Raw genomic sequence first — 144,179 nt, 5'->3', positions numbered from 1 at the left:
CTACTAAAGTAGCATGGCACACCAGAAAACTAATCACCACTTATACAACACTCTCAACCCTTAGGGGCCAGGATTTCAGCCCTAAATCTTAGTCCTTTAGACTCTAAATCTTATTTCACTGAGGCTTGGTCTACACCTAAAAAATAGCTCCAAGTCTCTCAAGGCTGTGAAAAATGTCATGCCCTGTGCACCATAGTTAGGCTAACCTAACCCTCTGGTGTAGATGCAGCTCACCTCTCAGGAGAGGTGGATTAATTACATTGATGGAAGAACACCTTCCTTCAATGTAGGCGGTGTCTACATTGATATAGTGGCAGAGATGAAGAGAAAACGAGCTGGACTTGACCGTACTGCCATTAATTTTTTTCAGGATGGAAATTGGAAATAATTACATCCTTTTCCCCCCTTCTTTTTCTGAACAGCTGACACCATGCATCAACTCACTCATATTATGTATCCAGTTTCTAAGACAACCTTCCAGATAGTATAAAAATGTACGTTATTTCCATCTGTAGGTGGAAGACACAACTCTGTCACTGCAGCAAGTTATAAATGTTGAATTAAATAGAAATTCCTTGCCTGTTGCATGTCGAATACAGATATAAGAAAACAAAGTATATCTCAAGGGAAAGAAATGCATTTTAAATAGGCTCCTTTTTTATATTTTTCTATGTGTGCAGAGATGAACTCTTGACTGACTGATCACCGACTACACTATAAATCGTATCTCCTCCTTCCAGAACCTCCCATATGAACACACAAAAGCAGCAGGAAGCCAGTGTTACGTGCCTCCCACACCCCAAATGACGTAACAGGGCCTTGGGGGCACAAAGAGTGCACTATCAGGCTCCCAAAGGCCCACGTATGGGGTTCTTACCTCACATCTGGACGACGGCTATCTCATGCTCTCTGCCCTCCCCAGCACCCAGCTCAATCCTTCCAGCTCATACACAATGTAGCTGCTAACGTCATCTTTGCTCTTCATTCTGACCATGTCACACTCCTATTTGAATCCTTCCTCTGGGTCATCTTCAACAATAGCCAACTCAAGCTTCTCGTCCTACCTTTTAAGGTCCCTCACAATACTACTTCTCTCAGTCTTGTCTCTTAGTATGTCGTACTGCATCTCCTCACTTGTTTTCTCTGCCGTGATGCCAGTCTTGAATGCCCATTTGTCATCTTCTCTTTCAAATGCTCTGTGCTTTCCTACACATTTCCCCTTGTGCATGGAACAATGCTCAAATAACTAATTCTTCTCCTTCAAATCCCTCCTTACGACCCACTTTTCTTATGATAGCTATAATAAATCAGCAAAGGAGACAACTGATGTTCATTTCTTTTACCTGTAAATAATGGTTCGAATTTGGATGCATCTACTTGTGTTTCTAGCTAGCTTGTGTAATCATGTGATCTTACTGCTTTTACCTTTGCCCTCCTTCCTCCATTCCTTTCCATTGTTTGTTGTGCTCACCTATGGTGCCTTGTTTCAGTTTAGATCAGTGGTTCCCAATACAACCCTGAAGGGCCACCAGTCTATCAACCCATAAAAAATGTATTGATGTACACCATTAAGGACTACAAATCACTACATATTTTTAAAGGAAATATTTCCATGCTACTCTGCTCATTTTTACATTCACTATCTCACACCTACAAATGACTCTCAGTATGTTACACACTAGACAAAGCACCGGTGTAGATGAGTGACTCACTACACATTGAAGCACATGTCCTGGCAGCTAAATCACGGTGGGTGGCCTGCTAAGTGCAGACCAAACTGGAAGGCATTGATTTTTAGAGTCCTGCACCTCTCCTCAAGTAAGGTGAGTCCTGGCTGCCCCACAGCTGATCTCCCACCCCCCTGGCTGCAGCAGGGAAACCTCAGGCACTCCACCTGGGTCCCTAGGCAGTGGCTCCCTCTGCGGCCAGGGGGATGGGAGATTAGTGCTCCCCTCTGTATGGCTCCAGCAGGGACCCCAGCGCCTAGGAGCGCTGATCTCCCATCTCCTTGGGTGCACAAGGAGCCTGCACTGGCTTTGTAGCCCCATGGTACCGTGTTCCGCTGGGATCCTTAGGCAGCAGCTCCCTTCTGCAGCCAGAGGGAGGGGAGCAGCGGACCACTTTGAAAGACCCTGCGGGCCACAGGTTGGGAACCACTGGTTTAGATGGTAATCTTTTGGGGTTGGGCTTGTCTTCCTATATGCTTGTACAGCATCAGCATAATGAGGGCCTGATCCTGTTTGGACCTCTGAGGACTGCAATGTAAGTAGGAATAATAATAATATTACCACAGAACAAGGTAGAAGGGAAACTCCCCAGTTTTCACTGTGAAAGAGCAAGTTTGTTTTCTTACTTGGTGCGTCTCTTTCTTGCATCTTCTACCACTGTAACAGGAACTCCTCGACCATCAGATTCCAGAGTTCCTCCTGTTCTTCTGTACATAAACACATAACCTTCTCCCAAAAGGGCTTCCAAAAACTCCATGTTTCTACACTTCGTGTTACAGTTGTACTCTTAGGAGTCAAACTTTCATTCTGGATTGCTTTTCATGTCCTATGAAATTGTAATCACCATGCTTAACACCGAGATTGAGTCCTAATTCTCCACTGGTTTGCACCTTGTGTAGTCATTTACACATCTGCAGAGTGCAAGCAGGTGCAGAGTGAAACCACATTACACACACTTTGAACAGGTAAAAGAATTGAGTCCTCTCTATGACAGTCAAATCACTTGCCTGCTAATTTCCCCATCAAATAGAACATATAATACAGTGTACTTGGCATATGTTTATTGTCTTCTGGCTTTATATCTATAAAAGAATCTGTGTACCCCTGCGATGGCACTGACAAAAAAACAAAACAAAACCCACACTACACATTTTGGCCCTAGGCATCTCTTCTTTCCCCTGCTATAACTTCAGCTGTATGTCCCCTTCCATTTTTGTATAAGCGTCTTAAAAATTAAACAAGCAGCATTGGGATGGGGCTTTACCCCCCACACACTGTGAAGAGGTTAATGGTGCACCTGGAGGGTGGGCCAGGGAAGGCTAATTAAAGATAAAGCCCATGGGGGGGGGGGGAGAGGAAGCTGTTTTGTCTTTTGTTTCCTCATAAAGAGCTGGGTGAGCCCAGTTGGAGTAGGGGAGACCCACAGGAGAGTGCCCTCTCTCTGGCAAGTGACCTGAAAAAAGGCTGAGAAGGAGGGAGTGCAGACAGACTTCTGCAGGAGAGAGCTTAAGCCTGATTGGAGACAGGGATGTGCTGAGGCGCTGTAGCCAGCCTGACCCCCTGAGTGAGGGGGGGGCGGCGTGTTAGGGATTCATGCAAGGAAGCCTGTGGTTAGCCAGGCCAGTCTAGAGCAGCAGAGGCACGCCGGTGTGAGGTGGCTGCCAGCTTTCCACCAGTCTGACGGCTTGGTTTTGTATACATTACATAAGGACTCTGGAAAAGGACTCTGTAAAGCAGTCTGGCTGGAAGGCCAGCACACTCCTGTGGCAGGAGTAGGCTGAAGGAGGACATGGAGAGAAAACAGCCTACAGTACAGTTGCCATAATGCCACATCTGACCACAAGGGGGCGGATTGGGGCCAGAACTTTGCTGCAATCATATAATAACATTGCTTCAGAGGAACTATTTCGACTCACATGTTAACAGTTCCACTCGTCAGACAGAATTCTCATCACATTAATTTTCTATCTTTGAAATAATTAACCTTAACCGCCAAACAGATGTGGGCTCAGTTTGACTAAATAGTGAACATACGAAGGAATTTTTTTGGTTCTTAATTGTTACAGCAATTCCTCCCAAGCATCCTAAGATGTTACATTGGGCTGAATTCCTCAGCAGGGTAAAGAGTGGTGTAAATTACTCACCAGTTATGCCATGTGGCAAAGAGTTGCTTTCTTCTATCATTGAAGAAGGAACTTAATTAGAATAAGGAAAACAAAATTACCCCTAAAGCCACTCTGCATTTCTCTCTGCTTCACAGCAGTGCTTCTGCCTAGTCTCTTCCTGATACATTTTTAAAAGAAACATTACACACAGTCTCACAGCATGCAAGTCAAAAACTGGATGTAAGTCTCAAAGGAGTCTAACTTTCATCAATTTGGAATTCATCAGTACAAAAGGAGCCTCAGTCCACTTAATGTCATCCCTACACACAGCTTTTTGTACTACGCTGACTGTATCAGTTTAGAAACTGACACATTTAGAGGAATAAGCTTTACAAAGATATGCACCTTCACATTAGTCTTGAGAGTTATTTTGCTTTAATCAGTTTAGAAACATAGTTCAAAATATAGTTAAAGTGGCACATCTCCCAACTGTAAATGCAGTTACACCAGTATGAAGGCGCATATCTCCATAAAGCGTCTCACTGTAAATGTGTCCATTTCTAAACCAAAACAGCAATTTAAAACCTGTGTAGCCAAGCCTTTAATTATACATCAGGTAAAAGAGGGAATTGTAGGTGGAACAGGGGTGTGTGGTCATTCAAAATAAAGTGTTCCAGGAGTGCCGAGGGGAAAGTCGCAGTAGGGAAATTCATTGGTGATGCAAGTAGTTGAATAGTAGTAGCTAAAGTAACTCTTCTCCTCTCCACATACTTTAACTTGTTTATATCCAATACTTATGGAATCATCCCCAATACTCCTGGCAGAATAAAGAAGGTACGACATAAGATTCCACCTTTGTGGGGGAGGAGCTGTTGGATCAACCAGCATTTCAACATGGCAATATATCTTTTAAATACTCAATACTCTTTTATAAAACTTACGTACAGTATGTTTAATATCATTAAAAGAATCGTATTTTTATAAGATATATATTGATATATAACTGATGGAATGTTAACTTTATAAATTTTAGCAGGGCTTTTAATATCTTAATGTCAGCATGTCTTAATATGCTGGAGAAACATGATACTTGTATTATATATTTTTATATCAGGTTAATATGTAAATACTGTACTACTGATGTATTGATCAAAATACAGGGGTCTATTGATTTTTTTCCAATAAAAGTCCTTTGTATTTTATGTAGTATAAAGGTTTCAGTTTTGTAATATTTAAAATATAATTTTAATATTCCAAAATATTTGTAACATTATTTGATAGCTAGTAAAATTTTATTTTGTTTTCCCATTTGGAGACTCTAAGCAAGTATTGCTCACACTTTGCTCCTCATGCAGTTAACAAACTGGGACTGGTCCAAATTTACTCCACTCCTAAGTTTATCTGACTAACAAAGATAAGCGACAGCCTAAGCTTTCTCTTGAATTCTAGATTCACATCCACCTCTTTTCACAATGCTACAATTGTATGTACTGAGCTCATGGGTATAACATCACTCAATTCCTTTATTCAGCTGCTTTGCAACCTCATTCTAGCTTGCAGTATTATATGATGTGTCTGTCAAAAACATAGCATTTTTTTTTTTACCCTTACTGAGCTGTGACTTCACTTTATAGCATTGACTATGCCATAGCAATCAACATGGGTAAACAAGTAGGAAATCCATTACCGATAACCATCATCATGGAATGCTGCATGACAGTAGTGCAAGCACATCTGTTTCCTGAAGTTAATAGGCCAAATCCATAGCTGGTGAAAATCAGCATAGCTTTACTGAAGTATGTCAACTTACAATAGCTAAGGATCTGGACCTCTTTAAAAAAAAATGGAATATAGCATCACAGGAAAATAACTATGTTTTTCATACAGACTACTGGGTGAAAGCAAGGCTTTACTGTACAATATAATACCTGTAGCCTGATTTACACCTAAAATTTAGGCCAACCTAGCTACAGCACACAGGAGAGATATAGGTAAGCTGACCTAAGCCCCCAGTGTACACAGCGATGGAAGAACCCATTCTATTGCTGTGGCAAGTGTCTATGCTCTAGCAAGCCTACAAGTGTAGACGTACTTTGTATTTGGCCCTTTGGGTGTTCTTTTATAGACTTTTAAAATAATTTTTATTCATTCATCACTAGAGATATTTAATACATTTTACATTGTCTTGCCCTCTCTAATATATTTCTTCTATTTGACTGCTCACGGGGGGACCTTCCAGATGTTCAAGAAAAAGAAGGCACTGAGATGTGCTCTTTGATACCAGGTCACACTCCCTCTTTCTTAGTGTTTCTGGTGCTCAAGTAAAGGGGCTGGGGGCAAATCTTTTTGGAATTTGGGACGAGATTGTAGTGTAGTGACTCCATTTTGAACACTGCATCTGATTCAGCAGCTCCTTTGGCTTCTGTACTTGGGGCAGTTTGAATTTCCCCATGATGTGAGTTTTGGCAAATATGTAAGATAACTGTTAATAGTGAAGCCTAGCAGATATTAGAACGTGGTGAAAATGTACGCTTCGGTGTGACATTAATAAACAAAGAATACTGAGCTCACACGGTAAAGTTTGCAAGCTGAGTACATCTACACTGCCCCTGGGAGCATGCTTCCCAGCTGCAGCGCAGCCATAGAGGGGCTTATTCTTTGTGACTCATCCCTTGGGAAACAGTTTGCAGCAGCTTCTGTGCAAATCCATTGTACAAAAGTGAAATTAGAAAACAAGAAACTGGAAAGCTGCATGATTAAGTAAAGAAAGATCAGGCTTCCTGGCATGCATGGCTATGGTACATGCAGCTCCGTATAGTAAGATGCCTTCCTGAATACGGGGCTGTGCTGAGCTTCACTGGGGAGTAAAGCTCCAAGCTAGGGCATCTATTTAGATAATCAATGCGCTCTGCTTGGGACAATGGTGTGGTGTTCAGCTACTTGCCTTTTCTGCTCCTCCTCACCACCAAAAACCCTGCAGAGCGGCTTCTGCATGGTGCAGTGATGGAGAGGTTGCCATGGGGACAGGATGGGGCAGAAAGGGACATTTACATCCAACTCACTGAAGTAGTGGAGATGATGTGAATCAGATGTTCTGCGTTTGATTATCTATGATGTAGTCAGTACAGAACGGACCAGACCAACATGACCCTCTGCCCTGCAGAGCTTACATTCAGATGAATCCATTCAGCTTTGCCAACTCATGATATTTGGTACTTTTCTTCAGGCTCCATCTCCTGAGTGACATGAGAATCTCAGCTTTTTTTTAAAATAACAATAAAAGAGGAAAATTGTAACCCTTTTGGTTGCAGAGGAAAGCTTTTACATGCCTCAAAAACCAAAGAGCAATTAAAAAGAACCCAAGAGGTATTTTTAATTTTTTTGGGGGAGGGAGGGATGAGTCATGACTGAGTTGTGATTTTCCAGCCCTAGGTTGTTAAAAACTGATGTAAGTGCAACAGCGTGCCTAGACAGATCCAATGCTAGGATCAGGGCCTATGTTAGATGATCTATATTTTTAGTCCTAAACACCCAGCAGAAATCAGCCTTAATATAGCACACTCTTAAAACAAACAAGCAAGCAAAACCATATGTCTTTCTTTGCTGGAGTATCATTGAAACGTTGAATGAAAAAGTACATTTTGCTGTGTGATTTGGAGGAGAACAAAATGTTTATTTGCTATGAATACAATGAGATTTTAATAGTAAGATTATTTAATTTCTAGTCCCAAATGTTCTTCAGATCCACTCATGTTGAGTTTGCAAGTACAATACAAAGATTTTGGGGTTGTTTTTTTTTGTTTGTTTGTTTTTTTTTAGCAACAGTGAAATGTCATAAGATGTCACTATGAAAGATTTTAATTGTACAGTATTTCCTTAACTGTACGCTACCCAGCATACCTCAGGTAAACATACCAAGACAAAGGTGGAACAGAAGGTCAGTCTGTTTGTATGCAATACTGTTAAGAAGGACAGAGGATTAATGTACTGACCATATTAGGTTATGCTTTCTGAGAGTTAAGAAATGACTAACAAGGTTCTCCATGAACTGAAGCACTGAGTGACTGCACATACAAAGTGCTATATCCAGCGCACCAATGTAGAAGAGAGACTTTTCTACGGTAATGCTGGGGATGAAAGACAGCTCAAAGTAGGAGTATATTGTTCGCTTCATTCTACCTTCACTCAGTTTTGAAATGTATTTTTCATTATTATTTTATTCATATAGTCCTACGATGAAATTGTTAATATGGGGCCGTTCCTAAAACAGCAGCATTTAAATGAATATTATTCAGGCTTTCTGAGTGACAGATTTATTATTATAATTTTGGGGAAATAAGTGTCTGATGTACACGTTAATGTATACACTGCTTTGGATGCACTTCCTGGGCCTTCATCCTCCAGCCCTATGTTACTACTGGTGTCTCAATGCTGTGCTTCATTTTTCGTTCTTTACTTCCAGCCCATTAAAAAAGGGGTGACGTCTCATTCATGTATCATGAAGATAAACATTCACACCCTGGAATTATGCAATTCACTCAGTAGCTTGTCCCAAGATTAGAAGGGCAGAGCTAGTCTGAAGATAATGAAGGAAGAACCAATAGACTGTCAAGGAGAGCTGCACAGGCAAAGATGAAAGCGAGGAAGGTGGTGGAACCACCAAGAACGAGACAAAAACTAGGATTCTTTAGACTGAAGGAATCAGTGGATTTATTCATTGGAGTTACTCACACACTTAAATGCTTTGCTGGCTTGGATTTGACTGCTCAGAATCTCACAGGGTTGGGAGATTAGCTATGACTTGACTTGACTTCCCGCACAGGAATAAGGAGCCTATAGTTCACAGTTGCCTGTTATTAGGGTATTTCTTCTTCTGAAAGGACCTAAATAACAATGTAAAATCCTTAATATTGCTCCTATTGAAATCAGTGGGGTTTTGCTTTGGATTTCAATAGGACCAGGATCAGGCCTTTCACTCTTAATTAATTCTCAAGCTTTATTGCCTGCAGAATTGTTAATATTGTAACATTCTAACATGTCATATGTAGACTTGTGGTGCATTTAGGGTGATCAGATGTTCTGATATTATTGAGACTGTCCTGATATTAGAGGCTTTGTCTAAAATACATGTAACTATGCTCCTCACCCTGGGAAAAAAAGTGTTTTGATTTTTCACACTTGCTACCTGATCGCTCTAGCTATATTGTATGTTTTTACTTATTTTAAGACCTTGGGCTAAATTCATCCCTGATTAATGCCAAAAAATATGCCATCTAAATAGTTCTAACACTACTTCCTACGTGAACAAGGGGTTGGAATACAAACATTACAACAAATTGGGATATAAATATAATTTTCACGTCTCCTTAGTACTGATAATCTCACAGACTTTTTCATGCCTATCATCTTGAAGAAGTTCGTTAATTCCAGGGTCCTTGCATGACTAGAAGTTGTCATTCCTGATCAAGTTCAGCTTTGAAACCACAGAGCTCAGGAAAAGCAAGGTGACTGTCTTGTTAGAAAAATCCCTTGGGGTGTGAGGGTGATTAGCAACCTTTGAAGGGCAGCCTAGTTCCTCCGAGAATCTAGAAGAGTATCATGCTTAGGGCCTTACCAAACTTCTCTAGGAATTAGCACAGATGTGCCTTTGCATGCTTCATAGCCGATGTAAACATCTTTCTAAGAGCTGATCAGAGCTTTCAAATCAAAACATGACAAGAGATCTTAGTGCAGTTCTTGACAGAGAGCGACAGATTCATGTTAGCTGATTATTCTACAGAAGATGTTATCTGACAAGCACATAGAGTAGAATCTACTACCAAGGCAGGGCTTGGAAGCAATCTTGTTAGTAAGTTTTATGAGGCATCTTCAGGCTGCTTAACCGTGTGTAGGATATTTAGGCTGGGGACAGGGGAAAGCAGTACCGACAATGTAAACATCAGCATCCAATGCACTTGTATGGGACATTACCTTGGGGAAGCAAGGCCGGGCCATGACCCTTACTACTTTCTATAGTGATGTTGTTATATCTATTAACATTAAGGACCTAGGTCAAGGCCAACATTTTCAAAAATCAATGGGAGCAGCTGGGTGTTGAGCACTTTTTGAAAAATAGGCTAGTTAGGTGTCTAAATATGGATTGAGGAGCCTAGTATTAGATACCCATTTTTTTAAATCTTTGCCAGAAAGCCAGTAAAATTAGTTTCAGGCATATGACATTACTTATTTTTCTCTAAGAAGCTTTATTGTAATTAATAATACAGAATTAGAGAAAGGGGGAAAATCACATCTATATTCTTCACTGTCGTATGTATGTGTGTGTGTGCGTTGGGGGGGGGGGGGAGGGGGGGGCTGCAGTGGGATTACAAATTGTGTAAATCAGCGGAGAATTGGCCCACAAATTTGATCTGGCAAATAATGTTTCCTGAATTGTTCCCAAGGTCATCTTCAGATTGTAATTATTGTTGTTAGTACTTGGAGATAAATGGAGAGGCCTTGGAAGAGAAATCCTACCTCCATATAATTTTGACAAATATAAACCTCAATAAATTTGACTATTTCTAAAGATGAAAGCTAGTTGACAACATGTTTTCCTGTCCAACCATTTAAACATTTCCAAGCTAACTACCACATTTCTGTGACTCTTCTCCAAGATCAAGCTTCAGTTGAACTTTCTTCCTGCCTTCTCCAGTAAGTGCCACTGCTGCTTTATTACCTGTAAAATCCAGGGTTTGGGTGTTCTTTTAGCTGCTATAATCTTGATTATGTACCAACAAGACTTTTCTAGAGGATGTTAGTATCAGAAAAATATTACTGTCCTGCCACTGAAAATTTGAGCAGCTAACATCTAATTCTTCAAATTAGCGTAGTGTTCAATGAATCAATGCAATTCGATGAAAACTATAAAAAAAATTCCAGAAGTATTAGATTTCCTCTGTGTGTGTGAATGTATAAATATATATAAAAACAACCTTACATCCATCTTTGGGTTCTAAGTAAGGGCTTTTTTTTTTTTTTTTGGGGGGGGGGGGGGGGGTTGCGGGGTTTTTTTTGGTGGAGGCAGACGAGAGATCTTCCTCAACATTAAACACACAGCTGCATGTATCATACTTGGTGTAAGGTCATGGAAACATTGTGCTTAATAAAGTCTTTATAGAGTGATGATTTTCCTTCATCTCTTTCAAACAATATTGAAGAGAGAAAACTGCAATGTGCTAAACAGTTTTCCATTTCATAAGCTTGCTTGCGATAATACTTAAGGAGATTACTCCTATAACCAGACTGCTACATCAGTTCCTCACATATAATCATATCTAGAAGATTTGTCTGACTGAATTTCTTTACTGAAGTGTGTGTCTCTGCCTCTATACTGACTCTCCACTCTACAAGAGCTACTCTGTATCAAGTTAAGGCGGCGTCAAAAAGAATCTCCAGTGTTTTAGGTTGTTTTTGAAACTACATGAAGGACAACATTCTATGATAGACATGGTAGGAGCTAAGCAAATGTTATGTCTTTCAGGTGACATTTTTTTGGGGGGGGAAGGAGTGGGGAATGGGTAGAGAAAGGATGCTCTTCCAAAAGAGTTTTAAAACTGACACTAGTCAAAACTGAGTTTAAAACAGAGGGACTCGAGCTGCATAAGCAATGAATTATCACTTTAACATATGGAAATAGCTTACTAGAGAAGATGTTATGACTGTTTACAGAAAAAATAAAGTAGAGTAATTGGCCTGAGTAACCACTTGATGTCATCCTGGAGCTACAAAATTCAGCTAAAAGGCATTTATAAAACCTTGTCTCTTAAGTGAAGTGATTTAGACATAACAAGTCCAGAGAGTTTGACACATTTTTATTCTTAAGGGTTTTTCCTTCACTTCTCTACAAAACTTTGCTAAATTTTTTTCCCCTAGAGTCATGCATCATCTGTTTAAAGAAATTTTCTGACAGAATTCTCTCTTCTTCCTTGACTGAAACAGAAAGCTGCAAATTTGACTAGAAATTGAGCCATATTCATCCCTGGTGTGACTGTATTAATTTCAGTGGAGTTACATAGAGATTAATTTGACGCAAAGTCTTTCTCAATATTATACATGAAAACATGTGGGAAGTATTTCAGGAGTTTGACCATTTGTTTTACTTGTAAGATTATTCATCTGAGTTGTGCTGACTTTGTAGTTTGTTTTTTTCTGTCAATGTCAAAACTTTACACAGATCCTTATGTGGAAATTTAACTCTTTTTTTCTGCAGTTCTTAAGAAAGCAGAATAAGATTCCCTCTGTACCAGCGACTTGTGTCAGCAGAAGTTTTAATTTTTCTGACTCACTAGAAGAAAACATGTTCTTGCCTCTACTGCTGAGTATGGTTCACACATTATGAATCAGTCTGAGAAAGGACTGAAATGTGATCCAATCCTGAAAGAAAACAAGGAATTTTGTTAGGCTAAGCCTGATTCTGTAACACTGAACAACTATGAATAGCTGGGGGAAAATGACTTTAACGCAGCTTTAGAGCCTGACAATTTTGTCATCCATTATCACGTTTTTAATTGTCATTAATGAGATAAAGAGAGTCCCTATGGGGCATTTCCTGAGGCAATTGTAAAAAGGTGGGCTCCACTTTTCTATATTCCATGTTGCTATCTACCATGCCCATTTAGAAAGGAGAGCCACATTTTTTTAATACCAGTATATCATGGGTGGGGCTGCTCCTGAGGATGCAAGTGTGGTGCTGCAGGCACTCCCTGCCTTAGCCCACAGGGAGCTGCCTTCTTGGAGCAGGGTGGCCCGGGCCATGACCTGGCCTCAGTCCCTAAACAGCTAGCAAAACGCAGAATTTGCATATTTAAAGGCACATACACCCCAATAAAACTCAAAGGCATGTGTATAGTTGCAGCCTTTGCAGGTAAGGCCCTGACCTGGCCCTGGGGTTCCGGGCTAGTACTGAGCAGCTCCTCCTCTAACCCAGCCTCACCCTGCACTGCCCCTGCAAAGACACAGACAAGCCTGCTGGCTCCTGACTGGTCAGTGTCTCCTTTTGGCCCTTCCAGCCTCTGAAAGCCTAAGTCTCGTTGGTAGCTTGGTCTGAGTGGCTTTTCCTTGAGCAGCAGGGGAGGTGTCAGGGTGCTGATGCCTCCAGCAGAGGGCAGAGGCGGCTGAGACACTCCATCACATGTGCAGAGGTTTTCAAACTGTGGGATGTACCCACTGGGGGGCTGAGGCGGAACATTCGGAGGGGGCGTGGGCGGGTGAGTAGCGACATCAGGTGGCTCAGGCCAGTCCCGCACAGTGGGGTTTGGGGATGGAGTGACACCTCCACCCCCCCTAACTCACCTGAGTGGATCACCTAGCCTGTGGATCCGTGTCTGATTTCCACTCCTGGCAGCCTGTGTGCCCAGCCCTGGTTCTGCCCCCAGAGACCATCGCACCTGGACCCTGAAACCTGGACCTTCCTGGACCCTGAAAACCTGAGGGGGTGAGGGGCAGGTATTGGTCCTGCCCTAGTGGTGCAGCCTGGCCACAAGGTAGAAGCAGCCCACTGCTGAGGCAATTTAAGATAATTAAATTAAATCAAATGTGAGGTAATTTAATTATAGTTATGTTAGGTCTCTGTTAGGTTTCTGAGCAGGCTATCAAGCATACTTTGCATGTCTATTTTTGTCTGGGTTGGGGGGAGGCACAGTTAAAAAAATTTGAAAACCACTGACAGGGTAATTTTCCTGCCCAGAATAATTAGGCCAGTATGACCCCTCGTGTGGATGCAGTTATGCTGATAGAAAGGTGCCTTATACTGGTACAGCTGATTCCCCTTCCTGTATGGGAATAGCTATATTGTTATGTTGTTATAAAGCATCTTTGTATGCATATAATTATACTCACACTTGGGGGAGGAGGGTTGTAGAGCTTTAACTGTGCCAGTACAGCTAAACAAATCCAACTTATGCCTGTAGACAAGTCCTAAAAGTGGATGTCAGTGGAGGGCTGGACACCTCAGCTGAACAGAAAGCTGTGTTCATCACCTGCAGTTTTACAAACAGCCTTCTGTTTATATGTGTGTGTCTGATGCTTTTAGCAAACCCATCCATGAGCCAAAGCCATGCAGGAGAAAGGCAAGACCAAAGCAATTCTGCACAAAATATACAGCTCAGAACCGTAGAATGAAAATGAATCAGGACTAAATAAAAGGGAAAACTCATTGGGATCAAATATGGCTTAAGCTCGAGTAGAGGAGCCAAATGTCTTATTTGATCATTGTCTAGTTTCTTTTCTGAAAGAAATATGGTTTAAAGAATTCTGTCGCTTGTGTCAAACTTCACAGGGACTAGATTGATGAAACAGGAAGGAACCTTCAATGTGCCAGTGACTAAGGCTGGCAATTTAATGTGGATGGTACAAAAATGCTGTCATTTCTCTTCACTCTTTGGCTGAATTCCGGCTATGTCCACTTAAAGTACTCCCAACTTGCAAATACCCCTGGAAACACCCATTCCTGCTGGACTGTCTATCTCCTATCACCCTTCCCTACTTTCTGCTGGGCAGATTCCTTGTTACCACCTCCCCAGCCTCCTTCCCATCCTGTTGCTACTCCTTTTTGATCCGGGCTCCCCCTCCTGGCAGGCCCACATCATTACCATGCAGTTCTCAATACCTTCCCACAGCATGTCCATGAAATTGGAAAATATTTGCTGTGAAAAATACTTTCCCTCTATGTCTGTAGGTTTCTGCAACTGCAATATAGTTACAACAGGCTGCAAGTCTGGGTGGGTTTGTCATCTGCAACTTTTACGGCTTCCACCTTGCATAAAACCTATAAAAAAGAAGAGCATGTACAGAGCATATAAATTAACAGAAGAATATATTGGTTTTAAATTCAAGGATTTTACACTTACTTGGTCATTCTTATAAGTATGCTGACCCACTGTGAGGCATTGTCGTTTGTATTTCTGTCTTTATGAACAATCTTACCAAGCGTATCTGATCCCAGTGGTTTCTAACAGCTGCTCATGAAAGATAGAGCTGAGACTGAAAGAGTCCAGAGAAGGGTACAGAAAATGGTTAGTGATGTGGCAGAATATTCATAGGAACACGGAGAGATTGAAAAGGCTGGGATAATTTAGTGTGAAAGGTGAATCAGAGGGATTTGACTGAGATGAAAAGATTATGAAGGGTTTAGTAAGAACTGCTTAGTATCTTCCTTTTAACCCTAATTTAAAATAGAAAACTAAGGGGACAACATGAAATTAAAGCACAGTACATTTTTAACAAATAAAGGGATTCCTCTCCCCTCCCCCCAGACTATAATCATTCTGTGGCATTTACTGCCGCAAGAGGTCATTGAGACAAATAAGTCTGTGGTTGGCTTTAAAATCTCTGCTCCACTCCCTTCCTTCCCCTAAAAAGCACTGCACAACTTAGGGGGGGGATTATAGCATTTTCATCATCTTTTGAGGAATTATATATCGGCTGCCGGTTGGGAAGAAAACACTGGCCTAGATAGAACTACAAATTGTCTGATCCAGTTTTGATCTTATGTTTTGTTCTGTAAGAGGCTAATCTCATCTGCTGGAACCAAGCAATCTACTGGAATTGTAACTGGTTGCGGAGATTCATGTCCTGAAGATGCAACAGTTAACTGCCGCCTTGTTTCTCTTAGGTAATTTGTAGAACATCTTTGAGTAAGTTAAATATAGCTTAAGAAACAAGGACCATCAACACGAGCAAGGCAAGATATGAAGTATAAGTAAAAAGTGAAATCAAGGGCAAGATTTTTCAGAATCTGGCTTCTCTTTCTGCGCTGACAATTATTTATAGCCAGAATGGCTTACTTGTATGCCTAAAATGGTGCTGAATATGGTTGTCTTTGGCCATGCTTGCAGCTCAAAGTGTGCCCATAACAATATTAGCTGCAGCCATTGCTGACAATCATCCATCATGAGTTTTTTATAATTAGGCCATAAGGAGAGGTAGTTGAAAGAAGATTTTCTACAACTTCTTCTGATCTGGATTCTTGGTCAAAAGAGCATAGTCCTTACCCATTATGTGTGTTTCTTACAGGGCTATGAACAACAGACACAGGAAACACCTAATGACCATGGACAAGAACCAATTTTCAGTGAAAAGAGTGAAAAATGTCCTTTCAGAGCAGATTTTGGAGGCTTTGCAGTGGGTCTGTTTCTTATTAAAAGAGAAATTGGTGAAACAGATTCTCAGGGTATTTTCTTGTAATCTATTTTTATTCAGAAGATGTACACAATTGATGTTTACCCCGGCGAGAGAGAGAAACAATAGCAAAACTACATACAAAGAATTCCACTTGCGGAAACTCCAACTAACATTTCATTGGCCTTGTCTTTATTGAGAGAGAGAGAGGTGTCCTTAATTTAAATTAGCAAATTCAAGTAAAATCTTAAAGAAGATAATGCAATTTGTAGTCTTCATGAGTTAGCAGGTTGAGTCAAAGCCAATGATCCTCCAGAAGCTTTAAGTCAACCTACTAATTTGTGTGAAAACTACACACTGCCTTGGATTTTACCTTGAGTTAGTTAACCCGTTAGCTAACACTTTTTTTAATACAGTGAAGACAAGGCCACTGTAACAAGAAAAGCCGCTCATAGTCTGATCCTTGATTTCTGTCCTTCAATCAGCCCATTGGCCGTTCTGTTCCCTATACATTTTTTGTTTGAGTCACATGGCTTTTATGATTCCGAGTAGGAAGCATAGGCTAGGTCAGGTGCACCCGGGCATCAGCCCTCCTTTTCTGTTGCAGAGCAGCTGCATAAAGGAACTCCTCAAAAGGATTCTGCTACAACCAATGTCCAATGGAGCTGGCTCCACTGCAATCTTCGATTCAGGCAAACAGGAGTATGTCTACACTGAGCTTAGACGCCAGCGGCTGGCCTATGTCAGCTGACTGAGGCTAAGGGGCTTGGCCTAAAGAGCTGTTTAATTCTGGTGTAGATGTTCAGGCTTGGGTGGCAGCCTAAACTCTGGGACTCTTCCAGCTCCTGGTAAATTACAATGTACACTTACAACGTGGTATAAAGAAGCTTTACTGCAAATGAGACTCTGACCCTTAATGTGGATAGACTGCCAGCTGCCAATGGCATTTTAAGCAACATGTTGGTCAGACCCACACGGAGCAGGATTAGATGACACAGTGCTTAAAACTGTTCCGACAGGTTAATGATCCCCAAGAGTCAGTCGATTAATGACTAAATGAATGGTATTATAAAACAACAGGAATAATATAGATTTTTAACTATTTCTAGACTAATACAATAGAATATGAAACAGACAATTACTATACAATATAAACTGAATTTGAACTGACAGTTAACTGCAAGACACAGAATGATTTTAAACAGACAATTAACTGCCAGGTACAAACTAATTTTAAAAAGATAACAAACAGTTAACTGCAAGTTACAGACTGATAGGGAGAACACAGACTGATATGGAGGAAGGAATGTAAAGCTGCAACACAGACTGACAGTTAACTCCTTACCATCCAGGCGAGAAGGACACACAGCATAATAAACGTAAAAACTCGAACTCGGCCGGCTAACAGACAATTCGCGCTCGGGGGGGCATGGGAGTGGGAGAGTCCAGACCAGGTGATCAGGCTGGTAGTTCGGGAAGGCGCTCAGCGGGGGCTTGGGTAAGACCCCTTTTATGGGCTTCATGCCAGCACCAGATTGGCCAGGGGATACGTGCAATAGGTTTAGTTTCCTAGTTGATGTTAAGTTTCATTTCCCATATAATGGTCAGTTAAGTTTCGTTTCCCATATATGACGTGGGAGCCGAAGGCACAGCCGATCACGTAGGCATACCCTAATAAGGTCAGGTCGTGGGTTGACTGTTAGCACTGAATGGGTGGAGGGGAGGGGAGGGGAGTGAGGGGGGTCAAGGCAGAATTGGTGCAGCGACAAAAACATGGGAGGCTGCTTATCTGTCTAATCTTAGGTTTTGTATGTATCTGAGTGCCTCACAGTCTTCAATATATTTACCCTCACCACACTCCTGTGAGGTAAGGGAGTATTATTATCTCAGTTTTACAGATGGGGACCTGAGGGTTTGTCTGCATTGGAAATTATTCCAGAATAAGATAGGGCAGTGGTTCTCAACCTTTTTTTCCCGAGTACCACTTGGGAAAAAAAAGGGGGGTGGGGAACTTTCAGCGGCGGCGAGGGGATTTTCGGCGGCGGCGGGGTTACCTGGGGGGAACAATGCCCTCCGCCGAAACCCTGCCGCCATTTGCCCCTTTTCGGCGGCAGGGTTTCACAGCGGCGGGGGGAGGGAACTTTCAGCGGTGGATTCGGCAGTGCGGTACGGCTCGTGTACCTCCCAGCCTTCTTCGAAGTACCACCAGTTGAGAACCGCTGAGATAGGGTGTGAATTACAGTGCAATAGCTATTATGGAATAGTTCCCTGTGGAGCTAGTGGGGAATAGCTATTGTGCTATAAATTCACACTCTAGCCTAATCTGGAATAATTTCCCCATGTAGAATAGCTATTCTGGTCAATTTCCTTATGCAGACAAGCCTTGAGACATAGAAAGACCTAAGTGATTTGCCCAACGTCAGACAGGAAGTCGGCCAGCATTCCATCTACATCAGGGGCGTCCAACATTACTAGCAGTGGAAGAGTTGAAATGGTGTTAGCCATTATGGAAAATTTTTGCTAAATTTTACTAGTGTAGAAAAGTCTTAAGCTTAACCCTTTCTACGAAGGATTTAATATCACACAAAATATACAAAAATATATACAAATTCATCAGATGCATTTCATTACTACATGAAATTGCTATGACAACAAAGATTATTAAAAAGTTTTAAAGCATATTTTAATTCATCACATGAAAGAAGTAAAGAAGCTGGGCACATTTGAACTTAGTTAATTTAAGCTTTTGGATAAGTTAAAACAGTTAAAATTTACACTGAGGTCTTCATTAATACAAATTTGAAATAAGGTAAGAATTCCTTAGGTTCTACAAAAGGAGAATGAAAGCAGAAAAATGACAAACTGATATATGAGAAGCAATATATGAGATGTGACTGATAAATTATCTTCTGATATTTTAATGAGTTTCAGTTAAAGAGTTGGCAATATGATGATTTATTGAGATTTTAATAAAGTAAATTGAAAACTGAAAGGTGATCTGAATGAAAGAATCCCTGTGAAGAGTTGAAAATTGAGGAACACTTATATATAGTGAAACATTCTCTCTCACACACACACACACATTTTAAAAAATATATATATATTTGAAAAGCTTACAGAGGTACAATAGCATCGCTCTATTCATTTGAACATAGATCACAATTCTTAAGACGTCTCCCATTCAGGGGGGACAAACAAGTGCTTCTGCTACACACTTGTAATTCCAGATATAATGTCAGATTACCGTCTTCCACCCCTATGAGTTAAATATTTAAAAGATAGACTCAGTAAATGCACACACAAACATTTGGACATGCATTTTTAAGCATTGACACTTACATGCAAAGGTAAGAAAATTTAAATACACAAAGCTATTTGAATAAATTGGATCTTCATAATTAAGACCCACTTTGCATTTGCCATATAGCTAAATGGTTCAATCCAGGATATTTTCCAAGAGTAACAATGTTGGACTATAATGTTGTGTTCTCTGCAATAAAGGAGGAAACACTTTTCTTCTCCTGAATCTTAAGATAGTGACTTTAGAGAAAATTAGAGAGTTATTACCATAGCAGTGTAGGCATTTGTAAGAAAATACAGTTGCAGCAGTATTTGTTTGGACTAGTTGAGTTGAGACAAATCTTTAGTGACAAAGAAGCTGCACCGTATTTTTCAATATGTCTGAAAATTACTCTAATTTGATCAGCTCCAAAAGGTGAACAAGACTGTGGTTGGTTATTGTAATATTCATAGTGGTATTTCTTATGATAAGAAGGCATATTATAGAAGATAATTGACAGGCTATTCTTGTGATATTGGGGAATCTCTGAAACCAATGTTATTCACCATGTGTTAGGTACAGCATCATGTAAGAGAACGGTCCCACAAGTCTTTTGCTGTTTTATAGTCCTACTACAGTGAGGGGGAGGTCCTCACAGATTAAAAAGATGTCCAATCCAACTGCTGCAGAAGAGAGTCACTAAATGAATAGTTGGTCTATGATTCTGGAGCTTTGAAGGAGGATTCTTCTCCCTCAACCTAAAAGCGGCTTAAAAGACAGTCCTGTTTTTCTTCAATGACTGGGATAAAGTGAATGAGGTGTGGATGAACTGAAATACATCTTTCGTGGCCGGGGGAAAGGATTAGAGACCATCAACATGCTGTAATGTACTCAACAGTATGCTGCATTTTCTAACTGAAAAGAGGAAATCTCTAAAGTTAGGATTGTTGAGTAATGCCCCAGTACCTTCGTTTGGCTCAGGATAGTAATGCAAGTACACCAGCATCCATAAATTCTTGCTTCTCAGGACTTTTAAAAACGCCCCCCCCCCCCCCCCCGAAAACTAACAATCTATGTGAATTGTTTGCATTTATTAATGACAATTTTTAATGAAAGCAAACAACATCATTTCCATTGATAATAGACCTATTAAAAAGAAGCTGTCTGGTGGGAATAATGATTGAGAGTGTTTATCAAGAAAGTGCACTTGACTGAATTTAGAATAAGGTTTCCAAGAGATTTGTAATTTGGTGCTTAATGCCAAGTTGGTGCATCACTGAAGCTTTTTAGGTATTGGCATAACCACACCCTTGTACATAATATGTGGAAATGTTTCCTGATGGATGGACAGCAAAATACGATGATCTCTCAGAACCATTAAAGTTTCTAATCACCAAGGAAATGCTTGCCACAAGTGCTTTTAGAAACAGCAAGTGAAAAATGTGGTGGTTTCTGTTATACAGCATAGCACACAAACCTTTAATAATTGTGTTTCTCAGATTAAGAAATGTAAGGATAAGATCAGAAAATCTTCACCACACATTATCAACAAAATAATTCATGCCAAACATCACAAATAATGGCTGTACACAAAATTTGATCTGACCATTCCAAACTTTGGACCTGATCCAAACGCAGTGGGAGCCTTTCTACTGCCTTCTGAAGGGGTTGGATCAGGCCTTACACACACAAATTCCTTCAGAACGCTTGGATGAATACCATTTAGTTACAGTGACTTGTTGCTGTTTAGTTTATCATTTTCTTGCATCACTTCCTGGATACTTCAGTCTCAGCCAGTCCCTCATTGTAATGAACTGAAAAGAGAAGGTCTGGGATAAATACTCTTAACATTTTCTGTGGTGAAGACTGAGGCAGTATTGCCAGCTCTTGTGTTTTGAGTGCAAGGCTCAAGATAATTGCTCTTAAAGTCCCAGTTGCTGGAGTTGGTGAATACATGAGAATCTCAGCTTATGTTTTTTGTTTTTAATGAAAATGTATAGCCCCCATCGTCACAGAGACACGTGTGAAAATATGACCCTGCCACACCATAAAGGCTTAAAAACCAGACGGCAATTAAAAAAACCCAAATGTATTTATGTATTTGTTAAATCTCATGATTTTTTTAAACCAATCTTATGATTTTTTGGGGGCCTGACACAATTTGTTTACTGTCTGGGATAGGTAATACTGCTAAGGCATAGAAATATGCATATATATATTTTTATAATATACTTTTAATCGTTGATTGCCCTTTTTTTCTCTGTCGGTCTAGCAAACCCACCAATTCTCTTTCAGGCTTCCTGCTTCTAAAGTAGACATTCTTTATGTCTTGTTTGCTTTTGGCTGTTTGTTCTTTAAATTCCCTCTTAGCTCTGCTAACTTCCATTTTACATGTTATATTCTCTCATTTATATTCCTATTTGTATTGGTTCCATTTCCATTTGCTGAAGGATAGCTGTCTGCCTTGACTAACCCCTAAAACCTTATAATTTTACCCTAAGTTTTGTTTTACCTTTGCCTTATTTGGCTTGCATTCCTTAGGAGACAGTTATGGTAGACTTAAGGAGCCTGAATGTTGAGTTTAAAGGGTTTTATATCCTCAGTGTTTCATAATATTTGATTTTAAAAACAAAACCGGAGTTTTCACTGAAGAGAATTTGACTGTGTTTTCTGACACCTTCATGTGGTGGGGGCAACCGCCCATGTCAGGACCTCAGGTTTTAGCCCACAGTAAGGTGTTGGGAATTAGAAGTGTATCTGAATCAGGCTTTCGTATTGGTGCTAGGCTTTTATTTTACGCTCTGTTTTTCAGCACTGCGCATTTCATTCTCTATGACAAAGTTACATATTTTCACACAAAGAATTTATTGGATGCAAGACATTCTAGGAAGACACTAGAGGAAAGTAAACTCGACCTTTCCATCACAAGGGTTGCTAAAAGAGCAGTGGACATTTATAATAGTGTACAAGCCACTAGAACTCCTTTCTTGCCCTAGCTTAGTTTTGTTCTACACAATGTAAACAGTGCTGGTGTAGGCCAATGCATTTGGGGCAAGACAATCTAGACTTCCATGAAGCTTTTCACTTTGGTGTAACTGGATGAAAATGAAGTATTGGGGGCCATAGAGGCAGATTTGGTATGGGCACAGTAGTACAGAAGTGGTTTCTGTCATACCTGAATGAATGTTCCCAGCCAATAATAGGAGAATTCTAGGCTCATGTGTGATGTGTTCCCCTCTCCCCCAGATCGGTTATGTATACATGTAGTTATAGTCCACATTTCAAGAGGCTTTACAGAAGGATTGCCTGGACTACCACGTACAGGAGATACACAGCTGTGTGTTTCTGTTCTGATTAAGGGGGCCCTGCAGTGTCTGATTAATTTAATTTAGTGTAATACAGGAGAAGATGAGCAGAGATGGGCTAAAATTGTACTGCTGCCTCACTGAGGTTATGCTGATTAGTTCATGCAGAAGATGTGAAGAAAGTGTCATTTCCCTAGGCCTTCTGAACTACACTGAGGAGCTGCTTCTCCAGACCAACATAGTGTGCAGTGTGATGTTCACTGACCTACGGCTGTGTTGAGAATGTCTGGAGTCAACTATGGTAAGGGCTGTTACTTTATGGTGTTAAGAATGGCCCCCAGACTATGACGCTCTTGAATTTCATGACCCATATCTTTGTGAATTGCAGGTAGGATTACTGTACGGTGTTATATACTGGGCAACCTAAGCAAGAGATCTGCTGCCTGCAGCTGGTTCAGAATACAGCAGTCTGATTGTTACAGGGGGACATTAACAGAGATGAGTCTGACTGCTCACTCTTGCTATCTAATCTCAGCTGCCTGGTAGCGCAAGGATCAAGGTTAAAGTTTTTTATTTTAATATTTAAAGCCCCAAATGGATTGTATCTCAAGCAGTTTTCTGAGCTTCTGATGCCCTGTATTACATCCCAGCTTTGAAGGTTGGAGGGAAAGAGAGATTTTTGACCTGGGGGCCTTTAGTGACAGAATAAGTGGATGTTGTACAGTAACTTTGCCTATGGAGCTCTAGGGTCTGTGCAAATGCCCTCCTTCCAGAGCTGAGAACAATCATAAATTTGGTATTTTTAAGAGGTCTATATACCAGCATTCAGAAATGTATGAGCCCCTGCTCTGTGATTGTCTTTGTTCTGTGTCATTGTTTCTAGAGATGCTTTGATTCAAGTGTGCACCTGTGTGACACACACTTACCTAGTTGTGTGGACCCTGCTGGCATTCACTAGTCTGCATTGACTTAGTCTTGTTTCACAGATAGTTAATGTATCTCCCATTGGTACAGTCTAGAATTTACACACCCATTGGTGCACACTAATGCAGCATGTAGTACAAGCCCTTAGCTCAGGCAGAACTCCCATTGCATTCAGTGGGAGTTTTATGGGCTCCAGAATCAATTGCCTAGTTTGTACTGTCTGCTTTGATCTACCCATCAATAGGATTCATACTGCAAAGGCTACAATATTTATTCAGGCATTCTGTATTTTTAATGTCAGAAGCATAGGCTAGACTTTAATACACCCAGATTATTTGGATATATTCTTGTTAACCATAAAGTTCTGCAAACAAGCAAATAAAAGAAGTAAAGAACACTACACTTAAAATGAATGGTGTTAAGTTTGGCAAACACTCTGTTGCTAAGTATATTGCAGTAGCATTTGCAAAAATGATATTAGATTTTCATTCCTAGGAACTTTATATTAAAAATAAATTATCACCATTAAGCAACAAAGGAATTGCCACTGAATATAATTTTGAAACAACAGCTACAATAAGTTATTTTGATAGCTCAGATAACATGTTATCTAAAGTAAAACTAAATAGCTATTTAAAAGAATTCCTCAGTGTGACTGCTAGTGTTGCAAACACCATATTTCTATTTTATAAACTGGTGGCTTATCAATTTTGAAGGCATGTTAGAGAGTGTTAGAATATATTCTATCATTTAGATCAGCTTTAGGCAATTATATATGTAAACCTAATGACATTCTTACTCTTTTTTACATGGACTGATCTCAAGTCTGTGATGAATGAATCTGCAGTGTGTTTTTCTGAAATCTTGTTTGAATTGAATTAATCTAATATTAATTTATTTTATATGTGCCAGAAGCATCATCCTATTATTAATAAGTTGAAACTGACAGCAGGAAAAGGAGGTCCCTCCCCAGCATTGCCAGAGTGCATCTCTCTGTGTATCCAGCAATCTGTGTGATGTGTTGACAGAATGAGGCCAGGGATGCAAATAAAGGAAACTTTTTTCCCTGCTCCTAGCAGTAAATATATTCATTTATATATGAAGTTAGAAAACACAGTTTCTTGCTTATCTTATCTGAATGGTAGTTGTACTGATAAATTAAATTGAGAGATAAATGGCTTACACATTATTATTAACATTGCTATCATATCTTTAATTCATACATTAAGAAAGACTATATTTGTATTTTAGAAGGTACAGTCATTCGAGCTGGCTTAGCAACTACCAAAGACTGAAAAAACATTCTTTGCACACACTGATGTAGCAGTGATTGCAACATAGATCTTTGTTCTCCATGTTACATAAAATATCTGCCAGAGCTATAATAAATATTTGGGGAACATCCATGGCTTGTGTAAGCTTCACTGAAGACAGTGACTCTGTGCCAGTTTACAGTAGCTGAGGAGCTTTTGCTGTGACTTTGCTAAATATATGTATTTTTCAATGGAAGATGAATTGGTTTTACTACTTTCATTTAAATAACACAATCACTGTGTTTGTTAAGGAAGGATATTTTGGTTTTGTTTTAATTGTTTTCAGGTTTGCAAGTCTGGTCTCCTGAGACACTAATACAACATAGTTATAAAACTGTTTAGTTGTGAAAGCCACAGAAAAGGGAAATGTTTCTGGTTTTACTTCTCTCAACCCAGGGAGGCTGAATTTAAGGTCAAATTATTTATTTCATGAATTAGTAAAGTCAGAATTCATTCAAAATTTAAAAACACAGAGAAGAATCTACAAAAAAGAGAGGGAAATCAAAGACAGCTGCTGAATGACAGTGAAGCTGGGCTTGTGTAAAATAAACACCTTGGGCTTTTAGTGTTAAAGCTGGTTATCATAATCCTTCTCCCTATGATCATAACACACAGGTAATCAAGAGAGGGATTCATAAAACTAGAACATGTGGGACTGAAACAATACCCAGTTCTTATTCGTTTAAAAAAAGACTAATGCACTGGGGGTCTTATCAAGGTAAGCTGGGCCTCTGCAGTTGCCAGCCCATTGAAACTAGAAGCTGCAGAAAGCTGATTAGACATTCTGGGCTAGAGCTTCACAAGGGACTTAGGCAAATGCAATTCTGAGCCTGACTTTAGCTGCCCTGCTGCCTAGTAGAATCCACAAACCTGAATGAGATGCCCAGGCTCCCTATGCAAGGCTTGGGGAGAGTTAGGCACCTAAGGATGGGATTCCCAAGTACTAGCATGCTGAGCAGACAGCTGCCTAAACTAGGCAGCAGGAAACATTAAAGGGTGTTCACTACCTCACACTCCCCGTACAAGGTATGGGCGCTTAACGGAGGGCTGAGACTTGCACTAGGCAGCAGGGTGCCTAGGGGCTAGGCACTGCAATGCTCAAGTACCTTTGTGAATCTAGTTCTAAGGGATGAGGTGTCTAACTGGCAAACCCGCGCTTGTCCCTATCTGAAAAGGTAGGTTCTTGTAACATAGGCCATTTACGGAGGAGCAGAAGTATCACAAGTTAAGATCCTATAGCAATAAATGAGTAGGTTGTAAAGCAGTTACAGTTCACCAAAACATTGGTCCAACACTCACAGCCCATGGGGAAATCATAAATTAAATCCTTCTTGTGTGTGTCATAATTACTCCAATGGAAAGAAAATGTCCTAATATAGCGGAATCCAGCAGAATATGTGTGTGGCTTTGCAGACCTGAAATGATGAGGGTGCTGCTTCCATTACATGGGAAACGACTGACCAGCTCCATGAACCCTGCAACAAAAGAAACAGCTCACCTCTACAGATGGCAGTTGCAGAGTTGCCTGTGAAAGGACAGCCCAGGCAAATGAGCCCTTCCTGTTGTGTTGCTTTACAGAATAGGATGGATGGCTATGTTCGTGGGGCATAAGCTGGGATTGTTTTTTTTAAATGTCCACCTATAGTTCTCTCACAGCATTGTGAGGAGGAAATCACCTTTCCAGTAAACTGTGGCCCATGTGTCATCAGCCTAAGGAGGCTTCCTCTAGTTCCTGCTTATATGTGCAGAGAGGATTGACCGTCTGATCACATGGTATTTTGCCCCTCTCCTGGTGTGACCTCCAGAAGAGAGCTACACAGTTACTCCAGGCTGAAACTCCGTTCAGGCTCATCTCTGACATTCAGGCCCTCATTGATTCCATCATAGAGCCTGATTGCCATAGATGGTAAGCAGGCTAGGTATGGTCACAGACAGAGCTGCTCAGAAAAGTATGGCTGTCGAGAGCTAGTTCCACAAAGGCAGTTATGCACCATGGTAGGCACCTCAATCCAACATTTATATCCTCAAAACCGCACTGAGCTGCCACATAACCCCACAGAGGCCTAAAAAGAATCCAAGTCCTGGTGCCTAGTTCAACCTTGAGCCCCATTAGGGTTCACAAACTAGAAGTTTTCCCTGCCTCACTCACCGGTTGGGGGGCAATCCAACTAACGTGCTTGGCGTTAACTCCCACTGATCTGAGTCGTAGGCCTCACACTGATGGGTGGGCCAGCCTTCTGTTTGGGACACTCTGCCACAAATCATAGCCTGATGTTAGGCACCAAAGTCAGGGCATGCCTTTCTCATGAGCCATAATAGCCCTGTGGTTTGGGCACGCACCTGTTTTCAGCTCCCTGTTATGCCTCATTTGGCACAGGACCCTCAACCCAGGCCTCCCACAGCCCAGCTGAGTGCCCTAACCACCAGCCTATTGGGTAGTGGGCAATATTTATTAGGCTAGCGAAAGCGAGAGAGCCAGTGTGTGCTACCATAGCCCTGCCGGTGGGGCATTTGCCTGGTATGGGGAGACTCAGTTCAAGTTCCTCCTGTAGGTGAATGCCCTAACTACGGGGCTATGGGGTAGACTAGATCACACTAGTCCTACTGACAGAACTGTAGGCATCTAGGGTTAGCTACACAACAGCACCCTAGAGTATGCTACATTGCAATTAAACACATGGTGGCTGGGCTGTTTCAGCTGGCTCAGGCGATGGGGTTATTTAATTGCAGTATAGCTAGTCCGGCTCAGGCTGGAGGCAGTTTCACAGCCCCCCCCCCCCCCAACCTGAGCCCTGTGTGAATGGCTCCAGGCTAGCCGTGGGTATTTAAGTGCTGGGTAGATTTACAACTCAGTCCAACATTTAGGTGCCATTGATGGTCATAAAACCACCATTCAGCTGCTGTCTAATCCTCTTTGTGCTTAAGTGTCTGCTAGTGGGTAAGCACAAAGCCCCCTAAGTCTTGAGCCTGCTTAGTGGCTCACATCTAAGCCACTGGGCGGCAAGTCCCTACACCTTTCAGTCAGTGTGATGCTTGAGCGCTGCATGCCAGGTGAGTGCCTTCCCTACCCTTTGGATAATAAACTCTCTCCGTCTTTTTTTTTTTTTTTTGAGACAGGGTTGATCTGGCTTAGACACTGAATTCGGGAAAGAGCTCACAGCTCAGAATCGCAATAGCTGTCTCCAACCCATGTGTCAACCAGGCATCCAATGGGAGTTACGTACCTGAGGCCCATGTGGTTTAATATAGTCAGTGGCTAATAAGCACAGTGTTGTCCATGACTAGAGCTGTTTGGAAAATGTTATTTTCCATGAAAAGTTTGAAGGGCCTGAGGGGGCAAGGTAGAAATGAAAAAAAAAATTATTTTCCCCCCAAAATTTTTAAATAGGATTTTTTTTTTTAACTGAAAACATTCAAATTTTGGTTTTAAAGAAACTGAAAATCTTAACTCAGATTCTTTTCAAAGGCACAAAGGGCAGTTTACATGCCCAATTCCAAGCGAAAGGTAGCTTAGAACTATCTTTGACCCTGCTTCTCCTCAGCTATGCTTGCTTGGTGAGTGTAAACATAGCTGAGATGAGACCCATGAGGTTTTTCATGGGGTTATTGGATTTGACTTTTTTAATCCTCCTGCCACTTCCCTACAGCCCTTCCTCCCATAAACTTGGTCTCTCAGGCAAACGGGGATGAAAACAGCTTGCTCTGTCTGATAGGGAAGATTCATCAGGAGTGAGGAAAGGTGCTTGCTCATGAGGGAATCACTGGAGCATGGCCTCTGACTACTGAGGTATGTGAATAGAACAGTAAATTACAAACATGCCACGCGTTGCTCATGCTACAGTACACTCTCACCAGGATGTTAATTTTAGTGCAGAGCTTTGGATACAATTTTATTTTGTGTTGGAGAAGTGGATTTGCCAGGCTGTGTAAGATGATTTTTTGGCACAACTGTAGCATATGTTCTTTGAATCTTCAATATTTTTTCACTCTTGCCTTACGAACCAATCAAGGCAAAAATGCCCCTGTCATATTCTCTCTCTCTGTGACTTGTCTTGTTTTGTACTACTGCATTTGGCCCTTGGGGGGTGTATGTGTTTTTGTACATTTGAGGTAGTTTTAGTCTTTGCTTTACAGGACACGGGGATGTAAAAGGGAATAAAACTAAATGTTTTTCAGGAAGGATAAAAAGACACTTCAATATGACGATACATTACTTCTCAGGCAAAAATTCTGAGCTGTCTGAGGCCTCTAGCTAATGTTGCTCAAGGCTAGTAGTGGCATACTGGAACAGAGTCTAAGCTCAATTTGCTTCCCATCACGCCTTTGCTATTTTATTTGAGCTTTTCAAGGTCTGTGCTTTACTAAAAGTTTACAGTATTGTGTTTCTTTGGAGGACAAAAATAATAGATTATATAGCTATATTTTTGAATGGAGAAAGAAAAATGAGACATACTATTCTAACATTACTTTCAATCCACAATTAAAGAGAAATGGCTTTAGGAACCAACTTCATTGCCATCACAATTCCTGCTGTTTAATCCCAGCATGTTTCATTTCCTTCTCCTATATTGTAGCAAGATTTGAACTGCCTCTTAGAAAAACTGTTCATTCTTTTCTGCAAAAAATACTTCTGCATGTTTTCTAAAGAGCTTGCACTGACATTTTTTTTCTTCAGAAATCTGGTGGGAGTTATTTGTACTAAGAATAAAAGGACATACAGGATAAAAGTGCATGTCAAACGAACATCAAAAGTACAATACAAAAAAAAGGACTAAATGATATTCGCTACAATCTGTTATTTTACTAGATATTATAAATTTGACATAACATGGCCTTAAAGGAATACAGTATGTTGATAATACAATGTGCTATTTTTACCTGTGTGGTATATTAGTGACAGCAGTCACAGAAGATTTGAGTAAGGCACTAGCATGAAATTCATAGTCCTGAACCCAACTCTTCTCTCCTTCCATTAATGTTTCTGGAATTGTGATCAATTGGATCCCAGGACATTAAACTCAAGAAAATGAACTACTCACAGTGCAACCACTATATATGACAGGACAGACACATGACTACTGATGATTACCTTGGCATTTTGTTTATGAAATAGTAACTGAAATGTAAGGTCACTTGCACTTAAAAGCCCAAATAACCAGGCAGCAAAATATTTGGCCAGTAACAAACACTGGTCATTAGCTATTGGTAGTGATTGATTTAATAGGCTAGTTACTATTGATTTTAAGTCCAACGTGTCTGCATTTTTTTTCTGATGCAATTAAAACTCTTGGACTGAGGGATCAAATTTACGACTGCAGAAAATATAGTCTAAACTTCATCTTCATAATTTAAAGGCCCAGTTCCCTGCACACTAGTCATTTTTAAATTCTAGGAGTTTGGCTTCCAGTTTCTCCTTTGTTATATTTTTAAACTATAATTGAGTAAAGGCTGGAATTTTTGTGACTGCAATTAGATTTTAGAAAAAAACGTTCTAACTAGCAGGGTAGTTAAGCTTTACAATAGGCTTCCAAGGGAGGTTGTGGAATCACCACAACTAGAAGTTTTTAAACACAAAATGTTGGCCAAATACCTGTCAGGGATGATGTAGGTTTACTTGGTCCTGCCAGTGCAAGGACCTGGATTTGATGACTTTGCAAGGTCCCTTCCAGTCTTGATTTGTCCATGACCTTAATACATTTGGTAAGATATTTGAATTATTGTGTCAAAGGCTAAAATACAGGCCATTCCCCCCCCAATATCAGTTCATCTTTCAATCTATGCATCCCACAGCAGTAACATGTGAGTCATTTGTTTTTTCAATCTGTAAACTGGGATAGACTGCCAAAGCAGATGCAGTATTTTAAACAAGATACACTGGAGCAGCATGACACTAGTCAAACTTTTATACATCAACTGAAATTGGAAAAGGTCTTCTGGGATGGATGCAGGGGAAGCAATGATGAGTTAAGGTTGCTGTGCGAACCTTCTTAATCTTTGTTTGAGCATGCCCCGAGATATGTGAATGTTCCCCCCCATACCTAGTTGCAAAGTTGGTTCAGCCTAATCTTAATCCTTCCCCAGGACCCCGTTTTGGGAGTTGCATGGGTTTGGATCCACAGTACAGGCCCAGTACAAACTTTCAACACAGGCCCCCTTCCTGTAATGGGGGTTGAAGCCTAGGTTGGGCCTCCCCAAGGCCTCTGACCCCTGGTAAAGGGTACCCTCCCCCCACCAATGGGGGCACTGAATGGGAGGTACATATAGAGACAAAGAGAAAAGAATTCATAGTGTTGTGGCTGCTGCTGTTTGGCCAGTGCCAGTTCCCTGCAAAGCTTGGTTAAAAGGCAACAGCACCGCTGGTTTAGAGTTTGATATCTATATCTTGCTAACTGAAAAAGGAGAGAAACTACATTTTTAAAGTAAAAACTTAAAATGTATTGGACATTGCAGAAGGCTAGAGAGTTTCTGACATCCTCACTCACTGAGATTTTTTTGAACCTGTGAAGACTTCTTTTGTTTCTGATGTTACTGGAAGTATTTGAAACAACCTTCGCACAATCTCCCGAACCAGTCTCCCTTGTGAAAATGGTCCCTGCAGCAACTCCTGTTCTGGCAGGCTGCAGAAGAAGAATGAGCAGTTAGATGATCCCAAAGTTTGGGGGGTTGCAGGGAGAATGAGTGATTGAGCAGGTTCTGCTAAGGAATGATATTTGTCACTCCTGCCCTTCAAAAATTCCTTGGATAATAGTTTCTCCAACTTGATGGTGCACATCAGTGAGCATTATTTAAATAAGCAGGTTTCAAAGTTCAACCATTAGAGTTTTGTATGCATAAAATTACCTTACCAGGATAATTACCTTACCATAAAATTACCTTACCAGGGAAATTATGTTCAGTTTCATATAGCTAAAAGATGGCTGTATAGATTTTCTATTAAATGTATGGGGGAAAAGTTACCTTTCAACTGAGCACATATATGGAAAATTTCACCTCTGCAGGAGAAATGTTTCAGAGACTGAAATGAGATCTGTAACAGAAATTATAGTTGCTACCTTTACTGCAGCCTTTTCTGCCTCGTGAATACTGAAATGCAAAGGTTAAACTGCATTTTTAAAAATGGATTCCCAAATCCAAACTTCAGAGGGGTTTAGTTAAATGAAAAAAGTTAATCAACAAAGTTATACTATGAATAATATATTTCTCTTGGTATTAGTAAATTGTAAGGAGATCTTTGAATTCCTTCCCTTAACTGTTTTTCCCATAACTGCTGAGCAGAAATGGATGAAGACTTTGCTGACAAATCAAGTAGATTTATGCATCCCTAATCCATACAGCTCAGCACTCCTTGAAATGTAAATTTCAGAAACAGCGACTAACATTTTCACAGATGCATACAGGTTTCTGCCAATTGGTGTTCCTGCATACTAGTCACTTAAAGATTATCTGTAAACCTCAGAGAAAAAAAAATGAAAAAACTGTACTGATGCCTCCAGGCAAATGTATAGAAAGATATTTGGTTTCTTTGAGAAGTCTATAAAGGAATTTGATGCAGACTTGTGAAATCTTCTGTTACTGGCAACTACTATAAATAAGACTTTGTCTTCAATATATATGGTTTTGAAGCTTACATTTTTCAACCAGAAAAAACATTACATTTGCTTGATACAATTAAATAGAACTAACTTCAGTCAAAATATTGCCAAAACAAAATGTGAAAGATGGTACAACAAAAGTATTAGCATGCATAAGTAATGGAAAATAATACTGGGGAAAAAAATTAATGGTATGTCCTTTTCTGTAGTATTGTTTTCACTTCTGGTTTGACTTCAGTGGGATGCTCTAATTAGAGCCTTACTCCAAGAGGTCTTTCATTAGAAAGATACAACTCTGACTTTGGAAAGAAAAGTTAGAAGAATAAATAATTATGGTCCATTAGTACATTTCATATGTACTTACCCTCTTTTACAAATCAGGGGTTTACTAAATAATCATATTCCAGAAAACTAAAATAATTGGAAAAACTCATTGAATGGTGAATGAGTGATTGGCTCTTAATACAGAAGTCCGTTTTACACACACACACACACACACACACACACACACGTAATTTAAATATTAAATATTTAAATATTAGCCTGAAAATACAATCTGCTTTAATATTTGAGAGATTTTGAATAAGGATATTTCCATTTAATTGTGTCTGGGGATGACTATTTAACTTCAAGAGGTGTTGGCTGTGGACGTAAGAAAAGGCTAACCAATTGTAGAAGGACTGAATAACTTCAGTTCCCATTTACGTCAGCTGGATTTCAAGGTACACAAGATCTCAGTGCCGAAAGCACTAGATTCATAGAATTTTAGGGCCAGAAGTGACAATAAGATCATCTACTCTGACCTCTGTATAATGGACAATAGAATTTCATTGTAACTAAAATACGTCTTCCAGAAAGACATTCACTATTTTTGCTCAGTAGTCTCACAGAGCAGAGGTTTGTGCCTCTAGGGCGGAGGATGCAGTATAGTACAAACTGCAAGCACTGGGGACACCTAAGGGATAACTTTTCAAAGTAATATTGGATGAATAGCAGAACCGCCAGTCATACCAATACAAAGAGAGTCCCGGGGCACCTTATAAACTAACAAATTTATTTGGGCATAAGCTTTCGTGGGCAGAAACCCACTTCGTCAGATGCATGACTCTTATCAATGAGACCTGTATGGCTGAATCACACCTGATCACTGTGAAACTGGAGTTCCTGAATAGCAACATTCCAACTGATCATGAAAACTATATTTTCTTCTTCCCTCCAACCTGCCTGGAACTAAGTCCGTTGGTGAATACAGAACATATTTTAAAAATCCCAATAGGGGATCTTATTTGTACACTGATGGGTGATTATAAGACTTTTCATACTATGATAATTAAGTCCAAAACCCAAAGCAACTGCTAGTATATTTCTGAGGATAACCGTAACTGGCCAAGTAACTCCTACCAGAATGATTAAAGTAGATTTTCTTCCCCAGTACTGACACATATGAGAAGGATTAGAACCTAAAAAAGAAAGACCAGCATGATACTGTGAAAAATATTATAAACAAACAATTCCTAATGCATGAGTATAGATTCACATGATTTATACAGAAAATCTGAGTAAATCATACTTGATATCTTGAATCTGATACCTTGTGACTGATATACATTATATACTTATTACATGAAATTACTTTTGACTCTGCATACATCTCATGATCTGCAAATAGAAATTACAAAAGTTACTCCATGCTTTGGAGAGCAGGCAATTAATATTTTTCAGCAAATGTGTCAAATTAGATATGTAAACTAAATCCAAGAGAGCAATAGAACAATTAGTTACAGAAATACAAACAATAAGGTAGTACTGATGAAAAATTGTTTTCCATTCAAGAGGAAAGTAACAATTTATGTAATTAAATAAGCATTTGAACAATTCCCGACATCTAAGAAGAACTTTGTTTACAGATTTACTTTTTATTATGCAGATCAATATTGCTTTATCAACCAAGGATGTTTTGGATCATTGTCTGTTTGCACCCTGAACCCCAAAAATGTAATAATTTCTCCAAACAGTTAATTTTCTCCACCAGTTTGGAGATTTTGCACCCAAGTAATAAGTGTGTTGTTTAATACTAACATCCTACATAGAAGGAGCTTCAACACAGAGCAAGCTGGTAGGTATTCAAAACCACAGTATTATATGTTAGTTATTTAAGTAGGAAGTACTTTACAATAATAGCTACTTTAACAGATTATAAATTGTTTGAAGGAAGCACTTTTGGAATCCCCTGTTCTAACATATGTAATTATTCTACTGTATGAAAGTTCTAGAAATCAGTGCCATTATCATGGCACATGATATAAAAAATACTACCAACAAAAATTACAGAACAGTTAGAATGATACCATTTCAACTATCTACATTTTGTACACTGCTTAAAGCAGTCATTTTTCGAAAGAGACTCAACTCTGATCTCGGTCATATGGTGTAAATCTGAAGGAACTCCATTGAAATTAATGGATTTGCAGCAGGGTAATAGATCAGATTCTGGCCCACAGTAGTTATACACAAATATATCAAACTTATTTCTCCCATGTTTAAAGGGTGCACAGGCTGCCAATGGACAACTATCCCCAGTGAAGAAAACTCTTGTCTCTGCTTCCAGTACAACCACTTTTAAAGTTTTCAGTCTGAGCAACCCCAGAGAGTTTACAAAGATAACTTTGAAAATAGTTTATTTCAGGACATTTTAAGAAACATTTATTCCAAAGGTATTAATGCCAGTCAAACGAATGATTAACCATTCTGTAAAATTTTGCATTGTGCTCTCTGAAGTAGGAGTAAAGTTGCTCTAAAACAGTATTGTTGACAATAGGATGGGGGCGCCCTTTGGATTCATGTAAACATCTCTCTCTCCCATCACTTCTAATGCAATAAAACCCCTTGGTTTGGTTAAAATAAAAATTTGAAGATTTAATTCTGGAAGGAAGATTAAGAAATGTTTCCACTTTTTGTAACTCAGGAAGAGGATCCTTGATTAAAGTATTACCATCCACTATGTGAATCTGATCTAAGTTGAAATGCTTAAGCCACTTTTCCATATGGATATCATAGAGACTTCTCTGAATAGCTTTGTATTTGGTATTAAGTGCTCCATTTTTAATAACAATTTCTTCAAAGGGTTGAACACGCTTGTGACTTTCTAGTCTGTTGTAATATACTTGGGTATAATCAGATATTACTCTCTCAGTGGGATCTCTTAGAATGAGCAGCAGTTTAATAGAACTATTCATGTCATGAATTCTTTCTGGAGCCTGTGGTGAGGTAAAATAGCCTGGTGTTTTCTCAATAGTAATTTGATTTTCATAAGAAAATGGCATCAGACTCCGATACCAGTCTATTCCTTTAACATAATTCTCATCCCAGTCAAAGAAGTGGACTTCTGTAGTTGCTACCACAATATTAGGATGAATATCCAACATTTCCAGTAAAGCCCTGGTCCCTCCTTTCCGAACTCCTATAATGATTGTCTGAGGTATTCGTCGATTTGTGCCAGGAGGTCTCACCTGTGCTGAATAGTGTTCACTTTTATTACTGAAAAATCCTACTTGCGACTTCAGCGTCTCCAGCAGTGCCCCATTCTCAACAGGAGCACCCTGCGTGTGAGTCAGCAGAAGATAAGCTGACACCAGTAGGAAGGCCATGTGGAGAAAAGGATTAGTTCAAAATGCCGTTATGCTTGGCTGGTGAAATAATAGGTGATTCCCCTCTTGAGGAGTTGGTTGACAGAACTGGAAGCGAGCAAACAAGTTTCTGAAGCATCTGCAAAATAAAATAAGACTAGTCACTATCTCTAGGCATACGAATGCATCATATATAGAGTCTGACTTCCCTGTACTTAGTACCATGTAGAAACGTTATCTAAAGCAGTTTACTTCCCCCACACCCACTCTGTTTTCTTGCTCAGCGCTGTGATTAATGGCGGACACTAAATCAGTGAGAACTTTTGCCACCTCAAAAAACTGGCCTACAATACGAAGAAAGAAGAGCAGGATCTACCTGGTCTACATTCCTAGCCATCATTTCCTTCCTTTTACTTCTTGTTATTTAGGACATGCCATTTACAATGATTCCATGACATTTTGGATTATCAATTCATCTCCTCAAGTTCACTGCTAGAATCTAAATAATGAGTGTCATTTAGCTGATGCTTTAATTCTGTCTCCAATGGGCTACATTTTGAAAGCTCTGACTTGGTAGCACGGAAAAGATGTGTCTAGCAAGAACATGAGTGAATTAAGGCAAAATCCTTGGGATGTAAGCCCTTTGGATCAGTAAGGAAACAGACACAACGGTGCATATCAGAGCAAGAGAGATGGAGTCTGCACCAACAATGTGGAGATAGAGGGTCAACTGGATTGGATGGATTAGTTGTGGAAGATTCAAGAGCTGTGGTATGAGCATGCACACATGTGTAGCTGGACAGCTGCTGCAAGCTTAGAGCTTTAGGAGAGTAATAGAGATCATCAGTCTTTCCAAGGAAAGCATTGTGCTCTCTGAAGTAGGAGTAAAGTTGCTCTAAAACAGTATTGTTGACAATAGGATGGAGGCGCCTGTCTCCAAGACTGTCTCCAAGAGATACATAGAATACCTTCAGGGGACCCTAAAAGCTTTAGTCTCTATGTGTGGGGAGAGCAGGAGGTATATTTGTGTGGATCTGGGCTCTTAATCCATTCTCAAACAGAAGAAAACAAGATATTAAAAGAGAGCAGGGGTTCTCAACCTGACAGTTTCGACTATCCTGCCTGTACAATATTGTTAAGTGGGATGCAGGTCCCAGCTAGATGGGACAGGACTCCTGGGGATGTGATATTTACAGGATATAAACAAAAGTCCCACTGTTTTACTAATATTTAAAATGGATTTTGAAGCCCCTTTATATACTATTTGGAAACTTAGTTATAACAGAGGGGGCATCACAGAACCATTTATACATCAGGAGAAGTATGCTTGAGTGGTCTGGACTAGATGTTTCAATCCTTTAAGTCCTTACTCAGGGAAAATTTCCTTGAGAAGGACTTCAGGATTTTGCCTCATTTCTGGGCAGCTGTAAGATTTTAAAGTGGTAACAAGTGGTATACACATTTTCCTTAACGTGATTTATTTTTAATCCTAATAAAATGGAGTGTGAAAACTAATTCATTTGACAAGCTCTGGCTATAAATAGTGAAGTTATCTTATACAATGAAGCGACAGTCACTTAAAACCAAGAACTTCCTATTTGGATTCTATTTTAAACCTCTGTCTCATTCTTGGATTTTAAAATGGTGTCAGAGTTGCTATAACCATAGTTCCTTTTTCAGATTCCAGTTTCAGTGATTTGCTGTTCTTTTTTTTGAACATATACATCACATTATTTCACTAATAATCTCTCTTACACAGTACCTCAAAGAAAGCAGACACTTTATATTTGTCACAGTTCTGATGAGGATTCATGGCTTCCCTTTATTATAGTCCTTTTAGTAACTGTTTAGTATGAGTTACTGGCACCTTACAGGCTTAAACAATCACAGTAATATTGTCAAAATTTTATGGTAGTTTCTAATACTGTGTAAGGAAAGCAGCAAATTCATTAAATGAGAATTCTAAATCTAATAATTAAGGGCCAAATCCAACTGTCTTTGAAGTCAGTGGAAAGATTCCCATCGACTCTAATGAGAATTTGATCAGGCCTCGAAGTATAAGCAGCATTCATCAGCAATATTTTTGGACTGACTGAATATACCTAAAACTTTAATTTTACTTTTAAACAGTGCCTCCTGTTGTGGAACTAACTTCACTCAAGACTCTATCCACATTAAAGCATGCCCCAGAGCTACTAGTGAAAGATCTCAGGGGCAGCAGCCTATTCAAAAGGAGCAATAGATACATAAATATATGCACATATATTTAAATACTACAAAAACCCCAAGCTTTAAACTAGTCATACAAGTTGAATCTTAAACCAAATCAAACGTCCAAAGCAGAATGCCTCTCTATTCACAACTAGACTAAATATTGTTATTGTTTTACCAGTGGAAAGAAAACTTCTGTTTAAAGAGTCACCTACATATTGCCATTTTATTATAACTTTTCCATTGAAGATTTATTTTAAATTCTCAAAGACAACACCTTATGCAAGTTTTTATATTAGGACACTATGGCAGAACACACACACACACACACACACACGGAGTCATTTGCAGCCACATTTTTTTTTAAATGGCTACTATTTTTTGGGTGTCCATCTTGAGAAACCTTGGACCTGGTATTCAGATGAGTTGAGCACCTAAAACGCCAATGGAAGCTGCAGGCGCACAGTGCTTTTGAAAAGCTGCCCGAAAGCCCTATGTAGAGCTCCCAAAGTTGAGGCACCTAAAATCAGTGGCTCCTTGTGAAAATTTTGGCCTTAGGGTTTGAATGCAAGTCAGATGCTACAATCTAAGAACTTCCAACACAATTTTACCTCTGTGGCTCATGATATTTCTAAATGATTTGCACAGTGTTATGAATCAGATTTAAGGATAATTATAAAAAAAAGTAAAAAAAAAAATCCCTTCTTTATGAAAACCACCACAAACATAGAACACCATGAAGCCTATATATCTTAAATGCCATTTTTTGTTTAAAGATAAGATGTAATGGGGACAAGAATTACAGTAATTATAAATACACTTGTGATTAGAATGTAAATTAACCCTGTTATAGGTAGGCCTATTCTTGTCTTTAGAACTAGGTATAAAAATTGCATTTCTCTGGCTTCCTGCCTGCAGGCACTGCAGGCTTGGAATACAGCAGAAATCCCATACTCCACTGCACAGGAGGAGGTTGGCCTACAGAGGGACTCCACAAATACCCAGTGCGTTCCACCATGGCTCCATCAGCACCAAGGTGGGCTTTGTTAGCGACTCAGGGGAGGGGTCATGGCCAGTGCCGTCACTCACCAAAATATCAGGCTCTTTCCACTACTTCCATCACATTCTGAGTTAGAAGACTTAAATTAAGGCCGAGGATTCTATTCCTCACCCTCACTCTCAACACATAATCTGCTTACTTAGGACGCACACTCTTTACCAGGATTTCACCATTCAGTACTAACACACCTACGGCAACATGCCTTCAACCTGAAACACTCCTGGCAGTCCTTAATATCATAATAAACAGATGACTGACAACAACAACAACAACAAAAGGGATAGGCAGAAAAAATGAAGAGGGCAATGGTAGAAATGAAAATGAATCATTGCAAAATAAAACGTCACCCTTGTCCTCCAAGGGTATGTCTACACTGCAGTTAGATGCTGGTGACTTGCCCATGCCAGCTGACTTGGGCTCGAAGGGCTCAGACTAAGGGGCTGTTTAATTGCAGTGTAGACATTTAAGCTCTGGCCCCAGCCCAAGCCCGAACATCTACACTGCAATTAAACAGCCCCGTGAGCCCGCGTTGGCTGGCATATGCCAGCCGCTGGTGTCTAACTGCAGTGTGACCATATCTTAAGATTATGGTATTTCAAATGTAATTACATCTGTTTTACTTAACTACAACTGTTCCCATATTTCTTCATTGTGTAATGTAGATTTGCAAGCAGACACTTCTACCATAAGCAAATCCCCATTCCAGAGTGCTTTTCCCAAAATGTTTGGGCTAAGAAGTCAAAGTTTTAATATCACATCTGGTCATTGCCTTCTAGTATAAAGCGGTATGGCCTGTGGACAGAACACTGGACTGTGCCTCAGGCAACTTATGTTCTATTTCCAGTTCTGTCACTGGCCTGCTGGATGACCATGAGCAATGACTTCCCTGCTCTTTGACTCAGTTTCCCCATCAGTAAAATGTTTGAGATTTTGTTGATGATGATTATGAGACTGACCACCTTTGTAAAGTTCTCTGAAATTTATTGATGAAAAAACTTAAATACCATAATTATCACCTTCATTCAAGATTAAAAAAAAAAAAAAAAATCCCCCTTGCCCCCAACCCTCCTATTTTAATAATTGTTTTTGAAAGGCTGAATACATTCACCAGAAGTCACACCAGAAATCTTTATCCAAGACAGATAGGAATCTGAGATCCATAAAGACACTTTAAACTGATTTACAACGGTGGATATTTCTATATTTACTTATCGCCAGTGAGAATATTTTGTGTCGCATGAAAAATTCAGCTCATATTTAAGTTCTCCTGTGCTCTTGCTTACATCTGACTTTTTTGTTTCAGACCCCAAAATTCTGATGAATTATTCAAGGAGGTTAAATGATTCTTTTCTGATATTCTTTACAAAAACATTTAGAATATTTCATCTGTTATTGAAATGCACTTCATTTTTTTTCTTTTTCAGGTAAACCTGAAGAATGAAAGAGAGTGGGTCACGCAAAAGTGAAAATGTAGTTATCAGGAAAAGTTATACTGATGTGTTGTTTCCACAACATAGAAGCACCAACCAACAAACCGTTTAAAAAGAAAAGTATTCAGTCCCCACCAATGTTGGTGAGTTCACACGCAAATGCTTTGGTTGATGCTGTAACTGGAATCTTAAGGATGTGATTTTCAATTTATTACAATGGGAGCTGATCATCTACCTCTCATAGGTTCCATTGAAAAGTCCCAGCCTTGATTTAAAACAGTCTGCCCAGAGTATATTGTTTCTCTATATTGTTCTCAGAAGCTTTGACCAAGACTGGGAATCCACTGTGTTAGGCATGGACCCAACATATAATGAAACACTTACAATCTAAATAAATATAACAGGCAAATGGTGAGAGTGAAAAAGTGGAGCAAAGAGGTGCAAATAGTCCCCTATAGTCACACAGCAGAGTTTAGAATAGAACCCAGGTCTCCTAATTCCCAGGCCAGTGCCCTAACCACTGGAGTATGCTGCTTCTATAGTTATAAAGCAAGGATTTTTTGTAAGACACAAACAGCATTCCCAGACATGCAGAATATTTAACTGGCTGTTTAAATTCTGTAGGTATAAGAACAAAACACCGTAGATGAACTATTACACAAGCTGTTCATTATTCATTGTGCCCAAACCCTGAGAGAATTATCTCATTTGGCCTTGTGGTTATTTTGATTCAAGTGTGGAAACAAAGCTATAAATGAGGTTAAACTGTCAAGGAGTCACACCGAGAGACAGTTAGGTGCATTCTGTTGATCATTTATCCTATTATTTACAACCTCTATGATCATTAGACTTAACATACACAGTGAAGTTCAACTGACGTAGCCTCTTAAGAGGCTACAGCTGCCCTAAGTAGAGTAAGCTGGTAGTTTAGATGTTTCTCCATGCTTTAGGTCACAGATTCCCAGACTCAGGCCTGTATAAAATGTCAGCTCAAAGAATCCCTCATCTGGTATTTTGGGAAGGTTACATTTTCAATTTCAGCAGGTCAGGTTGAAACTATAGCTCTTAAGGTGTGAGACAAATGATAAGACAGCAATAGGTAAAAGCAGACTCAGTTCCAACCATATGAGTGCACAGCAAATGCCATGCTGTCAAGGAGAGAATCATCTGGGTTTTCTGCTTGGTTTATATATTTGTGGAAATTTTTTTTTAAAAAGACTTTGCAATGGATATAAGTGGATTTAAAAAAAAAAAAAAAAAAAGGCCCAAATTTCCAAATGCATTTTCATTCACGGAACTGACTTCAAAAGAAAACATGGAGAAAAACATTCAGGTAGATTCTCAAAGTCCTAATTAACACCGTGTAAAGGCAAATCATTACCGAAGGGAAAGCAGTTGACTTTCAGAATTTGGCATTCCAGAAAAAATTCATAGTAAATTGAAATCTGGGCTATTATAGTCACATGCTGACAGTTCTAAATCAAATTTTGGGAAACATTTAAACACATCTGTTTTATTTTTACTAATGATAATTGCTCATTTGTTATATAAATGCTACCAGAAAACAAAGTCCGAAATCACGTGTAAATAGGACAATATTCAGAGCAATGCTCAATTTTATATAAAGTATTTAACATTTAATTAATCAGAGTTATTACATCTGTTTTGATACACAGATTTTTACAGCAAACTCAGGTCAGAACACCTAAGGCTTAATTCTGCTGTACTCCATCCACAGTCTATATTTTCATTTGTGATTGGAGAAAACTGTAAGCTAGTTAAAAGAAACGTCAAACAGTGAGACAAGTTTTGCAAAAAAAATGGCTAGCTCATGATCTCAGCTACACAGGAGTAAGTCTGGAATAACTGTCTGACATCAATGAAGTTATAGTGGATTTAAACCAGTGTAACAGAGCTCAGAGTCTGGCCCAAAGTCTTCTACTACAATCAGGCAACAATCTGTGATGTACATCTGTGATAGTATTTCTATTCACAGTGTAATCATACAGGGCTCTGTGCTTCAGCCATTAACCTGAGCACAAACAGGCTCCATTTTTTGCGATGTAGTAGCTTGCACAGGGTCCTTTGGATTATATGATTTCACAGCTGCTGTATTTCCTGTTTTAGGGCATCTATTTCTTGTGACAATTCTGCAATCAAGCTGCCATTTTTGCTACCTGCATCTCCATCTGCTCCCCTGTGGTTTAAATGTTGTCAGGTGAGACAGGCATACTCCATAGCTAGATGATTTAGCATGAGAAATTCTTTCCAGAGAGCTAGGCTTCTGACCAGGATGCTGTGACTGGGATGCTGCACACCACAATCAACCCCCCACCCTCACCAAGGGTTTTAAGCCATGTTTATGCTTCTCCTTGTTGTAGGGCTGGTCAAGGTGTAACCTAGAGCCTCAGGACTGATTTAAGTTGCTCATAGCTGCAACAGCCACTTTGAGCAGCTTCGAACCACTAGAGTGCAGCAGTATTCTGGCCACATGCCCTGTCTCTTAGCCATCATTGCCATGTTGGGGGTATAGCTAAGTCACCGAGAGATTCCCCTTTTGCTAGTGGCTTAGATCAGATTACACATTCTTTCCAGGTTTATTTATTTATTTTTTAAAGCAAGCAGCCAGAGCTGGGGCTGAGACTCTGGTTCATAACCCTTAAAGAGGCTGTGAACTGTCTATCTCTAATCTATCCTACGCAAAGCAATCACTGGAATGTGATTTGTTCTGCAGATACATGCATCCAACATCATACAAGCATAGAGTAGCTACAAAAACGCTTGTTGAAGGGATAAGGTTGTGAACAGTTTGACCAGGGTTGGGGAAGAGAATGTGTGTGTGACTGGAACTGGTAACACTGGAATTGGAAGTATCATGAGGCTTTTCTTGCAAGATTTTCTGCCCAAGTTTGCAAACAATTGCTTGTGGTAGCTTGGGTAAGCTTTGTGTAGCACCTAAAACACATCAGGTTTTCCCATTGCTAACTTTCAAGTTGTGTTTTTTCCTGCAGAGTTTTGCAAGTAACAGTAAATACAGCAGCAACAGTATCAGAACCCACCTTAATGTATGTTCTAGAGAATCTAGAACATGCAGGTTGGACCCATAGCAATAACCATAGTGACTGACTCGCTCCTGAGTGATTTCTTCATTATAAGAAGTCTAAATCTATTTCTGATAGCCTGGAAAAAGTACCATGTGCCCTACGATAGTTTTGCACTATTGTCAAGAAATGAGTCAGTCAGTCACTCACAGTAAATTTCTAGTGTCTGTGCTCAGATATTTGGCCTCAGGTATTTTCTCTTAAAGATTCCAAATACATTTACATATGTGAAGAACTCTACTTTTTTTGGACTCTGCACTGGGTACTCCCTAACTCCTACATAAGCCTACCACAATCATAGACCTGATTCACCTGAGCACAAAGACTACCAATTCTATCACTGTAGTGAAACTGGACTCCTCAAAGGCTTAGAGAGGGTCTATGACCCAATCCAGTCTTTTCACAAAGTCACCAGGACCGTTACTACACAAGGCAAAAGAACCAGCATAAATGAACCCTTTCCAAGACCGCAGAGCGGTGCAAGAGCTCTACTACCTGAGTATGGAAGCACTATTCATGCCTGAGCCGCAATCCCTCGAGCAGTCACTGCTGAGGAAATGTCCATGTGATCCCCTACCATGGGTCATGTCTTAAGAGCACAATTAAGCCCTTATGCTATATATCTGGGGACTCTGAACACTTAAAAAAATAGTATTTGTCAGAGCTATTTGGTTCACCTTCAATGAATGTTATAAGTGTTAAAATACTTATGAAATGATCCTCAATGTAGCCACGGTCTATCTTTTTCTTACCAGCTTCACAACTAAATATTTTCAGCAGGCTATCATTATATCCCACACTGACTATTGCCTCCTCTGCCAAAAACACACACATTGCCCCCTTTGGCCATTTCAAAAAAAAAAATCCACCTGCTAAAGCCATCTTCTTTACCTGCTGATTTGATCAAATCCCTCCATTGGCTTTTACATCTGCCATAGCATCAAATGTAAGCTTCTTTTCCCAACATTCACAGCTCTTTATAACTCTCCCCCTTCCTACTTATTCTCCCTTTTTGAGCTTCATGTTCCCCCAGCCCCCACTGTTCCATCAGTGATCCCACCTTCTACCACTAGTGTGTCAGCTTCTTCAATCGTCACCTCCATGCCTTCTTCCACATGCTGTCTTATGCTTGGTAAGGCCTCTCCTACCCTGTCCATATATAAGTCCCCCTTAAAGACCTACTTTTGCCATCCTGCCTAGAGTGAACAAGTTGTTAGTTACATTGCTCAATATACTACAGTGACAAGGGCACTATAAAAACTCAAACAGAATAGCAGTTGACTTGTGTTTTAAAAGAAAATCCGTATTTATTTCTTTTCCCCAAATCTCTGTCTACTTGTCTGTACATCCTTAGACAGTGAGCTTCTTGGAACAGAGACCGTCCATTCTTGAATACCTGGAAAGCACCTAGTGCAGTGGGGTGCTACCATAAACAAATATTGAGTAAGAAATGATGATGCAATTTATATTGGAAAAAAATCCCCCGACTTGAAACAGTTTTAAAGCTTGGTTCCTAAGAATTATTTCGGGTAACATGGTTTAAACCAGCAGGAACCATCATACTCTTGCTGAGGAACATGTTTTAAAATGATTGCTGGAAACCACCCTTGAGACTAGCTAGGTTAGAGCCCTAAACGACTTTTTGAAAGTTTGACATAGTTTTGCTGCTTGGTTCCAATACAATCCAAAAGTGTTTCAGATTGGGGATGGTTTTGTAATGTAGACAGATCATGAGAATCTGAAGCCTGGTTAGGTTCTCCCAAGATCTGGCCACAGGAGCAGAAAAGCCCAAATTGTCCCCACTCGCTGATGTTTAATCTAATTTATTTATTTGTCCCATGAGTTAAATATCCCATGACAGTTATCTGGTTTCATTCAGTCAGTCACATCTATTGTGATTCAATGGAGCCCAGAAACTAAAAGGTAAATAAATGATCAGCACTAAGGAAAGCTTGTACCTGGGAAATTTTAGCAGGTCCAGGATTCTCAGGGTTTGGTTTGCCTATTGTTTGAAGTCAACAGTTGTTACAATTACATACTCAAACAAAACAGCCAGCAACAAAACAGGTTCTGCACTTTCTGACAGTATTAATAGCATCTTAAAGCACAAATACTTTAGTTTAGCTAGATTACAATTCATTTATTATTTTATAAGATGGAAATTTCTTAGACTTACTGTCAGAACAAAACATTACCTTGAAAATATTACCACAGATAATCTAATTCAGAATGTGCTGTAAAACTGATGCCTAAAATATAACAAAATTGCCTTTAGGAGCAATGCTATCGGAACAACATTCCAGGTTCAGCCTAAGAAATGTGATAGATTTTGACGAAGCTCTATGATGTTAGATCCTGTGGTTAGGCTATAATTGCTACATAAATGTAAAAACGATTTAAAGAGGATTTAAAGGATTTATATTGGAATACATTATTTGAATGATTTTTGTATTTTTGCTGTCTTTGTGCAATTAAATGCACATTTTTAGAAGACAATATGAACTGTTTGGTATAATGAAAATAGATTTGAAATTGCAGCATCATGTACTTTCTGAATCTCGACACATTCCTATTAGCTTTATGATACATAATTAAAAAATTAACCCCATGATACAGCCTCAAAATTCTAGCGTCATTACATGTTGTGTTTTTCTATTATTTGGTAATGTTGGCGTTGCTTAGTAACATCAGTAGACTAGGTATACATTTGACAAAAATGAGGTTTAGAAGAAATTCATGCTGCAGAGAAAAACAGTATTTTTTTAGTTTTTGAAAATCTTAGTGATGACATTTATTAATGGGTTTAATAAATTGACTGAAAAACCATTTTAATATAGTTGAGTGTGGAGCAGTTAAGGGTCTATTTGAACTCTTATAAAACCTATTTCTGAAGGAGGTTATAATTTATCTTGCTTCAGTCTTAAGTAAGGCATTATAGGGTCAATTTAACCATAGTAATAACATTATAATTAATAATATTACTTTCCACTTCTGTAGTGCTTTCTGCATGAGGATTTCAAAGCACTTGACATACATAAATTAACTCACTGCATCCTGGTGAGGTGCAGTAGGTATTATCATTCCCATTTTACATAGAGAAATTGAGACACATGCTTAAGTGCTTTGGTGAATCAGGGCTTATGTGACCTGCCCAAGATTGCATAGCAAGTCTGTGGCAGAACCAGAACAGAACCCAGGGCTTCTGATTCCAGCTTTCCTGCTGTTACATGACAATTGCTCCCTCTTTCATGGCAACAGAAGATTTATGTTGAAATTGAGAGAAGAGACTCAGTGTCTCATGCAAACTGTCAATTCTTCTACAAAATTTGGCTAAGTATTTTAGTTGGAGAGGCAAAAAATAGTAATAGTTGGCTTCAGGCATTCAGCGTCTGACATCTCTGCAAAAATATTCACTTCACTGGGGAATCTGGCAAAAAAAAAAAAAAAAAAAAAAAAGAGCAGCAGCAAAGCCAAGCATTTTTGCGACGGTAGAACCAGGACCAGAGGAAGTAAACTGTATTTTGTTCCTTCCTTAAAAATTTTCTTGTAAATCAAAAGCCTTTTTTGCAGGTGAAAAAATATTTCAGTGTGAAATTCTGTTAGGCTGAGGATACCAGTTCATTCCAACACAGGCCACCAAAAAACCATAAGATGATAAATTTCAGACATTACTAAGGACTTCTTTACACACACAAGCTTATATTTGGCTGGTATATTTGAAGTGGTACAACCTTCCTAGTATGGATGCATTTATATGGGATCAAGTTGTCTTATACCAGTATAGCTTATACAAAGGTATGGGAAGGCAAATAAGCTATACCACCATAACTGCATTCACACTAGAGGTTGCAGTGGTATAACTATTTCAGTAAAGAAATCACTCCCCTAACTGAAGCACTTATAATGGGAACAAACACTGTGTAGACCAGGCCTTAGCTGGACTGGATTTGAACTGGTGATCTATTCCTCCCTCTGCCAATTGTCTATGCCAGGGGTGGCCAAATTTACTCTCCCCCAAGACTCCCCTCCCCACTAGGCAGAATCCTCTAGCCCCACCACCCTGCCACAGGGTGGACACTCTGAGCTCCCGATCCCAGGTGAAGAACTGGGAGGGCATGGGGGCTCTGCGAGCTGCACTTTAATTGTAAAAGAGCCGCCATGTGGCTCACGAGTCACGGTTTGGCCACCCCGGTCTATGCCATTATATCACTATTTGTATTGAGGTAGCACCTAGAGGCCCCAGTGAAGATCAGGGCCCCACTGTGCCAGGAACCCCACACACAACCAAAAACCAGTCCCTGTCCTAAAAAACTTGATGTGACATGAGACAGCAGGTGAACACAACAAACAGACTTGCAGGCACAAGGTGACAGCGAGACAATTATGATTAGTCTAATAGGCAGTGGTCACAGCACATCAGATGTCTAGCCATTGCCCAGTGTTTGGTAGGCACCCTGGTAGAAGTGAGTTTTGGAGAGATTTGAAGGAAGAGAATATGTTAGATTTGCAGATTTGTATAGGGGTCCCCTAATGCCTCAGGGTTGGTTTGGGACAAAATGCAAAGGAGTCTGCAGGAAAAGTGGTCAGTAATGTCTGATATCTCTGGCAAGGTAGAGAGCCTAGTTTCTTAGGGAGAAATAAAGACAAGGAAATGTTTTGGTTTAAATTAAAAAATACAACACAAGCGTCTGACAAAATTCAAGTGGACAAACTTTGTGGAATGTAGGGTAAATACATTGAGTCAAATCAGCAGGAAGTCGATGGTGCTATGCCAAATGTATATCACCTGAGGATGTAAATTACATAGGTTCATTACAGCCAAGATTTCCCAACAATTATGAAGGTGGGCAGATTTTTGCGGTGGTGAAATTGGAGCTTTATTAGGTAATAAATGCAAATCTGTTTTCACTTAATATTTTTGTATCCATTTCTACAAAACAGGCAACCTCATAATCCAAGGCATATAAGACCCATTGCTTAGTATAACTAAATATGAATTTATTCAAATCCAATAAAGTGAGGAATAAATCATTTAATTCTTAGCAATGAGATGTAAAAGTAAAGGGACCATCAAAAGTCATCATTGTAATGCTTTAATCTCACTCTGTAGAACCAATCATTTGAGATGCTTCTTAAATACTCAGCATGTGTGTAATTGTTATAACAAATTTTTGGTTCATTCCATTAAATTCAACTACCCTTATGTTCATAGTTCAGAGATGTCCAGTCTATGCATAAAAGAGGAATGAATGGCAGCATTAAAGAAATATATTCTTAGGATGGGTGGGTGGCTGGGAGAGAAAGAAAAAGAAAATCACAATTCTTCTAGTCAAATTTTGGTTAAATTTTCCAAATCAAAATAGTTAAGAGTAACATTTAACTTCAGTGAAACCAATGGAATTACTCTAGTCTAGATTTATACTGACAAAACTGAAAATCAGAATTTGGTCCATGCTTCTCAGTTTTTATTAATGTAAATTCGTGTCCTAACAGTTTCACTGAGACATGGATTCAGATAAAAGTTAAATGGAATAGAAACTTTAACTAGGTTTTTATATTACAATTCTATGTGCTACTGCAAACATCACAGGATTTCAGTGCAAATCCATAAACTGGCCCAATTTTGCTCAAAAGTGCATCCAAGTTCAAACTTTACTGAGAACATGGCTTGAGTTTCAAATTTACAATAAAACACCAAACCAGATGTATCTCACTTGGTTTGGGGTTCTGTGGTGGAAGTTTTTACTTTAAAAAAAAAAAAATAGTTCTGAGTGAGAGAACCTTAATGCTAGTATAACCTAGTTAAGGTGTCTTGGTTGGAATATTAGACTCTTGCTGCTACAAGAAAGAGTATCCACGATGCATAGTGATAAGATCATCATTCAAATTACAGTGTCTATTTAACACTTAATTTTAAACTAACTTGAATTTCCAAAAACATACTCAGAATATACCTTACAAAAACATCTGGGAGGCGAGAGGATCCCCAGAACCCAGGCTGTAGTCCAAGCCCGAATTTCTACACCACAATTAAACAGCCCCTTAACTCGAGTCAGCTGTCACAGGCCAGCCACAGGCTTTTAATTGCAGGGTAGACATGGGACTTAGCTGCTAAGTCCCATTTTCAAAAGCACTTAAGCAACTGATAGAATTTAGATTCCTTAAGTGACAGATTTTTTTTTTTTAAACTTTACCCCTAAAATAAATATACTTAGGTGAATCAAATAAATATCCTATAAAAACAATAATGAACATATCATAAGGAGAAAAATATGAAATGTAATTTTGCTCAAGTACTTTAGGTTATAAGATACAAATCCTGCTTGCTTTACTTGGGCAGGATTCCCATTAGCCTCACAGAGTTTTGCCTGAATAAGGAAGGTGCTAAATAGACCCCTGAAGGAAAATCAGTAGAGTCACTGGCTTCCTTTTTTCAGCTTAGTGAAAATTAATGCCAAGTACGACAGTCATGGGTTTTGCTGAAACGAAGGAAAAAGTATTAACAGGGATGTAATTCTGTAAGAACTAATTGCACTCATTGATACAACCAGCTGTGTATTCACCCATAGTGTCTCAAAAAACCATAGCAGAATATGTTTAGGTAAAGAAAGTTTTAGGAATGGAGGTTAAATACCAGGACAGAGCAATACATGCTGCTGAGTAATTTGAGCAGTGACAGGAAGTGGACTGTTAAAATAAAAGAACAACATGGAAGGATCAACTGACTATTAAATTACGTAGGCTCATTACATCCAAGATTTAGCTCTAATGAGAGCCTCAAATCAGTTACAGTAAGGAATATATGAAGGAGCTAGACAGGTGAAGCTGAAGTCAGTGCTGCAACATTCTAAGCAGAGCATAATTTCTTTGGAAGAACAACATGTGAGAATAAGGAGAAAATGGTCAATATGAATAACTTTTAAACCTAACTATTCCACAAAGCTAAAAAGAGGGACAAAGTGCTCACACCAGCACAGTAAAGGTACATTTTTCTGAGCAGAAAGCACTGGTAACCGTGGCTAAGATCCTTAAAGATATTTAGGCACCTAGTTTCCACTGCAATCAATGAGAGTTAGGTGCGTTAATACCTCTGAGGATTTGGATCTATAATCTCATATGTTTACTCAATGCTTCATCACCAGCTTAATCATAATGCTGTCCCATTCAATTCAATGGGAAAAATTTATTGATCTGAACTGGTGCAGAATCAAGTCCTTAACTCCCATCAACACTGATGGAACCCTGGAGAATCAAACCCGAAAGGGAAGAAGCATTTGCATGCTACATGTACAGTACTTTCTACCCTAGATTTCATTGCTTTTCTCTAACTATGCCATGACTAAGATTGATCATTATTCTGAGGTTATTCTTGTTACCATGAGCACTTGAAAACTAGACCGACAGAAACAGATAGAAAAAAAAAGCCTTATATACATGATTTTTGGAACTCACATTCGTCAATCCACATCAATACCAAAGGAATAGATGGAAGCACTAACCAGGAATAAAGGGCACCTATCACTTGCCTAAGGGAGTAATTTTCTAACTTTGGACTTGAAGCTGCTTTCCTGAACACCCACAAAACTCCCACTCAGTTTGGGTTATTCAAGCAATACAGGACAAGATAAGTACCAAGGACTGCAGCTCCCTGTGATATTCAGTGTAACAGGCAGAGATAGCAGAAGGTCACATCATTGCCAAAGGATTTTAATAATCTTGAATACAACTGCACAACATGATCAATTCCATTTTACTTAAATTAGAACTTGTGGGCACTTAATTTAAGGGGTGGGAGGAAGCATTTTCTTAAATGATGCATTTCCTATAAATATGGTATAAGAAAACCCTCTAAAAATGCTTATCAGGGGGCCATAAACCATCTTAAGACATCTCCTGGGATGGAAAAAGAAGTCAAAAGATACATATTTAAACTCAAATTACTGGACATAAATATATATTATCCCAGAGCAATATGAAGAAGTAAACATTTACAAATTCTAAACATTAGCAGTGAATTTATTTGGTTGTCTTTTTTTGTTAATGAGGATGGATTTCCATAACATCCCACAATTGCCAACTTCCAGAAATAAAGAAAATATCTATTTTGTGGCTACAAATAGGAGCTGCAAAGTAATTACAATTGGCTATAGGCTTCCCTCTTACCAGATACACAGACAATAATGGATTAAAAGTAAAGCTATGGAAGGTTAGTATAAACTATAAACACATTAAATAGCTGGCAGGTGATGTTAGAAGATAGGACTTTTAAAAAGTTTACTTTCCCTTAGACTACAATTACTTTTTTCTAATTCCTATTTCTGATCATTTCTGGATGAGATTATGACTGCAAATCACTCTCACACACACAGTCTCTCCCCCCCTCCCTGCCCCCCCCCCCCCCCCGCAGATTTCTGGGCTAAGTATATCTTTTATAACCTAGTCATGTTAGTATCACTATGATGTTTTGAAGATGAAAAATGAAATCTTCCACGTATGCTTTCTTTTACTGTAGTCTTGGTACATTCCCTTCATTCCACATAACCATGCAAGTACACAACATATCCTTCATTGCCTCTAAGTGGGGATAAAAAAAAAATCTCTGAACATGCTATAGCCTGTGGTTAGACTAATACAGGCTGACAAGGTCAATTTGAAATGTTGGTCAGCATGGGGCATATTTCAAGTAGAATTATATTCTTGTTTTTGTTTACCTTTACACTTGCAACTGTCAATTATACTTCAGGACTAATGTTTTAATTAAGCAATAAAACATGACAAGCAATGCTTTCAGCCAAATAGTAGTATATATCAAGATTGCAGTAGTGCAAGATGTGGCAATGTTCAGCCACACACGACCTGTGGTTTTAGGGACCTGTCCTACACTTCTCACTCAGGGAACACTTCTATTGTGTAAAGACTGCAGGATCAGGTCATTCTGTCAGTGTCATGATTAATTATATTCACACGTCCTCATTCTGAACCAATACAAATCAGGCACTTTGACACTCCCCAGTTTTCAGGGAGAAAAGATGTGCTGTGCAGGAATTATGTGACAGAAACACAAAAGTGTGTCAGTCACTGATGTTTTACAAGAAGAGGGACGGTTGGGCCCCAGAGAACTCTGAGACACCATGTCCCTAATGGGTCTCCTCCTCAAATATGTGAAACTGACTATCTCCAAGGTGTCCCAGGGGGAGCCTTTGAAGAGGCCTCTGCTCCCAGGGAAGGAAGAATGGAGCACAAATTTTTGCTGCTCCAAACTGCTGGGAATCCTATGATCTCATTGGACATCCTCTCAGTGAGATTTCTGGAAGGGAAGTCCTGGACTTTCCAGAAATGGGGATGAGTTGACTGTAGGGAAGGATTTACCGGGCACTATTCATGAGAGAGAATATAAGCCTGGGCTGGATAGAAAGTAATAAACACTTTTACTAGGGCAATTAAAAAAATTTTTGGCAGAAAGTTGTAAGAAAATAGTTGTTTGCTAATGTTTCTCCCCCTTGAATTTGTACACCAGGTCCTTTCAGAATTAAAAAGCTGATTTACAGATTTATAGTTGAAGTCATGGTCTAAGAACAATTGCTTTCCTTTCCACCATCTAATATTGATCCCCACTTAGCCAGTCCTGCTGACATAACTCCAATACTGCAGCCAAAACTTAGTATGGAGAGTAGGGAAGGACAAGTTAAACAATTAATGTGTTAACTAAATATGAATCAGCCATATTAACTGAACCAAGTATTTCAGAATAATTTTGGCTAATGTTTGTGCCATTAGTACCCAAGGGCAGCAGATAGAAGCAGCACACGGCATACCTAGTTCTGCCTGGCTCAGCCCAGCCAGCAGTTCCCATTTGAGCAGACATTGGATGGACAATCTCTCTTCCCTTGGCCTCCTTCCCCAAGGACTTTGAGAGTAAAGATCATCCAGTGCTCCAGGAGGGGCATGAAGGTCCCTGTCAGGAAAAGAAGTTGGTCAGGCCAGGCTGGAATCTCCCTTCCCTCCACACAAACTATCCCATCCTCTCAACAGGTTCCAAGCACCCCTACCCCACACAACACCTCACTCACTCGTCTTGAGCAATCTTCTTAGGAGACGCTGGATGCCATAATACTCTTCACCCCAGTCCATTTGGGAGCTATCTATCTTCTTTTTAATTCCTGGTGGTGTGGTACTCTCACCTACCCTGCATCTTTGGTAGGCTGCTTTCCCCAATCCACTCAGTAAGTATTTTTAGATACTAGTAGCAGGACCTATGTATTCACTGCTGGATCCCGCTGTTATCTCTGGCCCTTTATACCCCATCTCATTAGTTCATAGTGTGCATCAGTGAAATCTGGGACATCCCTCAGGTATAAAGTTGAGAACCAGTAGCAGAGCCCAGCAACAAATTCCTAGGTCCTGCTGCTGAAAATGGGGAATAATTGGATCCTCTGAATTAAAGATTTTCCCTTCGATGTTGACATTTGTGCTGTCTTTGGAACCTAACTAGATGAGTCAACATAATGTCCTTGGCATAGCCCATCTTCAATACATGGCAACTAATGGATGGCTCACTTCTTGCCTTGTACAAGTCAAGGGAGTACAGCCCCAAGTCTGAGCTCCATGGAATTTCTGTGGAGAAACATTTGGCTCCTGAGTTGGACTTGAAGCCCCACAGAGGCCATGCTGACTGGATTTTTGCCTGAATGGAGCACTCGCTCATTGTCAGTTTTAACTGAATAAGATGAAGGAGATGCTGATACATACCTTGTAGACTAGTGAGAGTGAACAGACGAGAGTACTCAGGACTTTTCAAACTTTAAAGAAAAAAAATCAATATTTCAGATGCTGGGCTGTATTCAGAAAACAGCTTTACTGCTGCAAAAAGAACGTATCTTACACAGAAAAAACAGAGGCTTTCATGCATCATCTTTTTCAGGCAATAGTTTGCATTACTGTTGCTCCCTCTATTTCTTTTTAAAAGTCCTAGCAGATGAATTAATTTATCTGGTTAATTACAATGTTATGCTTATATAAGAAAAAAAGTGAGTCAGCAAAGAACACTTCTTGACAGACTATACCATCATTTGTGCAGGATAAACATCTCACGTATTGTAAGACCTGATGCTGAAGACAAAGTACCCCTAAGCATCAGTTATACAGTCACATAATCATTTTTAAAAAATAGATTCTAAAATGATTTTCATAAGATTTTAGACTGTATCTTAGTACAAATTATTTCACAAGCTTTAGGGCACTCAAAGATCCTAAATCCTGCGACACCTTTTGGTACATTGGCTACTTAAAGTAGTCGAAGTATGTACAAATGTGTTCATACGTTATTGTAGGCAGCACAGGTAGCAACACCACTAGTTAAGGTTGCTTGATACTTCCTATAATAAGACCTTGTTTTCAGTTGCTTATACCTTGGCCAAACCTTAACTGTTCATGCTGAAGTTTTCCATACTGGGTGTCTGTCACAGGCTGATTTTTTTGGGTAAGTTTCAGCAAAAATAATTTAACTGTTTTTCAGAAGAAGACTAGAAAATATATAATGGTTTTGGCCCATGTTAATAAATTGGTGGTGATATTTATTATTATTTAGAAGCTCCAGCACCCCTGTGGTTTGCTGTAGGGACTTGAAATTTGGCAGTGGGGTTGCCCTAGTGTCAGGGATGTGCCTTTCACTATCCTTGTGAAAAATTGTCCCCATATGGCCAAGTTACGAGCCTTTGAAATCTCACAGATCATGCATGCTCAGTAGAGAGTTGATAAATTCTGGCACAGAAATTCTCTTGGTATGGGGTGTGCTCCAGTCCTACAGAGTTCCTACATGTGACAGCATTATTTATGTGCCATCACCACAGAATGACTTGCATGCTTCATCCTGGGTCTGGGCAGGACTTTCCCTGTAATTGCTGCTCTGGGCTGCTATGGCTCCAGGCACCAGAACTGAGGGCAGGGAGACTCTCTCTCCCCCCTGTGTTCTCAAAGCTCCCCCTCCTGATGCCCGGGCAGCAAGGACAAGGAGATTGCAGCCTGACTTAGAATGCAGGGCAGTGAGGGGGATATGGAAAGAGAGGGTTACAGGAGCCAGAAAGGAAGTGGGCACAAGGGAAAACAGTGGGAGACCATAGGAGAGGCAGTAATGGGGAAAGGAGATGTGGCAGAGGAGGTTTCATAGAAGCAGAGAAAGGAATGACACAGAAGCAGAGGTGTTGGGGACAGAGAGAGGCCGAGGCGAGCTGTGGTGGGGGAGGGGTTAGAACAAGATGTGTTGGATAGTCTATAACCACTGAAGCACTTCCCAACAGATCCTAAAGCCAGGAGTCTCACTCCTGAGCCTCAGCCTTCCTCGGTGAGCAGACAGCTGTGAAACCCACTGACAGACTGTATGTCTGATGCCCCTCTACTATCTGATCCACATACTCAGCCTGCTGCTACTACTACTACCCACATACTCAGCCTACACCACTCTCTCAAGTGGCAAAAGTCTGTGCCGTGGTTCTAAAGGTCCAGACCCTGCTGATGACTCAACCTGGGGGTCAGTATATGGTTCGACACAGTGGAATTTTTATTTTTGCAGTTTTGTAGAAAAATCAAAAATTTACATTAAAGAAATGGTGAGAGAATGTTAAGGTTGCAAGGTCAATGACTCAAAAGTTAAGAAATGCTAGACTTAAGGTTGCCTGTGCAAACTTAATCCATACCCCATATGAGCATACATTATGAGATAGTATGTGATCATGTAATTAAAGACTATTTTTTCCCCACAGGACCCCAATCACAGAACAGGATAAAGCACCAGTTTTCCATGGGCATATTATCTTGAGGCTAGAGGTGTATCTCAATTGTTCTGAACAGGGATAACAGGGTTTTTTCTTAACTTGAAATTTATTTGCTTCTGTCACTTTATCAAACCAGATTGGTAACATTACTGCAATAATCTAGCATTTACACTGAAATGGGGGGGAGGGGGCATTATCGATCATTCAATAGCACTAGTAAGAGCCTAATTAATTCGTTTGATGTAAGACATGCTCCCTTAAATGCCTGTTCTGCTATGCTCTGTCACTGAGGTTGCAGCCAACTCCTTGCATATCCCCCCCATAACGCAGTTTAACTACAGGGATTTTAGCACGTTTGGGGAAGCAGGGTTTCCCCTTTGGGTACATCTATACAGCAATTAAACACCCGCAGCTGGCCTGGGTCAGCAGGCTGGGCTTGTGGAACTTGGACTGCAGGGTGTAAAAATGCTGTGTAGATGTCTGGGCTTGGGGTGGAGCCTGAGCTACGGGACTCCATGGGGGCAGGAGGGGGATGAGCGGGGAGAGGGTCTCAGAGCCTGGGCTCCAGTCTGAGCATGCATGTCAACACAGCAATCTTTAGCCTTACAACCCAAGCCCCACTAGCCTAAATCAGCTGATCCAGGCCAGCTATGGCTGTGCCTCAGGTCTTTTATTCCAGTGTAGATGTACAGTTTGATTTGCAGTACGTATTGAAGGACAGTCCAGGGTGATAGCCTAGGAATTGAGAGATACAGGTTCACTGCTCCACCACAGACTTCCTGTGTGATTTTGGGCAAATCACTTAGCTTTTCTGTGCCTCAGTTCCTCATCTGTAAAATAGGGATAATAGCACTGCCTTACCTCAGTGTGTTGTGAGGTGCTCAGATATAGTGCCCTCAGTCACTGTAATAAGTAAGAAAGGTAATAAAAGTTACTTAATTACCATACAAACCAGATGCATCTGCATTCTTAAATTAGATATAAAATGGTCAGAATAGTAAAATAGTCTCAATTGTAAATGACCACTGAAATTACTTTTAAAAAATGGTTTTATTTCAAAGGACATCATCTACTTGATCTAGAGAATTACACTCAAAACAGTTAAAGTAATTTCAGGTACTATCCCTGTCTCTGAGTCCCTGCTAAATATTGTGGGATTGCAATCACATTTTCCTATTTATTTATTTATTTTAAACCCACACAACAGGGGAAGATGACTGACTTTTCCTCAGGAGAAACAGTGAGACCAAGTATATAGAAAGAGTTGTCAAATGCACAAAGGAAACACATTTAAAAATACATTTCTTTCTCATCTTACTGTGTTAGTAATTGCAGAAACAATTAAATTAAAAAAAAGGAAGGAAGGAAGGAAAGAAATTTAGACAGAATTCAAGAGAGTTTTAAATTTGGGGATCTAAAGCCACCATGGGGGGGATACCAAAGTATCTTGCTGTTGCTGCATTTAGAATTTTAAATTTTGTTTAAAGCAATTGGCATCTGGGCTATTTTACATGCCAAAGTTCAGCCAAGTTTGAATTAAAATATTGGCATTCCAAACCCTCCAAAGCAGAGTTTTATAAATGAAGACATTGACAGACCAGTAGCTGTAGCAAAACTGCTGGATGCCACATAATTAGAGCTTCTAAAGTCTTGGCTTTGACAAACCTTTCTGCTGACTCTTACTTCTCAACTTTCAGGGGGAAAAGTATGGTATTAAATTGTGAATTAGGTAAGAGCACAAATGCTCAACTTCACACTGCATCTAAGGCTTGTTATTTAGGAGGAATTTCTCTATCATATCGTTAGAGTACAGTTAGTTGTTTTGCTTGTTATTGAAGCCAATTTGATGGGGGGTTCAGCACACATATGCAATATGGTACACCTTTTACATTTAAATAAGAGCTTAAAGACAGAATTGCACGCTCTGCAAGCTAATAACTGAACTAAATCGGAATTAACTGTTTTTCCTGTGAATTACATTTGACTTTTTAAAAAATGTGGTATAGTTTTAAACAGAGGATTAAGAGTAAACCAAAGCATATTTGATGGGAAATCCCCAAATTATGAGGCACACATATAAGGGAAAGATTCCCTTCACTCCAAAACCCCAGATGTGAATCAAAAGTGGCAAAGAATACACCTATATTCATAAATGGCAAAGAATAAATGCATGGTATTCAGGTGATGAAAAGCATAGCTCCATCCATGTTTTCTTTCAAATGATAACTTAACTGCATCTTGCACAGGGCAGAAAAATGTTGTGGACAATTACCTTTTTCATGGGATTTTTATACATTTCTATGAAGGAAAAAAAATAGAATTTAGGAAAACTCTTCCTGGGCCCAGCTCCTGCAAATATTTAAGTATTTGCTTAACTTTAAGCATATAAATAGACCACTGAAGTCAAGGGCACTCACACATGCTTAAATAAAGCATGTACACAAATGTTTACAAGCTCAGAGACATATTGAGAAAGCTTTCCTTTAAAAATATCCAAGATTTTAAAGTGGGATTTTCAAGATAGTCTGAGGGAGTTAGGAACCCAAGTCGAATTTACTTTCAATGGTAATTAGGTGTATAACTCACTTAGGTTCCTTTAAAAATCCCACCCTAAAATCCTCTGGACTAACCCCAGAAGAGCCAAGGTATTCTCTTGTAAGACAAATAATGAACTGAGACCTAGGAAGAAGACAGGCAACTGTTAGAGCTTAATTTTGACTTGGTGGTTGTTCTGTTTTTTTGATAAATTGAGAGCAAGGAATGGTGACCTCACTAATTGATACTCCGAATACGCTTGGCTGTCACTGACGTCTAGAAGCAGCCTCTGAAGTGTGCTATTGTCTATCCACAACTTCCTGGCAATGCTGGAATGATGTAAAAGGAACGATGAATTGGGTGTTAACTAGGGCATTTTGCTTTGTGCCAAAATGTGTTTATGTTAATAAACTGAAGGTTTCCTCAATAGCTAAACACTAAGTGTTTAATATGTATTCTATTATATATGAGCAGTAAGGCCTAGATCCTGAAATATATGTGAAGTGGGTTGAGTTAAAACTCATCTAAGCTGTTGACCTCCACCCTTCACTTAAAGCAACAGGAAAAGCAAACTAAACAGACCCACTTAAGCAAAGATGGTATGCAAGCCCACACAAGAATGTAGACTTTGTGTTCCATAAGGCACTATCTGTGTGCATGCACACATGTATCAGAAACAGAAGCTGAGAGCATACAGTTACTGGAAGCACAGTAATATGGCCCTGTGACAAAGCAAAGAAAAAGCTTTTGGGGGTGTAGAGTGTTGGCTGGAAAGGCAGGCTTGGAACAGTGAACAAAGCAACAATCTCCTGGTATTTGTTCCTCTGAACACCACAGGAATCAGCACCTTGTACATTCCTTGTAAATAAAGGAGATTTCACCAAAGAAAGTACCTGACTCCATCGTCAATTTCTACACCAACTGGAACAACACACAGGCCCTGACCTTTGACTAACTGCTCAGGTCAAAAGGGGTAATAAGTATTTAGGCACCTAGAATCCATTGAAATCAATGGGTGTTAGGGGCCTAAATACCTTTGGGGATCTGGGTTTAAGCCTCTTTAGGTGAAAAATATCTGTACCACCATGGCTGTGGAGCCAAACAGTATGTTTAATTTCCTTTAGCACATCTTCACTTCCCTCAGTAAATTATTTATGTCTTAACAGATAAAATCATTTCTGTTTACAGCCCAATTCCATCCCCAAATAAAATCTGCCCCTCCAAATTCACTGAGTGCTGCTTCCCTCCAAATCAATTAATGTTGTCACTCAAATCAGTTAATATTCTCCCTCTACTTTTTAGAAAGCTTTGTCTTCCTTTGCCCCTTCTTTCATTGCTCTTTTGGGGAAGTCTGAAGGCTTTGGCCATCTCCTCCTCTTCCCCTTAGCCCTTTGCTTTTAAGTCTGCCTACCCCTGATCTGAAAGGAACAGCTTTTCAGAGGCAGTCCTGTTCCTTTTTCCCATCCTGTGAGAAATGGAGCAGACTCCAACATTGTGCTCCCCTTCTCATTTCATCAAAAAGAAGCGGTGACACTTGAGTTGCACTGCACCCTGCTTCTGCACCTCTCTTCGGTTCAAGAGGTTAAAGGGCAAAGGGCTGCTCTGCTCGTCTTTTCAAGTAGATCAGGTTGAGTGTCAGAACTTCTGTTCCATGGGAAATTCTCAAACACACTTTCATTCCACTCTGGACCAAACATAGAATTTTCAGTTTCCCCCTAAAGGAAAAAGCTGAAAACTTTTTGTTTTGAAATAATCAGAATGTTTCATTTCAAATTTTGAAAAGAAGTTGAGACTGGAAGCAGAAGCTCCAAGACTCCCAGCTCAGTTGTGGCTCCTAGGGATTCCAGGCTCCCACATCCTCATCAGCCCTAGCAGACAGATTAGCAGAACCTAGTGCGCTGATGGGGAGCTGAGTACCTAGAAGCCCTGGGAGCCGGGGCTGAGCTAGGAGACTCAAGAGCTTGGGAGCAGGAGACTTGGAAGCCTTGACTCAAGCCAGGGCTCTCAAAGCTTCCAGGCTCACTGTCACGGAGTCAGGAGCCAAGCCCCAGTTACAGCTGGGGCTCCCAGGGCTTCCAACTCTGTTGCAGGGTGCTGGGAAGCCCTGAAGTCCCCAACCCTGGGACAGTCTGCCCTGGAGCTGCAGAGCCTGGGAAGCCTGGTGTTTCCAGCAGCTTGTCAGGCAAACAGGCAGGAAACTGGGAACCTGCCTGTGGTTTGTCAGAAGTTTAAGCCAATCACGCTCTCAAAAACCATTTCAGGTTAGACGAATTGGCATTTTCCAATGAACCCTGTTTTGTTGGAAAATTCCTGACCAGCTCTATTCTCTAGAAAAGCCAGAGGCTGCCTCCCAGTCTTCTTGCATGGGCAAAATGTCTAATCTGTGTGAGCAAGTGGACAAATGGGGCCAAATTCTCAACTAGTGTAATCATCACTTCAACGGAGTTTTGTCAATTTACACCAGCTGAGGGCTTGGGCCCCAGGTTTTTTCAATCCCAGGCTCTGATTTAGATGCCTCTTTTCAGTGGGCTATGAGAAGAGTTTCAACATTGCCAATCCCAAGCATTCAAAAATGATGAGATTAAAAAAAAAAAAGTCTTCTGGTTCTGAGCTTTTTAGGGTGCATTTTGGGTCAAGATTTTAAGCTTTCCTCTGTAATCATGAGGAATAGAAACTTTCTGTTTTTAAATGAAAGCTGGGATTCTCCGTCACATGAGTGCAGGAGCTGGGGCTTTCAGAAAAACTTCAAATATGGTGAGACACAATACAATCGCAAGAACTAGCGAGGTATAGCAGGTATGGTCAGATCAAGGCATAGCAAGATAACCTCCTGCATTGAAAGAGCCGCAATAATTATATTTACTGAATAAGAGATCAGGGATGTGCCTTTCACAACAATTTCAGTTTTTTATACACATACACACACACACGCACGCACACACGCACACACACGCACACACCCACCAAGCATACTTGTTTCAAATGTGAAATTACATGCTTCAAATGTAAATATCTTTTTTGACTATACACGGCACAATGACTTTTACTCATTTGTTTCCTTTGCAAAGTATTCTGGGAGATAGAGACCAGGTGCTCAGATATTATAGACTAGATTGATAGGGAAAAAAGTGAGCGGTTTGGATAGGTCATGGGTGAACAAGGTTTGATAAATACCACTCTAATTAATCCACAGAAAAAGTGGCTGTCATGTTTGTTGTTCTGTTGCCAGCAGCTTGCAAAGTATATACATTACTTTAACCCACATAAAAATTCAAATTTGCTTGTACACATTCAACAACCACAAAATGGTACCATAATAAAACCAGCTGGACATCATATTGATGTGACATCCAGAAAATGCCCAAACAACATATCTTAGACATGATGTAATGTTTAAAAAAGTATTCATGCTTCTTAGATAATACAGAATTTTATAGCATTTTATTTTCACAGTGAAGTAACAAAGTCAGCAAAACTATCAGAGCAAAAAAAAAAAATTAAATCAAAGCACTAAAATAGTTTATTTCTGTTTCAAAATCAAAAAAGACTGATGCTCTCCATGACTGGTGTTGTATGTGACAATTAATCTATGGGGCAAAGGGGAAGAGAGACAGAGGAAAGCACACTTGAAAGTGCTGTTCTGTTTTGGTGTTATCTTCCTAATCCAGCATCTCTCCTACTTTTCCCCCTCAGTTTTCAAATAAAATGGAATATAAATTATTAGAAAAATTGAAGTGTAGATTTGTGATCAATCATGCTTTCCAATTTTCATTGGATATTTAATAAGGAATGAAACTCCAATTTTTCTTATTGTATGAATCTCAATCCAAGCATTTCCTCCCCTTTTTGGTCCCTTTTAAAATTTGCTCAAGAACAAGGATATTAAAAAATCTATTTTGAAGATCAGCCCCTGCTTCCCTTTTTAACCACTTTTTTACTTGACTATTGAAGCCTTGTCATGTGAAATGGAAAAAAAGTCATGGGTTTTATTTTTATGGTTTTAAACATACAACCCTCCTGCCCTCTCACTTCTTATCCCTCCCGCCCCATAATCACAACAACAAATCCATGCAGAAGGATGCCATTCTTTAAGCGTGCCATCTCATGCTGCATGTTATCTTTGAGCAGATCATTTTCCTCATGTTCTCAAAGCAATCGGAGTTTTCCTGGAGGGTCAGTAGAGCTATTTTCAGCATGTCTGTGGTGTCACTCTTCATCACCTGCCTAACAGTTACTTTCAGATTTATAAAGAGCAAAGGCCAACAGGTGAATGGCAGTTAATTTAAAAGCTCGGTGAGACAGAGAGAAAGCACAAGGCCAACATTTTCAAACCCGGGCGTCTGAAGTTGGGCACTTAAATCAATAGGGAGAAATTCGACCTCCCTTCTGCCTTCATTTTGAGTAGTGCCTTATTCCAGAAGTAGTTCCATTAAAGAAAATGGAGTTAGGTAAGAGCAACAGAAGCTAGTCCATATTTAAAAACTCCTGTAATAAAAGTGGCTTTGCTTTTTTTAGATGTCGAGCTCCTGAAGCTCTGATGGCCTAAATATGGAGGTAGCTGCCTGACTTCAGGCATCCACATTTGAAAATATTGGCCCAATCTTTACAATGACAATTTCAAGAAAGTGAATCCAGTTTGACTCTTTGGGAAATTCCTTTGAAAAAAGTTAAAGTTGCATTACTTTTTGGTAATGCTTCCTTAAACAGTTATGGTTGTTGGGGTTCGCAATACTTGCTCACTGGGAAAAGCTCACCCACATCAGCATGTAGTGATAAATAAAGATTTCTATGGGAAGAGTTAGCAGTGGAAACATTTACCCATAGCAAATGGAAGAGATCAAAAACTACTATAAAATATAGTTGCTGTTCAAGTAATTCTTGGGAAAACAGAATTTTCAAGTATTGAAACTTGTTAAACTGAAAACCCAAGCAGTTTATAGTTGTTAGATTAAAAAACCCACACACCTTAGATGGCTGCCTAAGAGAAAAATCAGACTTTTAATTAGTGGGGTGTATTTATTTCTGTTAATGCTAAACCTCAAATAATGTGTTGCGATTTTGGACCTCTTAAAAACATGGATTCTAGAACTGAGTATACACCAGCACTGGACTTTGCAGTTTACTACCAGGAGAGGCAGTGGTCTGCTACAAGTGCAGTTCACTGGAGAAGCTCCCTTTTCTCTCTTTGGTGACCAGGCAAAGTTGCATCACTTTCAAAAAGGGCTAGATAATCCTGGTTTCCTCCCAGTTCACATTCCCCTCCTTCATTAAAACAGGTTCCCATAATTCTCAGATGTCATGGGAGTCACTTGCTGAGGATGAGCTGCTGCATTTGCCTGCACTATTATTGCATATGAACTCCCTATTACTGGTAGCAAACTCATTATTGCAAAATGCTTTCCCATATAAGCAAGTATGAAGGATTTTAAAATAAATTCCAACACAAACGTTTTGCTTTGGATTTTAAAAGCACCATCCCAAACCCAAGGCCCAAATTCCATGAGGTTGTTAGGGAGCTGAGGGCACGCAGCATTTTACTGGGGTGCACTCAGAACACCACAGGATTGGGCCCATGGTGCAGAGAACAGGTGATCAGTCAAATCCTGTGCAAGTTTGATCATTTTTTGCTTTATATAATATTCTCCTCTTGAGCTGCATCGACTCCCATTAATGACCAGCAGAGAAACGTCCATGCACTGAAAAGAATATTTCCGATTAGCAGCAACAGCACCAAAATGTTTTAATATGAGACAGCACCAAAATGTTTTAATATGAGAAAAATCTGCTGTGTTCTGCTCTTTTAGCGATAATAAAGCAAAATTTAGCTTTTCATTTTTTGCTTTGCTCTATATCTGAATATTCTTTGTTTGGGTTGAGTTGAAATTCAATTTACGAAACAGAAAGCTACACTTTTAAAAAAAATACTTAGTATTTTATTCATTGGTGCCACAGATTCCCCTTCTCAAGGGCAGGAAATATGGTCCTGCTATTAAGGCATTGGACTGGGAATTGGGAGACATGGGTTCATTTCTCAGTTCTTCCACAGATTTCCTGTATGACCTTGGAAAAGTCACTTAATCATCTTTGTGCCTCAGTTAACCATCTGTAAAATGGGAATAATAATACTTCCCTAACTGACAGGGATGATGAAAGGATAAATTCATTGTTTGTGAGATGCTCAGATATTGTAGTGATAAGGGCCATAGAAACAGGCTATAAACTAATTACTGCTCTCCATATACTATTTCTTAAAGATCATTACAAATGGAGTTTTATCTTACAAAGCACCACTTCAAAGGCTTTATAGAAATATATTTTAGATGACTGCTCAGCAATCATCTGTTTGTGAACTGGATCTAACTCTGAAACTGCTCTCCCAGTTACATTTTAAATACTTTCTATGTCACCACAGTGAGGGTGTGAATGGAACATTTTAAAGTGCTAACATTTCCTTTTCTCCAACAGAGTCTCAACTGGCCCAAAGATTCTCTACCCCACCCCAGCAAAGTGGCAGATCTCACAAGATATCTTGGTACATTTCTAATGAGTACTGAAGAAAAGCCAAATGTCATGGTATAAATTGGTATTACTTGGTAACAATGGAAGGCACAAGAGAGAGGGGTCCTGGAAGCTAAATTTAGATGGTCAGGAAAAGAATTTAAGGCAAGGTCTTCTTGTGTTCTCTGGAAGGCTCCTGACTCCACACTCAGACCAGTTAGACAGGGGAAACTTGTGGACTCTCAATGCATGGATGCAAAGGGAGTGTGAAGAGGAAGGGCTGAAGTTCATTCGGCATTGGGAAAGAAGAATCTATACAGAAGGGATGAGCTCCACCTTAATTAAAATGGGAACAGGCTTCCAGCAGAAAAAATTAACAAGTTTTAGGTCAACTATTTAATATAGGAGCCGGAGGGGGGGGAGGGGGAGGGGAAGGGGGAGACACGACACGGGGGGGGGGCGCTGATAAGTAAAGAAGAGCAATCAGGTCAAAGACATCTATTGGTTAACCAAAGGCAACACTATATCTGTTAATAAAAAACAGGACAAGTCAAAGCTGAATTGGAAGAGGGGACAGGTTGAGATCAGAGAAGTATTTGCTTAAAAAAAATAACGGGTCAGTTAAGGAGTTAAATAAAAAGACAACTGGCAAATAAATAAATGATTACAAAAGTCTATATAGCAATGTGACAAATATAAAAGCAAAAGAAGGGTAAGCATTCTTGATTTACGTATGCTTCAGGAATACATGAATCCTTTAAACAAACCATGGTCTTATTACCTCCTGTAAATTCACTTAGCTCTTACCTATCCTCTTCAGGGACACTAGTCCTACCATCTCCCAGGGAGAGCTCATGGATGGTTTTGTTTTAAATTCAAAGAGATGACATTCCATGGATGAATTTGCCTAAAACACAAAGTCATTTATCGTTATATCAGGGGATGTGCTTCTGCATCCCTTTGGATGGCCAAAAGCATTAATGCATGCAATATGTTTTTATAGTTGGATGCAGTGTAGTTGTAGCTGTTATTAGAGAGACAAGGTGGGTGAGGTAATATCTTTTACTGGACCAACTTCTGTTGTTGAGAGACCCAAGATATGCCCTGAGGAGAAAGTCTGGGATATACACCTTAACATACTCAAAACTGCCTTCACCAAAACAAGCACACTCCACCAGAAAAGTGGATCGCATAACGGAACAGGTCACCCAAATACTCTGAGAGAACCTGCTTCAATACAGAAATAAAACCCCTGCCGACCACATACACCTAGTTGTCACCTACCATCCCAAATTGGAACCCATATGGGTGTCATCAAACAACTACAACCCATAGCACACCATCCTGAAATGTGTCTTTCCTGAACCCCTATTTCTGGCCTTCAAACAACCCCCCCAATCTCGCCACGCTCATTGTCAGAAGCAAGTTCCCCACAAACCAAGACACACCAACCCAAAGCGGCACCAAACCCTGCCAGAACAGATGCAAAACCTGCAGACATATTTCCACAGCTACAATGATCAATGCCCTCCCCCCCACTTCACAACATTCAAGGTACATGCATCCTACACATGCCTTATCACAATATGTTGTATACCTCATCCAGTGCACTAAATGCCCCAACAACAACTGTGTGGGTGAAACCAGACAATCACTACACTTTTGAATGAAATCACACAGGAAAATGATAAAAGACAAAAACACCATAACCTGTGGGTGAACACTTTTCACAAAGCAATCACTCTATATCTGACCTATCAGTCCTCATCTTCAAAGAAAACCTGCACAACATTTTCAAAAGACAAGCCTGGGAGCTTAAATTCATAATTCTGCTAGACACTAAAAATTATGGATTGAACAGAGACACTGGATTTCTGGTTTATTATAACAATCAGTAACCCACCCCCTTTTTGTTCTATGACTACAGAGGTGAATGGTCCCTTATGTGCCAACTACTGATTATGCTAAACAATCTGTTCCATCTTGCATTTAGCTGTGATACTCAGAGTATCTTTCCCAGACCTGAAGAATTGCTCTTTGTGGTTCAAAAGCTTCTCTCTCTCTCTCTCTCTCTTAACAAAAGAAGTTGTTCCAATAAAATATATTGCTTCACCCACTTCGTCTTTATAGCAGTGCCATTCTCACACTCACCAAGATGTGAGAGACACATGGAGCATATACACTGATGCGATATATGAAAAAATGTAAGGACTAATTTTTTTGCAGTTGGTGACATATTTCCAATACTGCTATGTTCTGTAGGAGCCTTATTTATTATTTTAGACCACAAGGAAACATGCACTTGTTTGAAAAGACTAATGTGAAATCTATTTAGGTAAAAAAGTGTCTGCACTGAAATCCTAGTATCATTGATCATAACCTGTCTGTTCTTCTTACTTTCAATGAGTTTTTAGTTCCTCACTGTTTAGTCATTTATACACAAAGCACTTAGTAAACCATGCAGAATACTATTTCAACATTTCAGTCCAGTGTGGTGAGAAAAGAGTTTACTCATTACATGTTTAATTTTCCAGCTACAAAGAATAACCTTTTCTGAATTATTGATTATAAATGTTCACTTTTTACCTCAGAAATGTATCCCCGGGGATAATAAATCTAGATTTGAAATTTAATTGGGAACTATACAAACATGGAAGAGTTATTTCTGTTTATAACATACTAAAAAAAAGCAATGAAAGTAAGCAATGCAAGCTATCAATTACTGATGCCAGCACTTTTCTCTTTAAAAAAATGGTAATAGCTTTTCCTCTTGAGAGGATAGTATTTTATCTAAAAACTATAAATCCTATACATTACTTTATATTTTCTAATGCTGTATTTTCATCTTAGACACATACCCTAGCAGTATGTTTTTTCAGCTAAAATATTTTTATGGTCATGTTCTACTTACTTCTTTGGGTTTCTATCAATATCAATTTAAAGATTTCAGGCAAAAGTAACTTTAATGTTAAGAATAGGTTACACTTCCTCCAGAACTTTTCTGTAAAGGGGGAAATTCTGATGCAGATGTACTTGGAAAGTACTTGTCACACCTACAAACTCCTTAAAGGGTATTCTAAAGTATATATAACTTCTTCTGAGTATATAGAGAATTGTTACAGTTCAAAGCAAATTTATGAGATCAGAGTCAAACCTTAAAAGCAAATAGCACTGCTGTGTGTGTGTGTGTGTAAGGGGAAAGGGGAGAGGAGGAAGGAAGGAAGAAATTCAGGCTTTATCAAATTTAACTACTGAATTTAATTCCAAGAGTCAGGATTTCACCTAAAATATGAAGGGAAAATAAGAACAGAAAAACCATGTCCAGACATGTTCATAAAATGAAACAATTTCTACAGGGCTTGAAAATGGCTAATATAATTATGGTCCCTCCCAAACCAGTTTAAGGATGTTCCAGAAACCAAATTTCAGTCAAATCCAAAAGTGTCAGAAAAGAGTAAATTATAAAATCCAATCCATGTAGCATGATTTCAGGAAGTGGGAAGGTAGTTTATGAACTTGCTGCTGTTGTTAGTATGGGTGAGGAACTGCTGTAAGATGATGTTTTACACCTTGACTTTCAGAGTAATAGGTCATGAAATACAGCAAATTTAAAGAATACAGCAGCAAAAGAGAAAAACTAGCTTCTTGTATTGAACACTGGGTTGTCTGAAGAGCAGGGTAAAAAAAAATGCTATCCACCTGTAACTGATCCTTGAAATATGATGCAGACATGCATTCTACTTCAGTGTATGTGCCCAGTTGATTGGAGCCAGAGAAGTTTGCCTAGCAGTATCCATGGGGCAGCACTCATGACCTGCAGCCCTGGGCCCTCCCCTGGCTATGTAAGGATTGCACCACCCTCTCACTGACCATCAGAAGCACAGACTCAGATGCCGAGGAGATGGAGGGTGGATCGTGGAATACATGTCTGCATCAGATCTTGAAGAACAATTAGAGGTAAGTAACCGTTTTTTCTTCTTTGAGTAGATGCAGCCTTGTATTTTACTTAAGTGACTCGCAAACAGTACTTGTAGGAGGTGGGACTCAGTCTATATAAAAAAGGACTGTAGGATTGCCTTCCAAATGTATGCCTCATCTGGACACAGCAGTAATAAGCATAGTGGTTTGTAAAAGTATGCCCTGAGGACCAAGAAGCAGCCCAGCAAACGTCCAATACAAGAATGTTACTTAGAAATGTAGCTGGCATGGCTTGGGTTCTCGTGGAATAAGCTCACACTTCATAGACTCATAGACTTTAAGGTCAGAAGGGACCATTATGATCATCATTCTAGTCTGATCTCCTGTGCAATCCAGGCCACATAACCTCACCCACCCACTCCTGCAATAGACCCCTAGCCTATGACTGCGTTACTGAAGTCCTCAAATTATGGTTTAAAGACTTCAAGGTACAGAGAATCCACCAGCAAGTGACTTGTGCCCAATGCTCCTTTTCAGGAGGCAGAGCCTGGGCTACTTCCTATACTGTCCTGATATAGGAAATTATCCACCTGGATATTGTCAGAAGGGATCACTTGGATCCTTCATTCAATCTGCACATGAAACAAATATACGAGATGAGGAGTGGAAAGGCTTAGTTCCATCCAGATAAAAAGCTAAGTAGCACCTGACATCCAATGGATGAAGACATCATTCCTCTGAGATTGAATGCAGTTTAGGGAAGAACACTGGCAAATCTATAACTTGGTTCAAGTGAAACTCAGGAACCACTCTGGATAAAAACTTAAGGTGCTGCCGTAGGGTTACTTTGTCTTTAGAAAACCGCATATAACGGAGCTTTGCCATCAAAGACTGCAACTCATCTGTACGCCTTTTAAGATGTTATCACCACAAGGAAGGCAGTTTTCTGACACAGATGGGAGAAGGAAGAAGTTGCCAGAGGCTCGAATGGAAGTCCTGTAAGAGCTGCTAAGTCAGTATTAAAGTCCCACAATGGAATCGGATCTTTAACCAACAGGTGAAGATGAGCGATTCCTTTCAAAGGATCTCACTGCCATGGAGTTTGAAAACACCAACTTCCCATAGATATGCAGATGAAACACTGATATCACCACCAGCTAGACTTTCAATGAAATGCATGCAAGACCAAAAGGTACTCTAGGATGTCCTGGTTACCCAGCCAGCTTCAGTTGAACTTCCCGGGCTAATGATCAACAGCGAGAACCACTTCCACTTGGCTGAATAGATAGCTCTGGGGGAGGGCTTTCTACTGCTGAGCAAGCCTTGTTGGACCGTTCCTGAACATTATTCCTCCTCCTCATCTAACCATACAACATCCATACTGTGAGATGCATGTTGCTGAGCATTGGATGCCAAACCTGACCATGACAATAACATCAGGAGGTCAGGATGCAGAGGAAGGGATATGGGAGACCAAACCAACAACACAAGGAGGTCAGAGAACCAGCATTGTTTTGGCCATACTGAAAGAATGAGAATGAGCGTGGCAGAGTCCAATTTCAACTTGAGAATACCCTGCGGGACGATTAGAATTGAGGGAAAAGCATACAGAAGTGCCAATTCCCAGCTCAGGTGAAAAGAATTGGTCAAGGAGCCAGACGGAGACTCCTTGGGAGCAAAACAGATGGCATTTCTTACGATCTTTCCTGGTGAACAGGTTGATTTTGGGGATGCCCCAAACTGTGGAAATGGACCGCAGGATACTGGGATTCAGGGACCATTTCTGATTCAGGAAGAAATTTCTGCTGATATGATCTGCCAGGTGATTCTGGCAAGTGATCAGCTATGGGGATAACGTTCTCCTCCGTGCAAAAAATGTTGGAGCCTGACCGCCTCCCGACACAGGATGTTGAAATGTGCTTCGTTTTGTCTGTTCACATAATACCTCACAGTGGTACTCTCAGTAGGGATGTGCATGGTCGAGTTTCTGATGTGATCACAAAGGGCCTGACAGGCACTGTAGATGGTGTGAAGTTCCAAGACATGGATATGCAGAGAAGCGTCCTGTTCCGGCTACTGGTCTTGAACTTTCAGCAACCCCAGATGTGCTCTGGAACCTATTAAGGAGGCATTGGTAACAGTAGTACTTGTCGGTAGAGACTGAGTGAGAGAAACATCCTAGCACACAATGTCTTGAACTGTTCACCAAGGAGTCCAGAATTGGCAGAGGAAGTCTGACAAGTTTGTAATGATGATTTGGATGATAAACCAACCCTAACCACTTTTCAAGAGGAGGTAGGCGCAGCCTGGCATACTGGACTACTTGTGCGCATGCAGCCATATGACCTAGCAACTTCAGGCATATTTGGGCTGTTGTTGAGGGTTGAAACTGCAGCTCCAGACATAGGCAGCAGATCACCCGGAATCACTTGGTCAGCAGAAATGCTCTTGAACTCGTGGAGTTTATCAGGGCCCCAGTAAACTCAACTCTGAGTTGACTCCCACTGTTTAGGATGAGACCTAGATGATCAAGTAGGCGTAGTGTAAACTGGACATGACAGGTGACTTCCTCCCTGGACTTGCCCCTCAATAACCAACATCTAGATATGGGAAAATATGAATTCCCCTCTTCCTGACGCATGCTGTCACCACAACCATGCATTTGGTAAACACTCAGGGAGCGGAACACAGGCCAAAAGGCAGCACGGTGTACTAGTAGTGCTGGTCTGCCATGACAAACTGGAGATAGCAATCCTTTGAAGCCACAGGAGGTATGTGGGAATAAGCATCCTGAAAGTCCAAGGCAGCTAACCAGTCATTATGACTTATGGTGGGGAGGAGAGTTGCTATGGTGACTATACGAAATCTTACATCTGATGCATTGGTTGAGATTGTGGAGGTTGAGGATAGGTCTCATCCCGCCCTTGACCTTGGGAACCAGGAAATACTGGGAGTAGAATCCCTGTCCCTGATGGTGCAGTGACCTGCTCTACAGCCGCCAAAGCCAATAGAGACTGAGCATGGCTCAAGAAGCAATGTCTTGTGAGAGGGGTCCCTGAAGAGGGTCAGAGTGGACAGGAAGGATGGGAGGAACTGAATGGCATAACCTGATCTGAGGGTGCTCAGGACCCAGTTTTCTGTCATAATCAAGTCTCAAATACTGTAAAAATAGCCAGCCTTTTCCTGAACAGAGGGGACAAAGGAGAGGTTATCAATGGATCATTGTCCTGAACACATTTGTGTCCTAGACACACATCAGTATAGGGGCTTAATGGATGACGGTGTTGATGATCTGGCTGGTTAACCCAGAAGTGGAAGACCTCCTCGTTTTGGATCTGTGGCCCTTCCAGGAGTAGTCGTGCTGACTTACAAGAAGGGAGAACTGTCCAAAAGAATGCTAAGAGTGGTATTGCTGTTGTTGCTGCTGCTGATCATTATAGTGGCATCTCTTCATGACTGGAATATATACATACTCCCAAAGAACATAATGTAGCTCAGGAGTCTTTCAAAGAGCTCAGGGTTTCACCATTTTTTTTTCCTGAAAACAAAACCGCGCCATAAAAATGATGATAAATCCTCAATGGTCTGCTGCACATGAGGCACAATGCCTGAATTCTGCAATCATGAGTTCCTACTCATGGTCATAGCAGACACCATAATTCTGGCCATGGCATCAGCCACGTCCAGAGCTGACTATAATGCAGTCTTGGCTACACTATAGCCTTTCACAACGAATGCCATAAACTCTTCCCTGGAGGGTTTGGCAGCTTGTCGATGAACTATACATGGCCACACAATTTACAAAGTCATTTTTAAAAAGAGCAATGCCTACTGGTTCATGATATGCATTTGCAGGGAAGAGGAGGTATAAAGCTTCCTCCCCATTAAGTCTGGACTCTTTGTCCCTTAGGGGTGGACTTACACCTGCCCTGCTGAGCCCTGTCTTTTGCTGCAATCATCACCAGGGAGTTAGGGGCCAGGCGGGAGTACAAACCCTCAAAAACCCTGTGTAGAGACAAAGTACCACTTCTCCAACAACTTTGCCATGGGAGGCAATGTAGCTGGAGTATTCTAGAGAGCCTTTGCAGGCATCAAGACGACGTCATTTATTGAGACAGCTATTCTTCTCAGTGGTGATGTCTGAAGAATATCCAGCAGCTTATACAAGAATTCAGCCTGGATACCCAAGGTAGTGACCATATTCCTTAGGAGGTCCTGATACACCCTAAAGTCCTCTGGCACCAAGGGAGAGGAAGATTCTGGCATAGTAGAGTCATCTGGGGAGGATGAGGAAGCAATCTACTGTGCTGACTATGGGTCCTGTTCTTGCACCACTGGATATGGTCAGAATAGCCCTGGAGGTCCAGGGGGAATGGGCTCAGCAGTTGCTTGCAGTTGAGATGGTTTGGGAGTGGGAGCCACCATTGGGACCAGTAATCTGACTCTGGAGCAAGACAAAGAGTGGGACCTCGGGGACTGAGGAGCATCCCAAGGATTCTAAGGACATATGGATAAGGCATTGGTAGGCACTGAACCAAGAGTGCCTGTCCTGACTGCAGGACCGTTCCCAGTATTGATGGTGATCAGAATGCAATCTCTAATGCCCATCCAAGGATGAGGAAGAGGATGACCCTGATCTGGTGTGACATTCCCCTCCGCAATCTGTCACTCTTGGAGCCCATCTTAACCTGCTCTGCTGTGAGAACCCCTACTCCTGGGCTGTTCACATACAGTCAATTTACATGCTATAGCTTCCAACTCAGTGAGTGAGTGCCTCTAGCCAGCCACTCAGGGGATTATGCAATGGTGTGAGTCCCAGTCCCAAATGCAACCCTAGGAACGCTCATCTTACAATGTTCAGTGTTGCCCACTGAACTCTACAAGCCCATATGTTCGTCAGTTTATCAAAGAAATTGATATGCACAGCCTTGTCACTTTAAATGGAGTCTCTAACACACCTTAAACCAAATGCACTGCTTTAGATAAAAACAAACACATTTATGAAATACAGAAAGATTTTAAGTGATTATAAGTTAGAGGAAAGCAGGTCAGATTTGATTACAAGAAAATAAAAGGCAAATCGCATTCTAAATGAAGCTTAACACTTTCCGCAACCTTAGAAAGTCAGATGATTCTCACCACAGGCTGGCTGATCTACCTCCAGCTATGCCCTCCCGCTGTGATCAGCACTTAGTTGCTTGGTAGTGTTTGTAGATGGAGGTAGAAGAGAGAGAGCTTGCAAAATGTCTTTCTTTTTAAAAACGTTTCTTCCCTCTAGGGATTCATCCCCCCCTCACCCCTCAGGGTCAGGTGACAAACAATGGCTTCCTCCATACCTGAGTCAGTGAGCATCCCTTTATTGATGCTTAGGCTAGTCCATTGTTCCTGGAAGAGCTGGTTTGTTTTATGCACACCTTAGTGCTCTTGAAGGGTTTTGCCTGAATTTGCTTCAAGCTATGAAACACGCCTTTGGGAACATTACATAGCGAAGCCTCATAACCATACATACATCACTGCAACAAACATATCACTATAACAATAATGTTCAGTACATCATGAGCATTCCAAAAAACATTTTACATGACATACTTTGCATTAAACAATACACAATTACACTATAAGGGTGATCATGGGAGGTGCAGTGTCTCACATCTGGATCTTGAGAAGTCTCTGGTGACAAATGGGGCAAACAAATTGTCGGACTCGTCTGAAACACAATTGGAGGCAGCATCAGTGTGGAAGAGAAATAGGGGACTGGCACCTGCAGCACTGAATGTGAGAGACACTCATCCGGTACCTGGAGAGGTGCTGATACCTAGGCTAAAGTTTGACAAAGGTATCTGCCGCCAAGACAACGCTGTGGAAGGATGTACCAACATTGAGGGGGACTTCAGGGCCAGCGTGGACCTTAATTCTATAGTCTGAGGCCCAAGTGGCATGAGCTGTGGTGCTGGTGAGCCTGGTAGCTCTGCAACATAGCCAGGAAATCAGGGGCACAACGCAAGATGTGGTGGAAGAAGCCCTGGCACAAGAGAACTCTTGAACAAGTGCAGAGTCTAGGACTCAGAGGCAAAGCAGGTCTGATGCTGCCCGGTATGCTGCCTGTGTGGGGACAGTTGGCGCTGATATCATTGATAGACTCAGCGGATGCCCCATGGCCAGAACTGGAGTCAACAGTATGGGCTCTCTCTGCTCTTGGCACAGTACCAGGGAGCAGTTAGACAGACCTGCTCCATCCTGTGTGCCGGAGGGAGTACAGTGCTGGTCAGCACTCCTCTTAGAGGACGAGGAGGAGTCTCCCCAAGCCCTGGACTGGTCCTGATTCATTCTATGGGACCTCTTTCTTGCCATACCAGAGGAGGAAGAACGACCCCTCTCCCTCCTGGGGCAAACACCAAATCCAAAGTCTACCCACATATGAGACGAGGGCATAGATGCTGAAGCGGGTCTCATGGTCTGCTCCAGCGGGTGCTGCTTCAGCTGTAAGTCTCTCACCACCAGAGTCCTCTCTGTGAATGACTTGCAGCTGGATCACCCCTCTTTAACGTGCCCTTCACCAAGATACAACATCACCTTGTGTGGAAGTTATTATTGGGGATGGCCCCTCCTCCCCCCACCAGAACGGACAATATTTGAACCCTGGTGAGGCTGCCACACCAGGCATCCACTTACTCTAACTAATATTTTACTAATCCTAAATTTAACCTAAGGTACTACTCACTACTATATACAAGAAAACTTTCTCAGAAACTGAGACCAAAAAGCACAAGGTGAAAGGACTCCACAGGAAACTCCAATTCTAGCCACAAGCAGTCAGAGGAACTGGTGGGGCGTATGTGGTGCTGCCCTTCTATGGCCTGTGGAGGAGTCAGGGCTGCAGAGCATGAGTGCCGCCCCTACAGGTGTCGCTGGCAAAGTTCTCAGGCACTGGTGCACTGGGTGCACCCTCACCTACGTAGAGTACACGGCTGCATCTCTTAACTACGCATTTGCAGCTGAAGCTAAGTTACTAATCATCATGATGAACAGCATCAGATTTTATATTTGAATAAATCCCCTGGGTGATGTCAATCTTTAGATTACAGAAAGTAGGAAAGAAAAGAAAGCAAGAGAATAATATAATGAGACTCATAAGAATTAAATTACTTGAGTTGCTGAGCAAACGTAGTTGATGCTGATAAATGCAGATTATAAAGTTATATTGCAAACAGCTAACTGTGTACTGAGTGGTATTGGGACTGAAGAGGTCTGGGTGAAATACCTACTCTTGTAGGAGCTTTTGCAAATTGCTTAAGTGCCTAACTCTGCTCCCACTAACGTCAATGTTCTACCATTGGCTTCACTGGGAGCAGAATTAGGCCAAGGCTGAGCACTTTTGAAATTTCCCACATCTAATCTCTGTGTGACTCAGTTCCCCATCTGCAGGGCAACACTTCTTAACTCCACAAGGGTGTTAGGAGAATAAAGCCATAAATATTTGGAAACAGGGTCCCAGCATAATTTTTTTTCAGGCCCAGTACAAACTTGTAACACGGGCCCTCTCCCACACACATACCCATGGGGGTTGCAGCCTGGGCCGGGCCCCGATAAAGTGTACCTTCCCCTCCCCCCAACGTGAGGGCCCTGTTTGGAAAGTATCCAGATGTTACATGGCTGAACTGGGGGCGGGAGGGGAGAGAAGGGAGGAGTAGAGGTAGGGGAAGTAAAATAGGCAGTATTGATGTGTATTGCAACAGCAGAACTGTACAGAAAGTGATAAATCACCAAGACCAGCTGAGTGCAGATACATGAGTTCTAAAGGAATTCACAAACAAAATGGATGAAAAGCTAAACAAAACTATGCTGTGTGTCACTAAAATGTTCACTGTATTGGAAGGTGGCAAATGTACCCATCTTTATAAAAGGCATTAAAAATGATCCTGAGAATCAGGTAAATTGGTTGAACTAACAGAATTATATATTACGTAGATAAACATGCCATAATAGGGTCAAATCTACCTATTGATATGCTCCTTGCACCACCAGTCATCACTGTATAATCTGACAGACAGAGAGACACATTGTGCACCTTTCTAATCTATTAGAATTCATTGAGCATGTTCTCAAAATAGAGAGAACAGAACCAGCTGGCATAACTTATTTGGGCCTTTCAAACAGCATCTGACGAAGTCTTTTACAAGAGAGGAAGCTAACCAGTTCTGGGGTAAGAAGCAAAAATTGCATCATGGATTTAGAAAAAACTGTCTACAATATTGAAAACAAAGAGTAGGAATGCACAGTAAATCTTCAGCACACACACTGCTGGGCTTTAAATTCATTTTAACTGTTCAGGAAAAGGGACAGGCCGAGATTTGCAAAAGATCCTCAGGGTACGTGAACAGTGCAAAAAAATATCCACAGCCTGGGTCACCTGACGTGGGCTTGCGCTACGGCCCTGAAAACAGCAGCGTAGGCGTCTGGCTCAGGCTGGAGCCCAGGCTCAAGACTCATTCTCCTCGCTGGGTTTGAGAGCCCATGCTCTGAAATCTAGAGAGGAGAGCGGGTCTCAAGCCCAGGTCCATCTTGAACCTGAATATCTACTCTGCTATTTTTAGCCCCTTAATGTGAGCCTTGTGAGCCCAAGTCAGCTGACCTGGGCTCTGAAACTTGCTGCCATTAGTCTTCTTTTGAAATGTAGACATACCCTAAAGGAGTTTCTGTACCTAATTTCTACTGAATTTGAATTTCAATAGGAGATGGCACCTAATTCCCTTTAGCTCCCTAGAGAGCATCCTAACCATAACTTTCTTTGTGGAAAGTTCAATGAAAAATTCAGCTCAATGCACAATGGTGGTCAAAAAGCAAACACATCATTAGTATGCAAAAGCAATGGGATAGAAAACACCAGAGCTATTATGTCATTTTGTAAGTTAATGGTCCAGACTGACTGGGAATACTGTGCTCAGTTCTGGTCAATTTATCTCAAGAAGATATAGCAGAAATAGACAAGGTTCAGAAGTAGGTGACAAAGATTACAGGCACAGAGACATTTTCATGCCATGAGAGATTCAAAAGACTGGTACTGCTTAGTTTAGAAAAGACACGAAATAATTTAAGTTAACAAAAGAAAATGGGTACATTTATTATAGGGTGACCAGATAAGTGTCCAAAATCGGGATGGGGGTAGGGAGTAATACGCACCTTTATAAGAAAAAGCCTTTAATATCGGGACTGTCCCTATAAAATCAGGACAACTGGTCACTCTAACCTATTACCCTCTCACAAGTCCAGAACAAATGGACACTCAGTGAAATAGAAAGGCAACAAAATTAAAAACTGATAAAATGAAATGCTCCTTTAGTGATCCACAATTAATTTGTGGAACTCCATGTCACAGAATATCATTGAGAATTTATCCAAAAGAAAAAAACAAAAAAACCAAGATAAAAAACAAAAAATCCCAGTAATAAATAAGGCAATTTTCACTTTCTTTTATTTCAAAATCCTTTACTGCCTTAAAGTAAGCAAGTATCTCTTATAAAAATGAAGTAGATTTATAAGAAGTTAAAGTGAAATTGAATTGAATTTGTAAGACTATCTATATTTCTGTGATCACAACACTTAGGAGTGGCGTAGATGAAAATTAATTTTCCATTGTGGCTCAATACCCTGTTCATTATAAATCATTGAATTCAGTGTTCTTTTATTTAAATCAAGAGATCAGCAACTAAAGTATTAATTTCTTAATAGGTTTGGTTTTATATGTTCCTTATTGTCTTCTAAGTGGTCTCTGTTTCTGAACAGCTTAGCAGAGTCCTCATATCACCACTCAAAGCAAAACTTTTCATTATTTCGCTAACTAGTCATAAATATTGGGAAGACCAGAAACTTTATAATTAAAGCACATAATTTATGATTTATAGTGAAAGCACAAGCAAGATCTACTGACATTTAGAAATCCTCAAAAGGACACTAAGCCCTGGTCTACACTTAACTGGAGATTCAGCGGCAGTCAACGGGAGTTACACAAACTACGCAGAGTAGCTTGCGTAACTCCTGTAGACTGCTGTGCTTCCCTTCTGCATGCCGTCTTCACTGCACTGTGCTGGCGGGAACGCTACTTAAGGGGGGTGGTTTTACTCAGTCGACTTCCTGATCGATTGAGTGGGTCTACGCTGAATGCTCAATCGATCCAGAAAGATTGATCTGGCAGCGACGACTTTGCCACCATCAGTATAGACATATCCTAAAAGAGCCTACCATGACAATTGTAGTTCACAGACTAAAGATGTAGTAAGGAGACAGAAGGTATAAAGTAGCAGCAAATTAATGGAGAAAGTAAAAGTATTGCATGCCCCTTAAAGAAACAAGACCTTAAAATCCAGGACAGTGGGAAATCAGATAATGAAGTAAATCATGCATCCTGCAATATAGGTCCTTTCTGCATTTGTTTAAAACATGTTAATTTGGATGTTATACAAAAAAAGCATTCATTTAAACAAAAAAACAAAACAAAAACAAGAAGCACAGGTAGTTAGAACCGGTTTAAAAAAAAAAAAAAATAGAGTTTTGCTTCCATGGAAAATTTTGACTTTTCATCAAAATATTGAAAACTGAGGTTTAATTTTTTGGGCAAAAGGCTTTTCATGGAAAATTCTAATATTTCATCAAAAAACTTAAATTAGACACACTTTTCCTTTAGATGAAAACCCAATTATTTTTGTCTTAGAAGCAGTTTTGATGGAAAGTTTTTGACCAGCCCTATTTGTACTTCTTGCTGTCCAGGTAGACTTCTCCATAGTAGCCAGTGCAGAATTGCCCCAGTATGTCAGACAGTGATCTGTACAATACATCTCTTTTTTATAGTCTCTTATACAAACTACATCCCAAAATGCTTCATAAAATTTAACAACAAATGACAGCAGCTGGTATTTGACAAACTACAGAAAACAATTGTGTGAAAAGACAAGGGAATAAATTAAAGCACAATTAGCCATAAAAAGACAATAGCAACAATGCTTTCCATTCACCTCAATGGAGGTGTTAATTTCAAAGCATCATTGGGACTTTTTAGATGCCCTCACATCAGTTGAAATATACAAGTTGCTTAGCAGTAGTTTTTAACAGAGCATTCATTAACTTTCTTGAGATGCTGGCTGCACTTCAGGAGCAGGTTTCCTCAAATATATTAGGTATATTTTTTTGAGCATTAAAGGGATAAGCAATTATTTACATCCATCATCACTTTCACGTTTTCTAGAATGGAATCTATTTCACCACACCTTTTTCCTATGCCATACATTTCTGGCACATACCATTGGTGAATGCTGGAAAGGAACATCAAATGTTTTCTGTGAGGCCAATAAGTTTTCTTCAGCATTAATTGAACTCATGGTGTAACTAAACAATAGCTGATAGGCAGAACAAGCTATTGGTTAGGCTCATGTAAAGTAAAGGAGAAGAACCCTGCTCTAGAAGAGAGAGTGACTCACCTCCTTTATACTGACTCAGCCTGTCTGGGAGGAAAACCAGTTTACAAGGGATAAGGAGGTGGTCAGTTAGTTCAATAAGGTTTGGTAGGGAAACCAAATGTATTTCCCCATACTGGTTGGTTGAAACCCCCTTGTTCATCAAAGCAGTGGAGGGTTTGGCTGAAATTTACAAGCTGCTTAAGGAAGATCATCATTAGAGGTATGCAAATCTGACCAAAATACCCATCTAGTAGGGATATTTCAGAACTAATGAAATCAGTCCCTCTATGATACGGGGAAACGGACTAGGATAATTCCCTATCGGTCTCTTCTATCTTAAATGACTTCATGGTGAAGGAAGAACAAGTGCCATTCCATTTAACTGCCGCTATGCCTGACAGGCACCACAGACTGAAAATCTCTTGTTGAGATTTAGTAGTAGCTTCACAATAAGCCCACTGAAGTCAACAAGCCTCTTTCCATTGAATTCCATGTGCTTTGGAGTAGGGCCTAAGAGTTTCTGATAAAAGATTAATGAGCCAAAAAATTCCATGAATCTGAGGCTGCAGAGTGAGCAAAGGAGCCATGAGTCTCAGAGACTGAGACGGGTGCCCACCTCTTCAGCACACTCTGTGTGTACAAGACCTGCCCAGGCAATCCAGATCTGTCGGCCCTGCTGCCTCCCAAAGTGAGTGCGCCAGCCTGAACCCTTCACCCCCAAAGGCCTGTTGCAGCCATAGCATCACGCTCCCTGGGTCCCTGCTGCCAGACCCCACCCACTGCCCATTAGGGGGCTGGCTTCTCGGGCAAACTATCACCTTGTGTGAGCGGTAAACTGCTGTGTCCCTGCTACATTGGGGGCCCACAGCTGGGACTCAAAGGAGCCAGGAATTTCTGTCCTCTACCCGGTGGAGCCAAAAGGGAAAGACCCACTTCCACAACCAAGGAAGAGGTCAGGGATGACTGTACTCTGAAGTCCCCCTGCCACCACAGTACAGCTAAAGGTATTCTGACTAGAATCTTCAACCAACCAGAGCCTGATGAGACCCAATTATAAATGCTGGGTTTGGGTGAGGTCAGGTATGATTTTTCCTCAACATTCTCAGACTCAAGTCAGGTTCCGGTCCACTGTGGTCTAGTGGAGTTCAGGTTCAAAATTAGACCTCTGCAGACCTCTACACTGGAGCATATATCCTTACAGATCCTGGAACTGAACCCAGGAAGAGTCCTCAGTCCGTTTCCCCTTCAAAAGGATGGAGGCTAGAGCTTCTGAATTAAACAAGTGTAAGAATTTTTTTTTTTTTTTTTTATTAAAAGCACAAGCTACCTATTTCCTAACCTCATTCTCGGAAACAGTGGAATCAATTTTAGCTGAAACGTTCACCCTCTCTTCAGCCCCCAAAATGCTGATTTGGTACTTTCGACAGACACCAGTCTAGCAGGCTAGAATGCCTGCCTGGCTTCCTGGGAGCCCAGACTCCCCGATCTCCTGGCCAGCCAGATTCATGGGGAGTTGGGTAGTGCAGGGAAGCAGCTGCCTGGGAAGTCTGGTGACCAGGAGCAAGCCCAATAATTCTGTTTTTGTTCACCTGAAAGATAATTTTTCAGACTGTTTCCTCTGGTGAAAAAATTTGAATTTTTGACTTTTGTCCCATTTGCAATGAAAATGTGACAAAAAATATTAATTTTTCATGGGAAGGAAATTCCATTTTCCACCTCTAATATTGACATTGGAGTGTCATCACTGAGTTAACATGCCAATGAGATTAATAGGCTACAGAGGAGCTCACACCTCTGCCATTGCTTGAAATGGTCCACTGACTCCAGAAACATCACTGCATCCGTTTACCCTCGATTCACATGCAAAAGATACTGTTCACAACCATGAGAGCTAGAAACATCGAAATACTCTTGGTGGACCAAATAAATGTACCAAGTGAGCCAGATTCAGCTCACGTGGTTGACACCCCTGACTCACAGGCTTCACTAACCAGCCCCTGTAAGAAGTAGTGATGTAGTTGTGCAGTTTCCCGATGTACAAGGCTGTAACAACCGCCCTAGAGAGAGGAGAGGTTCTGTCCTCTCCTGTGCCCAATAGTCACCATGGAACTCTGCTTCACACTGCTTGTTTGTTCGGCTTATGAAGTCAATACAATAGGAGTGAAATCTTAGCCCCACTGAAATTGATGGAAGTTTTGCCATTGACTTCATTGAGTCCAGGATTTCACCTCAGAATTAGGCCAACAGTAGCGGATTTGAATGTTAGTATTTAACAAGGGGAATTTACTTTTGCTTCTGTCCTCTACTCATCCAAGGTATAGAGCTTCTCTTATATTCAACCCCTGGTTTGATGTTCATTCCAGTCCTGCTCAGAACTTTTGTATAATGTGCCCAGTAATGTAAAATACTTTAGGAATTTATGTTCTGACCATTTTGTTTCTCCGGAAACAAATGACTTTTACGAAAACTAACTGTGAGACAAGATCTTAAACTTTTTCATGCTGTTTAAAACTACGCTGCAATGTTCTCTTCCAAGGTACTAATTACTCTACAATGTTTCTTGTACGGGGCTTTTTAGACAATGACCCATGCTTTTTGTAAAGCTGAAACTGACTGTATATTAGCATAAGAATGTTGAAATCAATCTCTGGATATTGATTCACAATTTACAAGTCATAAAGACCTGAAGATAAATACTACAGAAAACAATTACAAGTGTAATTTTCTTGAGACTCCCAGGGGTATCCTGTACATTTTTCTACACCAACTCTACAGTTGGGAAGCAGATTTGCTCTAATTCAGTAACTGGGTTTTCCTGGTTGCAGGGGGGATGATTAAATATCATGTTTTTAAACATCTTCTAGGAAATTGTATAATAAATCCCAAAAGGGATTTCTGTAATCCTACTGTCTGAACTCAGATACTTTCTCCAGTTTTGAATCTCTTTAAACCTGCTCAACATTTCTGCCCAATATCAATGGGATACTTTTATTCACATTATAATTAAAGCTAAGAAAAACAATCTTTGTAGATTGTTTATTCACTTATCCTATGCAAGAAATTCTCAGCTGCATTAAAAAAGAAAATTAAAGTTCATATGCTGTTAATTAAATAGGACTACATTGTTTCCTAAATTAAACTATTGTATTTTTTCAAGTAATGCAGTTCAAATTTTGCATCTAATTAGCAGTAAATTACTGAACATGGTTCACTGGTAAATTTGACTAAACTTTCAACTATAAAAGATTGAGATGCACCAAATAAGTACAACTAGTGAAGTGAGCCATTAAATATATTAAGCTGTCATAAAAGTAAAGCTTGCCTTTAAAAAAAGAAAAAAAAAAAAAAGGCCATCTCTAATAAATAATAAAAAAATAGATTCAAGGTACGTTAGTAGGTAGAAACAATACAAGTATTCAGTGACCTCCCTCCTGAAAAGTTAATGTGTAATCTTTGTTTGATACTATTAAAATGTCAGTAGTTTTCATCTTTATAAAGATCATTATATTGCGTATGGGATTGTTCATACTTCAGGATATAATTTTATCAGGGGGTTCACGGACTCTGACTTCCAGAGACTACCATGACATCTTCCACTTCAGCCCTAGGGCAGCGGTGCTGGAGCTGTCAGCAGGGAGGAGCCTAGAACTCTAAGCCATAGTGGGTGGTGGGAGCTGGATCCCTGCCCTCCTGCAGCAGGGCTTGGGCTCTGATCAGCCCCATTTTGCAACACAGTTACTTTTAGTAGAAGCCAGGGACAGGTCATGGCCTTTTGTGAACTTTTGTTTATTGCCCATGACCTGTCCCTGACTTTTACTAAAACTAACTGTGAGACAAGATCTTAACCTTTTTCATGCTGTTTAAAACTACACTGTAATGTTCTCTTGCAAGGTGCTGATGTTGATAATGTACAAAAAAGGTGTTGAACTACTGATACTGAAAATATTATTCAGCATGACTATTACCCAATATTATCAGGGAACAAAATAAAAGACTAAAAAGAATAACAAAAATCCAAAATATATATCCCTGAATACTGCTGTTTTGAGACAGTAATCTAAAGCGATTCAAAAAGCACACTCCTCTGATTTTTTGGATCTACATTTCTGTTTCTACCCAACTTTGAACTACATTTAGTCAAACATTCAGGTGAACAGCTCTTAATTATATGCTTAAAATTAAGTACATGCTTAAGTTCCATTGAAGTCAGAAGCAAGTACTTTAATTGTGAAGTGCTTTCCAGAATTGGGGCATTATTATAGTAAAATTCACCTGTAACAAACTGTCATATGAAAAAGTGTACAGACCTATTTCTACATCATAGTGTATTTCCTGACATATCTTCTTTGAGTTGTGTATCTTCTGAAATCAAGGGATTAGAATCTTATGGCCTAGAAAAGATTGTTCTGTTTGACATTTGGGGTTGGATTCCATAATGTCTAAGCGCTCTGGCCTCGTGCTTAACTTTAAGTGTGCTGGTAGGCCAATTGAACTCAATGGAATTACTCACATGCTTGCTTGATGGGATTAGAGTGCTCAGTACCATGAAGGATCAAGATCATAGTCTTCTTAAGAGCATTTAGAAATACCTTTGAACTAGATTTCAAGACTGATAGGATGCAAATTTAGGCCAACTTTCTCAAAAATTCTGGCCACCTCCTTTTGTAAGGGCCAAACCTGAGACTCCTAATGCCTGTTTTTCCAGAGGTGTTGGACACCTGCAAATGCAGCTGATGTCATGGGAGTGACAACCACTAGCATCTGAGAAGAACCAGAAGGAACATGATTCCAGCTGGGTTCCTTAAAAAATGAGGTGCTTGAAGTTAGTGGATACTGGTGAAAATTTTGGCTTTAGTGTTTCATGAACAGGAGAAATACTCCTTTATCTCATATTGCTCCTATTCTCTTTAAGGCTCTGATTCTGCAAACTCTTGTGCATGAGCTTACCTTTACTACCATGAGTAGCTCTTGCAATTTCTATGGGTCTACTCATGATAGTAAAGTTAAATATGCGTACAAATGGTTGGGGGAGCAGGGTCTAAACTCTTACATTGCACCACCACTACAGTATCCAAGCATCAAATTATTATATGTTGGCCATGTGTTACTGGCATTTTGATTTGACTAATAGAAAAATACATATAGAATGGCAAACAAAAAAAAAAGTATTAGATTTCATTGAGACCTTACTCTAGAGTTCTAGGGGTTTTGGGTGTTGCTGGGACTCTGCAGTGAAGTCAAGCCCTTAAGCATAAATATTATTGATGCCATCTCCCCTGCATCTGTGGCGAGTCCTACGGGTAGCAGAAATGGTTTAGTTCCGTGCGCAGGATACCAAAGCCCAAGAAAGAAGTCCATATGGAGGAGCTGTGCTCTTTGGGAATTCTCCTGCACAGGCACAAAGGGAGGATTATGGGGCTGGTGAATCTAAAGTGTGCAGCTGAGGAAAGCTGCACATTTTATGAGTTTGGGGGGATGTGGAATCAAAGGCACATACTCACTGCTGGAGATTATCAAAGGTTTGTAATTCCCGTCAAATCTATATCTTCTTCATCTAGAACAACTGAAAGGCACTGCTCCTCTATGAGGGTTATTTCCATACCCAATTCCAGCTTTTAGCTCCAACTATTTCAACTATAGAGTTTTTAAATACAACTTTTGACCTGGTCCCACCATTCCCTTCCCCCTCTTTAGAAAAGATCATGCTGCTTTAATTTCCTCACCCGTGTCCTGAGCATCCTCAACTCTCATTAAATTCAATAGGAGTTAAGGATACTCTGATCCCTGGAGGAATGGGCCTCTTTCTCATTAATCCATATATGCAGTGAGAACTTCTAACATTCAAACCTCTGAGTTACTTTTAAAGAGCGACCATTTTTCCCCGAAAAACTTGCCACAGGAAGTGGCAGAAAGACCTGGTCAGAAAGTATTTTCCCTCTTACTCCTTGTAGATTACAAGTTAGGTGGACCTTACTTACTCCTTGTAGATTACAAGTTAGGTGGACCTTAAAATGTAACATTATACTGTGCATTGAAAAGCTATTTTTTAAAGTTTTCTAAAATTCATTAGTTAAAATTTCCTCCTCTTTGAAGCTGTACAATTGAACCCATATACCAAGGCAAGGAAAATAGTGCCAATACAATTTTTTAAACTCTCAAACACCTATAAAAATGTGGCATACAAAACAAAAATACACGATAGCACAGATGCAGTAGAAAAGTCTTATTGGCATTCATCTGGGATGACCTACATAATTTGCTCTTGACTTTGCTATTTTTAATGAGTGATTCAGCCATCAAAAACTCATACAAATAAAACCTTTCTACATGTGTTTATGTATATGCATTCGCCGTCACATGCTAGTTTCCTTTTCCAGAAGGACGTGTAGCTGCCACCCTCTTCCCTCAAGTGACCTTCATCTTGCAGGTCTTGTCTCGCTGAGAGAAGCAAATGTCAATGTTGTACCTCGAGAGTTCTCGGGTAATATGTGCTGTTCTACATTTAGGTCTTTCACCTTTCGAATAGCCTAATAGGGTACAGACATTCCAGGTTGCAAAAAATATTTCTGTTTTTCAACCACATTAGGAGAGATCCCTTTGGATGTGGTTATCCAGTTGGGTATGGCAGAATAGCCTATGTTTGGGGGCACCTTTTTTAGCCCTTTCCCCATATGGGGTGAGCAGAGGGGTTCCTAAAAAGGCCTGCTCAGTTGTGATCCCTGCTGCTGAAAACAACCCGCATCCCAGACCAGGGGCATATGATGACCATCTTGTGGTCACGTCTGTGCGTGGGTGTGTGACAAGGGACTCCTGGTGACCACTTCAACTGTCCCCACTGCCACTTGCCGATTGCTGTAGGACTTTTGTGGATGGAGGTGGGGAAGAAATTCTTCCTGTGGAAGAAGCCTGCACGTGACTAGTTTAATGTGGAGAAGCTGTTGTGCACCAGAAGCAACACAAATCTTGGCAGAAGACGCACTTGTGTCCAGGCAAGGAAGTCCAATACCGGGGTTTACTTTTCCATTACAGCATTCATCTGCCTTCTCAGCCATTGAGAGGTAATCCTACTTCATCCATCTGCTCTGCCATTGAGGTCTTGGGCTGCAACTTTGTCTGGTACCTCGTCTTCGACCTTACCGCCATGAGTGCCCCTACCAGGAGTGCAAGACTTCCGATGGCATCCGTCTTAGGGTCTTTAGTACACACAAGCTTCTCCACCATGTCAAGGTGGCAGCCCAAAGAGAGGACATAAAGCCAGGTTGGGTACTGGCACCCACTCTCTTCTCCATTTTCTTAACAGCTATGACAATGCTAATCCAAGACCATCTACTACAGGGCATTGGCATCCAATACTGGACTGATGGCAAGCTCTTCAACCTCTCTCACCTCTAGGCCAGAACTAAAGTAACATTGGCAACAATAACCAAACTCCAGTACACAGATGATTGTAGATCCTCTTTTGAGCGTGCAACTACAGCACAAAAAGCCCTTAACTGCTTCTCTCAAGCTTACAAAAGCTTAGAGATAACCCTGAACAACAGCAAAACAGAAGTTCTCCATTAGCCTGCTCCTAGTCAATCACCAGACCCAGCAAGGGTCTGACAAAGAAGAACTGGAAAATGTGGAACAATTTGCCTACCTTGGCAGCCATCTCTCACAGAGGGCAAATAGACACCGAGATTCAGCACAGAATCTACTGTGCTACCCTTGCCTTTGGCACACTGTTTTGCCAAGTATTCAACAACCATGACATCAGAACACATGCTAGACTTTTAATTTACAAAGCGGTGATAATCCCAACTCTCCTCTACAGCTGCAAGACTTGGGTGATCTACAGAAAACACCTGAAAAACCTGGAACGCCAGCACCAGCACTTTGTCCAGAAGATCCTCAACATAAAGTGGGAGGATCGCCGCACTAACGTTGGTGTCCTCATGGAGGCCAACATCTTCAGTGTTGAGGCCCTGATTATCCAGCACTAGCCGAGGTGGAGTGGGCACTGCATGCCCATGTCTGATGTACACCTACCAAAACAATTGATGTATGCCCAACTCACCAAAGGAAAAAGGAAATGGGAAGGCCAAATGAAATGCTTTAAAGACACCTGCAAGACAAACATCAAGAGTTGTGGCATCGACATCACACATTAGGAGACAGTAGCCCAAGATAGGGATAACTGGTGAAGACTTGTCAGAGATGGAACGATAACTTTTGAGGAAATCTGTCCTGCCCTAGTAGCAGAAAAATGCCAGAAAAGAAAGGACAGACAACTATCATGCATCAGTCGTGTTCCAACCTGCCTTCCAACACCACCTGAAACATCTGTCAATGAGCCTGTGTCTGAAGGATTGGACAATTCCTCAGTCACTGAAGGACCCATGTGAAATAAAACCCATGAAAGAGATCACCCTCAACCACCAAGGAATCGCACGTATGCTGGTGTGCACTTTTATCAAGACCAAGCATATGCTCCCGAGCATATTCAAGACTTCCCAGTGCAGTGTAATTTTATTTGGACTAAATAAACTTGTGGCTCTTATTTTGGTAAGGTTTTTATAATACAGATAATTTAGCTGGAGCACTGAGATGGCTTCCACACATTACAATAAGGGCCGAATGTTGGTGAGAACTTTCTCAAGTGAGTAGTCCCACTGAAGTCAAAGGGTTTACTCATGTAAATAAATGCACCAAGTGCATAAGGCACTCATGTAAATAAGTGCATCAAGAATAAAGATTCTTCAATCAGGCCCAAACCCTGGTACAGCTCTCCAGTCTCACCACTCAGAATTTTGTCCCCAGCAGAAATTAGGGTTCTGTACTTACTTAAACAAGACTATCTTAATAAACAGACAGAGTTTGGAAATAAGAGGTGTTACTTTGTCTGTCATTAGTATATAGATTTTATCCTGTACAAACCATATAAAAAGTCAGCAGAATTTTACATTTTTCTGCTGAAGTTTATGTACAGGCACAGTTCATTCTAGAACCCAAGAGTGATTAAATAGTGCTTCTACCATAAGAAACAAGATATATATATTTTGGTCTCTGAGAAAGTTTTAACATGCCAGTTAAAATTTCAGCAGTGACAGACAGGGAGAAACCTTGCTGTTATGTGAAAGTGACTGCTCGTAGGCTTCAGTGCTAATGCCCAAAATAACAGGTACAAAATTGCCACATTATCAGAAAATCTTATAAAAAAAATGTTTATATAAATGGACATTTCTTTACTTTTTTAGGGTTCTTTCCAAGAAAGTAATTTTTTTAATCCACACAGTTTTAAGTATTGACTACACAGCGCTGATAAGATTTTCTTGTAAATAAACAAATAGCCAGAGCATTAGCAATAGATTTTAGCAGGCTCACCAGTCCTGTATCCACATCTCTAGTAAAAGCTGCTATACAGTATATAAAGCTGAATATTCAGGGACTTTCAATACATTTTTTTCTGCTGCTTTAAGCACACTAGCTGTCGTTTATAGAGTTTACATGGCTTTCCTGTGTATACCTGCTAGTCACAGCTGGTGGAGAAGCAGTTTCTCTTATGATGTGCTTGTTAATTAAGCATAGCAGTTGCCATTCAAGATGAAAATTTCAACAACTCTATGCACAAAAGAAAAATAAAAGAAATATCAGCTGCATACTCAGAAAGCTCCTGTCTGAATAGATAGTTTGGATCCTATAGTCACTGCAACTTAAAAAACCCCCAAACAAATAAACAAATAAAAAATCCATAAAACAACTTAACACATAAGTTGGGTGACTTTTTTTGCTGAACTGTAACATACAGTATAAGAAAAGACTTTTTTTCCTGGAATTTTAGTGTTAGAGTAAATTCTTTAAAGAAGGAAAAGTTCAAAGATTTTGAAGCTAACACACACAGCTTTTAGCCAAAAGCCTGCTGGGTCTTTACTCGCTTCTCTTCACTTTCAAAGGTCTTGAAAGTCTCTCTGTGTCCAATCATCTCACATTCACTATTGAAACATTGACTCTTACCTCTAATGGGCCCATGATACCAGCCTCTACTGCTCACTTATTAAGTTTTCAAATAAGCACCTTCATGCTTTTTCTCCTGCTGCCCTCATGTTTGGGAGGAGCGCCATGTAAACATCTGCAAAGCAACCTCATTGTCCTGCTTCAAAACCCTTCTTAAAAAAAACTCTCCTTTGCTGTGATGCTTACAAAAAACTTAACAGCAGATAAGCTGCCGTTGTGCTGAGAGCCCTACCTATTACCAGAGGCCCTAACTAGGCATTTTAGCAGCCAGCACAAACAAATATATTTGCATCCCCTACCGTTTTTTTGTCATTTTTCCACCCGTCAGAGGCAACATGTAACTGCTAATAGTGGGAGGGGGTGGGGGGTGCACCACAATTTATAGGTTTGGGGGGCACGTGACTGCACCAAAGAGGTTTTCAAACTGTAGGGTGCACCCCCCAACAGGGTGCAGAGGAACGTTTGGGTGTGCAATGCTGGGCGACTCTCAAGGCTCTGGCAGGACTCAGGGAAGAAGCAGCACCTCCACCCCCGACTCACCTCAGCAGGCCATCCAGCCTGTCTGGTTTGTGGGGGAGATGCAACCAAAAAATCTGGGGGGAAGGTCACATAACCTCACATTCCTCCCCACATGCATTACCTCTGGCCCCATTTTTCCACCCCTGCAGCTTTGTGCCCTTGGCAGTTGTCCTGCTCGCCCCACTCTGGTTACAGTCCTGTCTCTCATGCTGACCAATATCGTCTCATTGTTTCCTTATACTTCCTTGTTTGTCTATATTTATCTGTTGTCTCTTGCCTTATACTTAGGCTGTAAATTCTCCGGGGCAAGAACTGTGTTGTTGTTCTTTGTTTGTACAGCACCTAGCACAATGAGGTCCTGGTCCACGACTGAGGATCGCAGGGGATACGATAACACAAACAAACTGTAGGTTTTGCACAGCCATTACTCTTCACATAAAGCAACAGAACCAAAAGCCATTTCCAACTAATCCCAATTCAAGGTTGTGAGCCAGGAGTCCACAGTATCTGACAGCTGAGCAAGGATAACTTGTTTCATTTGTGAAAGTAAACTGAATTGTAAACTATTAGCAGAATCCTTTTCAGGAAACTCTATAGGCTAGTTAAGCTGTTGTAATACTACAGGTGACTAGCATTAAATAAGTAGTTGCTTTACAATCTCATTCCTCACGGAAGAATTTCCCAGAAACGGCTTGGCATCATCAGAAGTGTGCATGTGCGCACATGTGTGTGCATGAGTGAGAGAGCACGAGCGTGTGTGTCTTTGTGAGGGGCAAAGGGGAGAGACTTAGAGGTTGACAGAAAAAGAGGCCTTTAAAAACCATCCTCGTCCACTACTCCAGGTGTTCATGAACAGGCCCCAAAATAATCGTTAGATTAAAATAAACAAATCAGTATTTTTTAAGCCCCACCTCTCCCAATCTCCCCAGCATTTTAGGTTATTTTTATGTGCCTTCCAGTTTTTATGGCTTGGGTTCACAATTTCAAACTTTTCTCTGCAACAAGAAGAACGTGAAACTTTTTATTCGTTTATTTTTTCTAAATAAAAGCTGAAATTTGACAATCACAAGATTCCAGGAGCTGGAGCTTTATGAAAAACAACATAGTGATATGATAAAAATCACAAGAGTGGGTCATACTGCAAGTGATAGACACGAGTCACATTGCTTAATGCACTGCTGAATGGTGCTCTGATACTGTGGCAATGAGAGTGTATAAAAACCTGAATAAAATAAGGACTTTCCCAGCAACAATGGAGATACAGATTGGGGAGGGTGGAAACTGCAGGTTCCCAACTGCCTCTCACTATGCACCCTGGGTCTAAGTTGTATCAATGCAAATATGCTAATAATGAGAGCAGCAGTCATTGTATTTGTAAATGAAGAAGGGGGGTATACTCCAAAAACAAGAAAGTGCTATCAAATAGCAAGTCAGTGAATATCAAAACAGAACCTGACTTACTGCAGCAGATTGTTTTAAGAAAGCAACTGCTTTATAACATTATGCTGGCTTAATTAGTCTTGATTTTAGTTTGGATATTAGCGATATAAAGATACTGCTTTAGCTTTTCTGTCCAGATGTCAACAGGTGGTATTAAAATCAACCAGTTCCTTGAATGTGTTTTATGGTACACGTTTACTGGGAAAATATTCAGTAAGATTATTATAAATCTGCTTTTGAAATAAAGACATTCTTTAAAATATTTTATTTTAAAGCTTGAATAGAATTTCTCCATTAGTAACAAAATAAAGTTCCACTGTACACACTATATAGCAAGAAGGTAACCAGGAAAAAACACAAAAGATTGTGTTTTAAATTTAGTTCCTTCCTTACCCTTTGGCCGTTTTTGTTTTTTTTAAACAGTACATGAGGTCAAGCTGCTAAAAGCCTTTGGAGAGGCCATGAGATAGAGATAAATGAAGAATTATGGTCCAGATCTCATGATTAAAAAGGCAGTCAAGGTCTTGCATGAGAAGTCTTGAAAAAATGAGTTACACAGCATTACAAAGTTTCATCTGGTGAAACTGTAACCAAAGAGAGCCACAAAAGCTCATCTGCTTTAGTTCTACTAGATTTTAATATTTCCATTGTGAACTATTGCTTTGAAATTCTTAAATACCGATATATAATTCATGTAATTATTTTTAAAAATGTATCTGGCTGAGCCTGTGTATATTAACAATAAATAAAACATTAATTGACCTGAAACATTGATGGCACGCTGCCACTGATTGGCATATTGAAAGACAATCAGCAGTTTTCACCTGCCACTGTGGCATAGTACAAGGAAAGTGCACAGACTTGAAACATCCGCAGACAGTTGTCTCACCAATTCCCTAGGCAACACCCCCAAACATTTATAACCCCAGGAAAAATCTGAGCAGACAGAGGAAAGGAAAGCAAATAAACTTTTCTTTCAGGAATAAAACAATCAAAATGCTATTGTAAATGGTCAGTCATAGAAATGGGTATTGAAATCGTTGGATGCCTCTGCCCTATGGCCTCAGAGATCTGGGCCGTCAGGTGAAAGAAAATCCTTGGCCCGTTAAAGGAGTACACCCTCCCCCCCCCACTTCTTTATTGGCATTCAGCCCCCTCACGGTCTTGAGGAGGCAAAGAGCAGGACTCTGAGCGGATAGGTTTTGCTACAGCTTTGTGTCCCACCTTTGGGCTCCCACTGCACTTAGTGGGAGAGTTTATAATACCTTCCCCAAAGCCTGGGGACCATTCTGCACAGGAAGAAAAGCTCTCCCGCCCCTAGGGTTTAGAACAGGACCAGTTTTTTGGGTCTTGCAGCAGGCATCGTGCTAGATGCCTCTTGGGGCTAGGAAGACATTTTTCCTCACTGCCAGACTGGCCAGAGTGAGGTGGGTTTTTAAGCTTTCTTCTCAGCAGCCCTGGGACCTGGTGGGTAGGATAGGCTGCAAAATTCATTTTGCTGCAATTTAGTACATGCCCAGGGTAGGTAACTGATCAACAGGAGGTCTGGTTCCCTAATAAACTGTAATTGGAAGTGGATCAGGAGACATCATCTCCGAAAGAAAGTGGGGAATAAGGATAGAGCTTCTCATGGCTGGTATAATGGAGACACAACTCATTTACCTTGCCCTCTTAATCTCTCATCTGAGGGGAAGGTAACATGATCCCAGTAATAGGGCTGGGACTAGGTGAACAGGATGGGAGGCTGATGGCAGGTGCCTTCCACACACTGTTCTTTCTTATGGCCCACTGAAGTCACTGAGAAGCCTGTCAATGACTGCAGTGGATTGTGCCCCATGTTATGTTTATCTATATACAACTTGCCTGGTTTGATCAGTTACAAATTGAAGTTAACTCATATCTCATTTGTTATTTATATTGTGGTAGCACAGTAGGGCTTCAAGGTGCAAAGCAGAGTATAAACATGATGAGAGATCATCTCTGTACATAAGAGCTTCACATCTAACTATAAGATTAAGGACAACAAATGGAAAAAACAAAAAGATGGAGAAAACTGAAGGAAAGAAATCTAAAGTTTAATTAAGGTTCATGAAGTATTTTGCTGTAACCTATTATCGGTTTAGCTTAAACCTGGATTGATTTAAGGCTTTGCATGGAAATTTTGTGAAAATCTCAGTTTCAATATGAAACCAATTGAAGCCTGGTGGTTTTAGCAAAACTTTACTTTGTTTTTTCTTTGAAAATAAACTCAAACAAAAAACGTGATTGTTTAATGGAAATTGGGCTTTAAATACTCACTAGTGTATATGCACAGTATCTTTTTTTCAACCAAAACCTTCATGAATTTTAATATGTAGATTTGGAAGTTTTTTTTTTTTTAATGAATGTGTGATAAATCATGAAGATGATAAAGTTTAAATACTTGCATTCAATGAGTTCCTGATTCTAGTATGTTTCCTGCTTGATTATTGAACTGGAAATTTAGGGCATGTGAGACATTATGTCACATACTGTAGTTAGCTAATTACTTTTTTTTTTTAGTAAAGTATTATGATTAATCAAGAACAAGCATGCTAAAAATTATAAATATGCCATTCTGTGTCTGAAAAGTATTTAGTTAATTTTATGTGCTGCATTTGTAGCATCCCATGATTGCTTATAGCAATTTTGCATATTTTGTTGATTACAACTGTTGTCCTCCATGGAATGTGTATTAAAACAAATGAATATAAATGAAACAAAAACTATTCTATGCTGTGACTATTTGTATTTATACTGCATGAACATAACAAATAACCAGAAATAATGTAGTATGTATTTAACTAACACAATTACAAAGATCCAGGGAAAACTGTTCACTACTATTACACTACTGTTTTAGCAAAAATAATTCATATTTGATATTAGAAAATAATTTCATTCATTCATTATGGACTTTTGGTCAATAGTTCCTGCTACCAAGATGGCCTAGATCAAGGAAAAGTCTGCCCTGGAGTTCATTTGTTGGTAGGGGTCAGTTCACACAGACTATTTTCAGGGAGAGGGAAAAATAAACATTATTTATTTACACAGAGGAGGGAGAAAGAGACATTGGTGGAAGAGCTGAATTTGCTGGAAGTTCAAATCCCAGAGGTAGGTGTGAAATGGAAGGTTCGGAGAGCCCCCTGAAAAAGTATGAAATATAAGTTCACATTGGAAGCATTTCGAATAGAACTATGCTAAATGTCTGACTTACTATCATTGAAGGCCTAAAAATAAGCCTGCAGAACATTTGTCTTAGTCCATAAAATTATCCAAAAGCTTTTTGTGAAACTGTTCACTGTGTCTGATTATCTGTGGGACTTTTGACTGCAGTGGATTTGGTGCATTTAGAGTGAAAGCACACATCTTAGGGAATAGCACATGGTATTCCTTCAGGATCCCTGTCTGGCAAAAACTGCCCTATATGAAGATCCATGCAGCAGAAGCCCTTTTAATTTGATTTCTCAGAAATAGGAAACAGGAGGGATATGGAGAGGAATACATTAACTGATCCCAGTTGGAAGGAGTGTCTCCTAAAATGTAAAAAGCAGTGGCCTAGAACATTAAAACCTTCTTTAATTCTTCTAGGTAAGCAGGAACTGTCATTATTAAGTTTTGACTTGCATAATAAAATCATGGGGGAAGATAGTTTTCACTAACACCAGAGTTTCCCGGTTGAATCATAGCTGAGGCCTATTCCCACTTCCAGCAAACCCACATGAGTGAAGCAAACTCCTCACCCATGAGCCTTGCCCATAGGTTTGCAATTAGATTAGGGTACTGGAAAACCTGGTTGAAACCTCAACCTTTTCAAATTTCAGAGCCTGTGAATTCAGTTCTCACCAAAATAAACAACCAACCAACCCTCACAACCAAACATGAAGATAACACAAACAAGTTTGCATAGCTCTAACTTTAATCATATGTTACCCTTACTTTTCACCAGTCATTTTAAAATTCCCTTTCCCTCCCCCCACCTACTTTTCTCTAGATCAGGTGAGTTAGGATTCCCTATTGCTCCAGCCATTTCACAATACCTTAATTGGCTTTTCTGGAAGCACTGTTTTCATGCTCACCACTGACAAATATTTCTTACAATATAAATTTCCTGTTCTGCTTCTCTTCATCTGTGCTCTTATCCCTTTATTTTCAGCTATTTCTTATCCTTCTCCACCCCATCACAAAATCTGACCCCATTTTCCTGGTTTCTTTTTCCTCACCACCCCCATCTTCCTTGTTATCAAATCTTCCAAGATTTGTGCTGAAGAGGCTGCACTGGGAATGGTGTCATCTGCACAGGAGGAGAAAGTTTTGGATCTGGAGGTGCACTTTATTTCTGGACTTCTGTGACAGAAGAAAGTCCGTTTTATTCAGTTAGTGCCCTGTACAGTTTAGCAAATGTGGATAGATATTTTTAGAGGGAAAAGGAGAGAGTGAGGCCCACCCCTCTACTCTCTGGAAGCATATGTCTGAAGTGGCAGAGTTTGGGTCTAGGCAAGGTGACCCTGAAGCCCGGGTACAGCTCCACTTTACTGTCTAATTTAACCCTCCCCTATTTAAAGACCAATGTTCCAATGGCACTAGCACGTCTGCAGTCCCAGAGAGTCACTCATATCTTCCAGCCCTAATGATAGGTCTGTGTTACCTGTCAGCTCTGTGTTCTTGGGAAACTAGGGCACAGTACCCAGCCTGTCTGACTCACAAAGGATCCCTCCCCTCTCCTGCCCTGCCCCCAGCCTCTGCTTGAACCAGAACTGATCAGAAGAAAGACTTACAAAAAGCAATGAAAAGGCAGTTCCAGAGGGGTAGCCGTGTTAGTCTGTATACAGCAAAAACAACGAGAGTTCTGTGGCACTTAAAGACTAACAAATTTAATATTTGCAGGCATAAGCTTTCGAGAGACTATTTTCTGTATTACTGCATCTGAAGAAGAGAGCTGAAGTCTCTCGAAAGCTTATGCCTGCAAATATTAAATTTGTTAGTCTTTAAGTGCCACAGAACTCTCGTTGTTTTTAATGAAAAGGCAGTGGGAGACACACCTAAACCCCTCCCGACAAGGGTGACAGGATTAAGACAATTCCCCTAGCCTTATTTGCATTAAAAATGTGACAAGGAGGCATCTCGATTAGCATACAGAATGGAGAACAGAGATTCCAAAGCACAGACCGCACTGAACTCTGGGACCAGAGAAGCAGGGAAGCACTACATGATGGGGGATCTCTGCTCCTGATGTTAATGAACCCACACCTGCACACCCCCAACTCAGCAATTATCAGACCAATTCTAGTAATGAACCTTGTACTGGCATCCAAATACTGAATCTGCCTGATTGCATTGCAAGCTCCGTCGAAGGAACACCGCCCATAGCTAGGAATGATCAGTTCCTATTGTCCAGCCTAAACAAAACAACTCTGGTATAGTCCCTTGAGTCATCCTTTACCCATAAACAAATCTAGTGTTCTCCCTTGAACCATTTTTTCTTCCCAACAAAAATCTCTACCCAAGTTCAAAACTCTGTTCTGATGCCTGGATCCAAAAGCTGCATCAGTTCCACTGGGACTTCACTTTTTCATGACTAAGCATGTCTTCAGCACTCTGCACCGTCAGCTACAACAACCACTAGAAACCTCGATCGGTTCAAGCTTCCCAGAATGGAGAGACCCCAATTCTCTCTCTCTCTTTTTTTTCACTCCAGGTATAGCTTTCTAAACCTGACTTTTGTAATCAAATTTGAGCTAGATTTCCCCAACTGAAATCGTATAATATTGTAACTGTTTGGTTTGTTTGTCTCGCCTTGTATTGCTATTACTACTAGTATCATAAGTTTTATAGATGTGGCAATAAAATAACTTTTATAATCAAGCTGGTTGCCAGACTCTCTCCGAACTTCATTTACTCTTGCGTGTTCTTGGCTTCTCTGTTTTGCTCTGCAGCAACGCTCCTCTTACCTAATCCAAAGATCCCTTTAATGCCCAAAAATCCTGTGGGGTTTGCTCATCAAGGGGGTTACTACCAGCTTGGGAGTGCTATCGACCCAGTCTGCTCAGTTAATCTGTGTGTGCGCATCTGATTCTGGGGCTGGAGGAACCCAGCCCTGGGAAACCTAGGTCCTGCAGGGTAGCTTCATTGGGAGGGGACTTGCAGAAGGGAGAAGCAGAGCTCCGACTGGACACACAAGTGACACAAACAGTACATTGATAGAATTACAGAAACCCCCACCCAGGAACATAACCCTAATAAATGAGCACACCCCCACAGTGACGGTCAAATCTGGTAATTTCTGTGATAATTCCCTTATTAAAGTATTTGGGGTGAGAGTTAATGGGAACTTCCCTGAATGGTATGTCAAGCTACAAGTCCTATCTTTGGTCTTTTCAGTCCAAATCTCTGCAATGCCTAATCTATGCTATACCGTGGAGAAAAATAAATATAAGGTGGCAAGTTACTTAGCAATTTTGCTTAAACGCTAGTCTTTCATATATGTAATAAATACTACACTAACACCAAATGAAGAAAGAATGTACAGACTATGAGTTCTTTGCAACAGGGACTGTCACTTATTTAATATTTGCAAAGTGTGTAGCAGGTTGTGGGCTCTACAGAAAACAACCAAAACATAACAGGAAGACCACAGAAAAGCCATCTGTTAACTGCAGTTTTCGGTTCACATTTTCATGTACCTTTGTTTTTAAAGCCGACACATAAAAGACGAATTTCATCAGTGAGCACAAAACAGCACCTATTGGTGAGGACCTAAGTGATACCCAGTCTTTGGCACAGAAGTGAATGTCACGGAGAATAAGAAATTTATAATATAAAGCTAAATTAAAAAAAGCAAAGCTGTTTGCAGGAACAGCAAACGAAACACTGAAAGCAAAGCATATACCCTGTTCTGTCTGCTCCTTTTGAAAGAAGAAATGCAGCAACCTTTACAATTTTCAGATTGCCTAATTCCCACGTGATCCAGGTCTAACTACCAAGAACTTTCCTTATTAAGGCATCAACTGTGCACCATGAGCTATTTTAGAGCAGTTAAATGGACACAGCTATTGAGGAATAGAGTTAGTTGGACAAGATATTTATCTGAAGGTATTTTTATGTGCACCGTTAATCTTCAATACTTATAGCCAAGCTTAATGTTTATTTGCCACTTTCCCACCCACAGTGAAGTCACTATACACTGCTGGTATTTATTTGCCTATAAAATATTCCTAGAAGCATTAAAAAAAAGTGAAAAAATTGGCTCCTGCTGAGAAAGAAGAGAAGCAGGTGTAAATGTGCGCCTGTAAATAAAGATGTTTTCTTTAAACATTAGATTCATAACCTGTGATAATGCAAAAGCAGCCTCTGTCTAGTTCTCAATCAATATTGTCTTTGGGGAAGCTATTTAGTCATGGAATTACCTTTCTACTCCACATCTATGTTTTCTGAAAACTGCAACCTTCATTCAGCATAAGGTACAATCTAATTTGTAATGAAGTGAAATGCCTCTCTCTTTCCAAGCTTGTGAACGTGCACTGGACCAGATTCTCTAGTGTGATCAAGTGGTGCAAAGGGGCTGGATGTTGGCCTTCAAGGGCCAGTGGAGAATTCACTTTGTGGAGGGAGGAGCATTCTGTAGATGTAATCCCAGTAGAGATGGCTCCTTCACCAACTCCCACACTATGTCAGGGCTGGGTCAGGTTGAGGTAGAACAGAACCAGCACAGAATCCTCCCCTGCTCAGCTAAGACTCTCTTCCCTCCTCTGTGGCGCACAGATGCAGGGGAGAAACGATTCTACTATTGTAGTGGCTAGAGGTGAGGAGCACAAAAGTAGCACATAATTTAAAATTTCAGCAAATCACAATTTAGACTCTTGTCTAAACAGACTAAGTTCTGCAGGTCAGGGAGTGTCCTGACAGTCTGTACAGTGCCTAGCACAGTGGGGCTCCATTCTTGGTTGGGGCTCATGCACTACTGTAATAAATGTGAATAATAATAAACATGCTAGGTCCCCACTAGAGACAATGCACTGGATATCCTCTTTATAAAAATAGTTTGTTTGCAAATTGTATGAGAATTTAGCAAAATTATGCAGAAGTCCAGTAACGTGAAAGCCCAAATATGGCACCCACTCAGTGGTGCTCCATATAGACACAGGAGTTTGCCACCTGCATCTATTCCAGGATCGAGATTTAACATTGCAAAAATTATCCTTGAGCATTGTGAATATTTTCAATTTGAAATGAAAGGCAAGTTGGGATGGAAAGCATGGAAAAACACCACTGTTGGAAGACTTTGGCAAAATAGGTAGATTGGAGTTCAGACTTGTTCTTGGAAGTTCTCAGAGCAGCTTTTAACAAGACACTTGTTGTATACATTATTCATATCATTGTACAGAATTAAAAAGGAAGGTCTTTAATTTAAAAAAATCACTAATTTTATAGATTACTGGGATAACCCATCTATAATGGATATAGTATATAGATATGCATACTGGCATATTTTGTAGGTTTCAAAATTACAACAGAATGATATGCAGTTTTGTAGCCATATTGGTCCCAGGATAGCAGAGACAAAGTGAATGAGGCAATATTTTCTTTGGACTATCTTTTGTTAGTCTCTTTCACCAACAGATGTTGGTCCAATAAAATATATTACCTTACTCCACTGTGTCTCTCTAACAGAATTATAGTGAGTTAGTGTGTCCTTACAGTTGTTACTGGTTTTCTGTGTAATATTCTAAATAAGGCCTGGTCTACACTGGCAGCTTAGGTTGATTTAAAATCCCTTAATTCAAATTAATTACTCCCGCATCTACACTGGCGCTACCGTTAATTCGAATTAAAGTGCCTGTAAAATCAAATTAATAAGACCATCTCTGCAGGTGGCGTAGCACCTAATTCGAATTTGTTAATTTGAATTAGTGTCAGTGTGGATGCAATATAAGTCTCTCAAGAACACTTTCACACCCTAGCAATAACTGCATACGTAATCACAGGCTAGTGGAGATAAAAGGGTAACTTGAGAGAGTACATGGAATCCAAGGAATAAGCATATATAATCATGTAAGTTTTTTATAATTTCCCATAAAAAAAGTTATATTTTCCTACCTAATCCTACATTGAACTATGACAAAGTAAGTTACTGCATACTAGAAGTGATACATTCACCTAGTTTTATCTAGTATACTATAATTTAATTTGAAAGCTTTTAAGTATAAATAAATAGAATTACTGCGTAGTATATAGAGTCTAGCTATTTGGTTTATTGACCTAAATCTTACACTTTACAAAACACTAATATCAACGAATCATTTTAGAAGCAAACTTCGTAATCAAAATTACTCATTTGCTTGGGTTTATGAAATCTATTGCCTTTGAATGTCGTGATTCAAATCATATCATTAATATAAGCAGCACAGAGTAAAGAGTCAGCACAAAAGGCTGTAATTAAGTTCATCTTTATAAATAAGTGATAAAGAATATGAAAATTCCTGACGAGATTTTAATAGAGAGTAGGTGAAAATTAGAGAAAGTAGGTGAAAATTAGAGAAAATAGGTGATACTCTGATGTTTTTAATGCAAGGCAATGAATCATCAGGTTTTTGTGAATGTTTATCTAAAGTCTTCTAGCAGCAAGATAACATTTTTTATATAGATGCTTAAATTCTGGAGTTATGACAAAAAAACTTAACACATACTACATTTTAGATTTCCAAAAGGCCACACCAGAAAACTTTATTTTTTCCTGCTCTTTCCTTGGATGAATAGCGGGTAAGGATTATTGGCTTTCACAGTTATTGCCAGAGCGCTTCATTTCAGACGAGGCTCTACCAATGTCTATGTTAGTCAATAGCGAAGAGCACAGGACTCATTGTTATCACATTAATGGATCTCAATGTGTCATGTCAGTTTTCAACACCATCTGCTCCTGTAACTCACATTCTTGTACCGCACTGATTGATTTTCTTTAGTCTAAAGAGGGGAGAGAGGCAATTGGGAGAAGACATGGATTTTTAATTAATCATCTTGTCTCTGGACACATGCAGAGAGAGGAGAGGAGGGGAGGGCAGGGCACTTAGAAGGTCCCAGAAGCATCTAAAGGAGGTAGTTACAGGTTTGCTCAGTAGCTGTCTCTGAAGCAGTGAAGAGGATTTCCTTTAAGGGGCAAGCAGTCTAGCAGGTTCCACAAACCCATCGTCAGAGAACTGAGCCAACTGGACCTCTTTAGGGTAAAGCTTACAAATAGGAAGCGCTAGAGACAGTCCTGTGGACTTAGGGGCTGAACAAATACAGCACTAAGGTCTCCTGTGAGGATTGCATCCCAGAGCCTGTGCCACTGAATCCAGACTTCAGTCTCCCTATTTTGGGGGAAGCTGAGGATACAGCCAGCTATTGGCTTTGGGACTAGAACTGCTGCTCTCTGTGAGGTTATTCAGACCGCTTTTGTTGAGGCGATTTTGTGGAATTTGGAGGGTAACTGTGGGGCTGCCCTTTTTTCTGGCTTTGAAGAGTCCAGGTGATGTGTACTTTTGATACCGATTGCAGAGACTGAGGCCTGGTCTATACCTAAAATGAAGGTTGACTTAGCTATACCACTTAGGAGTGTGAAAAATTCACTCTCCTGTGACACACAGTTGAGGCCACACAGACCCCGATGTAGACACCACTAGACTGATGGAAGAATTCTTCCATCAACCTAGCTACCACCTCTTGGGGAGATGGACTTACTACAGTGATGGAAAAACCCCTTCTGTCACTGTAGCACATCAGCACTACAGCGGCATAGCTGAAGCACTGCAGCAGTGCCAATGTAGCATAGATACAACCTGAGAAGATTCAAGGGGAGAGTCTATGAATGAGTGTCTACCAAGGTATACCTTGCACTGAAAATGTATGCAATAGCAACAAAGTGGGGAAATCTGTGTGTGTGGTGGGGGGGCGGGGACGACGACGATGACAGTTTGCAGTATTGTCGTAGACATGTTAGCCCATCCCCCCCTCCCCCCCACCAGTCCCTTCCTTTCCTCCCTATGATTGTTAACTGGCCACATCATCTTGAATGGTCCCCTGAAATGTGTTAACTTCTTATGCTACACAATTTTCACAAGTATTCCAAATGCTGATTGCATGTTCATATATATATTAAATGTTATTCCTTAAGAAATTATGTGACATGCCCTCTCAGTGCTTTAACCCTATGTCATATTTTTTAAGTCCTGTAAAAAGTGAGCTCTGTCCTGTGCTTCAGCAGAGAAGTAGGCAGAGATGCAGAAAAAGGGGAGTATATTAGAATTATACATAATATAGCACACTCCAACTTGTCAAGCACATCTGTATCAGTGACATAACAGATACATGATACATCTGTAAGTATTCTTATGCCTATGTCTCTACATACGCTTTCCTGATGTTCATTTTAACAAATAGATTGGATTCTCTATTTTGTTTTTTGTTACCAACTTGCTAATACTGGGAAGATGCTTGCTGAAGCAATATGCAGAATATCAAAATGTTAATCAGAAAAAAAAAAAACAGAGGAGCAGATTAAAAAAAAAAAACCAATAGAGAATGTGTCAGTTGGCTTTCTGTAAAATAAGAGGCATTCTAGTGAGTGTATCCAGCGTTAATGGAGCACATTATGTCCAAATGATTAATCTGGAGATGTACATTTTAAATTAAAATTGCTTAAAATAAAAAGTCTAAGCTATTTTTGTACAATCAAATTTTGAGATAAAGGGACCCTATTTTTTTTTTTTTTTTTTTTAAGTGAAATATGTTTATTTTTAAAGAGGGGAAGGGAAACAGAAGAAACTATCCCAGTAACACTTGCTATCCAATTACATCATTCTGATATACAAGAACCAGAAAGGGAAACTTACTAGAAACAAAAATAAAAGTTCACTCATTTGTTTTAATGGTCTAAAACTGGGACAAATGCATAACAAAGTAACAGTATATAAAAAGATTACATTTGATTATTAAAACAGTAATTTGATTAATTAGAAGGGAAAGATGGATTTCTCTGGAAGGCAATCACCTAGAGTAAAATTTTCTGAAATGTGTAAAGTGATTTAGAAGCCTAGTCCCCTTGACTATCAATGGAACATCGGCTTCTAAGTGACATATTTGCTTATGAAAAATGGAACTCAGGATGCTAAGTCACTTAGACACTTTGGAAAATTTTACACCTAGCCCTTTAAGATATTGGGCAAGGGCTCAAAGTTCAGCCACGGCTCATTATGAACCAGATGCATGTAAGAAAATGACAGATGAGGGACACAGTCAGATACAACAGACCAGATCTAGTCATGATGTACAAGTATAACTCAATTAAGGTAAACTGTGTTGCCTCAATCACCATGTGTGAATACAAGGGAAATAAGGACTTAAAATGTTGAGTCCCAAAGCAAATGTTCAGCAAGTGACATCATATTGGGTGTTAAGATATAAGGAGCCCTGTCATATTGGAGTTATGCCCTCTTCCTCTCAGGTAGGAAAAGAATGGTGGAAACCTACCATCTCCTAAACACTTGCTCCTAAAAATTAAAAGTGGTCTATTTTTATACCTTAAGAAGTGGTGACATTTTTCTGTTGATGGGAGATACTATCTTGTAGTACCACAGAAGCATAGGTCTAGCCCTGTGGGTCACGTGGAATATATCCCAGTCCAGTACTGTATATGCTTCAGGTTTACAGGGACTATGCTGCTTTCACAGCTCAGATTGCTCAATGTATTTCTGAATATATGAAGGAACACAGACTATCTTGCTCATCTGTGTCAAGATAAAGCAGCGTTACAATTTTGCTGATTTTTTTCATCCTCTCAGAGATGAGGAGTTTGTACCCTTCCAGATTTTTCTTCAGATAGGGATTACTTGTTTTCAGTACAAGCAGTTCACACACCCTGGGTGGATCCAAGTAAGGCTGAGACACAAGCCAATTTGGCAGCTATATCCTAATGCTATAAGACTTGTTGGAAGCCAATGGTAACATTTTAGAAGTACCTAAATGAATTTGGAGACCCATTGTTGTGGGCAGTGTTGTTGGTTCCAAGATATTAGAGAGACAAGGTAGGAAAGGCAACATCTTTTATTGGACCAAATTCTGTGGGTGAGAGAGAAGCTTTTGAGCTTACACAGCACTCTTCTTCAGGTGTGGGAAACATACTCAGAGCCAAATACAAAGTGGAACAGATTGTTTAGCATAAGTAGTTAATACATATTTTGAGGGACCATTCAAGGGAAGTTCACCCTTTATCATCCCTCCAGTGATAAGGGGGAAAAGGAAGAAAAAGGGGAAATGCAGCGGGAGGAGAAGGGGGTGTTGTTAATGAGTTATAGATTGTTGTAATAATCCATAAATCCAGTGTCTCTATTCAGTCCATGATTTTTAGTGTCTAGCAAAGATACGAATTTAAGCTCGGAGCCTCATCTTTTGAAAGTATTGTACAGGTTTCCTTTAAGGATGAGGACTAATAGGTTAGATGTAGATTGATCACTTGTCTCTCTAACCAACAGATATTACACATCACCCACCTTGTCACTTTGAAGTCCCATTGACTTTCAAGTCAATAAATAATACCATTTAGGCACTTTTTGAAAAAAATTTAATCTCTCGTCTTTTCAGTGTAACTGGCTCCATTTTGTGTCTTGTGAAATATACGCTGCTTATTTTGCAGAAATTGTGATTTGTTCCTGATCTAAATGATGTAAAGTGCAAGTTATTGTTTTCTTTTGTCCCTACACCTTTAGTGCTGAATACACACAAAACACAATATTTGCCTCAAAGAAATTACAACCTAAAAAACTATGATGGAGAGCTTACAAACGTGTGTAACAACTAAATGATTTAGCAAAAAACATTAATAGCCCTAAAGGAGTCATTCTGGGCATTACACTGTTTTGGGGAGAGAGATCTTATTAGCATGCCAAATTCTCTGGTTCTTGTCACTCTAGGGGAAAATAAAGCCAGAGTAGAAATACAATTTTTAATGGTGGCAGTAGATTAGCCATCTGCCACCTTGCCTACCAAGTAATCAAGGATTACAGGATTAACTTCTGAAAGGGAATTATTGCCTGGCTTTGACTATGCCCACAAAACTAAGTCCCTATATACCCTATTGCATGACCCACTGGAAGCATATTTGCAATCTTAAAACAAGAGTGACAATTTGCTCTAAAAAACCTGTGTTTTGTAAGGAATCCCCAACAGTATATATCTTTCAATGCAGAGAGAGGTTTCTCTCTTTTCCCCCTGCATCTGGGTTGTGATGCCTAGTTTTGCCCAGGCCAATGTAGGAATCTATGAATAACTGTAGGAATGAGCTGAACCATGATTTGACAGGAACTAGGGTAGGATCAGAAGGCTCCACTCTGAATGATTGACTACATTTGCTAACACCTGCCCAAGAGAAGAAGTGATGTACAGGCATTGAGAGAATGTCCAATGGCTTGAGAAGACATCCCTCCCTACAGCTGTTCTACACAGGAACCTCAGAACTTTAGGTTTTGTTTTAATGGTTTCTTTTTTTTTTTTTTTTTTTTTTTTTAAATAAAGTGAAACAAATCTAGCTGCAGGGATCCCCATAAGTGACAATTTGTGAAAGACTCTGGTTTGAGGGAGGTTTCCTCACAAGCAGATTGGTCAACTAATCTTCCCTCTGTCTCCTCAGCATGAGCAATGAAAACAGCAGAGTGCTAACCTCTTTGTGGGTGCTGCAAGTTTATCAAGAAGTTGTGAACTTTCCTAACTAAAAATTCTAGTAGTTTATGCTTAAATGGGACATTTCATATAATAATCCCATGACTTACTTTTTGGTAACAGAATGAGGCTCCAAAAAAGAATGCCTTGCAAAGCAGTTATGGGTAAATATTTAATATGGAAGCCTGCAACTGAAAACTGGTTCTCTCTGACAGGGCTCTGTAGAGGTGACATTCTCCTGCCTCAGGAAGATACAATGGATGCTTCTTGGAGCTGGTAACTACAAGTTTTTGTTCAGTCTTCCTATGCTTGAGAGTGGAATGCTTCCTATATCCCTGATTTAGATTTAGAGCTGTTGGTCCACTTCATTTTCTCAATGATATTTTAGCCAAGGAAGTCATAACTGACATAACTGAGGATGTCCAGGGAACTTGGGGACATCCCAAGTACTTTGAAAAACCTGGTATGTCCCGGTAATCCACAAATGAGTTGGAGCTGCTAACAGGATGGATGTTCTTACACTGCCATGTAAGATTTCTTCCTTGATCTGGGATTCAATAAGAGTATCCTACCTGACAAATCAAAACAATCTAGGATCCTCACAAACAGCCCTACCTAGCATCTTCCATTTGGACCTGAGAAGAGGAAGGGGTTCCTCCATGCATACACATGGCATTTTTCCAATTGTTAATTCCTAATTAAAATGATGAGATGTCATCATTCATGCTGAACAGCAATATTAGTGTTTCTCATATTAAATGTAAGAAAAGAAGTCAGGAATTAAAGTTTAAAGTTTTAAATTTGCAATCTTCCCAGGTTGCTTTTAAAAACTATGAACCTTATCTAAAATCATAGCCAAAAGTGGCTCTAGAGAAGACATGTTTCATTTTTAATAATTTGAATTAAAAAAGGAATAATTGATTATGAGTCACATCCAGTGAAATCTAGAAGTAAATAGATCTATTCTCACAAGTAAGAGGAAATGCCGAATCAAGGGCTTTTATTCTTGTTATTCTGGATACATGCAGATAGGGAGTAAAAGGCTGTCAATATGAATAAATAGCTGAAACACAACACTTCCAACATTCTTTTAGGTATCGTTCAGTCAGGGTACATTCACCTGTATCACATTTGTCACCTGGGAAAGCCTTAATATATCTCAGTGCTAAATGCACATGAATTGTTTAGCTTATAGGTGAAATCTTCACCCCTTTCAAGTCAGAGGGAAAAAAACCCAAGGATTTCAGTGGGGCCCAGGCTAAGCGGTTCACCCCTCTGAAAAGATAATGTTTCTTTTCTATTTTGAAAGAAACAGAGTTATTAAAAGGGTAACCTACTGACTAGCTGATTCCATAATTTTAGCCACTGACATTTTATATTTACAGGCAAAAATACAAGTCTAGATCAGATAGAAATCATTCCTACTTGAGCTCATATTTCACCTGTTGTAATATCCCACTTTTTCTGTTGAGATTTGCAAAAGAGTTTCCTTGTACTATACACAAGATTCAGTTTGACTCAGTCACAATATAAAAATTTTCAGCACTGTAGTATCGTTGGGTTGGATTTGATGTCATTTTGCAGCATGTCATCTTTTATTAAGTCAAACTGCAGAAAAAGCACACAGCCTTGCAGCAAAATCTATGAGGTACAAAAAGCTGACACATTGGTTATTACTAAGTAAAGGTTGCTCTAAAATAGCAGTTGGGAGTCAAACAGATTGCATATTGAGGCACCTAAAATCTGCACTGCAGACGCCCTAAAACACAAGTGGTTGATGAAACATCACACTCTGCCCCACTGCTTATGATGAGCATGTAAATTAAATGAACAAGTAGAAAATGCCATTTCCAAGACACCGCTTTTTATAAGAGTCTTGTACCTGTTCTTTGTTTTATAAACTGCTGACTTTCTTAAAATTGACTTGTGATTTGATAAGTCAGATGGCTTTATGCTTTCAATCTCTAGCACATCATCTTACAGCACCTCCATATGGGGAAAGATATTAGAAAGTGAAACTGCAGCAATGGAAAGGGACTTTCCCCACTAAGCTAAATTTGTCGCTGCTTCTTTGCATACCAGAGAGACAAGGTGAGTGAGGCAATATAATTTATTAGACCAAATTCTTTTGGAGACACACACAAGCGTTCGAACTTACACAGAGCTGTTCTTCAGGGCTTTGTATACAAGACACTCTGTGATTCTAGAATTCTCTCAATAAGTCACTTAGAACAGAGGTGTCTTTTTTGTGGTAGTGTAATGGCCATTAAGAAATTGCTTTATCTGTTCTCACTTACCCTTCTCCAAGAAAAATGTGAGCATTGATATTTGAAGCTTGTTTTACATTAGAGGCAAACTGCTGCTGCTGCTGATTATCACTTACATATGAACGCTGCACTATCAGAGCAAGGAATCTACTATTCAAAATACATTGTTTGGAAGATTTATCTTTATAAAGTGCAACTAAATCAACTGTGGTCCAGTCTCCTCTACTTTTGAGAGGAAGCTACCAGTATATATACCCCATATACTGTGTGAATAATTCTTGAATTAGGTAAACCAGTTTTATTCTAAAAATATCCCCCCTCCCTTTTTTTAAAAGACTTTTCTTTAAATATTGTAGTGGATACAATATGAGGGAGCTTACTAGCTACTAGCAGTTTTTTGTTTTTGTTTTTAAAAACCACCACCACCACTTTGACACTAATTCAAATATTGGCTCCATTTGGTCCTTTCCTGGTACTGAATTATACTTCACACACCTGTGGTACTCTTATGCATATTATGACAATGTGCTATGTAAAAGTAAACTCCATGGTTGAAAGAAGCTTCCCAATAAAATGAGATTTCATGTTGTCCCTGCAAATACGTGCTATTTTCACATTAATTTAAATGAAAGCCAGCAGGAGGAATATTTCCTAGGACCAATAGTTAGATAAGTAATAGTTTGTGAAAGGGAAATATCTCAAAGCTTGGACCAGCCATAGTGAAGCTTCTATAAAACAGTTCATATTCTACCAAAATGGTTGCTGCTGTAAGATTTCATTAGAGGGTCCAGGATGAGCTAACAAAATATTGGCCCAAATTCAGTCCTTAGAGTAAAAATGTGGAAAATTCAATAAAAGTTATTATAGCCACTTACATCGGTATGGGATTTGACACTTTCGTCCTAGATTTTTGGGAACTAGCAAAGTATTTCAAAACAAAGAGGTTACATAGGTGCACACAGAGACACTAAAGAAAAGAGGATGAAATGCCGAATTTCAGTGTCTTTACATTGTCAGAGCCACAAAAAAATGCAAGGGTGAAATGTGCCTTTTTTGTAAGAGAGGTAGAGTACTTAAATGTCTATGGTTTTACTCAGCCTTCCTGCTATTAGTGATAAAGGAGTTCCTGGTATTGATGCTTGTTAATCAATGAACTAGGATAGAAATATTTCTTTTCAGTTCCTCAAAAGCTAATTAAATCTGAATGAGCCCTTTTGGAGTTACGTTATGAAAAGTGATCTTTTACTAGAATTGTTCATCAAGAAACTAAAGATATGAGATGCACTGGGAACAAGTTTTACGTATGTAAAAAAGAGAAGGCACTTAAAGTGATTGATCTTGAAATGAACACATATTCCTAAAATTGTTTGGGTGTAGGGAAAAGGAAATTAATACAACTGGAGAAGACAGCCTGAAAAAGCACCTCTGTCTAAGTTTAAAACTAATTTTATCCATTCACACATACAGCAAGCAGAATGAAAATGGCAAGGATCACAACACAGGTTTGGTAGCTACACATTGTGATGCACACCACCTACAGAACAGATTTTCAAATCTCTCACTTGCTACCCAAGATCAGCTAAAATCTATTCCCTCTATGCCTTCATCATTCCCCTCTGATTTGTGCACAGAACACATGCCAAAGTGACATCCAGTTTGGAAAAAGTCATTTCTTAACAGGGGGTTCCCTTGGCTGGTTAGAATTCCTGCTATACCATTGTGTGGCAACAAATCAGGTGCAAGGGGCTCAATCCTACTCCCATTCAAGTGCATGGCTAGATTCCCTTTGATTTCAGTGAAACAGGTCCTTCAAAAGACTACTTACATTGCTGTGACAACTTTCCTCCCAATAAGCTAAAAAACTTTCCTTGGGCACTAGGGATGCCTCCTAAACTGTTCTTTGTAGACATTTGCAGGTTCTACAGAGACAATTGCTTAGATCCTCGCCTCTTTGAAATGTTCCAGATCTAAACTTGTTTCTTCAGCGCTTATCTTGCTTATTGCAGCATGAAAAAGCTGGTAGTTATCTCCCCTAACCCCATGAACTTGCTCAGATCCTGGGTCTGCAAATCCCCCAATATAAAAAATTGCATTAATTTAGAACACTGCTGTATCTAACTCAATCTGGAAGAGGAGAGAAATCTATCAAAGATAAACAAAGGGTGATATTTCATAGATATAAGATACTTTTCAGTATCAAGGAGATGGGAACCAGATTGCACGTTGGTTTAATGTGGGCCATATATAGCAAAATTACACAAGAATGTTACAATTAGACTGATAAATGTAAGTGAATATCACTGCACCAGTCGTATTAGCACGTGAAAAAAATTTTTTACTTAGTACTTCATCCCATTAATACTTTAAACAATTTAGTCTTGAAGCCTACAGTAAGCAAAATGAAAATACCATCTGTCTATCCATCCAGCTGCTTATTTTGCCCCCTATCACAATACCTGAGCACCCGATACTACTGTAGTGCTTGGTGAGATAAAGGACTGTCAGTTTTGGCCTTTTATTGCAGATGTGCATACAGTGAAAAGTTGATGCCATTCATTTTGTGAAACTATATTTTTCCCCTTCATCACTAGCTTTTTGAAGAAGTGTAGTTTTACCTTTGCAGGGTTTAGAGGCTTCATTTAAAAATGAACAGGAGCAGGGGCATGAACGAGGGGGGGGAAGAGGAGGAAGGAGCAAGGGTATAGGCCCGCCCAATAACCATCAGGGGCACAGAACTCCTCTGGCCCCAGGGCTGCAGTGGGGGACGGGAGAGTGAGCTACTGCCGGAACTGAGGGGCAGAGAACGTGCTCCTCCAAAAAGGGGTCATTTAAATTCCCACACATGCCCCTGAACAGGGGCTTCAAGGCCACAGCCGTATATTGTTTCCCCGACCAGCTTTAGAGTGTGCTAAATACAGAAATTATTCAAGATACCAACAAGTGCAGAGCAGAGACAAAGGGGATAAGAACAACAGTGAGCTCTGATGAGAGTCTGCTATAAAACACTGAAAACCAATTCCAGTGGTTAGAAAAAGAAATTAGTGCAGAAATGAAGCAGATCAACTTTATTGCCTTAGATTTTGTTCTTAGTAGTAGTAATAATACTGTGGTAGAATTGCTTCTGTGTGCCCTTTGCAGTTGGCAGTTTTCTTTCTCCTACTACCCAATTTAACTGAACACAGAAACACACAGTAGTTTAAGTAGGCAGAATGTAGTTACCTGAACCAAACCTAAATCGCCTCTGCGACTGCTGACACAGAGCTAAGAGCCTGGAGGATTTCATTATCAGACAAACTGAACATGAACATGGACAACAGGAAGGCAGCCCAGAAGCATGAGCATACAACGCAGGAGAAGATGCTGCATATAATGAGGGATCAGTCAGACATGTTGAGGCATCAGGTTGAGCTTCACGAAGCTCAGCAGCAGGACAGACTCCCTCTGCAGCCCCTGCAAAAAAAAAAACTCAACTAATGCACTCTTTCCTAGCCTCCACCCCCAAGCAATGAAGGAGGAGGTTGAGCAGAGTGCAGTACATGCTCCACTCGTCGCCAGTTGATGGGAGCAGAAAGAGGTGTCAGCCTCTGCAGGGACAGGGAATGGGTGTTTTTTGCTGTTTGCACAGTCGCACTTGGTTCTGTATCCCCTCTCAGCCCCCTGACAATGCATCTGAAACATTAAACTATCTTCCTTTCCTTCCACTGTTAAGGATCATGAATAAAAATGTAATGTTTTAAAATTCATTTCTCTATTTCTTGAGAGCAAAAGGATTAGCAGTGGCGGAAAAGGTTGGGTGGTACAGTACTGCAAGGGTGGGGGACTGGAAAGGAAGGCACAGCACAGAAAAGTGACGCACATTACTGTATCTCATTGCAAAAATGGTTTCTCAATGCTTCCCTGAGTGCAGCACTCCGCAGTTGGCTCCGAGCATTGCACTGGCTGCTCAAAATATGCGGCCAGCCTATTTGCCCCCACAACCCAACTCAATGTGAACTTCTCCCCTTTGTCTCACAGACATTATGGAGCACACAGCAGGTCAAGATAACTATTGGGATGTTTCTTTCACTGAGATCTAACCTAGTGAGCAAACTGTGCCAGTGCACCTTTAAAAGTCCAAATGCACATTCCACCACCATTCTGCATATGCCGAGCCTATTATTGAATTGCTCCTTCTCACTGTCCAGGTGTCTGGTATAGGGCTTCATTAGCCAGGGGAGCAAAGGGTAGGCAGGATCCCCCAAGGTCACTATTGGCATTTCAACATCGCCAATACTTATTTTTTGGTCAGGAAAGAAAGTGCCCACCTGCATCTTTTTGAACAGACCAGAATTCCTAAAGATCATAGAATCATAGAATATTAGAGTTGGAAGGGACCTCAGGAGGTCATCTAGTCCAACCCTCTGCTCAAAGCAGGACTAACCTCAGCTATATCATCCCAACCAGGGCTTTGTCAAGCCTCAGCTTAAAAACCTCTAAGTATGGAGATTCCACCACCTCCCTAGGTAACCCATTCCAGTGCTTCACCACCCTCCTAGTAAAAAACTTTTGCCTAATGTCCAACCTAGACCTCCCACCCTGCAACTTGAGACCGTTGCTCCTTGTTCTGTCATCTGCCACCACCAAGAACAGCCTAGCCCCATCCTCCCTGGAACCCCCTTTCAGGTAGTTAAAGGCTGCTATCAAATCCCCCTCATTCTTCTCTTTTGCAGACTAAACAAGCCCAGTTCCCTCAGCCTCTCCTCATAAGTCCTGTGCTCCAGCCCCCTAATCATTTTGGTTGCCCTCCGCTGCACTCTCTCTAACTTGTCCACCTGTCATGCACTGCTTTGATTGTCGACGCAAGTGCAGTTGGTGGGGACGCAATCGCCCAATGCAATGAGCATGATGTGACCATGCTCCTTCGACTTCTGAAGCTCAGTGGGTGAAGGATGATTTAAATTAAATCAACTTCACCCCGCAGTGTAGACATACGGTAAGTTTAATACCTGTGCTGATAGCACCTTAGCAGCATATTGACTTCTAACATCCTGCTAAGGCATTGGTTTAGTACTGCCTCAGGAAGAGATAATCCATCATCACTACATTCCTACAGCACCTGGCCTCCTGTCCAGCATGTTTAACCCAAGAATCGTTGATGACTGACCCAGCTTTGCTTCTGTGATTGTTGAACTGGTCCTAACTATGGCTATTTACAGATGCAGGACTTCAGACTGATTTCAGAAACCAAGCATCATACATAGGTGTGGAAGTATTGGATTGGTAAATGTCAGTAAACATAGATTTCGCTGTACACACACACAGTGACGAAAAGATATTTCCATTGATAACCAAAATGTACAGATAGGAAAAGAAAAAAGTGCTACTTAAGAACTCAGAGTTTGATTTGATATATACTTTGTATATTTTGACATGTAATGTTGACAATTTGTGTTTTAACAGTTATAAAACTAACTTTTTGAATCTCAGCATCTATTGTCATTAAATAATTGTGACCCTTTATAATTTCCTACAACTGAAAATTTGATAAAAATCGAAAAAAGTTTAATCCAAAATTTTGTGCAACTGTAAAAATTTAAAAATCAAAAATAAAAATTGCTTAATATAAATATTGATGTTATCTGCTGAAATTTTACAAAATATCAAATTCTGCCCAGTTTACTGATATTGATGATAAAATATTGTGTCTTTCTGAAACAGGATGGCAAGGATCTTTTGTTGACCCATCCTGTGACGGAACCCGCCATAAAAATGCTAGCTAATTCCTGATTACTCAGTGGAAGGTGTAACTCATTAGCTCACCATAAACGCGGAGTAGGTGGGAGTAGCCCTTTAGGTAGAAGGTTCTTTCCAAAGAAGCAGCCAAGCCTAGGATGTGTGTTTTCATTTGAGTTACCAGTAAAGCCAGGCCCCAGAGAAGGGAAGTTTGACTCAGTACAGATGCTTGATTCTCACTTGTTCCATTTCTATGCTGAGCACAGAAACATGGGGAAAACAAGGCGGCCATGGGCACCTGAAAACAGATGCCCAGTGTGCTCTGGTCACTCCTTCCATGCTAGGGGCTGTCAGGAGATAGATGCAGAGCCCTTTACCCTCTGTGGCTGGCACAGAACAGGTAATGTCTACACTTCAGCTGATTGCAAGCCTCCCAAACCTGGTACACACACTCCTGCTAGAGGAGCTGGAGCTAGTTCACTAAAAATAGCAGTGTGGACATTGCTGCTCCAGCATAGATTCAGGCTACCCACCTGAATTCAGACCTTGGTGGTTGGGTGGGCTTGAGAATACAAGCTGCCACCCAAGTCACAACATCCACACTGCTATTTTTAGCATGCTAGCTCAAGCCTCACTTGCATGAGTTGGTCTACCTGGGCTGAGAATTACACCCCCACCTGCTGTGCAGACATACCAAGAGGCCCTCTACTCAGGTATGGCATAAAGCAGCTGGATTGCTACAGACTAAGAGAATCAAGCTCAGTGCGCGTATACTTTATTCAGAGCAGGATAGGAACATATATTAGCAGACATTCTGGGTTAATTCTTATCACTCGTCTTAGCTAGACACTATTAAAATACCAAAATGTAACCCAGAAAGATGGATGATGATCTGTTCTGTACCCTTTGCTGTGAAGCAGAGGAGAAAGCGCCACCTACCAGAAAGGCTAATCACTTGTTTTTGATTTTCTCTCCGCCTCACCTCTTCCAAAGGAATTAGCCCAAAAATGAATTTGGCCCATTGTGTGTAAGGGGGTACAGCTCCATTAAGTTGCCCCTCCTGCATCAGCAGTAAATTTAATTCAGTGGCTTGACACCTAAAGTAACTAACGACCCAAAACACACAATAGTACACAGTTTCTAGCATTGCAGTTGGCTACGTAAGGTTTGAGGGCATGTCTACACAGGGACACTCAGGAAGGTTACGCTGTATTCACTGAAGGTGTGAAATGCATTAGTTAAAGTGCATTAATCAGAAGTAAAGTAAATTAAGCTAAAGTGAACTACGGTCATGTTACTTCTGAATGTGAGCGAGTCCACACAGGGAATTAATTAGCTGTAAATTTACACTTTGTTCATTTGGTGCAACTTTCCTGAGCATCCACATGTAGAGATGCCCTGGCTACCACCGTAATAGCCACCTATCACTTCTAACATATTCTTCTAGGCATTTCTCCCCCCATGCCTCCACTATCATACAGCAATAGTGAAATCATGCTTAATACATTAGGAATTTTTCTACCAAGCCCTCGCATCCTTCTTCTGGTCAGTATGCCTTAATATCTTCCATTTAGTAGATATTATGGGTCAAAGATTAAAAATGAAGGAGTCTGCATTTAACTGCATCTGACAGCTCTTAGCCTGTATACTTAACTGACCTAAGTTCTTTTGTACAAAATGTGACTGCATTATTCCTCCAAATGTAGCAAAATTTGCAAACATGGAAGCCTCTTTTTTAATACTACAATCTAAACTTCATCTAAAATAATTAAAAGCCAATAGATTCACTGATAGATTCTTCCCAGCCTGAAAAGATTTGGAGATACTGATTTTCTGCCACTAGGCTTCTTTTTAATTTGACGTGCCATCCTTTTATTTCTCACAGTTTTACATTTTCCACCTAACCCTTTATAGGAAAGGCATCAAATTTTAATACAGTTTTGGCATCAATTCCATGAAGTGTGTAAATTTAATTACATTAATAATTCCATTGATTTATATGGGCCTATTTACATGCTTAAAATTGTGCACATGCTTAAGTACCTCATGGAATCAGGTGCTTTATTAATTAGCAATGATTGCACTTCAATTATAAATGTAAAGAGGGGCCTAAGCAATCAATTAGCATTTCCCAACTTCAGTGAAAGGCAGAATACTGGTACAACATTACAGTAAAATAATTTTTGCTATTTACACGTAACTAAATAAGTCTACAAAAGCATGTTAGAAAAGTCCTATATCAATTTAAAACCAAAGATTTAAAGCGTACTGTTATGTAGAACTACATTTTCAAAAATATTAATGATTTTGGTGTCTCAAGTTGGGAATCCTTAAAGAGACCCGATTTGCAGAGAGCTAGTGCTCAGTACTTCAGCAAATCAGGCCCCTTTCAGGTGGTAATTGGCACCCCAAAACTTAAACATCCAAAAATCACTAATCACTTTTGAAAATGTAGGCAGAGATGTTTAAGTCTTGTTCTATTCTGGTGGCAGTACTATCAGGCATTCCAAATAATTAATCTCACTTTTGACAGTTTTACACTGCTTTTCCAAATGTCCAATTCTACTTTTGTCAAGTGTTTCCCAAAACCAATATTAAACCATGTGATCTGTACAAGAAGTAGCTGTAGGCCCAGATCCACAAAAAGACATCTAACCTCCACTTTAGGCATGATTGAGATCCTCAAAACTCCTGTTTGGTTGCACCTAATTCTGGAGGCACCTAAAGTCCCTCGGCACCTAAATTTTCACTACTGAAGTCCCTTATGTGCCTATGTTTCTGCCGCTGCCACTGGGCAGGCACAATGTGTCAGACTAGGCACCTGGGTACCTCTCTTTCCCTCAAGTCCCAAGGGGATCCTCAAATCAGGTGAAGATAGCCGTTTCCTGTTTTATCTCGGCTGCGTGTGGGGCCCAGCCTGGTAAACACTCTCAAAACATGCCTAACTCCACATAAAATGGCTGCGGAAGAGAACAGGGGGAAAAGAGCAGCCTACCTTATCTGAACATGGCTCTCCAACTTCTCAGGTGACAGCCCTAATCACTGGCTCTGGGATATTCTGATGTGGGTGTCCCTTGATCTCTCCTGCTGAAGCTCTTCCACTGTGGATAAATAATTACATATGCACTGGGCCAGACAGATACAGTGAGAATGACCTTATAGCCCAGTACTCAGGCCACTCACCTGAGAGGTAGGACACCCATGTTCAAATCCTTTCTCCTCAGGCTGAAGGGGAAATTTAACCAGGGTCTCCCATATCCTGGTTGAGTGCCCTAACCATGGGGTTAAAGGTTATAAGTGAATTCTCCTCCTCTTCCGGTCCCCTAGCCATTTTGCAACCACTCAAGTTCTTGCAAGGAGTGGCTTAGGAACCTGATTCCAGGAGACTTTCCCTGCTGTGGATCCTAACTGGAGATAGGGGCCTCCCTCCACCTAACTCACAGAGGGAAGAGATGGGGGAGGAGGGGGAAGAGGGTTAGGACATACCCCTATCCTCAGCATCTACTACTGGCTAGTTTTTGTGGCCCCTCCTCCTCCTACACACTGGCTTTTGTGGGTCCCATTCTTAGGCACCTCTTTCCCATCCCCCCAATATGTGTTGTATAGGGAGCCTAGGCCCTTAAATCAGGGCTTGTGGATTGTACCAAGTAGCTAGGTGCCTAAAAAGTTAAGTGTTGCAACACTCAAGTCTGTGTTGCAATACCTAAGTCCCTTTGTAAATCTGGGCCCAACTGCCTCCCCACTAGATCCAGCAAGCTACTGAAAATGGGCAACACACTGCCTTCTTTGCTTGCCTTCACTGTGTGCACATGCAAGTCTAACAAAAGAGTGGGAAAGACTACGGTGGTATTTTCAACAAAATACTGTAGGAGCATATTGATTTTACAGTGTTTAAAGTTGTCTTTATGCGGTTGAAAAACCCAGGTGGAATTAAACTGCAAGAAGGGAGCTGGAAGCAATCCAAGGACCAGATTTTTTGAGGTATTTAGGAGCCTAAAGATTATTATAAATCCAGAAAGGTCTATTGTGATCATCTAGACTGACTTCCTGTATAAAATATAAGCTGGGAGATTGGAAGATGGTGAAAGTTGACAACGGGATCAAAAGAAGAAATCGACTGAAGCAGAGAGAGAGAGAAAAGCAAAGAAAACAGATCACAAATAGGTGTCCAAAGACTAAAGACATAAGGACAAAAAAAAGCTGTGACAATGTGTAAAGTAAACCAAAATGTTGAGCTGGAAAAAAAGGTGCAACTATAAATAACAGGAAAACAGCAAACAAAGAGAAAGAAACTTGGCTTAGAAAAATGTCAAAACAATACAACTGAAAATAGACATACAATATTATGATTAATTTATTACATTGAACATTTTCCCCTCAAATATGAATATTTACACTATGTAACACACAAAAAATGTAACTAGAAAATTAAACAAATATTTTACAGGGGAGGAAGGATGGTTTTTGTAGTTAAAGAACAAAGTGGGAGCTCTTAAATCTTTTTTCTATTTCTGGTTCTGCCATAACTTTCTGTGTGAAGTTGGTCAAGTCATTTAAAGGTGACTGTAAAGGTTGGTTTGGTTTTTTTTTAAATTGGGCTTCTGCCCTTTTTTGTCGTCCCCCCCCCCCCCAATTTATGAAGAAATCCTGAGCCTTCTTCACATTCTCTTACTTGAGAAAAGTCAGAAGTGTCAAGTCTGGTCTTCCTTGATTTTTCTTGGGTGATCATAGTGCAGACTGAAAACATGTTTATTATGAGCTCTAACACCTTAGTTCAAGCTATGCAGCTGTTGAATCTTTATAACAAAGACTTCTTTTTATTCAGCATCAGTTACTGAAGCTAGACAAATGTTTAACCCTTCTCCCCCACCTCCCATACCATAACAGTTTTAAACAGTTTTTCTTTCAATTAACTAACTTTCAATGCTCTTGCTAAAATGATACCACTACTGCACTTGTTCTTCAGTCATCACATCCAGTCATCCGGCCTCGACAGGACCTGAATTTCTAATGTAAAATAATCTTGCAGAAATTTTAAAAAATAAATAAAAACCAACAAACAAAATAACCCCTCAGGCCACCTTTATCAATTGCTCAGGAGCAAAAAGGACAAGCCCAGATTTTTTCTATGCAGATCACCTTCAATCACAGTGCTATCCTTTCCCCCCAATCTATAAGTTGGAGAGGATACATCTCTCTCTTCCCCCCTCTCCGACCCTTATTTAATCAACATTTGCAAAGCACTTTGTATTTCCATAGCATCTTCCATGTAGGGATTACAAAGTATTAGTTTACTATTTAGTCACCTCTTTTTCTGAATCTGGATTTCATATATAAAACTTTAAATAGGAAGATCCAAATCTTTTGGGAGAATCTACTCAGACAATATCCATATGCAATATTACCCTCCACACTCCTTCCAGCCCATCCCAAGTTGCCTTCTTACATGTATTTCTTTGGGTGCTGAAAATCTGAAGCTCCCATTGCATTAACTCTCTCTCATTATGCATACGCATTATAATTCAGCCTTAATACACTGTACATGATCATGTACTATACTTTCCTCCAAAAGGACCCTTGATTACTTCAGTGCACTGGCTGCATAGTGAATAAAGCAAGGATTGTGCAGTAATGAGTCCCACGACCACCCACTACAATAAAGATAAAAGTACTGAACAGCTGCCACATTCATTGTGAATAGGGCACTATACCTGGGGTCTGTTCACTTGGCAGATTAGAGACCAGACAGGGAACTTGCACAACTTGCTTCCCCTGTCTGTAAAGTGGGAGTTCCTAAAACATTTTAAAATCTACATATGAAGAGTGCTATATAAGAGCCAAGCATTCATTGTAATTATTATATATGCACAACAACTGAGGCAGGAGTCCAGTGGGAAAACATAGCATGTAGCTGTGAAATTAAAGACTGCATCATAACACCAACACACCAGGAGTTGGGTGGGCAAACTTAAATCTGGCATTTCCTGACTATTTTATATTCTTTGAAATCTAAAGAATCTTCTTTTCATATAGGTTTTTGCATGGAATTGATTTGTGTGTGGAAAACTTTATAAAGAGAGGAAAATTATCTCTGAAAGAAATAACCATTCTAAGAACTTAAATAGTGTTTTATATATGTATCCTTCCAACATCCCTGTGATGTAGGGAAGACTGATAATTCCCATTTTACAGGTAAGAAAAAGGCCCTTTGGCCCGCTATAAAACCACAAAACAAGTTGATAGAGCAGGCACTAGGAACTCCTGAGCTTGGATTCCCGGTCTCTGATTTTTCATGCACACTATAGGAAAAAAAATCAGTATGTACAAATAAGTGGATTAGAAGAATGTATTTTTGGTACTATAATGTCAGTAGATTATCTGGACACTAAAATGTAATATAAAATATGATCTAACACAATGAATAAATATATACTAACTGACTGGGGAAGAACACCCTATTTTTCCTTCGTTTTTTGGGTAAAAATTGCTTTTACTGCATTTCCTTCTAGTGCAAGCCAGCACTAATCCAAATATCTCCCAGTGGGCAAAATAAAACCACGTTAGATGTTTGTGTATCCCCATTGGCTTTCACTTGATTAAAGGAAACGGCTTCATTATAGAAGCAAAGTAGAACTATTCCTTAGAGTATTAAAGCACAATTTTCTCTGTGTATTACCATGCAAGAATGAAAAAAAAAAAATGCAATACTCTTTTTTGAATACCTGGTCATTAGAATTGGATTTTATTGATATTTTGATGAGATTTAAAATGCCTGGCTCTTCATCTAGCAAAGACTCACATTACAGCCACTTCTATAAAAACAGAACTGTAATCTTCTCAAAGCAAAAAAAAAAAAAAAAAAAAAGGAGGGGGAGGGATTGGGAGGAAATCTACAGTTTGAAAATTTCCTTTTTATATCACTGACATGTTGTTGGAACTATCATTATTTCAGAGCATATAGAACAGGATCGCATGAGAAGACAGCCAGCAAAGGTTGAGATAGATATATTCAGTTTCTATAATTTGATGAAAAGGTGGTTGGAAACACAATGAAAACTCAGACCTCTGGCCTGTTACCCTGACTCAATTTCTTGTTTTCTGCAGTATACACACCTGGGTCTAACTTTAAGATCCAGAAACTTGGAGCTACACATGAGGATGCAGTAGAGTATGAAAATAATAAGCCTTTTCTTCATTCTCCAGTGCACACATCAGTTTCTGAACTTAGAAATCCTTAGAAGAACACAGGAGACTGTACATTGCAGAGATACTTCATTCATATAGTATTCCAGGGAGAAAAAAATTACAGCCAGAAAGTATCCGTGATGCACAGGTTATCAAAACTAGTGCCAAGGAAGCCTCAGCATTTAATAATGTGGTGCAAAACCAAAGGAGTAAAAAATGGAATTCTATATATTCATTTACATTTACAAGAAAAATCAAGTAACTAGATTTAGATTTATTTTATTCTATTCCACCTTTGTGGATTCTGGAAATAGGATGCAAATTCAGGTCAACCCTGCAGAGGTTCAAGTACTTTGGACTGATCCAGGAAAGAACATAAACACATGCTTAGATTTAAGCACGAGTGTAGTCTCATTGAAGTCTATGGAATCTTTCCATTGGCTTCACTGGATATTGGATAGAGAGAGATGGCAGCCACACCAGAATCAAAGGTTGCAAATGAGTTTCCATTATAAGCCTGACGTTGGGAATGGTATGGTGGGAGCCAAACAAAATGCAAATTTGTGTTGTTTTTTGTATAGTTTTTTTTTTTTTTTTTTTTTTTTATAAAGTAAATCTATAGACCTTTACCTTGCAGAGTTAGACTTCAATATGTCAAAGGTTGCAAAATGAGGATGAAAACAGAACAGGGGCAGTAGAAGAGAGGGAAGACAGTTTCCGTTAGAGTGGGAGATATCATGGATAAGGGTAGCATAAAAGGCAGAGCAAACCAACAAAACCCATTACCAATGGGAGCAAGGAGTGGGGTGGGGGAGGGGGTGGGGAAGGACACCAAGCAGAACTTTAAGGTCCCAGGTCTAAAAATCATTGGCCTTAAACTGTCCATCTGCAAAACAAATATAATATCTATATAATCACAGGGTGTTAAGATTATTAATGTTTGCAAAGTTCTTCAAACACAGAAAGCGCTATATATAAATGCTAAGTTATTATGACAGGGAACATAACTAGTCCAATCTCTCAGCCTGAGAGAGTAAATATTTCTTCAGCTCTGCTCAGAGAATTCTGATTGCCTTAAATTTCAGGCACTCAAGTTTGAAAAACTGACTGTACTTTTTAGTTTTGCTATTAAATATGATCTACACAGCTTCCATTTTTCTTTATAATTTGTAAAGTGCTTTGGGATATCACATCTCCCCCCCCCCCAAGGAAAAAAAGAGCAAACACACAAAGATGAAAAAAGCTTAAGACTTTTTTTTATCCCAAACGAACAACAAAGATGATAAACAAACCCTGCCCATCCTTCAAAGTTAACCAGTGGCTGACCATCCACATATAATACCTTTTTGGCTAAATTTGGTGATAGGGAATAAAAAGAAGTTAAATAATCCAAAATTCATTACTGACCATGCTTTGTAGGTATCTGCTAACATTTTTGCAAAGAGCAATGGCTCTCCACTCCATTTACTCCCTTCCAGTTAGGAAGCTACTGCATGCTCTCCCTCCCTAGCCGGACCAGTTGCACAGCAGAGAGAGGGGCTCCTGATCTCAGGTAGCTGGGACAATTCTCAGAGAGATCCCAAATGTCTCATTAAAACACATGGTCATTCCCCGTTACTGGCAGTCTCTGTACACTATTAGCCTGGAAGGTTTATTTTATGCCACCTTTATGGCCCACCATACTCAATCCCCAAGAGTAGAGAATCGGTGTGTCCCTGGAAAGGGGAACAGAGGCTAACAGTCAGATCCCAAATATAACTACAGAACAAGATGTTTGTTTAAGAAAGCGAGAAGAGAAGCAGATAAAAACAAAGACATTTACTCTTACCAGGCTATAAGAAGATGCATCCAGGTTTGGAAAATCAAGAAAAAGATCAAAACCTGAAATTGTGTTGTTATATCATGCAGTGTTTCAGTTCATAGCTGTTTGTTGCAGCTGACAACCTCTCAGTCATTCTCCTGAAATTCTGCACAACTCTGGCTTCTAAAGGAGGGCCTGACTGCCATACAGAGAAAGCCCTTTATTCTTTTCTATAAGGTCCCTCATGTATGGGTACCCTAAAGGGTGTGAATTGAGACTTGATGGGCCTTGGGCAGCATTACAATATATTCATGAAGAGATTACACAGACTGAGAAATACAATACCAAATTACAACCCTCAAGTATATAAAAGACCATCTATCAGACATCCATGTCCTCACACCCGGTGGAAGGAAAAAAAAAAAAATCATGGATGTTAGAAAACTGTGGATCCCATTAATTTAAGATTTCTTTGCATTTTGCAAGATTCTGCAAAATGTTAAGCTTCCATTTTAGCAATAAGTTCCTCCTCTCTCTCCACTGGGAAGGGAGAGCTGTATATTTGGAAACAGATACATTGCTGGCTTGATAAAACTAACCTCGCAGACAGCTGTCTCCAGCCAAGCAATAGTCAAGATATCAAAACAGATTTCCTTGGCACACAGCAATCTGGCCCTAAAACCAGCTTAACCAGCACATGGAGTTTATCATCACAGCACACAGGCCATCCTCCTAGGGTGCAGTGCCAATGTCGGTACTCAGATGCCATTCTTGTTCTCTGCTACTGGCATAACAGATAAAACAAGCACGGCCAAAAGAACAGGGGTGTGCACACCACACCAGTCATTGGCATTTTCAGTCTCTTGTGGCCATCTGGAGCCAAAGTAAACTACCTGAGCCTTTAGGCAGTTCCAACATGGTAAAAAAAGACAGGCACCTGCACACAACTGTATCAAAGAGCGCTAATGTGACCTTTGTCATCTTTGCATGCACAAACACACACACACACGCGCGCGCACACACACACACATACATTGTGGAGTTCACGCACACCTCAGATCGGACTCTTTAGCTCCTCCCTCCCACAATCCATTCACATCAAAGACCTATACATTTCAAACTCTCCACTCTAAACATTAAGTCTGAGTAGGGTTTCTCCCCCACTTTAAAAAGGAAAATGGAAATTACATACATAAAAAGCTATACAGACGTAGTGTTTAGATCATACATTTTATTTCATACAAGTAACATTAACTTTCCCACATTACACATACTGTACAGGCCAGACTGGGATCAAGTTATACTCAGGAACACGATGTGGCCATGTGTGCGTGCACACCCCACACTACTATTGTGTTGTCTGTAGAATGAGGGAAAAGATGTTTTTTCCCTAAGCCAGGAGAGCTCTGCTACAGTCCCCTCAAAGGGCAATGTGCTGATCTAAGGGTCTATTTCCATATGTTCACATTTAATCATCTAAACAAGGGAAATGTTGTGTGTGTGTGTAAGAGTAAGTTACTATTACTTACGATAAGAATATTTTCATCTTGTGCTGATTTTTAATGTGTCATTTACACAGGGCTTTTGTCTTGTTTTCTGGATGTTTGCATTCCAATTTTAATTGTAAAGCCACTAGCAAAATTATAACAGTGCAATTCCATGGAGATCATGTTACAATGTCAAGATGAAACAAATCAATACCAGGACAAGTCTTTACAAACCTCATTATGATGCCAATGTGAACTAAAATAAGATCAATGCCCTAACATAACTAGTCAATGCAGTAACCAAATTCAGAAACTACACTGAAAATATTAAGTCTGAAACAAATGTTAAATGCATGGATATTTTTATGTCAGTTCCATTTATCCAAGCCTTTATAGCACTTACAGTTTTCTATTAGTGATCCCAACTCTTATGTATCACTTGAACATATATATTTCATAAATATGAAGTACATATGTTCAGTAGCCATCTGGTCTGACCCTGTCACAGAAGAGCTCTAGAAGGCCAATATATCAGCCCCAGGCTCAGCAAGTCCCTTTTCCCCTGGTAGCTGAGCAGGGGTTACTCCAGGTTAATTAACATACCTGGAGCCAATCAAGGCCCCACCTAGGACTTGTTAAAGGCATCCCTTCCAGAGAAAGGATGTGGCTGGAGTTGTACTATTTGAGCTCTAGGGTATGGTGCTGAAAACTCCTCCCTCAACCTGAGGGGAGGAGCCACTGAACCTGGACTCAATTAATTATGGGGGACAACAAATGAAAAGACAGGGATGGGTGTGAAGGTCAAAGGGTGAAACAGAGTGAACCTGAAGTGGACACCAAGCAGAGGACCTTGGACAGCACCCACTGCTCCTCAAAGGTGGCCAAGGAGTCAGTGGATGCAGCCCAGAGGAACTCTACTCGGAGACGTGAGCAGACAGAGGAATGGAAGGATGACCCAGTCGCAGAGCACATCCTTGGCCAACCTCCTCTCCCTGGTGTTGTAGATGGCCGCCTTGGCCAAGGCGAGGAGGATGACGACGAGGCGGTCCCATGACTTTGTGGGGCCATCGATGGGGTGTGCAAAGATCAGGAGGTGTGGGGAGAAGTGCAGCCAGAACCTCAGGAGGAGGTTCTGGAGAAGCTGGAATAGGGGCTGCAACCTGGTGCACTCCAGGTAGGTGTGTGCCAGGGTCTTCCTCATGATGCAAAAGGGACAGGCTTCAGGACAGCGTGGTTCACCCCCCCAGGTACATGCCCGTGCTCATGGAGCCGTGAAGCCACCAGCTAATATCCCCGGCCAGCTGTGGAACCAAGGTGGAATACAGGCTGGCTCACCAGGGTCTCGCCCTCAACAGGTGGTAAGAGGTCCCACCACTTGGTGTCAGGGCGGGACATGAGGGCGAGGAAATGGAGTGTGTGGAGCACAAGTGTGTGGAAGTGTGCCCGTGGCACAGTTCGGAAGTGAGCCGGCTGCACATCTCACAGCCAGCTCGGGGTGTGCAGGGGAGGTGGTCGGGGATGGGTGGGGGGGCTCCTGTTAAGCCCTTGACCTCAGTGGGTACTTCTGCACTGTGATAAATAAACCCATGGCATTGACTCTTAGAGCCCAGGTCAACTGACTCTGCTCACTGGGCTCTGACTGTGGGGATACAAAATTGCAGCATAGAGGTTCAGGCTTGGGCTGGAGACTGGGCTCTGAGACCCCCCCGCCAAAAGGGAGGACGGTCCCAGAGCCCGGGCTCTAGTCCACATCCAAATGTCTATGCTGAAATTTTATAGCACCGCAGTCTGAGCCCCGCTGGCCCAAGTCAGCTGACCCAAACCAGCCATGGGTCTTTTATTACAGTGTAGACATACACAGTGACTCCTTGTGGCAATACATTTCATATATTAGTAGTGCATTGCATGAATTATCATTTGCTTTTATAGTTCTGATTTTGCCCTTTCAGTTTCATTGCATGCATCGTTGTTCTGGTGTAAAGAGAATGATTGTGTGTTATATGTAAACTTTGCCATCTCACTGTTTACCTCCTTCCACAAATCACTAATAAATATATTGGACAAGACAACCAATCCTGGTACAGAATCTTGTAAGCATTCCACCATTTACCTTTACCATGATGAAAAAGGACCTCTTATTCCTATTTTTTGTTTTTTTCTTTTATCAGTTTGTGATCCATGATAACATTTTATCTCTGCCTCACAATGACTACTCTCAAGGTCCCTTCCAGTCCTATGATTCTACTTAATTTTAGCATCTCATAATGGACTTTGTCAAAGGGCTTTTAAAAAAGTCCAAACAAATGTAAACTGGTTCTTTTTCAATCCACTATTTTACTGACCTGGTCAAAGAATTGACAGATTACTGAAGCACAATTTTCTTTTGCTGAAGCAATGCTTGTTAAGTACTATCATATCATGATTTTCTAAGTAGCATTCTATTTTTAATTATTGTTTCAGCCAAATTACCAGGTACAGATATAAGGCTTACTGGGCTGTAATTTCCCTGAGCTCCCCATAGAGTATCCCCTATGGTAGCAGATTTTAATGACAGACTGACTGGTTTTGCTAGAAGCTCAACTACTTCGTTTTCAGGGCCTATCCAGTCAGTTTAAAAAAAAATAGTTTCATGGTTTTTGTCAGCCCTAGGAGAATTGTCACCTGAAATAGCCACTGGCCAGCTGAGCTGGTAAAACTGATAAAGGATGGGTGAGCACATATGCACTTCAAAGGACCACCCCACCTCTGACATGAGAAGTCAAGTTGTCCTCCTGCCACCAGGAAGTCTCCCAAGAAGCACCCTCTTCATGACAATCCTCTCCCACACAGAGGTACTGTCTTCACAAGGAAGGCTTTGCTGGTACCGCTATACCAGTAAAGCATCCCTACTGTGGGCACAGCTCATACCAATAGAATGTGCTTGTGCAGGTAAAGCTTATGCCTGTTTCCTGAAGGACTTATCTACACTGGAAAGGGCTTGCTATTATAGCCATGCTGGCAAACCATCATAGTGGGAGCATAGCGTATACCAGCAAAAAGTTCTTTCACAGGTATAGCTTATACCAGTTCCCAAATGAAATAAATGAGTCTACAGCAGGGCTTTTGCAGTCACAGCTGGACACTCTGCAAATGGTTTGCCTATGAGCACACACAGGTAATCATTGATGAAGACTGCAGGTTGGTGTCCCTGCTTCTCATTGCAGCTTCCGGGCCACACATTAGGTTGTAGTGTGATGGAGGCAAAAGAACAAAGGGAATAAGAGTGACTGATTAGAAAAGGTTAAAAATTTTCATTCCAAATTTTTTTTAAATGAAAAATGGCTTTTTCATTGACTTGGAAATTTGCTTTCAATTAAGTTTTGGCCAACAATGAACAAACTGTTCTGGGGTTCTCAATTACAACATGAAAACTTCTGAAGCAAAATCTTGATTAAAAGTAAAATTTTCATCAATTTTTTTTCCTGGTAACAAAACGTATTTTCCAGCCAGCTCTAGGATGGCTAGTGAATGTGCCAGAAAAACATTGTAGAGAGGAGAAGAGAAGAGCTTAGGAAGTTCCACCTCTGTCTTTGGATGCCTAACTTTAGGTACCCAAGTTTGAAATATTTGGCTTATGTGACTTGACAAAGGCCACAGATAGATTCAGTGCCTGAGCTATTATTAGTCCCTTGCTCTCAGTCCTTTGATTAGTCCACTAGACAACATTGGCTTTCATACTACTGAGCTTCCTTTCCTTTTGGCCATAGGTCATGCTGGGTGCTCAGCAGAGGCACAGACTCAGGCACAGGCAACCAGTTATTAGGGAGCTTGTGGTGGCTCTAGTGCCATCAGCAGTAGTTTATATGACATGCTTGGCATGTGATCTTCACCACCACTCTACCCTACATCTCTCCCCACAAAAATACACCAACCCACAACCCCAAAGACTTGGAGTTATGCTTTTTTCTGGAGACCAAATCCTAAACCTGGATGACTATTAACAACCCATGATGTTTAGGAAAAGATCAATGCCAAGCTTTAACCCCTAGTGATTGGTTCACATCACTTTATATATTCAAAGCTATCTTTATAGCCTTCTTCCATGCTAACTTACTCTTTTCTTCAAAATCAAGAGATTCAAGCAGAGACTGGGAATTTTACCCAAAAGACTGATGGCCTGGTATGATATTGACTTTCTTATGAGCCTGTAGAAGAGGCATCATTCCACCATTATGTCTCACCAGCTACAGAACTACTACAAGTTAATGATTTCCTGTCTTTGTCTGTGCCTTCCGGTTCTCATTGTGGTTTTATTTCCCTAAGTTACTGCCATCCACTGCTAGCCTGAAATTGACTGTCCCCATAATTCCACTCTCAGACTATGGAACTCCCCCCAGTTTTGCTGAAATGAACAACTTGTTTTGAACCAAAAGCACCACCTTTCGGAGCACAAGTTGAAGTGACAGGTTCAAGAAAAATGACAATGTATATAACAAGAATAGCAACTAGATAATGAATTGCTCATTCATACAGGCCTATGCTGTCAGCACTGCACTCCCTAGACTTATGCTGCCATCTAAAAATTTCATAGAAACCATTCATAAAATGTATGGCTGCAGATGATACCAGAGGGATATTACTTGGGTATCTCCAAACATTCTGTTAAACAGTTTTATGATGCCAAACATGCGACTGAGAAACAAGCTATAAGAGACAGTATGGGGAGCATGCTCACATTATCACATATACGGACCAGTTGTCAAATAGTGAAATAGGTCATTTACAGCACATTGAGCAATGTTGAAGTCAGCCAACTCTGCCCTGCTCCGCTCCTTTTAAACGGGTGTCACCAAGAGGCATGGAGCACTACATTTTTAAGAAAAGTAACACTCAACCTGTTGCAGCACTTGAAAACCAAATGGGACAGTCACTTACGCAAGTCACTAAGCGCTAGATTCACTGCATCAGCCAATGGTGTCAATTTAGTGAGAGACAGAGCATGACAACAGTATGTGCACATTCCTTCCTTGCTGCTGATTAACCAATGATTTCCCATTCTGATTAAAATGGAATCAAATGATTTCCAACATAATTTGATCCAGGCTTCAGTGGCCAAACATATTTTCTACTTCAGCCTTATACAGACACTCATCTCAAACTGAGATGTTGGCCATATCATCATCTTCCTTCTTCAGAGCTTCCATGCCAAGTGCAGCAATGTATTCAGGCAGAACACCAGCCAGAGTGACAGCAAGCGAACTAATAAAAGGAACATCACATCCCTGCCATCTGAGGCTACTACAGAGCATGTAGAACACTACTTTCTCTTATCAAACTATACAGGTTCATGGCTCACCATCCAAATTCAATCAGCTTCCAGATCAGTGAAAAAATATTATTGCCAAATATTGTTTTAAAAAGTCAATGCATAAGGAAGACATTTTGGTATACCTAAAACTAAAAAGTTAACTGTGATGCTAACCCAGCCCCAACCAAACTGTTATTCTCTGAATTGATCGCCATTCATTGTACACTCTGAACACCTTGGATGTTCCAATACTAGTGACAGTTCTGAGCATGTCATCGATAATGATAGCAGAATCATTTGGCAAACACTATTTTTAAAGAAAAACTGCCCTCCAATTGCCACTGCAGATGTTCAAGCCAACAAAGACCACATTGTTCAGTGTTTTGATCTCTAGCTTCCTTTTTTCAGACGCATCTATACTTGATCCCCACCTTTTATTGACAAATATAAAAAAATACTCATTATAAATTCATATGCACAGCTGTATATTTGATGAACTATCTGCTGTGCTGTGTCAATCCATGAATGACTAGGATTGACAGAAAGACCACAGCTCACAAATATTTTTCTCCTCAATACTTTGCTTATATTTTGTCCTTTTTATATATCTTGCTTTTTTGTTTTTGGCTTCTTCATGCTATAGTTGTAGTGATGAATACTGATCAGACAATTAGTGCAACCATTTTTGTTTTTAAGACCAGGTGTGTCTAATAGTTAGATCACTTCTGATTATTTGTTACTTCTGATGTACCTGGGCTTATCAAATATTTTAATAGCAGCTTCTCTCTCACTAATTTAAAATAATCTCTTTTCATTAAACCTACAAGTTACAAAAGTTCAAACCAGATACACTATTGCTATTATAACAATAGCCCCCCTCATTTTCTTCAATCATTATGATGCAAATAAACCAAGATTAAGCACTTTAAAATCTTAACTTGGAAAAACAACTTAATTTGTCTTTTTAGTATGGACATTAGTATTTTTGCAAAATTGGAAGAACAAAACTTTTGCAGTATTTGCTACTTTTACTGTTTCCTGCCATAAGATTTAAATATAGGAATCAGTTATTATAAATAGTATAGATTGCCAATATTAACACAATATAAATACTATTGGCATATGTACTGACACAAGCCCTCTGTTTAAATCTGCAACTATGACTAATAAAATATAGGCAGCATAACTGATGTCACAAGATAAAAATTTAGATTTTATCTTAAAACTACTACAAACATGAAAAATGATTTTCTAGAACTATATCAGTCTAAAATCAAATTGCCCAATTAGTGAATCAATATCAGATATACTAATAAGCATTCCTATGATGTCCCATTCAATCCTTTTGGGAAAAAAAGTTAAAAGATTAATCTCATTTCATTCTCATGCACCAAAAAACTATTTTAAAGTGTTTTACTAGAAAAAGTAGTCAAAGCTACAGAGAATGGAGTTTACTACAATTTAAGAAGGGTGATTCAGAGGCTCAAAGCAGCCTATATACATTTGGCATCATTTTGGGGGTTTTTTTAAAGGGACAAAGAGAAAGTCAATCATTTTACTGGGAGTTGCAACCTTTCCAGTCAAGTTTTCAGCCATAATATAGATTAGAGAACTTGATTTTGCATACCTACTCTCCAGCATTGAGAGGGAAATTTAACATAGCCCCATGATTCTCATTTTATCTAAAACCATTGACAGGTGGCAAAATTAAAGGATGCATTTAAGTCTAAAACATAATCCTTAGTCACCCACTTTCGAGACTCTGAAAAATTTAACAGTACAACAATTTACTCAATATTACGGACTCAAAGGATTACCTGTATTTGTAGCAGAACAAGACAAGAGTGCTCTCTTCTGAATTACAATGAATAACTGCAGTTTAGCTTTAAATGAAATGAGGTACTTTGAATCTGACCTGAGTTTAAATGGTATCTGTCTTTTCCTAGTGGAAAATTTAAATTCAGCACTTAGATTCATAATTCCACAGATCTCACAAGCATAATCGAAGGCAAGCACTTTACATGATTTATAGCTGTTCTCTAGATTCAGGCACAAATCTCGATGGAGCGGGTGCAATGGGGTGTGGTTCTTCCTTCTCTCCCCTTCCCTCCCCCCCCCAGTTAATTTCCTTGTATATAAGTTAATTAGCAAGTCTTCATTACTCAGGTGTAACCAGGGCACTATGAAGCTACTGCACTGGCTGTGTTTAATATTTCATATATTTTCAAGTGACCTGGAAGTCCGGGATTTAGGTAACAATGTTTTCGACAGCGTCAGCTGTGAAAGTCCAAATGAATCGCGCAGAGTTAAGCGAGGAGAGCCAATGTTTAACTAGTGAAAGGATCAGGGCCATCAAGCTGACACACCAGGTTACTTGTGTCTCTTTACTTCTCTTCCTCGGCCACCAAGTGAAATCTAACAACACAAGCGGCAGTAACTCATGCACACGTTTAACCTGCCCCCCCCCCCCCCCCCCCCAACCCAGCCTTGGCTCCTGGACTCTGCGGGAACCAGGAGCCAGGGAATAAGCCAGTCCCCGGCTTCTACGGCAGGTCCTTACTCTCATTACCTCCTCCTCCGAAGCCATAGAGAGCAGAGCGGCGCTTCTTCGGCTTCGGGGCTGGCAGCAAGCTCTGGGGTCAGGCAGGCAGGCAGCCGCGCGCGCTCTCTTCACCCCACTGTGCGGAGGCTGGAGCCGGTGGTACGGTCGGCTCCAGATAAATGCACGAGCAGCAGCAGCCCCATCATGATTAATTAATCAGCGCGGGTGACCAGCGCAGGAGACGGGGAGCGGGGGCAGGGCAGGGCAGGGCAGGCGGCTCGCACGGTAACTCCTGAAGGGACCCCATGGCTCCCCGGCCAGGCACGGAGCTGAGGGGGCTGCTCAGCAGGGAGCGCGGCGCTGGCTTCCCCACCCCACCACCCCACCCCACCCGGTCCGAGAGAGGGGAGGAGCCTGGGCAGGTGACTAGACACCCGCTGCCGGAGCGAGCCGGCTCCTCCTTGCCCTGCCTCGGGGCGCCTCGCTCCGGGCTGGGGTGGAGGCGGGGGCTGCCCTGCCCGCACGGCGCTCTCCGGTGAGGCGCTGGGTGGGGGCTAGATGTCCGCCCCCAGGGCGGGCAGGCAGGCAGCGCTGGGGCATCCAGCGCAGTAACTCACCCCTGCCTGCCCCCCACTCGCGGACAGCCGGGCTAGACCGCGGGGGGGAATAGTTCGGCTCGCCCGGGGAAAGGGACGCGGCTGGGCAGCGAGGGCGGCTGAGCGCTTCCCGCAGCTGGCTCGTTTGAATTCTGATGTGTGGGGACGTTGTTGGACCAAAAATCACCCCCACCCCGGGAAGCCTGTAGCCCACAGTTTCTGGAGGCCACTCCTATGGCAAAACCCCCACGGACTCCAGTGACCAGTCGTTAGTCCTCTGCAATGCACCTGCAAGGCGCCATAAGAGAGCGGACTCTTGCCCTAACAAGCTTCCTACTCCTGCAAAGACAGCTGCATGGGAGGGCTCCAGGAGGGAAGAGAGTTCGCGCCGGGCTTTGCACAATCAGAACCTAAGGACCAATTTCCCCTTGATTACACCCAGGGGAAGGGAAGCCCCCTGGTTACGCTGGTGTAACTGAAGAGAAAATAGCCCACGTGATGACAAATAAAGGAGGACAAAGTATGAGGAAAGAGGACAAAAAAAACCCAAGGAAAACTGCTCTTGTAGGAATTTAATTTACTTGGCAATGTGGTTGGATGTATTTTCTTTCCTTTTTGCTGTTGATTTTGATGTGTGATTACAAAGGAGTAATCACTAACAATTCCACAGCAGAGGTTGCACGGTGGTTTGCCCTTAAAACAGCCTGTGTTTCATACTTGACTGATTGTGCCAAACTTGTAGATTAAATTCAATAATACTTCAGAGGACAATTGCATTTTCCTTGTTTTATATTAACATTTGCAGAGGAAACATGTTTAAAGGCTCCCTTTTTGAAATGTTATTTTCCTCAGCTGTTTGGGGTTGCTGTAGTTCTAACCCACCATGTTCCAATAAACACCACACTGTACACACACTGGGATAACTCAGGCAAAGCCAATTATGAACTTAAGTTATTCCATTATTTGTCACCACCTAATTCAGTTTCACCACGGAATGGATGGTTACTTCTGTTTCTGCCTTCAGAAACTGCCAGCCTGGCTCCTTGACGAACATTCTGATGAAACATGAAAATTGTGGTTGAAATTTTAGGTTCTTTTTTTCATATGAATTTCATTTTTCATGTAATTTTCTGACCAGTTCTACTCCCAACTCACCCGTAGTGCTCTGCACTACTCTGGCCTTCAGAGAAGAACTGGTGGAAATTCTTTGACAAATTTCATATCTAAAAATAGAGTTTCATCAAAATTGAAACATTTCATGGGACTGTGTCGATTTCAACTGCATTATTTTGTATTCATTTCCTTTTGATGTGTTATATTAAAATGTTTATTATATTATATATTGTTATGTAGAATATATAATATTTTAATATGAAGTTTAAAGAGTTTTGGCACTATTGGGACCACTAGAACATTTCATTTCAATTTTTTTTAAAAAAAAGGTTTGAGGAGAATGTAGGTGGGAGAAGAAACTTGTGGGTGAGGGAGAATAAGGGGAGAACCTGTGTGGTTGGCCTGAGGGAAGCCCTGATGTCTGCTGAGGCATTGGTGCTTGAAGGGCTCTCCTAATGTTGCTGCCCCCCCACTAGCCTTAAGCATGATTCAGCCAGACCAAGGACTAGTTTTGACACTATAGTAGATGCAGCATGTGTGGGGAAAGGGTGCATAGAAATGAGTAAATTATATGTCTAGCTCCTTTCACTTTTTTTTTTTTTTTTTTAGAATAATTTACAGTTTCCCCCCTTTCTCATTTTATAGCATAAACATATGTATTTTATTCACATGAGTAATCTCAATTACTTCACTGAAAGCTATGGCCATCTTGAGTGTTCAAAGGATTAATGCCTTAGTTTGCATTTTTTTTAAGTGATGAATGACTATTTGCATAACTATCTGAGCAACATCTTTCTTGATGCATGTTTTACCCCATAAAGTGAGTCTAGTCTTTATCAACCCTCCCCTTAATTTTAGCAATGGGTCTGAGCTATAAAATGAGGATCCTAGATTTCAAACATCCCAGAGTTTGAAGTTGTTTGGGTCCAGGTCAAGCAGAAACATTTTGAACTGGATGTGGGTTTAGATTCAGATTAAGAGTCAGTGTTCAGGATTATCCCATCTCCAGGGTTACTTTTCATGCATCTTCACTGAAGGATGAACTCCTGAGCCCAATAAATCAATGGAATTCTGCCATTGATTTCATTGGGGCCAGGATTTCACTCTTGATTTTCCTCTAAAGGTACATTGTGTTTGACAGTAAGTTCCCAGATATGATATTTTATAGAAATATAAGCACATATTGGCCATCCCTAGAAGCTGAACTGTATTTATAGGATCACTTTCTAATTCAGTAATTTAAAAAAAAAAAAAGATAATACAGCTATGTGAAATATTCCACACCCCAAAGTCCTGAGTCATTTGGCTGGTTTCAAGATTCATTAAAACTCAAAGGTTGGCCCCAGTATATCATCCACGGAAATTCATAAAGCTGGCCTGATTTATGGTTACTCATGACCATGCCAAAAATTGTGTTTTCAGTTGAATTTGGGCTTTGCTTTGAGTTTTTGTTTGAATCTGAAACTCAAAGTGAAATGCAAGGGTGTACAAACCCTTGTGAATTTAAACTGGTGAGTTTTTACTAAATTAAGCATTTGTCAAATAATAGGCCAAATTCACACCTTCAGTGAAGCCAATGCAGTTATATTAGAGATGAATTTGGCCCAAGGTTTTATCACTTTCCTAAGAAATTTTCTTCACACTAGTATAATAAAGTGAGATTAAATCCATATTTGTCTGAATAAATTTGCATAAAACTCACAGGAACTTCGTTGTATTAAACCTCAGGGCTTGACATCTGCAGCATCTGCTATTCATACAGTGCTAACCTTTGAAAGACTCCAGAGAAGTACATCTTCTGGAATATTTATTTGGTAATTGGGTATTGTAATCCATGACCTCTTAATTATCATGAAATGACTTCCCACTGAAGTCATAAGACAGTTAGAAATTCTTATTAATATTAAAGTGACAGACAAGGTAGTTGGGAGTATGTCAGTATTATTCTAAGAATATTAGAATTTCTTTTCACAAAATGGGGTGATCATATCACTCTTCAGTGGTTAATGAGGGTATTCCTATTGAGTACAGATAATTTCCAAAACTGCCACACACTTATTACTTATTCTATTTCCCATTTTAATCTACTCACTCTTGTAGCCACTGCACTGAGTTGGTCCTTCTGAGGTAGTGAACTGAAGAAAAAGAAGGGAGAAAAGAAAACAGGAGGGGTGAACAACCGGAGTGGGTATGGAATAATGAAAGATGATCAAAAAAAGGAAATATTACTTCAGATCCTTGAGTCTGGCTGAGCGATGTTTGGGCAGGACCAGGGCAGAGGGTGAACAAAGGAGGATTAAAGCCACCATTGCACTTCCCTGCTCCTGCAAGCAGCCAGGGACCAGTCCTCCCCCAGCATAAGTTCGTATAATTTATAACAGCCTTATGACTACTCTGACTCCTGCCAGCCTCTTGAGGCTATTACAATAGCCAAGGATCATTGGTGTGCAATGTGCTGCAGCCTGTGCCCCTTCTAACCCGTCATGGTCCCTGTGCCAGTACTGGACATGGGAGGTGATAGCCTAGAGGATTTCCCCATGCCACAGCAAAAGGGACTTATTGGGGATTGGATAGCTGGTGCAGAGTCTTTAACTGAACTATGGTTTGTAACCATATATATGGCAGCAGTGATAATATTCAGTTATATGGATATACACAGTCTCGTTTCCTGAATGCCAAACATCTCAAGTTACCTTGAGAAAGTGAACTTTGTAGAATAATTTGATATATCCAGGTATCTGATGGTCCTGGTGCAATAAATTAATATTCTTAATGTGTAAACAGCAAGACATACACCCCTTAAATCATCAGAGAAAGTGACAGGACAACAATACTCTCTCTCTGTCGCTTTCCTTCTCTCTCTCACTTGTACTCATTTTTCTTTGCTCTCCGCCACTTTTACCAAACAGAACTAAATACAACTAATTAATTAACTTATATAAATGCCAAAGTCTGCTTCAACCAGTCTCTTTAGGTGGGCTTGGAGGACTTAGCTCCACTGCTCCTTTGCTGGGAAGGTTGTGACAGGACCCTGAGTCCTCCAGCAGGGAGCCTCCAGGCCTAGTCCACTCTAACAGGACTGCTAAGCACTACTGTAATACAAATAATAATTATATATATTTTAAATCTACAGAGACATTTATAGAGTAATTTTGTTCAGCACTGAAAAGCTGCTATCTTTTAAATGGATGGTGGCAGTTGTTTAACAGCTCACCGAAACACTACACAATAATTTAGGATAGTGAATAAAGAAAACTATTATATGCAATGGTTTAATAAGACTCAGAAAGAAGGGAGAGAGGCAACTACTGAATCTCTAGCACCCTTGCAAGCAGTATCCTGGGTTTTCTTTGGAGATCTCCTGGCCAATTACTAACCACAGCCAACCTGCTTAGTTTGTGAGATCTGACAAGATCACAGCCTGAAGTGGTATGGCTGCTGGGATTTAACTTTTATCTAGAAAACTTAATTAGGAGTAGGGTTTTTTTTCTGCTCCTGATTACTAAAAGAACACACACACAAAACAAAGAATAACAGTGAACCACAACAGCCAGTAAAGTTAAGTGCTATAGAAACAGCAGTGCTGGCATTAGCACTTCAAAAGAAAAAAGCTATTTTAAAATTTAACTGCTTGGCAGATGCAGCAGACAGAGCAAGAATGAAAGGGAGGTAAGGAGAATTAAGGGAAGGGAAAGTAGGAAGAAGAGAGGAGGAGGGGTAGGAAGATAGACGAACCTTACATTATTCAAAATAAAAAAAAGCCACTCTACGTGCCCTGAAGGTGAAATTCTGACTATTGAAGTCAATGGCAAAACTCCTATTGACTTCAGCGTGGCTAGATTTTCACACTGAATCAGTAAATTCACTCTTTATGGATTACAATGTGTCAACACAACCCCTCAGTATATTTATTTCCTTTTACAGCTTACAGTTGCCTATCATTTATAATACAATAATTCTAGGAAGATTCTTAAGATGAGGAAGAAACTGACTCTTACTTCTGTTTTCAGTATAGCTTGTAACCTCAGGAAAAGGAGCTGGGTGAATTTTTTCAGACAAAGATTATTGACTGAAAAATACAGTTTCAGGTCAACCAAAACATTTTGCAAATTTGCCAAATGTAGACAAAAAATGTTTTGAGCTAGATTCAAAAGGGGGCTTAGGAGCCATTCACAAAACAAACAGTGATGGTGCCACTACGTCTATATAACATTTAGGTTTAGTCTATACTTACCTTGGAGATTCGGTGGCAGTTGACAGGAGTTACGCAAAGTATGCAAAGAACTTGCGTAACTCCCGTCAACTTCTGTGCTTTTCTTCTGCACGCCGTCTTCACTGCACCGCACCACTTCAGGAGGTGGTTTTAGTACGTCGACTTCTGGATCGACTGAGCAGGTCTTCACTGACTGCTCAGTCGATCCGGATAAGTCGATCTGACGTCAGTGTAGACATAGTCTTAGTCCAAAGGTTACAGTACTTACCTGGGATGTGGAAGACCCAACTTCAAACCTCTACCCCAAAGATTATTTTATTATTGATACAAAGTGGAACATAGCTTCAACAGGAGACATTAAGAGTAATCCATTCCAGATACTCTAGTGCCTGTGGTTAGGGCACTCGTTAAGGAGGGGAGCAGTCTCTGGGTTCAAGTCTCTGCTCCAGAGAGTGGATTCAGATCTAGGTATCCCCCATTGCAGCTGAGTGTCCTAACCTTTGGGTAAAGTTTATTGGGCGGTAGAGGGCACCCACACCTCCTCTGTTTTGTGAATCTATCATATCACTTCATTTGCTTTGATTTAAAGGGTGGGAGGAGGAAGAGTTAAAATGCTCAGAAACAAAATGAAATATTAGTTTTGGGTCAGATGAAATGCTTTATTTGACCCAAAATGAAATTTATCAACTTTTTTGGTGAATCAAAAATGCTGAAAGGTTTTGGCTGTGGTTTTGATTGAACAGAATGGTTATTTTGTACAAGGACCTAATCTAAGTTTCTATTCACAACTATGATGCTATACAAACATTAAATAACCATTAATAGTATATTAAACTCATACATTTTCAAGAAATTGCAGAGTTCTATCCCCATGAATCATGCATTGACATTATTGGACATCCCATCACGATGATTGCAACATGTAGGGAATTAAAACAGAATGCTCAGTGAGTTTGTCATGCAAGATATATGGCAGACAGTTTGCCAGTCTATATTGTTGGATAACTGATTATTGCTGCAGGTGAAAAATATATTGGGTCTGATTGGTGTGATAACACTGACCAGTTAACATTATGTTTAAATACATTTATCTGGCTCATGAAGTCCTTGTCCTTGGTAAACATTTTCTTAAATAATCTATTGTTAATACCAGTTGTACAGTTCCGCTGGTGGTAGTAATGATAGAAGCTCTGATGCAGATAGGCCAGCAATGTTTTAACCACCGTGTCATCTACTGGCAGACCTGTTCTGAGCAGGGTTAAATGATATAGTTAAAAGGCCAGCCACCTGAATACCATTGGCATGACTATTGTTGTTACTCATGGGTCTGCACAGATGGAAGTACAATGATGTGAAGTTATGGACACATCTTAAGGGCCAGACTGTGCCTTGATGTCACTGGTCCTCATTGGGGGCATTGCAGAACCTTATTCTCCAGGGCAGCTCTGAAGGGATTTGTGCTCCAGGAAGACACACTCTCCACTGGATTTCCAAAGAGCACTAGGAGATGCACACACTCTGTCATCCTTTAGGTCCCTATACTAGAGCAACTCAGCTCAACAGACTCCATCTCCTTCCTGCCTCCATTGGGGTAGCTAGAGACCCAGGGGGTGCTGAAATGGAGCAATCCCTGAAGTGAGTGGAGCACAGAGTCTGTGACTGTGTCTGGCTCTTGTGCAAGGGCTGTAAAAGTAAGTAAAGGCTCTTTGCAACTTTACCACACAAGGGCCAACAACAAACTAGGCCTAACTGTAAATGTTTCCCTTGGCACTGAACAAACAGTTTTCTTTCCTTCTTTTTATAAGCAGAGAAATGGGACCAGGGCAATTTGATACACAAGAAATACCTTTAAAAATTATTTCCTCCATTTTTTGAAAGTTTCAGTTAATCTTATCTTTATTCATCTAGGTGAGAAAAATCGAGACAGGAATTTTATTTATCCAGACATTGGGGAATGATCATTATCCTCCTTATCAAGTAAAATATTCATTATGGTTTAACAGATGATAGTGATAGCTACAGAAGAGAGAAATGCAGAAAATAGGCAAAACCCCACTATTTTCAAAGGCAAATGTGAAGTCATATCAATCAGCATAATGAAACAGAGGTTAACTGATAAATGATTACATTTACAATGAAAGAATCATATCACATACCTTTAACTTATTCACTCCAGCTTTTATGTGTCTCCACCTATTTATCTCTACATGTATGTAAAGTTTCAGGCCATAAAATATTTCAATTTCCCCCTTTATCTGCATGGTTGGGTTAACAGTTATTTAAATTTTTTTAAATGGTTTTGATCAACAGACTTAAAACTTGAACTTTTCTGATGAAAAAGTGCTTGGGAACAGGATCAGACTCAAAAAGAAAAATGTTTCAGATGAAATGCCTGGGGTTAAAAAGATAGAAAAAAATATATCTAAAATGCAAATGATTGAATTTAATATATAAAGCCAGTTTGGCTTCTATTCCTGCTTGTGTAGATAGAGTCATTTTAATGTAATGAATGTGAAGAAACGTGAAGGGTTCTAAATACAATATTATGAAATAAATACCTCTAAATGGATTGGTTAAACTTTATTGAACGCTGAGTTAAAATATCTGATGGACTTAGTTTTCTACTTGCACCTGGGAGACTGGGCCTGTCAAGGTTCCCTTTATAAACCACAGTTTTCAGAGTTGATAATTAGACTGTATGTTCCCAAAGCCTCAAAGTCCCAGACCACTGGAAATTATACCCATTTGTTTAAATACTTATTGAGCATCTATCATGAAAAGGGCACCCTGCACCCAATGCTGCACCTATACAAATCAGTCAAGGATTGTCATTGACTCCAGTGGGAGCAGGATAAAGCCACTAGGTGAGGCACATAAATGCTTAATATTTGCATCACGATACAGCTTAGAGACCTGAATCAAGGTTGGGCCTCATTATTATAGGCACTGTACAAACACATAGTAAAAACAGTATTTGCCCTGAAGAGCTTACAATCTAACTAGTGCTGGATTGTATTTGATAGTATATAAACATTAAATAATTCAGTATTATTTTGTGGTAAACACACATATTAGTTGGTTCATTTTAACAAATTAGAATACAATGGAACATGGTTAGATACACAGAATCCATTTTTGACTGGCTTTTAACTCATGAGTGTAACCCCACAAAATAATGCTTATACTGTGAGAAAATGTTTATGGACCTTTAAAAGAATGAGTTGACATAATCATCACAGGAGAAATACTAAAACAAGAAAATGATAATGGTATCTATACTCTTCTAATCATAATACCCACAACAATAGAGGGTATCACTGAGATAATAAACTAGACTTCTATTGCACAATTTCATCTTTGGCTTGGGATACATAACTCATGTCACAGTCAATTCTCTCACAGCATGACTGCTGCAATGAGGACTAAGGCTTAATTAGATCCCTATAGGCTGGTGGCACGGTCCAGCCCGCGGCGTTGCGACCCTTCCTCGGGCCCAGACTCCGAGGATGGCCACAGTGCCTTTGTCGAGGGGAATAAGCTCCCTGTTTATGAGTCTGTAGCCCCAGCCCCTAGGCAGGGTGAGCTCCTCCAGCAGTCTATAGCCCCCTGGCCCTCATGTAGGGCAGGGCTGGTAAGGAGTCTGCGGCTTCCCAGCCTTCCAACAGGCAGTGTGGGCCAGTAGTCTATTGCCCCTGGCCCTCAGACAGGGCGGGGCAGGCAACGGAGTCTTTAGTCCCTGGCTCGCATGCTGGGCTGGACAGTACCAAGGTCCTATGACCCCCGGCCCTCAAACAGGGTTTAGCCTAGTGCCCCCAGGCAGGGCAGGGCAGACGAGCAGTCTGTTGCCCCCAGTCCTCAAGCCGGGCAGGGCTGGCGAAGGAGTCCATGGCCACCGGCCCTCAAGCGGGTAGGGCACATAAGCAGATTACAGCCCCCGGCCCTCAAGCTGGGCACGGCTGTTGTGGCAATCAATAGCCCCCGGTCCTCAAGTGGGCGGGGCAGGTCTAGTGGTCTATAGCCCCTGGCCTTACAGTCAGGCAGGGCTGGCAAAGCTTGGGATCCCCTGCCCCGCAGTGTAGAGGATGCCAAGCACTCCCAGGGTGGTTAGGAAACATGGGAGGGGGACGCAGGCCCACCCAACTCCACTGCATCCCAGCCCAGGGTGGCTTTGCCACTGAATCAGCAGGGTCCAGCCACAACACACTGATGGGGGTTTCATTCGACTCAGCCACTTGCTAGTTGGCTGTCTCTGGGCCACTTCCTCCCACCCAATCCCCGGGTACCTGCAGCCATGTAGCTCCCTCCGGGTCGCTGGGG

At 40.4% G+C, this 144,179-nt stretch overlaps 1 protein-coding gene across 4 annotated transcripts; it reads right to left on the bottom strand.

Annotated features, from left to right (window-relative positions):
* Window positions 1–34,229: 34,229 nt before the first annotated feature.
* LOC137156172 (heparan sulfate glucosamine 3-O-sulfotransferase 1-like) lies at window positions 34,230–134,317 on the bottom strand. 4 transcript variants are annotated; one of them, XM_067552903.1, is made up of 6 exons: window positions 133,968–134,317; window positions 66,441–66,540; window positions 57,462–57,503; window positions 54,580–54,629; window positions 53,646–53,785; window positions 34,230–36,167 (listed from the first exon to the last, which is right to left on the bottom strand). In XM_067552903.1, the coding sequence occupies exon 6, from the start codon at window positions 36,047–36,049 to the stop codon at window positions 35,120–35,122; it is 930 nt and encodes a 309-aa protein (XP_067409004.1). In that variant the 5' UTR covers window positions 36,050–36,167; window positions 53,646–53,785; window positions 54,580–54,629; window positions 57,462–57,503; window positions 66,441–66,540; window positions 133,968–134,317; the 3' UTR covers window positions 34,230–35,119. The 4 variants fall into 4 exon arrangements, 3 of the variants coding, with proteins under 3 accessions (XP_067409004.1, XP_067409003.1, XP_067409005.1); XM_067552902.1 differs by lacking the exon at window positions 66,441–66,540; XM_067552904.1 differs by lacking the exons at window positions 53,646–53,785; window positions 54,580–54,629; window positions 57,462–57,503; window positions 66,441–66,540 and having other exon boundaries at window positions 133,968–133,983.
* Between the last annotated feature and the right edge of the window lie 9,862 nt (window positions 134,318–144,179).

This window comes from Emydura macquarii, unplaced genomic scaffold, assembly GCF_026122565.2.
Source record: "Emydura macquarii macquarii isolate MOO-44397 ecotype Brisbane River unplaced genomic scaffold, CSIRO-AGI_Emac_v2 contig_1390, whole genome shotgun sequence".
Taxonomy (NCBI): domain Eukaryota; kingdom Metazoa; phylum Chordata; order Testudines; family Chelidae; genus Emydura; species Emydura macquarii.
The sequence above is the reverse complement of the archived record's forward strand: the minus strand, read 5'-3'. Positions and strand labels throughout refer to the sequence as shown.

What these genes read in the sequence shown, in the direction of transcription:
- LOC137156172 (XM_067552903.1), bottom strand. Translation starts at nt 36,049, where the DNA reads ATGGCCTTCCTACTGGTGTCAGCTTATCTTCTGCTGACTCACACGCAG.